The 144042-nt window shown below is 45.2% G+C and overlaps 2 protein-coding genes across 4 annotated transcripts; one reads left to right on the top strand and one right to left on the bottom strand.

The window, feature by feature from the left end:
• Positions 1–50710: 50710 nt before the first annotated feature.
• On the top strand, positions 50711–123532 carry AHNAK2 (AHNAK nucleoprotein 2). 3 transcript variants are annotated; one of them, XM_066188957.1, is made up of 8 exons: positions 50713–50903; positions 97993–98069; positions 98837–98926; positions 99669–99725; positions 100329–100470; positions 100820–100995; positions 101790–113459; positions 114309–123532. In XM_066188957.1, exons 1-8 carry the CDS (start codon positions 50849–50851, stop codon positions 122541–122543), a joined length of 20502 nt encoding a protein of 6833 aa, XP_066045054.1. In that variant the 5' UTR covers positions 50713–50848; the 3' UTR covers positions 122544–123532. The 3 variants fall into 3 exon arrangements, with proteins under 3 accessions (XP_066045052.1, XP_066045054.1, XP_066045053.1); XM_066188955.1 differs by having other exon boundaries at positions 50711–50903; positions 101790–123532; XM_066188956.1 differs by lacking the exon at positions 50713–50903 and adding an exon at positions 73021–73036 and having other exon boundaries at positions 101790–123532.
• A 4219-nt stretch (positions 123533–127751) lies between these two features.
• Positions 127752–142131, bottom strand: PLD4 (phospholipase D family member 4). The gene is made up of 11 exons (XM_066188954.1): positions 142052–142131; positions 139040–139129; positions 136602–136837; positions 135737–135920; positions 135203–135323; positions 134720–134847; positions 134349–134549; positions 133790–133929; positions 130617–130782; positions 129505–129601; positions 127752–128250 (listed from the first exon to the last, which is right to left on the bottom strand). Exons 1-11 carry the CDS (start codon positions 142052–142054, stop codon positions 128033–128035), a joined length of 1584 nt encoding a protein of 527 aa, XP_066045051.1. The 5' UTR covers positions 142055–142131; the 3' UTR covers positions 127752–128032.
• Positions 142132–144042: the final 1911 nt, after the last annotated feature.

The raw sequence follows: 144042 nt of genomic DNA, 5'->3' as shown, positions 1-144042 counted from the left end.
GTTTGGCTGTTCCCCCTCTCTGCTGAGGCTTGATCACCTCCCAAGAGGTAAAGCCAGGAGCTGTGGGTCCGTGCAGCACACTGGTCACTCGGGTGACCGTCCCATCCCACCCACCTCACAAAGAACAGGCTGCCTGCTCCCAGGCCTGCGGGTCAGAGGGAATGACAGAGAAAACTCCTCAGCTCCCTGTCCTCAGGCTGGGTTAAACATCTGGGTAGTCCCAATGAACAGGGGACAGTTGTAAAAGCAAGGAAAGAGGTTTTCTGGAGCAAGGCCCAAAGTAAAAAGCTTCTTCTAGGCACTACAGTACATATGTTTTCCAGCCCAGACACAGACACATGCACTGCTCCCACGCATCTGACTCTCATTCCAGGCTGTAGTGCTTTATCCAAGGGCGAGAGGCTGGATTTGGGAGCCATGCCCAGACGAAGAGCCAAAGAAACTTTATTGGCAACTGCCTGAAAGGGTTGGGTTTTTTTGGTCTTTTTTCTTAATTTGTTTTCTTTCTGCTTTGGAGCGGTTTCCTGCCCTGCGTGGCCATCCCGTGGCAGCCTGCAGCTCTCAGGATATCCGACCGGCTCGGCCAGACTGTGATTCAGCCCCAAAGCGCCTGACACCGGCTGGGGTGTTGCCACTGTCCCACGCTGCTGTCGCTGTGTGCCGTGGGGACCTCAGGGGCTCCAGCTCTCTCTCTCTTCAGTTTTGAAGGGAGAACAGCTTTTTTTTTTTTTTTTTTTTTTTTTTTTTTTTTTTTTTTTTTTTGGCGACTGAGATTGTTTTGCTCGGCTTTAAACTTTCACCTTTGTCTTCTCGAAGGGAAAGGCCACAAACAGTAGGCACAAAAGGCTGAGATGCTCCTCTCCTCTGCCACGCTTTGCATCTGGAGGGGAAGGGCTGCGTGGGGTTTGCAAACCCTGCCGAGTTCAAGGTGTCTCTGCAGCAGAGCAAGGGGATGTGGGAGAGCTGGGGATCTCCAGAAGCTGCCACAGGCCTCAGACACCAGAGTGTGGGAACAGAAAGAAGCTCTAGCTTCTTCCCAGAGTAACATAAGAAACTCTGTGAAGGGCCGGCCACGTCAAGCTGTTGTTTGTGTCTTTCCAGCACACCTTATAACCCACCTTGGGAAAACCAGTTGCTAGCCCTGGGTCCCTGCAGTGGAACAATTGGCTGCAGCATCTGCTGGGTGTAGCCACTGCTGCCTTCTGCTCTCAGGCAAACACTGCTGAAAACCCACACAAACACAAGAAAAACCTGCACTGGTGTGGTTTTAGAAGGTTTTCACATCAAAGGGGGTCGGTGTGAAGTACGGCCACCCTGCAAAGTGGATTTCACCTGCCCTTGTCTGAATTCAGTCCTCTGGACTCAGCTGAGTGTGTGACAGCTGCTGCTGGGATCACCAGGTCCTGCTTTAAATGACACTGGTTTAAGTTAGAAGCATCAATGCAGTTAGACTAAGAATTTTCCCCTCTAAAGTATAGTGGGATAAAATTCCTCTTATCTGTTTGGGGGAAAAAAACAATTTTACAGTTTTGTCAGACCAGGTCTTGTGCATAATTACTGCATTAATTCAATATTTTCTTTTTGAACTATCACCGTGAGGTTTTGGTTTGTTTCTTGTATTTTTTTAAATAACTCAGTCATTATTTAAAAGGCAGAGAGGTCAAAAGCTTCAGACATGGACTATAGCTTATATTTAGACACATATACATCTAGCAGAGCAGAATATCATTACTTAAAAATTCACCAATGCAAACAACTGAATTGACTGAACATTCGTCTTTAACTATTATTACTGCTCCTCCCAGCATTCCTACTGGAAAACCATTTGAGTTTAGTACACATATTCTAGAATTATTATATTTTTCTTTTTATCCTTTAGAAAAATATCAATTTGCAGGGAAAAAATTCGACATCATAACTGAAAAGTGTTTACTTTCAGGTCAAATCATGCTGTTGTATTACAAATTTGTTTTTGCTTATGAAAAATCTGGTCCTGGATTATTAAATTGAGTGGTTTTCTTGTAAATGACTAGAATTTTTTTTAATGAATTGCTTTTTTTTTCATTTATGTTTTTCTTTTGGAAAAAAAATAAGCAACAGATACCTTTGTATGCAGAATTTTCAAATCTGTTTTCAAATTTGAGTTTTCTTAATTAAAGATTTAAACAAGATTAATTTGCCTTTTAAAGGACTGAAATATTTTCTTTAATTTGTACTAAATACTTGGATGTCTTTTCTTGTTAAAAACAATACAGTTACGTTTAGCTGAACTGATATAAAGTGTCATTTAGAAAATTGAAGTAAACATGTTTTCAGAAGCAAATAATTTTGAATGACTCAAAATAGCATTTCAATAAATGAGCTGCCTTTTCAGTTAGTGATTGTTCTTTTTTTCACCCTAAGTACCCAGAGTTTAGAAGTGTAGGACATCACCAATTCTTTCACTTCCACGATAATAAAGAATGCTCAGCTTTTTGAAAATCCACTGCAGAGATCAGGTCTAAATACTGATCTAAATGACTGTCTGTGGCTTACATTTGAAGATGTGGTTGATTTTTCCACTGAAGTCCCTCCTGGAGACACAGTGGGTTTGCCATACCTTCTTCCCTCTTTGCTTTGCTGCTGGTATGGAAGGTTCAAACGGTCAGTAAATCCATCCTCTTCTTCCTGATTTACACGAGATCTGCAGATCTTCAGGGCAAACTTTTCTCCCCCCACAGTACACGGCGGGTGCAGATTCCTGTTTCCCCTGTGGAATATTGCCCTGTGTGCTACCCCAGTGTGATGGGAGCCACTGGCATGAAGGAGCCACCTGCAGCTCTCAGCAGTGCCTGGGCTAGAAGATGAACCAGGATTTTTCCAACAGCAGATGGCAGCTCTCCCTTGTCTCTCCTTCGTGCACACAACACATCTGTCAGTTCTCCTGAGCGGGGGAAGTAATTAATCCCCTCTACACTACACTTTACAGAGGTATTGGACCACCTGCTTTATGTGCTGACCACAGAAAATCCACCCCACGGGACCCCTTCATTGATGGGCTGTCAGTGTAGAAGGACCTACCCATAAACAAAATGACATCCTGTGCAGGAGGTGGAAGATGTACTTTACATCCTTCTCTTCTTGTCTCAGGTGAGAAAGATAAGGGAGCTGTTATCCACCTCTGAAAAAAGCAAGATATGCAAGAGGCATCAGTGCCCTGTGTTCAGTGGTTGCCTTTAGTGTTTTTGTTTGCCCACCGTTGTGGCTCCAAAGCAAAGCTCACATTTGCTTTGACAGTTAGTCTAGTTCTCAGAGTGATTTTGGGGAGCACAAACTGGGGAAAGGCAGTGAAACACCATTCCACTCTGCCACTTAATGAAACATTATCTTCCAAATCCAATGGGCAGCACTACTTTAGGATCTTCCCTCAATTCACATAGCACATGTGCTAAAAGAAAACTCTCAAACCATTCAGAGCTCCCACAAGATCCCAAAGTGGGTTCTGTGCCTATATGAAAGGGCCAAGTGCCACAGGCACCTTCCTGTTTGCCAGCATTTGCCCGCCTTCCACTCTGCCACCACTTCATCATCCAGTGACACTTGTAGTTTGAAATCTTTTCCTCTCTTCAGCTGCTTTCCCTTCTGTTGTCAGTCCCACTTGCTGAACCCCTCAATTATTTTATCAGATCTTTTTCTTACTATCCATTTGCCAACTGTTCTCTCTTCTGCCTTCAGCCTCCTGGAAACTCAGAGAGCTTGGGCCCCTCATGGAAGTGTTTTTTATTCAGTGAGCAGGACATGAGAGGGACAAAGGTTTCCTGGGCAGCAGAATAATTTGCTGGTTGAAGCAGGAGATTGCTAATGTTGTGACTGTATGAGAGCACTGGCCAGCAACAGATTTCAGAGAATAAAGGTGATCCTCTTGAAGTTCTGTTACACTGCACTGAGACCACGGCAGACATACACCTGCTATGAGAGCTCAACACAGCAGCAGCGGCTCACATGGGCTCTGTCACCATGCTGGAGGACCTGGAGAAGTGACAGTGCTTTGATGTGGCTCCAGGGTGCTATTCTTGGATCCCACAGAAGATCCTTTCAAGGCCATTCTGTAAGATGCCTTTTTCACCTCCTCCCCTTATTAGCTGGAATCAGCACCCTGTATCCACACTCCTGTTTCCAACACAGTGAGTGATGCTTTTCCATACAGGTTGCTTGGCAGGGGGGGCAAAGCTTCTGAAGGAATTACAGCTCTGGGCTCAGATCTGCAGGGAAGTGATAAATATCACCAGACTGCCCAGGAGCGTTGGCACATCTCTAAAAGCAATTCCACAGGGGCTACAAGCTGCAGGAGAAATAATTCACACAGCAGCTACTTGAAAATACCAACAATGATCAGATCTGCCTGCCCAGCCCTGATCCAGGATGGATGGCTTTGCCTCAAAGCCACGCAGCAAAAATTGCCATGTTTGTGTAAAACAAATGGTGGGATGGCTCCTTCCCTCATTCAGCAGGGCTGGCAGATATCCAAGGTGCCAGATTGGCTTCTAGAGGCTCTGGAGAGGTGACATGGCCTGACAACAGTGTGTTCCTCCAGAGCCACCAAGTTGTTGCACACACATCCCACAGGAAGGCCTGTGGCAGGAGCCAGAGGTGGAGAGAGTTCAGCACCTTCCATGACTGATCTGCAAGCCCAGTACTTATTGCACCAAATTATTTATTATTGTACACATAGCAATGGCCATCTAAATATCTTCCTTCTTATGAACAACTCAGCCAAGAAAAGGATCCTAAAGCAGACAGTTATGCATTTCTTTTAGCTCTGAAACCTCCATCTCCTGCTTCTCTTAATCCTGTGTTCTTTTCCTACTTAAATTTCTCCTTGCCTTGAGTGCAGTCAAAGCAGAAAAACTAGGAGCATATATTCTCCTTGTGGTACCTTTTCTGGACACAGGTGAAAGTTCACTCTCTGTACGTGCTACATAAGCCACATCTTCAAAAAAGGGGTTGTTTAAGTGTAAGACAGTGGGGTGTGGTACCACACTTGGATTGTATTTGATGCTTCACACTCACCTACCTATACCTGCTCCTTTAATAAAATTTCCCATTAAGCTCCTGTTTCGCGCTGCTTTTTCTTCTGATCTTTCAAAATCATCACATTTATAAATTAAGCCCAACAGTCTCTGCTGCCCACAGAGGTTTTCCAGGTACAGAGACATTAATTTACTGGGAGCATGCTTGGCAATTTTTGCCAGTCCTCTGCATGCCCTGTAAACCAAGCCATGATCGCTGTGGTCTGCAGCTCACTAATCCTCTTTTTTAATGCCTGATTAGGTCCCAAATCCATCATTGTTAGTGAGATGTGGGTGTGGGGAGGGCAGGAGGATTTCATCCTCTGGGCTGAGAGTTAAGCTGCTGGAGGTACACCCGCCCAGTGCCGTACCGGTGTATTAATTAGCTTGCCTGGAAATTTCGTTGGTGCTGTTCAGGGAGGTTGTGGAAAGGTCACACACTCCATTAGAAGTGCTGTGCTTCAACCTGAAGTCATTACATTTGACACTCAGCAAATCTCTAGGAAAAGAAAAATCAAATAAAGCATTAGCATAGAAATATTTTAAAAACTCAAGTCCCCACTTCAAGCAGCATGTGACAGAACACAAAATCATGATAATTAGCATCTTCGTAGCTCCTTAATTACAAGAATCTTGCTTCTTCATTCTGCAAATGAGCTCTGCAGGGGCTGTAAGCTTGGTGCACTAGTGGTCATCACTGCACTTTGCATGGGGGGAAACATCACCACTCTGCCTTGCACAGTGGGAAATACCATTAAAGATGGTTTAAGTTAGCTGCCCCTAAAAGAAGACACAAAGTCCCTCACGGATGTCTCCGTGTCCCAAACCCTGTGAAATTAAATTGTCAGTAAAGGGGTCATTTTATTGCTTAAAATGTAGCACTGCAGTATGAATGAAAAATACGTGCCCTCCTCCCATGCTGGGAGGAGTGGCCAATACCCCAGAGGGCCGTGCAGCCCTTCAGAAAGACCTCAACAGGTTGGAGAGACGGGCAGAGAAGAACCTGCTGAAATTCAACAAATGCAAATGCAGGTCCTGGGGAGGAACAATCCCAGGCACCAGCACAGGCTGGGGGTGACCTGCTGAGGAGCAACTCTGTGGAGAAGCACCTGGGTGTCCCAGTGGACAACAAGCTGTCCATGAGCCAGCAGTGAGCCCTTGTGGCCAAGAAAGTCTATGGGATCCTGGGGTGCTTTAGGAAGAGAATTGGCAGAAGGTCAGGGAGGTGATCCTGCCCCTCTGCTGAGCCCTGGTGAGGTGCATGTGGAGTGCTGTGTGAAATTCTGGGCTCCTCAGGACAGGGGAGACATGGAGCTTATGGAATGGGTCCAACAGAGGGTGACAAAGATGATGAAGGGATGGAAATCTCTCTTATGAGAAAAGGGTGAAGGAGTTGGGCCTGTCCAGCCTTGGGAGGAGATGGCTGAGAGGGGACCTCATCCATGCCTATCAATATCTGAAGAGAATGGAGGATGGAGCAGGCTCTGCTTGGTGGTGCCAAGCTATGGGACAAGAGGCAATGGGCAGAAACTGGTGCACTGGAGGTTCCACCTGAACATGAGGAAGAACTTCTTCACTGTGCAGTGACCATGCACTGGAGCAGATGCCCAGAGAAGGTGTGGAGTCTCTCTCAGTGGAGATACTCAAGCACCATCTGGATGCAATCCTGTGCCATGTGCTCTGGGATGGTCTTGCTTGAGCAGGGAGGCTGGATCAAAATACCCCATGTGGTCTCTTGCAATCTTACCCATTTTGTGATTCTGTGATCCTTGCCAAAAAAAAAAAAAAAAACCAAAAAAACCAAACCAAAACAAAAACAAACCCCAAAGACCCGCAGAATTCAATAGCAAAAAGACAGAATTTGTTTGAATTTTGCATATGTGTTTAGGACAGTCACCTGCCTTTCTTACCAGAGGGTCTCCAGTAAGCAGTATGGCTGCAGTACAGACAACAGGCAAGGGCTTAGCTGTCAAATAAAACAGGTGACAATTTCTTAAGCTGAAGTAAACTGCCTCCTGTACTTCCAATCCCCTGCTCTGCCTGCTTATGCCCCTGGGAGGTGGGAATGTGCTACCTCAAACATAGCTGGGTGAGCTAGAATGTGTGTCCTAGGGCTAGGACAGGTGACAGATGGCAGCTGGTGAAGCTGCAGTAAGTTCATCACGTTGGGATGCAGGTGAGCCCAAAGCAGCCGGGCAGGGTGCCACAGAACCATAGAATCATACAATATCCTGAGATAAAAGGGAACCACAAGGATCATAGAGTCCAGGGCACAGGGCAACCCCAGGAATGAGAGCCTGTGTGCCTGGAAATGTTGGAAGGGTCTGTGGGAACAAGTCCTTCTCTCCCACTTTTGCTACAAACATCCTTCATGTGCTCTCACCTTGTCTATCCCCTCCCCTCACAGCTGAAAACACATTGTGTCCCACACCACAATTGTTTTAGAACTGTGCCTGCATCATATGAACTGCATTAAAAACTTATTCAAGCACCTCCTTGAGCTGTGTTTCCAGATGCTCTCTGCAGCATGCAGTTCATAAGAAGTCAGGCTTTAGCCTTGTTTTGTCTGTGTTGCAAGTGGTAAAACTAAATACAACTAAATGGATCACAAGGTAGTTGTTTTTGCAAAGAGAAAACTGTTTAAACCCCTGAGGCAGGAGCTGACAGCCAGGAGCTGGCTGGGGAAAGGTGGCTGCTCCCAGCTCTGTGTCGGTAACACCATAAATATAAGGCTGGACAATTTACAGCAAAATCAAAAGAGGGCAGAGGAGAGAACACAGCCAATCCCTCCTGTGCTAACGACGCTATCACAGCTCCAGCTGGAAGAGGGCAGCATGTGTTTTATTTAATGGTTTATATTGCTCCATGCTGAGGTCACATTTCTGAGAGCAAAACAAATCAGCGGCAAAAGCAGGGAGCCTCTGCTGCAGCACCTGGGTCTGGCCTGGAAATTCAAAGTTTGGGTCTATATCCAAACTCTCCCCAGGTGCCCAAGGACTTACATTTTAAAATTTAGATTTTGTTCATTTCTATTTATGCTAAAAAACCCCACCAAAGAGAAAAGGCTTACCATGCATCTATTAGCAGCTGGCCTTGGCTTCTTATGCTATTGTAAATGAGGTCAGCAGGACTCTGCAGAATATTATCATAAGGTTGCAATTAGCAATGAGACTTATGCCACACACATTTTACATTAAAGGAAACAGTTGCAGTAAAAGGCTGTTCAATCCAGACATCAAAGCACACAGTTCGTGTCAATTAATAATACAGCAAAATATACACTTGAGATGCACAGACACACCAAGAGTTCAATTTTTAAAAGAAAAAGCATTTGTTGAGAAGTTCAATCACACTTTATATTAATTTTCCATTTTTGAATATTGTATAAAAGTGCACACATTTATTATTAGCTTGAGTACAGACATGATTTACAAGGGTATGAATGTGTCAGGGAAAAACATAAGTTATATATGGATAGGATCATGTCAAGAAAAGGCATTTTGTTAACAAAAATGCTCTTTCAAAGTAAATCTAGTGAGCCATTAAATTTAATGAAATACTTAAACACAGACTAGCCTGTCAGTCTATTCACCAGTTGCTCTTTTCCTACAACCCATTTAGATGTGCTGTTTAGGAGTGGAACACTTCAGATTTCTGAGTTTATTGCTAACACCTGGATGTGTACAGTCAGGGAGATCAGTTCATTGCTATTACTGGAAAAAAGATTGCGTCCTCTCTTTTGAAATAATGATACCAAGGCTTCCATGTTTAGATAAATTTATATGGAAGAGCTGGTTGGCAAAAATATTGAGAATACAGAGAAGACTCACCTGAATATATTGTGGTAAGATTAGTATTTTAGATCTTTGCCTTGTTTAATTTTTAATGTATTCATTTTGCATTTCTATACAGCATCTTTCAACACGGAAGAACAGGGCTAAATTTAGTTCCCGTTAATGAGACCTCCTCACTAAGTAAGTAAGGGCTGTGAATTCATTTGACAACATCTGCATGAAGGGCTGTGGCAGCACAAAGCAACTTGCAGAGAGCCCCAAGGAGAGGCTTGGAAGTCAGTGACATTAGATGGGAAATGCATGCAGTCACTGCATCAGGATCAGCACATCCCAACAGCTCTGCTGCAGGGGACCCTTCCCAGTCACAGCCAGCTTCAAGCTGCTGTTTCCCAGGCTGGAGCCTTGTGGAGGACAGCAGTGCAATTTTCCTCAGCCTTCAGTTGACACTGGTGGTGTATTTTGTGTTACAGCATCCTGTTTTGCAAACTACCCCAGGGGGCCGAATTATGGCAAGAAAATCTCATTGCAGGTATTGCTGAGTATTGGAAAGGCTAGTATGCTGTGGGAAGAGAAAAGCAGCAAAATAGAGCCTGTAATATAGGAAAAAGCATCCCAGGTGGTTCCACAGTCTGAAAACAATCCTCAGACACTATTCTGTAAGGGGAATGTTGGTACTGCAAGGGAAATGTCAGTGGTGCAAAGGAAATGCCAGCTTAGCCGTGGAGCCATGGTGGTGGGACCTCTTTGACCGTCTTGTCCTGTGAGCCACATGCCAAAATCTGCTGCTTTTATGTCACAAGCATCCACAGGCTGGATCCAGCAGCCATCCCTCCATCCTGCTGATTCACAGAACAAGGCTTGGTTGCTCCTGGGCAGATTGATTAGCTCAGCTGGAGTGTGTGTATTTGTTTTGCCCCTCACGCTGGGGATTTTGCTAAACCAGCAGAGCACAAGCTGTAGGTCTGGGGAGGATCTGTGCTCCATCTGCTCTGCAGGAGCATGTGGCTGCTGGTGGATCCTTCCTTGTGCACATTGCTGTGACCTGCTGCCCAGGTTTCACCCAGCTCTGCACAAGGACACTGTGAGCCCAGCCATGCCCTGCGTCCCTCAGTGTCAGACCACCCTGAGGGTGGGCTGCAAGAGGCTCTTTCCCTTCTCATCCACTGGCATGGGGGTAAAACCATGATTACCCATCACTTGTTCCTCTTCTCAAACTAAACTGTCCATGAGGTGGTCGTTCAGCCATGGGCATAAATAGATGCTTTGCACGTCACTCCTCAGACAGCCAGGCCAGCAGTCAGCCATTAGGAGTAGTCTGTGTAAGGCAGTTGTCTCTTCTGTCCTGGTTTTACGGTTATTTTTACCCTTTTCTTCTACTACATCTCAAAAAAAATCTGCAGAGTCTTAGCTAATTTGGCTTCATTTACTGCAAGGATTTCAACATTCAGTGAACCAGACCAAATTACTGATTTTAAATGTCTGGTGTATAGCATGGATAGAGTCTTGAATCAATTACAACCAGCAGAAATTATGTGTGTACATAAGTGAAGCCTGGTTCTAGCATTGTACCCCTTTGTATCTCTATGCTTTTCCCAGGAACTGAAGAAACTTTCTCAACAAGACACAGGATCCATGATTTTACAACTGTGCTTTCTAGAGATCAGTCCTGAAGCCCCTGACAATCTAAGAAAAAAGGCTCAGCAAGAGACTTGAGAATACTGTTCTGTGGCTACAGAGCTCTTCCTTGTGTGTTTCAGTAAAAACCCTTCATTCATTTGCTCAGATTTTCTACCAGCATAATGAGAAGTTTGGAATAATAAAAATCAGGAAAAAGATTTGCAAAGTCCATCCTAAAATATTCTTCCCTTCTCTTAGGCAGCAATTTACTCTAACACAACATATGAAATAATTGCATGATATGATAAATTCACACCAAACACTGTTCCAATTGATCCAACAGTTTCCCCCAATTAATATAAATTAATATTGTAATATAAAAATGAATCAAGTAATTTTATAGATTTGCAAGCTGAGCTTCTGAATGAATTAATCCAGATTTTTACATTTATGAGGTGAATTTATAGTGCTAAAGAGTAGATGTGGGTGTGACAATTCAACTAATGACTAAATTACTCACAGTGTATATATAGAGTTGCAAAATATTAATCTTAAAGAAAACACGTTAGAAGAACATTTAATGTTTATTTTCCTATTATTTGAGCAATTTTGAAAGGCGTTTTTCATGGGTACAGGGTGTCAAGAAAGAAATATTATGGTATTTTGCCTTGGGGGGGATTGTGTTCCTATCTTCCAACTTGAGAGAGGCCTGGGGTGAAATGTCCAAGCTGTTCTCGCTGTCACAGCCACATAATTCCACTCTGAAGTGTGTTAATATTCTCTCTGAGCTGTTCCTCTGAAACCCTCCCGAGTTACAAGTTGTCTTCAACTAACAGGAGCAGCTTGAAGAACCCTCAAGCTGCAGGGCCATGCAATGCTCCTCCGGACAAGTTGCAAAAGAGGACAAGAACAGGGAAGAAATTAAAGCCAACAGATGTGGTTGAACTGTGGAAATTCACGCATCCCGAATTCCATGGTCTTGTTTTAATTGGTCCCGCGATCTGTTTAGTTAAGCTGTCATAAATCCTGGTGTGAGCAATGTGAGGGTTATTTGGTAAGGCTGAGACAGGGAAGACTTGTTTCCCTGGGCTCTTCCATCGTCAAGGGAGAGAGAAAAAGGCTTTTCCAGGAGAACAGCTGGGGCTGTGGATGCACTGAATCGATTTCACCAAAAGATGCTGAAAGAGCAATGTCTCTTCCTCCAGTCTGTCTGCTCCCTCCAGCTTGCTCTTACACCCACTGGGCTTTCCCACCAGCCAGATCAGCTTTCTAACACTGAGGAAAAAGATTCCCTATTTTTTCTGCTGGGTTAGTCTGCCGCCAGGCTGGTGGCTGAGCTGGAAAAGGGGTGACTTGGCCTTCTCTAGGTAGGGCCACCACAGGGTGATGAGCAGTGCTTTGGGTCACTGAGCATCTTCACAAAACTCTGACTTACAGAGCAGCACCATAATTCTGCATTACATGTTTGTATATCTATCTATCTATCTATCTATCTATCTATCTATCTTTTTATATATTTATCAATGTGTATATATGCATGCTTAAATTCTAACCCTAGAGACACCCCTCCCACTACATTTGTCTAAGAAGAGGTTACATAAATGTATAAAAAATTACATTGAGGAGCAGTTTGTTTAAAAAGTGTTCCCATGGCTGCAGTGGGTTTTGTGTACAGTTACTTAAAATATGGACTTGTGCAGAATGAAGTGACAGACAGATTTGTGTCTTTGTGCAGTCAGATTGCCTCTGGTCCAGATCTGCTTGCTGGTTATAACAAGGGGCAGCATCCCTCTGATGTCCTGAGTGGGCAAGGCTGGAGCTCAGCACTCATCTCTCTTCAGGCAGCTGTGACTCAAACAACCACTCTGAAGCTGTTTGCTCCCTTGAGAAAGGAGGTGGATGTGTGTCATTTCCTTGCCCAGACACATATGCATCATTTTACTTCTCTCTCTTTTTTTTTCCTGTTTTGTTTGTTTGTGTTTTGTTTAGTTCTTTTAATGAGACAGCAAATCACTTGGGACCTACAAAGCAATGTGCATCAGGACGGTGAGGCTTCTGAGCATGAAAAGACTGACGGGACTGAGTTTTTTTATAGGTCTTCATCTGAAATCCTAAAAATTCCAAGAAGCACCTGAAATGTCAAGGCACTTAAAACTGTTGTTCTTCGATTACACAAGGGTAAAGCAGTCAGAGAGCCTATCAAATTAGTCATGAAACTTAACTTGTGAAATGTGAGAAGGAAATATGGCACACAGTGTGGGGCTGAAGGGACTGCAGCAGAAGTGAGTTCAAGGAAGATCAAGTGAGTGCTTGGCAGACGTGAAAGGAATATTGTCCATCTCTATGGGATAGTTCAGCCTTACCCATCCTGTGATTCTGTCCCTCGACTTCCCCAGGAATAAATGGGCAAATACTGTGTGCAGCAAACACATCCCAATCCTGTGAGGCCCTCTCCAGTATTTCATATCAAATCTGCCAAAAATGCCTGCCAAAAGTCAATTTGCAATTGTTTCCATAGCTGTGTCTTTATAATGGGGTCATTAATTATCCTCCATGTTGTTTATGAAGCAATTCTAGTGATTTTCAGATTTGGCCCTTCCCTGCTGACATCTGTGCTGCAGAGATATATTCACCACCACTCTGTTGCCTCTGAGTTCCACCTGGGCAGAGTCCTGCCCAGGTGAGCTCTCTGGAGATGCAAACCTTCCCCCAGCAATCACAGTAGACCAGGGCCTGAAGGAATTTGCTCTAGGAATTTCAGAGGTGAAACATGCCCAAGATTCTAACTTAAGAGACAAGGATAGAGATCAGGGTTGTACTTAGCTGGTGAGGGTTCAGACTGGTTTGGCTAGAAAGTACCTTTCTGTCCACAAGAAAGATACTGTCTGTCATCAAAGGCTTTATAACCTGAAATGCTGATTACATTTATGTGGGAGAGAGTGTGTGCCCATGGCTGTGCCAGCGTTGCTATACCTGTTATCCACCATCAGGTGTAAATACTAAAGACAAATAAAGAAAATACGTCAATCATTATCTGGGAGGAAGTGTAGCAGAAACAGAACATCTCCCAGGGGACGTTGGTACACTGTGAGGTAATCACAGCACATCCTTAAACAGACGTATGAGTCTGCAGTCTGAGCTAAATGATCACTCTCTGTGAGTAAATAGGACAAGACCTGGATCTTAGCACTGCACATGGCCATCCTCTTCATTAAGGTGCTGATGGACACCACGCCCACGTTCAGAGTTACCAGGACCAACATTTCTCCTTAGACCCCTTGGTCTAAACCACCTCAAAGAGAATGTCTCTCCCAGCTTCCCCCTGAGAGGTATTCAAGATACATTTTGCCAGGAAGAGAGCAAGTACAATATTATGGTTATGCCTTCAGAGTCAGGAATCCTGTAGTGTAAACTTTGCTCCTGTTCATCTACTCATGCAGATGATTTTCAGATGAAAATTTTCAGGCGTTTTTCATGAATAGTCCCAGAAAGAGGTTGAAAATTAGGTTGAAAGTCACTTAGACTGTCCCAAACCTTAGTCAGGGACAGGTGGTGGCTGCCCGCTTGTCTTCAATGCTCTGAATAATCCTCATGGAAGAGTGCATACACCTCCTTCCTCAGTATGATGCTGTCTCACATATTTTGAAAAAAAAAGAGTAGATTTTATTCTGAAGAAAAAGCCCCTGAGGGGACTGAGGCCCCTCTCTTGACAGGGTGCAGAATATGGATCCCAAATGGGTGAAGGCCCAGGCTAACAGATCTAGGAAGGTGTTTCATCACTGTGGGTGAAGTTTATACAGTTCTTTCTGTTCTTCCACCAGCAAACCTGTGATCCTGGACTGCACATAGAGGACCTGCCCCTTGTCTGAGGAGCCCAAGTGCCCAGCACTGATGATGGATTTCTCTGTGAGCTGTGGGGTTACATTGCTGTGATAATGACACACTTCCATCAGCTCCTGAGCTTGTAGTGTTGCAGGGATGCTGAAATGGCTGGCTGCATGCAGCCAACACAAACCACAGGTCTACATCCCAAACCAAAGTGTGTTGTGCAAACTTCGTAGGAAATTACACAATTTACTCATAAAGCACTGCTTGAGCACATGGAGGAGTTGTTAGGCACTGATTGAGCAAACACACTACTGTTGACTCATCTCTTTGGCCCACCAGTTCCTCTGTTGGTTATTGAGATGTTAAATGCCCACTGGAACAGCTGAGGTTCCCGAATATTGCCTTTGTTTCCCTGAAGCCAGGGTAGGAAGGAGAGATGGCTGGACCACAGTGCACTTGCCCTGTATGTTTGTGTGTGTTCGTGTCTCAGGTGCTTGAGAAACACCGACCATGCTCTGGTTTATGTTGCACTATTGTAACACTTACAGTGACATTACGCTATTCCAAGCAGGCAGTATTTTTAAAAAATCAACAACCATGTTAATTAATAATGACTAAAACCTTCACAGACTTTTTTTTTGCAGAGATATCAAAGTACTTGGCAAGCATAGGAATAATTCATGCTCCTATATCCTTCTATTAACATATTGGAAATATTTATGTAGAAGGAATAAGAACATTTTCTTATTTCCTACCAATGGTAACAGAAAAGATGAGTGAACCTTGTGTGGTTTCTTTTCAGAAAAGGCCTGGCATCCCTGGCTTGACTTGATGCAATTTTGACAGTTCATTTTATTCTCTTCTTTGCTCTGACTTCTGTGAGACAAGGCTCCTCCTGGGTCTCTATTTCAGTGCTTTTGATACTCCACTGGATTAGACAACACATTTCACTAAGTTAAGGGAGGTGGCTCAAGATCCCTGTCTTCACATTTGGTACTGTCCTGGAGCAATCAAAAGGAAGAACTGTACTACTGTAGAGAGAAGTCCATGTACAAAGGCAGAATAAATGAAACTGCTCCAGAATCTTCTACTGGTGTGTGACACTGCCTCCTTTCCTCTTACCTACCTGTGTAACAGATTCTTTTATTTTACCACTCTGTTTTCACAACAGGAGTTCTTAGAGATTGGAATGTCAATGAAACAAGCAAGCCATAGCATATAAGTGAGGCATTTGTTAAGGTGAAATATTGGCCACTTCTGCTGAATCCCAAAATCAACATTCAGTAGATCCTGGGCCAGACAAAATTGTTTCTCATGCATGTTTCAGATAAAATGACTGGGCACAGCACACAAAACTAGAAACACAGAAGAAAATTGAAAGGAACAATAGATGAGAAATCACAAGAACATTGAAAAATTCAGGTTGAAAGGAACCCCTAGCTGTCATCTTATTCAGCTCTTTCCTCAAAGCAGGGCCAACCATACAAGTTTCTCTGGGCCTTGTCGAGGTTTTTACCATCTTCCACGATGGAGATTTCCCACCCTCTGCCTTGCCCAGTGCTTGTCAGTCCTCCTAGTAATTTTCTTTAGTAGGTGAGCTTCTCACTCTCCTACTTCTTCCCATTGTGTTTTGTCCTATTGCTGTGCACCTCCAGAAAAAGTCTGACTGCATTTTCCAATACCCTGACACAAGGTAGCTGAAGGGAGCAGGAAAATCACCCTCAGCTTTTGCTTTTCAAGGCTGAACAAGCCCAGCTCTCTGAGTCCCTCTCTGTATATCATGTTCTCCAGATGCCCACCCATCCTATCTGCTGAACCCCCTCATTTTCCAGCCTTGTTGAATGAAGGATAGACAAGTCCAGTTGGACAGTGACCCACTGCCCAAATTGTGCCCTACTAGAGAGAAGAACAACTGCACTGAGGTTATTGGGGCATTGTCAGAGCTCTCTAGGTTCCAAAACATTTCTCCAGAACCAGCAATTTCTAAAATGCGGCAGTCTCTGGATCCAAAGTGCTCATGAGTGTGGCTGCCAAAGTAGTTCTAAATTTCTGCTCACTGCAGTTATTGCTACAGGAACATTGCTGGCATAACATTTTCTCCTGGAGTCTTTCTAGAGCACCTGCTTCATTCACTGTGTGTGCAGGCATCAGCCAGGATGCTCAGGGAAAGAAAGAGCTGAAACCCCAAAGCACACAGAGCTGACGCCCTTTATCAGAAAAGAGGCCACCCAAGTTCTTGTTTTAAGTGAGGAGGCAAGAAAAAGTCTTTGAAGAAGAAGCAGCTTCCTTAAAGTGTTTAAGGAAACCCTTTCCAGAGAGAATATTAAAAATGCATGGGTGGAGTGAGAGAGAAAGAATTCTTATTTATATATAAAGTTACACATGCAGACAATGTCCAAAATTACTAAAAAAAAAAGAGTCAGTGTGTCTCTGTTTTTCTGAGTTATGACAGCATGTGTTTAGTATTATGGCTAGTCCATTATAGGAGCCAAAGTTAACATCTTCCAAAGCATAAGGGTTTTTTGGGTTTTTTAAAGCTCAGTTAAATTCTAGCACTTCAAACCTACTTAAACATGGCAAAATAAAAATCTCTGGAAACTCTTTATTTAGTTTTCTGTAGTCGAAACAATTATGCAACTGGATAAGCAATCCAGTCAGTTCAAATTTGTGAAATTCTGCATTATGGACAGGATAAATTACATTTGATCCTGGAGAAAAAAAAAAAAAAAAAAAAAGCAATATAAGAAATGTAGTGGAGGTCTTTTTTTCCCATTAAGAAAGGACAGCCACACATATCTAGTCTAAAGGGGTCTTGCTGTAGCTTGAGGAAACAAACCTAAAGACTTCATGGGATGATGTATCATTCACATCTTACAGCACAGGGCTGCCACAGGACAGCTGGATGCAAGGAACTGGTGGTTGCAGAGGGGTTTTTGGAGGCTTTACACAGTTCTTGTGCCCCAGTGTACAACATTCCAGTCACTGAGGGTGCTGTTCTGTGGGTTTTATGTGTGCTCACAGTGCACATAAAACTGTGCCGGAGTGAGCAGGCTCTGGAGGCAGCAAAGGGGAGATAGGAGCAGTTTGTGCCTCCCTATTCTGTCTTTTCAAGCAATTCATCCATCAGATCAGCAAGATGGTAAGGCACATATGTGCTTCCCAAATGGCTGAAGTCACTTGTCTTTAACTCAAACCTCTTTTTGTTTGTTGAGTAAGAGCTTTCACTTTTATCAAGATCTCTTCAAACTGAGCTGCGGGGAGCTGTGAATGTGGATGTTCTGTTGGGGACGTTCTGTGGAGCTGCTGGTACAAACAGCATAAAAAGGAAGGTTGTAGAACTGTAGTTTTAAGGAGTATTTCTCACGGGTATAAAGAGCATAAAGCTAAAAGAGATTATACTTCCCAAAATGTCAGTCCGCCCACATCCTCTCTCCGCAGCTGGCCTCCAGCTCGGAGCTGGCTGGTAGTGGCAGGTCTTTGCTGTGGTGCTCTGCTGTCAGGAGCTGCATGTGAGACACTGTAGGAGCAGCATGGCATGGGCAGGACAGGATCAGTCTCCTGCTGCTTCTGCCAGGACCAGATTGTCTGCCATGGTCTTCAGTTCAGGACTCAAAGATTTGGATTCTTTTTTTTCAGGTAGTAATTTCCTAAGAAGATATAATACTGTCGTGTATTGTTGACACTGGGTGGATCTTGAACGATTTTCTTGTTTTAGGGACTTAAAGACAAGGGTCAGGACAGTGCAGCACTTGATAATGACAGCAGAAGGGGACCACTGAAAGCAAGACCTGTGATCCCTTCTAGAAGTCAGTTCTGCCAGGACAAGAAAAGCACAAAGCTGGTGGAGTTTCTCACCTCATTCCTCTCGCATCCAAAGACAGTTAACTCCATACGGTTTAAAGCAGGGAAATTGAACAAGAAGCAAAAAGGCCCCTTAATTAAAACCTGAGGGATTCAGCACGGACTCAATGTCACCCAGTGTCAGCCAGAGTTCCCATACATCTATCCAAGCTCAATTTCCTGCAATTTGTTTCATCTCACCAAAACACTGAATAACAAATCACCTTCTCAGATAGCAGAGAGAGATAGCCATAGTTCCAGAGCACAGCAATTGGAAACAAAATGTTACTGAGGACTGCTTGGGTAAAGCGCAATCCAAGCACAGAGAAGGTGAATTCTGGTGGTTTCTTACATGAGCAGTGCATTTAATCCAGCAGAATGAGGAAAACACTGAACTGTTAATTTGATTGATACTGGCATTGTCCAGGCTGCCAAGTATTTAGCAGCTGATAGCTAATTTGTACAGCTTATTTTATCTGACTGATCCAATATATTTTCCAGAGTTTAAGGGGAAAACATGGCCAGATCCAATTTCTATAATATTTTCAGAGAACTGACAGAAGAGACAAGCACAATAAAACATGGGCACATCCTTTTTCTTCACATAAGCCCAGGAGAACGCAAATCACAGGGAAAAAACATGAATTTTCAATGCTTTTAAAGTTGGATAGATCAGGTAATCTCCATCCAACGAGCCAAGGAAAAGAGAGTAGAACATGTTTCACTCCAAATCATCACTGCAATGGCACAGACTTCTGTGAAAAAAGAGCCACTTCACTGGAGCATTTGCTCGGTTCTCAACTTTGGCCTCTGAGTTTTACTTGTTCACACCTTCCTTGCCATTGCAGTCTCTCCACCTCACTCTCTAAGTGGAACTCAGAAAGAAAATATTTTTGACAGCCTGCCTGCTCTGCAGGCATGTTTGGGTCGGTACAATATTTGCTGCTTTCCCTCTTTGGTGGTTATAATATTATTAACCCTGCACTTACCTGGTCACCATTCTCCAATGTTACTCATACTTTGCAGTGGGACCTTGCTACCCCCCTTAGGTGAAGTTCCATTAGGAGGATAAAAGCAGCAGTTTTGTAATTCCCACTGTTTCTCAAGCCCAGCTGCAAATCCCCCCCATTCCCTATGCAGTCAGAGACAACTTCAGATATAAAAGCCTTACAAGATCTTGTAGATTTGATTAAGTAGGTTAAATAGACACAAAGATGCAATTTGCAGTGATCTTCCTGAGAGGATGCCCAGTGGATGGGGACAAGAACCTCCTCACTAATTTGATTACTTGAACCCCTCTGTGTTTTAGAGCCCCAGCCAGCAGGTAGAGATGCTGGAGGAAAACCAAGCTACCCAAAACTGTTGTGAGGGTCCTGTGAGTGCTCTCCAACACTGAGCATCTACCTGTATTTAGGTAACCTATCATAAATCACTTATTTAAGTCACAAAAGAACCTTTCCTTCCTTCACTCACTTCTTAGGAGAGCACGAAGCAGCAAAACTATCTGGACTCAGGCCCTTGGTTGAGTTCTCTACCTTTCCCCTTCACAGTAAAACCCCAAATATGTGACAAAACCAGCACTCCTCACTGTGATTGTGCTCCCTACAGCCTATCACAGCCTGGAAGCAAAGCAGAGGAGCAGTGGATTTATCCCATACAAGAGCCACACACACCTCTCACCCACAGCAGACCCCTCACAGCAATCTTCCCCATAGGCAAGTCATCAATATAACCACCATTTATTTCATAAATAAGCTTGTGTTGCTAAATATAAATGCCTGCTAGGTCAGAAAGTCCCCTGACAGCTCTCTCTGACAGAGACAAGAAGCAGATTCCTGGGGGAAGAGGTAGGAAATCCAGCACGGACTGAGTTACCTGTTCCCTGCTTATGCCGTTCCAGCCAAGATCCCTGCAACCAGCGATTTAGGGACTGTGAATTACCTTACTCAATAGCTCTCAATGGACTTCTTCTCCCTGAGTTTGTTGAAACCTGTGCAGGCTTTTGTCCTCCACAACATCCTGCAGCAATGAGTCACGGTTCAGTTATGCATTGTGTGAACAAGTACTTCGCCTTGTTTATTTTAAAATAAAACTGCTACTTGCTCTTTTCACTGGACCGCCTTCAGTGCTCATGTATGACAAATAATGCCCCGTTGTTCCTCAACCACCTTCTCTTTGTGACTGTAAAACCCTCTTTATTTCCCCCCCTTTAATCATTCCTTGTGTTCTTCCCATTTATTGCTATTCAGTGTCCCAATACCCGGAATCCCACAAGGCCAGTGTCCTCAAATGCAATCCAATATTTTCTGCCTGAACTAATAATGACCCTTATGAAGAGGATCAATCACTTTGTGACCCAAAGGCAAAAATACCCATGAAAAGATTTAAAAAATCCACAGGTGTATCACTTTAGGATAGTGATAGCTGCAGGAAGACGCCCCTCATCTTCTTCAAAATGCACCAGTTCTTATACCAAATCAATTTTGTTACTGTAGTTTAACCACAGCAAAACTGAGCTTAGCAGGGTGAATAATTTGAACACTGGGGACAGAACTGTCTTTCCTGGCTAAAAAAAAATATGAAACACCTTTTGTTTTGCATGATAAGGTATCCTACGACACATGTTAGTCCAAAGTACAGCTCAATAAGCATTCAAAGGAGATAATTGATGCCCAGTTCTCACCAACATGGCTCTGCTTGTCTTTGAGACACACAAATACAAAATGCTGGATGTTTGAGGTGTGGAAATGCTACTGAAACCAGACATGCCTTTGGGTGGTAACTGGAGAATCCTTTGGCTCAAGGGTTTGCTAAAATAATGGAATGAACCTCATGCAACACCTGAAATGGTTTTGGGCTGTACAAAATGATCTAATTGTCCAACACAGGGCAAGGATTTTTTTATTAGAACAAGCAAATGTTTGCCATGTTTATTGCCATCTTGTCACCACTAAATAAGCTGGGACACTCTTCTTTCAAAACAGTTTGACAATGCAATCTGAAATGAGTGTGAGACATGGGAGTGACCCCATAGGACTGATGTAAAGTAAGGTTATGCCAAAGGAATGTGATAGAAGTGCAGAAAAACTGTCTGCCCACTGTGCCCCCTATGAAGCAGCTATTTTACCAAAACCATGTTTTTGCACACCGGTTATTACTAAGGCCAGGCAGATGAAATCACCTATGTGAAATATGAAATTATTAAATTGTCATAAATGGTGGTGGCTGTACATGAGCCCTTAAATAGTGTCAGAGGTCAGGCAGTGTAAAGTAATCTCCTAACCCTGATGGCCAGGGACTGACAGACTCCAGGTCTGAAGTTTGGTAGAGGAATTTATTCTTCATAAGTGATGGACTGAGGTTACATTTCAGCAGCCAGGTCACAGCAGTGAGATAAGGAAATACAAGGGAATCTGTTACTCATCATGGGTTTATCCCACTGGACCACAGTGTTGTTACTCCTAATTTACACAGTGCAGAGCTGAGCTGAAGGAGTTCACTGATGCATGAGTGGTTCTCTGAAGAAAGTGTGATATGTTTCACCAGCTATGCCAACACCGAGCTTTTCTTATGCCAGTGTGGGGATTCTCCATGGGGGAACATTTGATACAGGGCTGGGAAGGGAACTGTGATGCCCAAACAGGTCTTGTGCTCCAGACAACATGGGCTGTAATATTGAAGTGTCACAGACTGACCTATGGCTACAAAAAAAATCTGTGATGAACCTACAACTCTAAGTCTTCAGCAATGGAAAAATATGCCATATTGATATTCTTTCTGACACAGAGAGATCCCTTAATTCACTGCCCTGGAAAACTGCTGCCATCAGGGGATTTGGTTGTTATTTTTTTCTCCCTCTACCTTCTTTGGTGGAGAAAGTAATTTTTCTTCTTTCTGAGTTTGGAAGTCTGTGGCCTTTGAACCCCCATCTGCACATGGAACAGTTCAGGGTCAGCTTCTGGATGAGGAAGGGGTCAAAGCAAGGGATACCAGAAGGATGGCTCTGGAGAACATCACTGCAAACATTTCTGAAGGGCACTGAAGATGGCTGCTGCTGCGTCTGGTGTAGAGCCCTGGCAGCCAGTGCAGATGAGCTCTCCTGCTAGAACCAAGGGGATGGCAGGGAGCTCTCAGATAATTCTGCCCTACAGCTGCCAGCCCTTGTTCTTTCAGAGAAGAAAAGGGGCCTTTCCCTTAATTCCCTCTTTCCCTTCCCCTTGTCTGTCTCTCCTAATTCACCATGCTGGTGGGCAAATTTAGTTATTTTCTCTGCAGTATCCTGTATGCTTGTGTTCAACCCTGCTTGCCTGCCAGGGCTGAGACAGGAGTAAGGGAAAACCTGCAGTTCCTCCTGCCTGCCCTTGCACCCCCGCACCCCTTCCAGATCCTCTGGGAGATTCTGACATCTCCATCTCACTGCTGGATGAAGCTCCTGGTGTGGGATGGGATTAAGCATCTCATGCCTCCAATTTAGTGGGATTGAGAGCAGCCATGCATGGAGAAGGTCTGGAGAGATTTTTAAGTTTTCTCTGGGACTTCTCTCCCCTAAATAAGGCAAGTGCTGGCTGAGAGCCCTGCTCCACATGGGAGCTGAGATCTTGTGCTAAACGGGATGGGAAAGCTTTCATCAGGCTGCACTAAGAGTATTTTCTTCGCTTTTGGAAAGTAACTGACCTGTGCAGTTTTGTTGGTGGTGGTATGGGAAGAACAGCCAGGGGCACAAAACTTTGACAAACTGGCCCCAAACAGTCAGCACAGGCTGATGTTCGGCTGAAGAGCAGCTCTACAGGGTTTTTGACCCCCCCATAATCCCAGAGTGGCAGGGAGGGGTGGCAGGGTGATGACCAAGGCCCTCCAGGAGGGAAGTTTTGCTTTGCCATCACGCGTGGGCGGCATCTCCCCAAGGGATCATGGGCTCCCCTGGTACTCCCTCACGGAGGCAGCTACACCCAAACCACCACAGGACTGCACTGCCAGGACTCAGGTGCATCCTGGGTGCTCCGGATTTTATCAGTATTGCTGCCTGGATGTCTGCTGTAGTTGCAGCCATGGCTGAGAGCTTCATGGGGGGCTCCTCAGAGGAACTCTCTGCAGATGCAGCAGCAGCAGCAGGATTAAGGATTAGGATTTTGCACACATCCATACACAGCTGGCTGTGCCAAGGGATGGAGGGTTGCAAAGCTCACTGCTGGGGCTGAGGCCTGGGGGAGGACACCAGAGTGTGGATGTGCCAGAGGGACTTGATGCACCTGCATCCAGGCCAGGGAGAAGGAGGGTTCTGCGCCTTCAGCCAGGTCTGTGCAGACAAGGTGGCCCCACAAACAGCCCCAGTGCTACCCACACAAATTATGGTGGGTTCTCACAAGATCAGATTCCATCCCTGCAGCCTCAGACTGTCATCTTGTTTGCCTGCTTACCCTTTCCCTATATATCCCACAGGCAGCACAGGGACACATGCTTTTTCTGGTATGGCCATGCCTGTGTGCATCTGAGTAAGCTCACACAGTTCCAGCCTTCTGAGCTTTTGCCATTCTAATGGCCTCAGGTTTAATAATAAAGCACTGTTATAAATAATGGATTGTGAGAGACGATGTCTTCCAGTAAATCCCACTGTGTCTGCTTGTGTTTGGATCACTGCATTATGCTAAAGTCAGCTGCTCAGGAGCTATTGATGTGGGGAGGCAGGAGTGGATGAGGGAGCGAGGGAGGGAGGCATTCAGCTCTTTGTTGGGTGATGATTAAGGGGCAGTGCTGGGGTGACTGGTTTGATCCTCAGAGTGGCCTCACCCTGCTCCTGGATAAACCATGGGCAAAACCAAGTCCAGTAGGAGCTGGATCAGACAGCTGTGTGCTTGAGTCATAGTGTAAGGGGGATTTAAATTGTTGATGGATTCACCTGGGATCTCTGGCAAAGGGGTCATATGACTGCCAGGTGAGGCAGGATAGGCAGCCAAAGAAGCAGGAATATGGCAGGGAATTTCAGTTGTGGATCAAAGGGCATTGATCCTTCCATTTTTATGATGTATTAATAGGGATTTCAGGTGGGATCTGCTGAATGCACAGTGAAAATGTTCATAGTGCTTGTGCAGCTGGAACACACCACTCCTCAGCACCAGGGCACACAGGATCAGCAGCTGGAGCTTGTCCTTGCTGGGAAATTTCTTACATTAAACCAGCTTCCCTCTGAATGCAATATCATGATTAGATAAGACCTGAATAAAATTAAACACAATTCAGAAAATATAGATGGGACTTACATGGCCTCCTTTGAGCAGCACCATGAGTTTTGATGGATTTAATCTCAAAACTCCTGTGCAAAGTATACATCCTACAGCTCCCAGTATATTACCAAAGAGCTGAAACACGAGCAGCTCAGCTTTGCAAGAGCTGTGACAAAGAGTGCACCCCTCTGTGTGACAGACACAGTGCAGGGACCCAGAATGAGAACAGGGGGTGCAAGCTATAGGATTGGAGGCTGTATAGCCGGGCTGTGGCAGTGCTGAACCTGCAGGAGCATCTTCCAGGGAAGCTGGGCTGTGCAGCCCTGGCAAAGGAAGTGCCTGTCCTGGGGCTCCCTGCTCCTCTCAGTGCTGTATGTACTGTGCTGTGCCACCCTGCCTGCCTGCCTGGCTCCCTCACACCTCACTGCACACAAATGCTCTGAATCTCCTCTTCAGAAGCAGCTCCACATCTCCAAAGGTTTGCTTTTACAACACCCGCACACATCTAGCCATGGGTAATTAATGCCAGTGGACACAAAGGACTTTACAAACCTACCCAGAAATGGATGGATTGGGAAGTCCTGCTGCTCACCAACCTGTTTTAATGACAGTAAATGACTCTAATGAAATACTGTGCTGTGAAGAGTTGCATGCTGGCTCTGCACTGATTCATCACAATTCTTGAGCTCTTTGTACCCTGCATGGCTGAGGGCAGCATCATCCCCACCAGGCACACATCCCTGCCTCTGGATGGAGGCCCAGCTCACACCCCCTTTGTCTGTGGGATGTGCACCCTGGACCAGGCCATCCTGCTGCTCAGCTACAAGAGGGTCATGCCCAGACTGGGGCTGGAGCCACGAGTAATACTCCAGCCATGCAGGGCAATGAACATCTTGTGTTTGCAAATATCCCATATCCCACCTCCGTGAGTCAGACTCAGCCCACACCCAGGAACATTATGTGTTACAGGAATCTGGATGGCAAATTATTGTAAGGACCTGAAGTATCGTCAGTGAGCAGTGTTTTTGAAATGAGAGATTACTTTTCAAATACCACAAAAGCTATGGCTGTTTATTAGCTTGCTCAGCACTCTCAATTTGCAAACAAAAACTTTATTCCACTTTCATGTGAAATGAAACATTTCCTGGTGTTTTGCATTTTTTCACTTGTTTAGATTTTGTGTGGCTGCTCTCCCTTCTCTGCTTTTCCATCCCAAGTCCTCCAATCTGGCAATGATGGAACTTGGAGAGGAAGAAAATAAATAAAGAGAACCATCCTATTATTTTGTTGAAACATGGTTTTACTGGAGATTCAAAAAATTCCCAGGAGAGTGCTGGGTGGGAAGGCAAATGAAAGTTGTTATCACCCTCTAACTAGGACTGCTCCCATTTCCTCCAGCTTCCAGATCCAAAGCCTTGCTAAGGCAGCAGTCCCCATCCCTGCTGAGGGCTGCTGCAGTGTCCCACAGTCCTGCCTGCCGCATCTCAGCCTCCAGCCAAGACTGGGAGTGCTGCAGACCCCAGCATTTAACCTTTCAAAGGTCTCCTCTTGTCCTGGAGACACACTGTGCAAATATTCTCCACTTAATGCGAGTTCTTGGCCTGGTCCTGAAATATTCAGTGGCTATGGCAGAGAAGGAATCTGCGATGGGTGATCAATTAAAGATGGTAAACATGCTGTCAATGACTGTTCCAGGAAATACAATTTTTTTTGAGTCATTTTTATGTGAGAACATGAGGAGGGTAATTAGAAGAGCTGACAAGTGGATTCACTTGGAATGAGTAACATCTCACTGAGATACACGGGCTTCCCATTAGCTAGCAGAGGAGCAGAGACATCCTGGAACCCAGACCTTAGAAACTGATGAAGAATAACAAATGCAGGTGATGTAACTACTGTTGAAAATTAGATTTTTCAAGACATCATTCACCTGTTAGGCTGTTCCTGAGCTGCACTCATGTTTGGGATGGCATTTTCTTCTCAGGTCAAACTGTTCTGGGCTCAGAAAGACTAGAGACTCAGCTGGTTCAAATCAGCAATATCCTTATCTCCACCCAAAGCCAAGGGAGTTAAGGTATTTACACCTGTGGAGTCTTCCCCAAGAGATTTATGGAATGATCTCAGGGAGGGCAGAGAGCTGAGGAAGGGCTGTGCAAGAGGAATGAGTTTCTGACCTGCTGTTCTGACCCTGAAAGCTGTAGCTTGAGAAAAACATTAGTATTAATTTTATTTATCTCTATCTTTTTTCCCTTCCTTTTTCCCAGTACCCAGAAATAAAGGTTTCACAATGAGCCTCTGAGCCTCGTGAAACTTTCCAGGGGTGTCTGTAGCTTCCCTCATCCAGTCTCATGGGACTCAGACCTTTCCTGAGGGCACAGCCCCTCCTGGACGCACTCCCTTGCCAGTCCTCTAGCCACTGGAAATCAGTGTCCTCACTGCTGTGAACAGTGAGCCTGGGCTGGAAGCAGCATCCAGCAGCAAGGATGAGAGTGGGACAGCGTAGTCAGCAGTTCTCTTGGCCCCAGGGGTGAGGGCAAAAGGCTCCCCACCCACCCAGGGCTACCTGCAAGAGAGAATTGTCCCTGGGCTGTATCATTTGTGGGCTACTTGTTTGTGTATTTATGTGGGTTAAATAAGCTGAGGAGTTTGTCAATAATTGCTTCAGTGAAAGCAAGTCAGAAATCATGTGATGTAATGTTCAGACAAATTAAATAATGTAACATTACCCTTGAACACTCTTGCTCTTATCCTGTCACAGTTCTTCACCCTCTCTCTGGATTCTTCTCTTGCCTCCAGGCCATTTTTTCCCTTCAGTCCCTCACTGCCTCAGGTGTGCCCAGGTGTGCTGCCTGTGTCCTTCACCCTGACCTTACTCTGTGCCATCTTCCATACCAGCCCTTCCCCCAGGAGCATCAAGGTGTGCTGGTAGCTCTTCCATTAATCCAGACCCACATGCCACTCCTCACTCTTGCTGGTTTGTACTGTGCTTCTCCCATGCTTTCCTCCCTTCACCTCCATCCTAGAGGTCTTTTCCAACTTAAACAATTCTATGATTCCATGGTTCCTGTTCCCTTGGATGAGGTGAGTGTACAAGCCAACCCCTTTGAACTTTTCATCACAATTAGGCAACAACAGAGGTCCAGGGAGAAGGAAGTTCTGGAGCCCTTTGGTGAGAACCAAGGTGCCTGTGGGCAGGAGCACAGGAAAAGCTGGGGGAACTGCAGAGACATTCCTGGCAGAGTAGGGCAGTGAGTGGAGCAGTAGGGAAGTTTTCTGCACAAAGTCTTGACTATAAAGTGTGGTTCCCACTTCCAGGCACTTTGGCTATGAGGTAGCTGTGATAATTTTCTATTTTGTTCATGCTGCCACACTTTTAACTTATACATATTCGACTTGGGTCAGAGCCTGCTGTCTGCTGGACATGACCCACTCATGGCACACACTCAGAAATGTTAAAGGAAGGTAATAACAACATAAATGTCTTTTTCATCAGTGGATCTGGGAGTGCTCCATGAAAGGTGCCAGGACAGTATCCTTTCCATGAAGGGGAAGCTGAGACTGTTCAGGGTCTTGTCCAAAGTCACCCAGCAAGCCAGGATTCCAGTCCAGGGATCCTGCACTACAGTGCACTCCTCTTTGTTGTAGGTCTTCAAACAAAATGGTATGAAACACCTTTTCCTCAATTCTCACTTTCCCAGAATAACAGAAATTACTTTGAAGTCCCAGGCCACATTTCACACATTGCCTGCTGAGAGCCTGCAGCCACCCTCCCCTCTGGCCTGGGACCAGGAGGATTGTTCAGAACAGCAGAGAGACTGTTGCACGGACAAAAGCCTCTGGCATGGACACATGAGGGTTATTGCAGTTTCAAAAGCCCATATGTGAGTTCTGCTGGCACAATCTGGGCAGAAAATTTCACAAACATGCCAGCTTTTCTTTGTAACTTCATCTCTCCTGACAGTGTATGTATGACTCATTCAGACATATCTTTCCTCCATACTTTTCCCATTCCTTTTTAATTTGTTTGAACTATGCCTCACTCTACTTTCTTCCAGAGAATGCCCTGTCATCTCACCAGTACATGGGAAAAAATGTGGGGTTTTTTTAAAGAGTAAAGGGAAAAAAAATATTTCAGTCTCCTTTTTTTTGGTGAGTATTTGATGAGAGAAATCATCAACAACAACCTTCAAGCAGGGGATCACAAAACCAATTAGGTTGGAAACTGTCACAGTGAAGCTCTTTACCTCTTATATATATATATATATATATATATATATATATATATATATATACACACCCAGTTATTCACTACATTCCCTTCTTTTATAGCTTCCTTTTCCTAATAAACACATCTCTTTTTTATACCTTTTGGATCACACTGTGGTTTAGGCATGCATTTCTGTTTTCTTAGGGTCTGAAACTGTGCAGTCTAGGGCTGGCTCTGCAGTATGTTGCAGCTAGGGAGTTATTAGCAGCAAATTAAGCAAGGATGAATTCCTCACCCACGCATTTCTTGCAGCAATGCAGATCTGCTTATCTCTTTGGTATGATGACCTGACAAAACACACTGTGAGCCCTTGCTGTGTCTGCCTGCAGGGCTGAGCAGAGCAGAGTGGCCAGGAAGGGTCTCAGTGATGTCCCAGATCACAAAGGGGACATTGGTGTGGACAAGGGAACCCTCAAGAGCTCTCACCAGGGACAGTCACTTCAGAGGTATTTTTTTACCAGCTAGAGAAGTGACTAAAGGTGTACAGGCCTTCTATGACAACGCCTTGTCTGACTGATCCCCAGAGACAGAAAGTTTTGCCATAATAATAATTAGCAGGTATTGCCTAATGTAATTTTTATTTAGAGGTGGATGTTGTCTAGGATTTTGCAGGGAAGAAGGAGAGTTTGGAAAAAGGAATTACAGGTCCTAAATACTCAGCTTAGTCCCTGCTGTCAGAAAGATACCAGAGCATCTGACCAACCCCTGGCATGGAGCTGGGCCCAGAGCTCTGAGGTGCAGTACCTGGTGCTAACCTTTTGCCTTCTTCTGGCCAAGACAGCTCATGACTCAGTTTCCCCATTTGTAAAGCAATGCTAATTACATGTTTACTCCCTTTGTGAAATGCTTAGAAGCCTACTCATAGTATGTGTTACCTACAGGGCTGGTAATAACTATTACAATGAAATTAAAATCAAATTATATAAATATATGTATCTGTAATTTGCATATACATCATAATTAAATTATAATTAAAACTTGTATTCATTTTTTTTTTCATTACTCGAGACAATGTACATAACAGTTCCCAGTAAGCCAGAAGATTTCAAGTCCATTCAGTATAGAGCAAAAATGCAATTCATTTCAAGATGGAGTTCTAGTGTAAGCAAACCAACAAAGAAAAGCCTAAATTAAAGAAAATGTATCAAGGGATTCCTGGGCTGTTAGTACTTTACTGAGCATTTAAGTTCTTTAAACAGAGGTGCTTTTCAACATTGTTTTGACAATCACATAAAAGTAGAAGTAACAGAATTCAGTCCTCTGTACCTAAACTGGAGATCCAGATCTGGTTTTGTCCATTATTTGTCTGTTTTTTTTTTTCTACTTCAGCTCAGCATTACTAATTCATAATTCAGACAGATGTGTTGACATTTTGTGAAACTGGCAAAAGGTTTGATTCTTCCTTAATTTAAGTGGCTGTTGGCTGCCAGTCAGAGGGAACTTTACTCTTTCCCACTGGTTTGCAGTGTAAGACTTGTTCAAGCTTTGCATTAATTTGAAAGCTCTTTCCTAAAACTCTAAATTCCAGTAGTTGTTCAATTTAATAAGAAGAAGCTGAACTGACATGTAGGACAGGCTGATTTATTTGTGACTCAAATTGTCTGGGAACATGATCTTCAAAAAAGAAAAAGAAAAACATTAATATAATGAAGCAATGTCAGATGCAGGACACAGTTCTCTGGCTGAAGATGGAGTGAATTGCATTTCCAATTTACCAACACATCAGTCACCTCTGTTTCAGTGGTACTGTGACACTGAATGAATTTTTCTTCCTAACAGAGCACTGGATCTATTACAAAAATTAGGGTTAGAACCAGAAATGCATTTATCTCCTTAATGCCTAATTTCCATTAACTTCAGTCAAAATGCAACTTTTGCTTAAAATGCTCAGCTTTTTTTTTTTTTTTTTTTTTTTTTTTTTTTTTTTTTTTTTTTTTTAATTGCTCTGGGAAATTCACCAAATCCCACCCTTCAGTGGGCACCTTCCCTTCCGACCCCTCCCCAGCAAGCCTGTGAAGTCAGGACTAACACATCGTGGGACTCCCTTTTTGTAGTCACCACCTAAATGTCCTCTTAGCAGTGGGTTTTCTAAACCTAGACCACACCACAGTGCTCCTCCCAGCTTTGCAAGCCTGGGATTTCTGCAGAAGTTGGGCACAGTGAACACAGGAGGATGACCATGCTGTGGTCTCACTCTGAAATGAAAGGTCTGTAGCTTGTACCATGGACCACCCAGACTGCAGGGCTGAGCCCTTCCCACCTGTTGGATGTCACCTAAAGGATGTGGGCAGCAGCAGTGCACAAAAAAGCCTTCTCCAAGAGCAGGCAGAGGGAACTCAGCTGGACTTGGCTGAAGCTCTCACGAGTTATTTGGAAAACTCTTGCCATGTTTAGAAAGATGCCCTCAGCTCACCTGCCTTCAAATGCCTCTCGTTTTGCATACAAGAGGTGCTGCGAAATCACACCAGTTCTGAACTGTCAATAAAGACAACACAGCTCCCACAGTCACAGCCTGAAGGTTGCTGTTCCTTCAGGAGAAGCTCTTGACATGTTTGTCTCTTTGTGCTGAGACAGCAATCCACATTGCTCTGTGCTGTGTGATTAAATAAATTACTGTTCTGTGGAAACTGTGCCTGGTGCACATTTCCAGCTCAGCTGGGGGAAAATTGGGGCTGATTCAGGTTATCTGCTGCAAGGAGATGAAGTAGTCCCTGCATTTTTTGTGTAGACATGAAAGCTTTGCCACCACCTGTAGTTTATTTCTACTGTGTTGTGGTTGAAGGTGTGTTAGAGCCCCCAGTCAAAAGTGGAACTCTCAACTGTGGGTGCTGCAGAGAAGACAGTGTGTGTCACCAAGTCCCAATGTGTCTAAATAAGCAAGGAAGTCATCAGGAGAAAGACAGGACTGCACAGACAGGGCCTTGGGGCAGAACTGCACTGCTGCAGAGTCCTTGGCAGACACTGATCTAATTCAGAGGGAATTGGGTACCTGCATATGCAAGAGGAAGTTTAGTTTGAGCAACTTGATGAAGATCACACAGGAAACCTGGGACAAAGTTAGGAACTGATAGAAAATGGCAATTTGTTGGTCAGTGCCTGGACCACAGGGAAATTGTCTGACAATGTTTTTCATTGTGCTTTTAGAACAATTTCACAGTCGCCCAAGAGAGAGGCAGAGGGTTTGGTCTGGCAACTTTGCTCTGTGAGAATTTGTCCTTTAGGACCTATAAGTCCCTTCTTTCTCCTACCCCTGAGGGTATCTTGGCAACCATTAAGCCTGAGTGAGTGCTTCCAAGCTGTAATTTCTAGAAATACAGGTAATTATTTTTGCCTTGAGTTGCCTTTTTCTAGAAACAGGTGCTGTTGGAGAGTTTTGCAATGGCTCAGGTGGGAGCAACTTCAGTGGCGGAGAAGGCAAGGAGCCTCCTGGGAGATCTGCAGAATCTCTGGGTTGAGACATGATTTTTTGAAGAAGCAGTAGAGAAGATTTCCTCCACAGATAAAGAGTGTGAGCAGGCTGCAGCCATCCTGTAGCAAGAGACAGTGGGTAATAACAATTGGTAAAGGTGCTTCATTCTGTTAAAAACCTGATTTATTTTGCTGAAACTCATTCAGTAGGAAACATCACTTCGGAGTTTGTCTTACTCAGCTTCAAGTCAGCCCTTCACAGTGTCACTAGGCTACTTAAGTCCTTTCAGGGCTCATGGACATACCAGGTGTACCCTTAAGACAGAGAGGTTTTGCAAGATCTGGGAGAAATCAAGATTTATCATAGGAGATAAAGGTGGAGGATGCTTTAATTATAGATTCAGAGCACGTTGCATTAAGGATTACTCAATGATGAGATGACCACTCAGTCCCCACATAACCTCATTAAAGACTGATAGGCTTGTCTTTTAAATATGTGCTTTTCCCTGTGCCAGATCTTAAATGGTTCTCTCCCGGTAATGCAGCTGCACCTTTAGAGACCTTTAGCTTTTTTTAGGTTATTGAAAATGCATAAAAAAATGAATCTGCAATGCTTCAAATGTCGGATCTTAAGTGCTGGCTGCTTGGCCAGCTCCTCAGAGGGCCTGGGGAGCAGCTGCTGGGCTTCTAAGGGTTAAGTTCTGCAACCAAATCCCACAATGTTTTTAGCAGCCAAGCCTGGCTGGCTCAGTAACCAGCGTGGTGAGTGCCACACTGGCAGCCCTGTGGGGTCAAAGGTTTGAATTGTCCCTCATGTCTCCATTTCAGTCTGCACTTGCTTTCCCTGGACCTCTCAAGATGTACAGAGTCTTTTGTGGTGGTTGTGAAAGGACCACAGGGGATGTGAGCTCACCAGGACACAAGTGAAAACTCCAGGGGAATGGACAAGAAGTGATGGAGACTCACCACAAACAGTACCTGGGTGTCTCTGGCTAACTCTCACTCATCTTGAAATGAGCTTAGGACATTTCTTACAGGAGGAAAACAGTCTTATGCACCTGGGACAGTATCCAGAGTCAATGCCACATTTTCCTCCTGTGACTTCAGACAAACAAGTTACCTTTTCCCTGCCCTTTTCTCAGAAAAAATGAGAATGACAAAATTTGCCTCTGATTTGTCTCCCTCCAAAGCTGATGTAAGTCAAGAGCATCTCAGCTGGGGTCAATGATTTGAAAGGATGTAAAAACAGGTGAAATAAACAGTGTCCAGTTACAAGTCTACTTAGATTTGGGGTGTCCCTGGCTGTTTTTACACCTCGCTGTATGATGTGTATATAATACTTGGTACACTATGTCACAATCTCAGCTGGAGCCATTAGATGATTCTATCCTACAATTAATAAACACTGTTGTCTAAATATGACATGCAACATTTCTAACAGCAGAGTATTTTTCATCTGAGAGTCTTAAAACACTCTCAGAACAAACCCTGATTTCTACTTTAGAAACATGTGCTTTTCACTGGTCTCATGGAAAGAAAACAACCCTCCCCCTTGTCTCTCAATCTAGAGAACACAGGGTAAAAAAGCATTTATATGTCTTTGCATTCCTGCCAAAGTGATTATCAGTGTCTTTAACAATTACAGTATTTTGAAGTGAATCATCAGCCTGCATCTCATCTGAGCATCTATTTTTTCCTCATAATCTGCTTTTAGAGGGGCTTTTAACTGCATCAGATTTTTCTTTCCCATTAAAATGCTGTCTGGATGACTGGAAAATAGAATAGCCAGTCCTCAGTGCTTAGTTTCCATAGTGAATGTCTGGAGCAAAGGGCTGTGGGATTATTCAATTACGGCAATAATGGCCTTTGACCAGCTAAAAACAATCCAAAAGACAGAATTCATATATTGGATTATTTTTAACATTAATCATATTCCATTTAGAAATCACAGTAGAGCAGCTAGGGTTGAAGACAGACTGTAAACTATTTGTGTATACTTTATTGAACTGGTGTAAATTTTTATGCTGCATAGTTGTACAAGTGGTGCCTTCAGGGATTTTCCTCCCCTCCTCACATTTATGTACTTTGCTAAATGTGCTTCAGGCTGCAAAGCCTCCTCCCTCAGAAGTGCATTTCTAAATACAACGACCAGTGTGATCCCAGCACTCAGTGTAGACATTAAATTGCAGATAAAGAAATGTTCTTGATCCTGAAACTGCATAAGAGAGGGAAATCAACAGCACCTCACACTTGAGCCCAAACTGTTCATTTCCATGAGCTACAGGAATAGACAGCAGTCTGAAACAACAGTCCCCCACCCCTTAACTTTTCCCCCCTGTCCACATGTCATAACCTTCCCCACGATTCCCATTTTTTGCAAGACATTACTTTGGAAAAGAGTGAATCTCTGCCCTGGACAAACTCCAGGGAAAGATTCCTGGGATCACCGACACATGCGTCATCTAGACACGCTCCCCTGACGTCCCGAGCCACTGACTGATGCCACCACTCCCAAGGAAGGAGGAAACACACAGGGCTTGAAAAGGAGATCTGTGGGGCTATAAATCAGGATTAGGTTTTAAGTTCAAGTACCAGTTGAAAAACACTCATTATTCCTGCAACCCAAGATAGGATCAGATGCCCTTGCTGAAATTTCGGGAGGTTTTTGTTGGCACTAGAGCTACACCCATAGCAAGGACACATTGAGGACACTGGCAATACAAATAAACATCTGAAAAAGGAATTCACACAGCAGTAACGCTGGCAACACGCAGTTTCCCACCCAGCTGTTGTAGAAACTACAAAATACATCTGCTTGGAAACCTGGTGACTGTAAAGAAGACGCACTCCTTATCAGAAGCACAGTGACTGTTTGAAACAGCTTCATCCTCCTGTGGGAAGAAGAAAATTTGTGTTTTGGTGTGGAGGCAGTGGTACCATGGGCACCAATCTCTCCGTACAGGCCCTCAGTTGGGAACTGCTCACGGTTCCTGTGTTGGATGCTCAGGACATCCCACTGGTGCTATAACCATGTGGCAGTGTGTCTGTCACTGAGAAGAGAGTGGTCCTGCTGGGCTGATGAAGAGATGGGAGCATGAAAAGATGGGAGCACCCTTCTCTCCAGTGAGATCTCCCTCCTGCCATACCTGCTCGTCCAGCCACTCCCAACAGCACCAAAAGCACTGCTGTGCCTGCTGCTCCTGCATCCCTGTGACCACCAGGACTCTGCACATGCAGATATGGGGGCTGCTTTTGTCTTATCTCATGGCAACAAACATTTCCAGTGAAACTTCTCCTCCAGGAGCAAATCTGGGGGAGGCATGTTTACTTCAAAGGGAGGTCCACCCTGGAGCTCCTGAACTATGAGGTGAGGCAAACTCTGCAAATTTCCACTACAGAGCAGTGGTTACTCTGTAATGTTGTGACTGTGTGGCTGTGTCTTTATACTGGGGCCAAGCAGAGTCCAAAGGGGTTTAGATGCTCAGTCTGTCCTGGCTCTGCCTGGGGCTGGATGACTTTCAGAAATCCCTTTCAGTCCTTTTTTTTTTTTTTTTGATGGTGCTGTGATAAAATTTGAGAGGATGAAGAAAAAACACAATTTTTTCCCCCCTAAATGTAAACTGGTGATTTCCTAACATAGGCATAGGGAATAAATCAGGTCTGTGCTCACTCTGACAGCAGGATCTATGGCACCCTGTGACAGTCAGTTATAAATGGCCCAGCAGAAATTCACACTGGGCAAAATCAGAAATAATTTTCAGAGCAGGTGGCATGAATGTGCTGAGGGGAAAATCAGATGCAACAAATAAACTGTTACCTGGAAGAAGAGGCTGAACGAAAAGGGGTCCTTACAAGCTCAGTTCTTCTCTGAGAGCCCCTCCAGGTCCCTTCCAGATCACTGGAAGCTTCACTGCTGCCTCCTGCTTGGCAGGAATGTGTGTGCACACACGCGTGTTTCTGTGTGTGTGGCCAAGATGCAGGTAACGCAACCCCCAGTGGCACTGCCCTGCTTTATCAGTCAGCCTCTGCTGATAAGGTTCCCTGCTGAGAGCAAGGAGGTCTGTGTGGGGGAAAGATCCACCTGATCCCAGGGGATTGTTGCACAGAGCATGGTTTTGCCAAAGCTGTTGAGCTAATTTGGCATTCATTGATGTTTGATGAGGAAAGGAAGACACCTGTGAAAGTGACTTTTCTAGGAAAAAATGCTTTACCCCCCTCAGATGCACTGGGATGGTAAAAGCCAATCTGAATCCCACCACAGTGCACTGCAAGGACAGACTCCAGGGCAGAAAGCGTGAAAGCGATTCTGCAAATTCAACTCCCTGCCTGAGGCATTGCTCCATGGGTTTCAGTGGGGCAAGGAATGAGAAAAGCAGCCAACACACAGTGCCAGTGGCAGCTGGGGCAAAAGGATTGCTGCCAGATCCCAGGCTGAGCCTCCAGCATGAGCCCCTTGCTCACCTGGGGATGGTCTCGAACACCTCCCTCTGCACAGGGGGTGTGGTGGTTGGGGCAAACCAGGGCTGTGCCCCCGCCCACAGGGAGCAGACAACCCTCACAAACTGGAGCCTTCCAGCCCTCCCAAAAACCTTGGGCCCCACAGCAGCAGCTACAAGCCATCTCTCCACCCACATGTTGATTTCCAAACCCAGCCTGACAATGAGACTTCTGTCTCCAGAGACTGCCACAAGCCAGGGCTGAGCTGCTGAGCACCATCACTTTTCTGTCAGGTTCAGGGCTGACTGGATGTTTCCATTTAAAGTGATGGCAAGCCACCATGAGTTGCCATCACTTGATGGCAAAAAAACTCTGTATCTTGGGACTGGGGAGTTGCAGTGCCCTGCCTTGGAGCAATGACCTTGCAGCACCTCTGTCCAATTACCCAGCACAACACCAGAGCTTTTGGCCATCCAGCTGCTGGAAATGGTATGCAGGTACCTGAAAGAAAGCCATGGCTTCAAGACGGGAGAGGTACAGATTATAAAAAGGTACACGTTATAAAAAAGCCAAGCAAGCACGCACTAGCACAGGTTTATGTAAAAGCAGGGAGAGCTAACCCACTTCACCATTGGAAGTGCTGCTTTTGATAGGGCTCTAACTGGGGATTTTTATTCAGTGTTGACTCTCTTTTATCAACTCCTTGTCTGCACGAGGTTCTTTTAAGCATGGTAAAATGAGATTCATCTTACCACATTCCTGCTCCTCCAGGCATTTTCACATCACTTTTCCCCTCTGCAGATGAAAAGCAGTGCAGTAATAAGTGGCATTTCTGTAGAATATACTGCCTACAGACACAAACTGCATGCACAATTACTTCTCCCTATGGGGAGAGTAAGACGACTGAAGACATAACGATAACAGCACCTTGCCTTTGCTAGGCTGCTTTGATCCTGGAGGATCTCACAGGTTTCCAGAAAATCTTATCCTGAAGCAATAAATCATGTGAACTAGGCAAAACATTTCCAAGATAATTTTTTTAAATACAAACACCGGTCACACATGGACAAAGCCCAAGAGGTTCTGTCAGATGTCTCCTGTGACAGCTTTGCATAAAAAGAATGAGAGAAAAGAGAGAATGAAAAATACCCATGGATAAGCATACTTCCAAACATTTTGCATTTTCCTTAAAAACTGAATCTCTTACTTGTGTTTCCTACATCTTGACAACCTGCACTTGAGGACATGTACAGGTAGGGAGCTTGGTCCCTTTAAGTGGCGCTGGGCACTGCCCAGAGATCTGGAATAAAAACATTTTATTTCTTCAGTGGCTTCAAGGGACTAGAGTTACACCCATCTAGCTGTGGGAAGGCCTGAGTGCCCATCTCATCTCTTGGAAATCCCTCATCCCAAATATCCTATAGCCTGGAGGTCAGGGAAATACCCTGTTAGAGATGTGTTTGCATTGTTCCATGTCAAGAAGGGCTTAGGCATGTGTCTTCTCTATCCATAAGCACAAGGTCTCTGAGATCAGTTGGAGCCTCATCCCTCCAAGTTCATGTTTTCAGGGCACAGGCAGAGCTGTACTAGCCCAGAAAGAGAAATTACAGAAAGAGAAATACATGACAGGACGGATCACATTAGGCAAGACTTGAATGCAAGTGTCATTGCACTTTTGAATGTCTCCATTTCCTTTCCTAACTTAGCTTAAAGACAGGTGATGTCAAATGGGTGCCTTGCAGTCAAATAGCCTGTTTAGTGCCTGGGATATTTCATGGGAGTAGTTTTCGCTGCAGTAATTCAGAAAACACCATAACCTGACCACCCAAGTCACTGACCCAATGTAGCTTTTTTAGGAGTGAGCTGAAAAGCACAGTAAGGGGATTTAAGAAGACTTTTGGTGATCTGGCTCTCTTTAAGTAACAAAATAAGTGCAGAGGCATGTGAGTGCACGATACACTTCACAGCCAACTGGAGTTTCTGGCCATCAACTGACTTGTGAAAGGACACACTGAGATATGCAGAGACACCACGAGAAAATTCTCCATCGACAGAGCTGCAGGTCTGAGAGTTTCCTTTGGTCTCACCCTGTGCTGCTGGAAAACTTTACTCCCATCACCTAGCTCCCAGCCAGATTTCATTTTGACTTGGTTTTAAACAGACTCATTAGACCATTCCTGAGGTGGCTTTGGTTGGTGAAACTTCGCTTCCTAAGACAAAGTGAAGTGAGAAACGAAAACTTAGAATTAAGGCAAGATGATTTTACTTATTTGCTGTAAGTGGATGGTTTTTCAGGCCTGACTAGGAAAGTCTTCCCAAAATCTGCTTTCATAAGCTCTCCAATCTGCTCTCCTCTGGCTGGCTCACAGATCCTTTGCTGGCTCGGTAATGAGCTGTTATAAGTGAGACTCCTGTAAATCAGATGACTCTGTAGTCATTTGATGCTTATATTTGGCGTGCTGAGTCACAAGGACAGGGGTTACATCATGTCAAGCTAATCATGCAAAATGAATTACAGATAGAGCAGAGCTCTGGGGTGTGCACAGGGTGGCCCTGAGGTGTGGGAGCTGGGCACCCACCATCCTGCCCTCACCCCATTGTCACAACCAGTGGGGCTCTGTCCCTCACTTCTGCTCCTGGCACAACTCTTCCTCCTCCTCTGGTAGGAACATTTCCTTTAAACAGTATTTACAACAGACCTCTGGAAGCCCCCACCAGATAATGTCTGGTCACACACCCAGGTTCAGAGCAAGGTCGGACAGGGCGTCCCAGCACAGACTTACACAGAGGATGCTATTTTTCTTTAAAACAGAAAAGCCAAATCATTTTATTTTCCAACACACTGTTCCCTCTAACAGCCCATCCCTGACCCTGCCTGTTGGCTGTACACTTCCTTCCCTGAGCTATGGCTTCCTCCCTGAGGTTCTTCCTCTTCTGCACCTTCTTGCTCCCAGAGTGGTCCCCAGCCTTGAACCCTCTCCTCATCTTCACACCCATGTCCTGGCACTTACCCACTGATAAATGCTAGGCAACCTTTAGACTTCCTAAACAGCCTTCATTTAAGGGCTTAATGCAGTAGGGAAGCCACAGCAGCCTCTCTCAGCAACCCCTCTGGATAATTAGAGCTGCTGTTTAATGCTGCCCTGTGCAGCTGGAGGTACCCACCTCTCCCATCAAGCTGTGGGATCTCTCTGCACCTTTGGCTGCTCAGAGTTCACACCAAAACCACAGAGACAAGCAGAGTGGAAAACAGACATACTAACACCTTTATTTTGGGTGCAGCAGTTTAGAAGAAAGAGCATTTCACTCCATTAGTCTTAGGGTAGTCTTGCACCATGGAATAACTCAAAAACCTGCGAGCTGAAGCCAGGACAAAAATCCCATAAGCTCACCAAAAAGCAATGTTTAGATAACGGTATTCTGGTATTCCTTGGTGAAATATTTTTCAAGTTACCTCTCACGGGTCACTCTTTTTCCTTCAGAATGTAGAAAGCAAAGAAACCTCAGCACATGCAGCAAGGAAAAAAATGATGACTTCGATGGTTTAGCAGTCAAGACACTCACCTAGAAAAAGGGGCACTCTGTTCCAGAAAACACCTTCCTTTTTTTAATGTGCTAAATATTTAATGTAAAATGTACAACAAGGTTTGGCAGCCACCTACTTACCTCGACCACTAAATCAGTCATATCTGCAGTGGTGCCTTCCTATCTGATCAGAGTCTGAGCTTCTTGCTGCACAGCAGACCCATTTTCAGGAAATGCAATGGGAATTCCCACAGCTCCCACTAGACTACCTGGTGAGGAAGCATGGATTTGAACCCCATTACTCAGCAAGTCTGGCTCCTCCAGTTCTTGGACCAAACCTCCAGATTCTGTGTAATCACTGAAAAGGAGGAATGGATTATTTCAGATAGAAAAGATTCAGCTCTGGTGAGGTCTGTGAAAGATGGTGTGTCTGCACCTGCCTTCAGGAAAATGTCCTGGGTGGTGGATCCCCGCTGGCTGTAGGTGTCTCCTTGCAATCCTGGAAAGGACACTGGTCCCAGTGAGGCACAAGTGTTTAGGCAATGCCCTGTGCTGGGTGGTGGCTCTCCTGTGGCAGTGTCAGCCACTGACAGTGTGAAGAAACCAGTGAACTCAATGGGTGGACACCAGGAGAAGGGGAGAGGGCAGGTGGCCAGCAGACCCTCGCTGGCTGCTGGACAGGGCTCTGTCTCAGCAGTCTCTGGCTCTGCAAGGCACAGTGCTGTGCTGAGCTGCCCTCAGCTCCCACAGAGCAGCAGGGGGTTATTTCTTAGGGAGTGCATTATCTCTGATGGCACTGCAGTTACCCTCCCTCTCACCAACCCTTATCTCTCCTCCAGCCATACACATTTCAGTCATGTGACCATTTTCTGTTTGGGATCACATTTTTGTTCACACACACAGAGTATTTTCCTAGGGAGACCAGTTCAAGAGCATCAGGCATTTGATTTTTGTCCCTATTTTCTGGAAAACAGCGCAGCCTGCCTGGAAGTGTCAGACTATCCAGAGAGAACAGCCCTCCCTGTGAGCCCTCACAGCTGGCTTGTTTTCGGAGGTGATGCTGAGCAGATCATGGCCTCTGTTAACATGAGAATGATAACTGATCCCAAATTTTATGGCAGGTGAAGAGCAGTGGCTGCAGCTGAAGGTGTGTCCTTGTGTTCTGGAGGCATGGCTGTCCCACCCCTGTGCCTGGCTGAAACTGTAAATCCCTTTGGCAGCAGCTGAGTCACTCCCATGCTTTCCCTTGACAGAGGTACCACACATATGAAATAAATAGCAACAGCCCTGCTGAAAGGCTCCTTCCTAGTTGAGGACCAGGTTGAAACGCCAGCAGGCAACTCAGAACTGTCTCCCTCCCCAGAACTTGCTCTCCCTGACCTCTTCTGTGAGAAAAAAAAGGGCAAAAATCCCACAGCCATGGCCACCCCTCCTGGTGGGAGAGGGGATGCCTGGGCTTGGAGGGGCACAGCTCTCACTGCCAAAGAGAGTAGAGCGAGATCTGCATGGAAACCCCTTCAGGGCTTCAGGTTTTGGCCTCCTTTGAGCAGTAAGAAAAACACTTTCCCTGCAACCCTTGACTGACCTGAGGCTGGTCTGCAGCACGGACAAGCAGAAGGGTGAAGCCCCTCACTCACAGGGAGCAGCCACAATGTGCTCAAATATCTGATCCTGTCTGAGTCACAGCCCCTGGTGAGCTCAGCAAACAGCTCAGTCGGATGTGATGGAGGCGGCAACACCAAAATGGTCCTGCAGCCTTCTCTGTCCCAGTGTAAGCAGCCCCAGGCTCTGTCCCTCCTCTATCCCCAAGCAGAGCTACCGTGCGATATGAAAGTGCTCTGGTCTGTGCAGGAGAACACCATGTACCACTTGATCTCCTGAGGATAAGCAATTATAATGCTGTCTGCTGGTGCCTGTGGGGACCAGCAATGCATGTCTTGGCAGCCCTCACGTGTTGTTCAAGGCAGACTTCCTGCACAGATCCAGGCGCTGGATGACAGCCACAAGTAGGAGGGAGATGAACGCGCCCTCTCAGGAAATGATAAAGGAACAGAGCAAATGCTTTTTGTTTGTAAAACAGCATCATTTGGAGCACCATGGCAGCCTCCTTCCAGAGGCAGAGGCAACGTGTGGAAACCGCAAGCAGCTCCTAACCCCGTGCCAGGCACTGGGGGCCACTGGGTACACTGTGCAAGTCAGCTAACACTAGAAAGGACCTTAATGCATTGTCACTTCTGAGTGGTGGCCCCTTTGGGAATCCCACTGGTAAGGCAGGCAGATGGCAGAAGGATGGTGATCCACTTGTTATGAACTCATCTCTGTAAAAGAATTTTCTTTTACACAAAAGCAGCATTGAGGAACCAGGGGAATGATCCTGGGATGGAGGAAGCTGAGAGAACGGGAGAGCAGATGCAACACAGGCAAATGGAGTGGGAGGCACTGCACAGGTGACACGTAAGTCTGCAGCAGATAGAGAAGACCCACAGCAAAGATGGCCTGGGCAGATTTCAGCACTGGGACAACACAGTTGGAGTTAAAAGGCCTTTTTCACGTGGGATATTATTTTGCAGGGATGAGTCATGGAAGACTCACATCAGGCATCCTCCGAGGCAGCAAGCTCTGGAACACAGCCTCTGGCAACACAGAAAGAAGAGATGCCCACCAGCCAAAGCTTTTTCCCAGACGTGCCAGAGCCCAGTTCAAACTCTTCTGCTGCTGGGCTGAGGGATGTTTTCATGCAGGGCACAGTGCCTCTCTCCTACTCCAGGGTGCAGCCAATGCTCACAAGGCTCTCACATACCTTCAGGCACCCTTCTCCAGGAAATGAAAGGAATTGCTCTTCAGCTTCTCACTTTCCAGAAGTGTCCTGCAAACACTGAGCTACTCCATGCAAAGGCAGGTGGGCCTCTCCCCAGCTGTGTTTTGTGACAAAAAGTAGGCTTGGACATGATCTCCACGAACGAGTCTATGGTTACAGATTCCAGGTGAGAGCAGGTACTTCTGCAGCTCAGAACTAAATTTCTCTATCTCTTTGCAGGTCCCTGCTACTCTCCTTGCCATTTTCTTCAGGGTGACTTAGGGGACTGCTCCTTGTTGGCCTTGGTGAATCCCACTTTTACATGCTGAATTCTCCCAGAAGCTGCACAGGACTTCAATCAGAAGTGGATAAAGAAATGTAAGGGGTAAAGTCCTGAAATACTCAGCCCTACAACCTCTAAAATCCTTTTTATCTGGGCAATGCATGTCACCTGGGTAGCTAAAAGACCATTACCTTTTGACTGGTTAATGGAGGAGCACTGATCTAAACATTGTGGAAGAAAAGGTCTTCCTGCGCTGGTATTTTCTCTTCAGCTGGGAGGAGGAGATTAGGAAACAGAGCTATGGAAAATCAGCAGATTTTAGCCAACCAATACCTCTTTATACCCTAAAGAATATAACATTGAAAAATGTGTCCTTGTAAGAGGGAAGAAATTTCTGTAATTGATGGTCTGGGACTCAAATGGCTGAAACAGAAAGAGATAAATGAACTATCCTCATAACTGGACAAATCAGGGTATTCAGATAGTTTCTTGTAAAAATGAAAGATTTTACATAGTTGAGGTTGATATATCTCACTCAGAAATTTTCAGATACATTTTAATAAAACTTTCAAAGTTATTTTAATAGAATCCTAACTAAGAGTCTTTTTGGGTAAAACACTGAGATATTACACCTGATTGGCTCAAAAAGAAAGCCTGAAAACAAGTGTATTTTACTAGGAATAGTAAAGTGTACTGTACTTTAGCATTACTACAGTGTGATGAGAGTGCAGGAGACTTAACCTGGCCTAAGTTTTTCTCACTGTTTAAAGCAGTGAAATCTCTTCTGCCCAAGCCTTGATCTCTGCCTAAAGACTTACCAGGAGGAGGCTAAAATCATATAGCAGAGAGGGAACTCTTCTGAAAGGCCCAAAGAGCTATAGTAGAAATTCTCTGGAAAAAAAATGGAATTTAGGCACAGAGGGTCCAGCTATACCAGCAGCAAAAGCCAATGTCTTTACAAACAATAATCATGAATGGATCAGTCTCTACCGGTCCTCACCAGTCCTCAGTCAGCCTGGGAAAGATGCTGAACTATATTGAGACATCTGGTGACTAAATAGCTTTGAGCAGCTGGTCAGTAGAGCTTGGCCAAAAGAACAGCTGAGTCAGGACACCCACACATGACCCTACAGAAATTCACTGGACACTGCATATTTCCTTCCATCCCTGCCCCATGGATGTACCAGTAATGCTCGCTTGCATGCATCAAATACACATTAAAAAATGAGAATAAAGTGCCATGATAAGATCCTGCACAGTCAGGTGCCATATTCTGCAGTCTTCACTTAGTCCAGCAAAATGGTGTGGTCCCAGGTTACTAAAGGAAAAGATCTCAGGTTGGAAGGAAAACACCAGTGTAAAGAGCTGTGCCAAATTTTGTTAGAAAAAGTCCATTTTTTCATGCATCTGGACTCTGCACACTAAAGGCCAGTGCACCTGGGCACCTTCTGGATCAGGGAAGCTGCAGCAGAAACTGAGGGTGCCTTGCATGCTCGCTTTGAATACTCCATGTGCACAGCTCCAATAGTGGAGTAAATCACAGACATATTTAAAAGGGAGTGGTGGGGCTGGAAGGCTGAGGTTGAGAAAGGTTGTTTTTTTTTTATTTCAGGCAAAATATTTTAATATTTTGTATCTAATTTTTCCACGTACAGTTATTAGCTCTTCTTGCCTGTAGAAACAGTTTCAGACAAATTCTAAACTTGCTCCTGAGTTCTCTGTTCTGTTCTTGCTGTACTGCTTAAAAGAGCAAGACATGGCAGGAATGAATGACACCCATTTGGCTCCAGGGAACTTTGTTGTCTGACTTTCCCATTTCATTTGTGCCAGAAAAGGTTTGTGCATCTGAGATGAGAGCAGCTCCCTAAGCAGATTTTTACCTTGGGGGAGTGATGAGCTGAATGTTATAGTCAGAGGAGATTGTGTAACTCAGCAGATACCAGATCACAAAAGTGAGGTGGGAAAAGTCACTGGAACTGGTCCATGTCACATAGACTAAAACCCCCAATCATCCAGAAAGTTATGTAAAACACTCTAGGAAAAAAGGAGAGAGTCACATAAAGAAAACAAGAAAACTGGTGATTCAGGAGACGTTGCAGGACCTTGCAGATCTCAGACAGCTGAACTGGCCAGAGTATAAATCCAAGCAGAACACATGTAGCAAATAAGAATGGGCACGCTTCAGGAGGCCATTGAAGGGGAGAGGGAAGGCTGAGGAGGGAGTGGCTGAGCCTTCTGTCAGACATGGAAATGTGAACATGTTTCCCAGGGCAATGCATCTCCCCTCTGATCCTAACAGACCTCAGTGGAAAAATCTTCTGCCACCATATTCCATAATTGCCCATGCAGTGGCAGCACCATCTGACCAGTAACCAAACACTGAGGGTCAATGGTAAAGAATAGAAGGACACTGAGAGCAAGAAAGAAGGGAATAAAGAGAGAGGAATCTGGACCCTCAAAAAAGGAAATCCATTAATTTGGATGCTAGTGTGCAGACACTGGGATGTACATAGAGATTGAGGCTGGGCAACAGCTGTGCAACCTGGAAAGTTACAGTGCAGAGTGACAGTGACATCCATGCCCATGGGAACGAAGAAGCTGCTCCCAGTTGAGCAATGTGCTCTTGCAGAGCAGCTGAAGGGCTGGAGCAGACTCTGCAGGGCTCACGCAGCCAGTCCGGCTGGGAACAGATGCCGATGGCTGAGCAGCCTTCCTCCAGTTCTGAGTTTCAAAGGCACAAGCTGTGTTCCCCATGTTTTGCCTAAGTATTTGAGGATCAGGGAGGCATTCAGCCCCATTAACCTTTCAGTGGTATGAAAACTGCAGAGCAAAAGGACAGCTGGAATTCTTCCTCCCGCACACACTGACCTAGGGCAAAACCATCTGAACACACTGGTGTGTGGAGACATGGTGAGTGCTGACACTTGGAGGAATTGCTCAGGATATAACATGGACCTGCTGGAGCGGGTCCAGAGGAGGCCACAGCAGAGATCAGAGGGCTGGAGCACCTGTCATACCAACACAGGCTGAGAGAGCAGGAGTTGCTCAGCCTGAAGAAGAGAAGGCTCCAGGGAGAACTTTTAGCACCTTCCAGTGCCTAAAGGGTATCCAAGAGATCTGGAGAGGGACTTTTTACAAGGGCATGTACTGGTGGGACAAAGGGGAAAGTTTTCAAACTAAAAGATTAGATATTAAGAAGGGGTTTTTGCAATGAAACTGGTGAAATACAGGTTGCCCAGAGAAGCAGCAGGTGCCCCACCCCTGGCAGTGCTCAAGGTCGGGTTGGGTGGGGCTTTGAGCAACCTGACCTAGTTGAAGATGTCCCTGCTTACTGCAGAGGATTACACTGTATGACCTTTAAAGATCCCTTTCAACCCAAACTATTCTATGATTCTGTGATACCTCTAGGAAGCATATTGCTAGCCCCTACTTTTTGGCAGTATTTATATTTTTGGCAAGACTATGGTGTTATTGTGAGAATTGAGCAGATCGGGTCTGTGCCCTAACCTCACCCTGCCACTGTGCTCCTACACAGGCTGCCCTCCTCCTAACAACACAAAGGGAATGAGGTGTGCCAGGCCAGAGCCATAAATGCCCCTGGAGGAGTCTTACCTGTGAAATGAACTGGGCCACACATGCAGAGGGGGAAGTTTCTAACAAGAATCCCAATGAGGTGTTTTTATCCAGGAAGTACACGCAGGACAGAAATACAAGCTCATTTGAAGAGCCATCTTCGTTTGTGCTGCACTGTTTGGATGAGTTGAACTGCAGGGGGAAGAGTAATTCAAACAAAACAAAAGTAGGAATGAATGTAGAAAAGTAAATATGCATCTCTGAACAATTTTGATCTACCCGTTATTCGAATTGTCAAGATTCAGAACAGATGTGTTGACTTAACTTGAACAATGTCAAAGTGCAGCCTCCCTGGCCAGGTTCAGCTGTCCAAATGTGAGCAAGTCATGCTCTCTGAGACAACCAGGATATGCTGCCTTGCTGGCCGCTCTGGAAGGGGACAGGTTTATCCTGGGTCCTGTGTCAGACCTCCCAGCCCCCTGTGGATGTCTGGGGGCCCTAAGGTACCCAGGATGGGCATCAGGTACCTCTGCGAACAGAAGAAAATAGGGAAACTGCACTGAACCCATCCTCCAGGCTCCTTGAGCAGTAATGGAGAGGTGTGTGTGTCTCCAACACCCATCTCTAGAGGAATCTCCCTTCAGAGGTACATTTCTCTTTCCAGACACTATTAAAAAAATCCTTGAAAATTAACTTGCAATGTACATGCCCCGTTTTAGAAACCAAAGACACTTCAGTTACTCTCTTCCTTAGTCACGCAAACATTCTCTCCCCAATACCTCACTTTTGGGTCTTTGAAGACTCAGCTGGAAACAGAGAGCCCAGAAATGCCACACCACCAGACTCTGACAGCCAGTGACTGCCTTGCTCTGGGACATTTCTCTGCTCAGTTGGTGGCCTGGTCCTGCTCAGCCTGGTCCAGGGGACACGACAAGCAGTGAAGGGACACAGAGCAGCAAGGCTGCACAGCACATGGAAAAAGACTCCCAGGGAGGCAGTGTTTCCAAACCACAAGCCATTTGCACCAGGGACTGCTCCTCCCCCACCACAAATTTTCTGGGGTATGAAATGTCACGAGAAAGGTCTGGTATTGTCTTTTTATCTTATTTTTGTTCACAGCCCCTGAGGGAGCATTAGCACTTTGCAATTGCTTTTCCCTCTTCTTCTGTCATCTGTGGATATTTCCATGACACACTTGCCCTGAGGCCATCAGACTCAGCTGCCAGCCCTGAGGGCATCCCCACCTGGCTGAATGGAATGAGCAAGTGAGGGAGGACATTTTCAGAGGACAAGACACTTGGATTTTACAGAGAAAGGGTCTGATCAGAAAACTGTAGCATTAGCCCCATTCACAAGTTGAAAATGCTTGCAGAGAGCAGCAGGAAGGTTGGGAATAGGCTAGGGAGGACAGGCTGAGCTGTGGCCCTGTGGAGGGTGGCCAGCAGATCTGTGGGGTTGTGCAGCTCTAAATCTTTGGTCCCTTCTATCAGCACCTCAGACCTCGTTTCAGCAGAGACTGTGGTGACTTCTGGTCCATGGAAAAGCAGCTACTGATTTATGGCCCTTTCCTTCAGGAAGGGGCTGTCACTTTCCCTTCATCTGCATTTGTGAAGACTCTGCTGGAATGCATTCAGGAAGCAAGAGACACAGAGCTTTCTCAATGGTGTCAAGAGAGGATGTTTTCCAGATCCAGTGAAGCTCCATATTTATGTCTCTGGTTCTTCTGAGATAAGGAACATGTGAATCCAAACCCTCACTCTCACAGAGCAAGCTGAGAACTGAGCCCAGACCACCTGCATGCCAGGAGTGCTCCATGGACTGGTGTGTTATAACAAAAGTGGGTACCACCCCTAAACCACTGCGGGTGGAGAAACCCAAACTACCCACATCTGCTACCATGGATAAATTAAGCTCCAAGGATACCTAACAAAACATCTCTGGAGATGCAGCAGCTCAGCAGGCTCAGGAATCCAGATGGACTGAACTTCTCCTGCAGAGCAGCCCCCTCTGGGCCTTGTGGAAGAGATCCGATCTCTTGGGCAACAGAAACGAGGTCCCTCCAGAGGGTATTTGTGCTTAGCACAAGGCAGCAGCCCAAGCAGAGAGCTGGGGTGCCTGGCAGCACAGTGCTGGACTAATTTCTGCACATGTCACGCTTCAAGGTCTGAAACCTCATTTAAATCTAGTCCACAGTTATGAATCCCTTCCAGGTCCTGCCCTTCTGCTTCCTGTGCTGGATAGTGACATATTGGCGCATTCCTTACCCTGCACGCTTTCTGCATTGTACAGGAATTCACTACTGATACCAGAAGCAAAAATAAAGCTAACCAAAAATATCTGCCACAAGAAATATTTTGGCTTTGTAGGTGCAAACATATGGCTGAAATGAGTAATAGGGAGATCTTCCAGCTGAGTTGTTCTCCTGTGTGTGCATGCACGTGTGCTTGCATCTGCATTTTTACTTGAACTGTTGTCATCTTCACTAAATATTTTACTATGTTCAAAAGCATGTCTAGAAAGGGCTTTCAGCAGCAGGAAAGAATACATGGATATTTATTCCTCTACTGCACTAAGAATAATTCACTTGTCAGAAAGCACACTGCTCTCTTGATCAGCTGGTCCTGCAAATAGAGAGAAACCACATCCTATGCGCACAGAGAATCCCTGAGTCACCACTCTGTCTTCTGATCCATCTTCCCCATGTTTGAGCCATGACAAGCTGGGGCCTTGGACTGGCTCTGCTGCTCAAGGATTTACGCCACCAGGCACAGTTAGCAGAATATAAAGGTTAGAGATCCAATTAACCAAATACGGCTGCATGACTGCAGTCCTTTGACTAAAATGGGACACAGCATAAAGCTTCTATTCTGTAGACATCTAAAGCCCTGGGAGTTGAGCCCTGGCCTCAGAAGTCCACAGACCTGTCTTCTGGTGGGAGTCAGTTCTCCTGTGATCTTTGAGGCACCAAATCCCCACAGAGCTGGTGGGGCCAGGCTAACTGGTGTCATGGGGATTATGCTTCTCAAGACAAACGAAGGGCTAGGTATAATCTAAGGTGGATGCCAAGCAGTGCAGCCACACTTGTTGCCTTCCTTGCTATAAATGCCAAGTAGGCCAACTCTAGCACGAAGCCTTGAAGTCCCTTCCCACCCTGTGCTCTTGACCAATACCACTGCCATACTCACAGCCAGAAAACAGGGGTGATGGTATGGGCACATTCCCTGTATTTAGCAGCACTGGCCTCCCGGCTCATACTGGCTGCTGTCATCCTCTCCTCAGCTTCCACTAGGATCAGGGAAACTTGTCCTATTGATCTCAGTGGGCACTGATCAGACCCAGTGCACATTCTTGCCCAGCAGCTGGTTTTGGCCCCACGCTGGTCACATGTGGAATGGGCAGCATGATTTACCTGTTTTTTAAAGATTACTAATGAAATGTCTGAACATTATGATAAGTTCAACACAGAAAGTCTAAGTATAATTTACATCTTGTTGTTTTTCATTCTTGGTGGTGGTAAGTAGCTGGCCATGAAAACAGGTTCATTTCCAAGATGTGTGCCAAACCCCTACTTCTGATGAGCGTCCAGGGTTTGAGAATCTAATTTTAAGCAGTTGAGTGAGATTCCCTTCTGCTGATTTTGGGAGGGGGGAATGGGTTGCATCAGACCTTGCTCACAAAGGGAAAATCCCAGGGTCTGCTCACCCTTCTTGCACGCTTCTCTGCGTTTCCTCAGGGAGGCATGCAGAACATTTCCAGCCTCACTCCTGCTGGCTCTCTCCATCACCAGGAGGCTGCTGTGCTCCCGTGTCAGCCTGGCCTCTCTGCTGGAGCCCGGGGAGTGCAGCAGCCAATCGGGCAGCCGGGCAGCCCTCATCAATCTCCCTAAGTGTGCTCAGACTCTGCGAGGAACATCCTCACCACTCCTCTCTCTGCAATGACCTGAACTCCAGCTCTGCACGCAGTGATCAGTGAGGCATAATGCAATGCAGGGCAGCCCGGAATAATCTGGTTTGCATCCAAGGATGTATATTCACTGAGAGGCTGAGGAGTGTGCCAGCATTTAGTTTCAGTCTAGCTGCACTTTTCCTGCAGCACAGAATCACAAAGTCTCCGTCTCCTCCTCTGGATTGGGACTGATTCTGCACCGGGATCCTCTGAAAAGACAAAGTATTTCTCTCTTGTTATTGCTGTACCACCATAACCTACCAAGATGTGTGACTGCTTTCATCTAGTTCTTCCTAACTGGCAAGGATCTCCAGCCAGTGGTGGGCTCACGTTTTCTATACTTTTCTGTATTCTGCTTCTGCTTTCCTGTGCTCCGCTCGCTGCGACTCAGCCTCCCAGGCAAACCCTGCAGCTGCTGGGGTGTGGCTTTCTCTGATGCTGCATGAATCAGATAAGGAAAAATAGAGTTAAGAAAAGCCTGTCGTTGCCTCCTCTAAACTTTCCTGCGTATGTCGAAGCTATGCTTAAGGAAGCCTTTGACTTTGTAAACAAATTAAATTCAAGCTGTGTCTAAATGACCTCTTTCGGGTTGCATGCCTTAATTCACGAGCTTGCCCTTCATTTCTCAGAGTAGCAGGATTCCTGCATGATCCAATCCACCCGGCATTTACAATGGCTAAAGCTGTGCCCTGCAGTGTATGTTTGCAAATTCAACGTGTCCTATGCTCTGTATTCGGTCTGTTGGCTGGACAACACGGCACTCTGGAAGCAGGAATTATTTTCTTGGGTTTTCCTGCAGAGCAGGAGGAAATTAGCAATTTAATTTTTTTTTTTTTTAAAGGGGAAAAGATACACATTTTAATGTAAAATATCGCTGAAGTAGAACAGTGATGACTGGAGGAATGAGTCTAAAAGAGTAATGCAAAACAGTGCTTAGCTGGCAGAAGAGTATCAATAAATTACAAATCTGCTCTTTAGTTTATGCAGAGACTGACCTGTTTTAAAACAAGCAACTTGTAGTCTTAAAGTTGTGTCTACAAAAATGGCAGGAATCTGAAATTTCTACAGTATCTTTTTCTCCCTAAAATATACAAAAAACTATGTTTATCTACATTCTGCAATAAATTTCCTCGCTATTTATTCTGGTAGAAGTTATAATCCACAAAACACAGTCTGTAAGATTTTGATAGTCTAAAAGTGGAGCGCTTTCATTTTTTTTTTCTTTCAATGCCTGATTATTTCTGTTTTCTTTTGTAAATAGTTTAGGATTATATTTTCCATAACAATGGAAAGTCAGAAATTGCTTGTCTGACTCTTGAGTCCTATTATTGCCTAAGTTGACTTGTTGGAATCAAGGAGGCAACTCAAGGAATAACTCATATCTCTCCACCCAAAAAAAGAAACAGTCTGACTCTCTGCTGGTTACCTGGTTACAATTGAATCGCTATAAGGTTATAGCAAATATTTTAGGACTACACTCTGACAGTATTTAAATGATTTATTCAAAATATATTTGACATAGTTTTGGTGAAAATATTTTCTTTTATAAATGTGACTTTTCCAGTAGAAGCATTTTCCTAATGTTTGTCTGCCTGCACAGATTTACTCGTTTAGCAAACAAACTAGTTTTGTGGTTCTTACTATGCTTTCTGCTTACCACATCAGAGACATTCTTGGAACTTCTAGGTGCTACCAAATAGAAACAAATACAACCATAACACAAACAGAGAACACCAAACCAGGCCTTCCTCACTGATTAGCAAAATGTTTGGGTTGGTTTATTCAGGTTTTTTTTGGCTAAGGAAACAAAATTCCCCCATGCCATGAACCTGGGTTGTTACTTCCATGGTACCAGTTTTGTGGTGGTGTGAAAGGATGATGTTGGTGGGTCACATGTAAAAGGAGCATCTCCTGCACTGGGTCTTGCCACAGCACCAACCAGATCCTGGAGGTGCCGAGCAGGATGAGGGCCATGGCACCTACAGCAAGATCTGTGCTGGGAAGGGATGCAGCAGGGAAAGATGGCTGCATGTGAAATTTGACAGGCATCTGCTTCCCAAACAGTTACCGCTGATGTTTCCTGACAATGGGTTATCATCCTCAGAGCTCAGGGTGTGGCAGGGAGAAGCAGCTCTGTTTGTCTCAGACAGGTAGGCTGGCCGGCTGCCCGGGCATGTGATACGGGTTTGAGAAAGGAATATCAGCGTGGTGATGAGGCAGGATCATCTGAGCAAGGGTGGGGAAAACCACACCATGAATCCCACATCAAGCAGAGCATATTAAATGCCTCGTTTCCTCCACAGCATGGAAGGAAGGCAGGCTAAAAATAGGCTGGTTTTGTAAGCTCCTGTCTCTGCCGGCTATATTCATCTGCTCCTGCTTTAGCTGACTGTCATGATGACACAGGTGAGAAACAGATAAACAATAATTTGCCAGTTTTCTTTATTAGCCAGGCAAGCACAGGCATGCACTTGGATCTGACATCTGGAGGAGGCTGAGAGCATTTTGCAGTTGCTGATGAGCGTGTTTTTCATGGATAATTTTTGAGTCAGAACAACAAATAAGTAGGAGAAGAGAACATCTCCATCAGCCAACTGTGGCAATTAGCCAAACCCTAAAACATAGAGGTCTTTCTAGCACAAATGTTTTCTAAACCTTTTCTTCACCTTGATTTGGGGCATGATCTAAATCGCCAGGAACTAATAGCTGCAAAAGACTCCGTTCACTAAGACACTGGAGCAAGTGTGTATGGCCTCCTAATTGCCACCAGATTGGAGCAAGGGTCAAAATAAAAGATGTACCTTAGTCCTTTGCTGAATGGACACCTGGACCACAAGATTGCTGCTTCTCAGGTGCCATGTTGATCTTTGCACTGTGTGGGAATAACACACCTGAGATCCTGAGATCAGCTGGAGCTGTGGAAGTCTCTGGTCAGGGCTCCACTGCAAGCTGTGATATCCAGAAAAACATTGCAAGTACAGTGACATCCCTTCTCCTCTGTTCTTGTATGCCGTGAGAAAGGCTGTGTGTCCATTCCACCATACCTGCTGCTGAATATGGTCCACAAATTTTGAGGATCTAAACCAAAATGCCATCTCAGTTGCACTTTTTCGTAGAAGTATTTTCTCAAGGTGTTTGACTATGAGCTGCAACATCATCTATTCCAGCCCCATCAAGAGACAGAGATAAACAAAACCTGCAGCAGCAAGGCTCCCAGCTTGGGTGAGGAACACCCTCCCTGGCTCTCAGGAGAGGCTCTGATCTGGCACACCAGTATATTTCATTTTCCCTCCTTTTACTTCATTCAGTGAGAATATTGTTAAGATTACAAGCTGTTTCAGTTTCAGCTCTCACTCTCTGCCCAGTAATGCTTCCCAATACCTACTCTCGTTCTACCCATGGTAACACCAAAATAACTGTGGTGCCAGCACAGACTGAAAGGGAATCTGATTCATCTGGCTCTGTCAGAGAGCTCCCTGCCAGCATCATGAATCAGGCTCAGTAAATTTCATCCCTCTGGCTTCTCTTGGTCTTCCCTCCCTCCTGACTCATCTTCTTCCCTCCAGAGTTTATATTTTTAGTTATTAGTTTCACACTTCTATTTCCAATGGGTACGCACAGGCCCTTTGGTGACTTATGAGCACAAGAGGAAAAGAAACTTCAGCATGACAGAGCCCCACAGGCAACAAGGCTTTCTTTGTCCATCCCCTGTCCAATGAAGGGTTTGCTGTTCTCCATCAAGCTGCAAGAAATAGGGATGGTATGTACCCACCAGAGGCACAGCACATTGTGTTTGCCACAGCTTCTGATTCATGTGAGGAACTGACAAACCTCAGCAGCAAACCAAAACCAGCTGAAAAATGCTGATTTTTCTTTACTGCTGCATTTCATAACTTCAAGAAGGAAGGAGAATCAACAGACATCTCAAGTCTGCCTTGGTAGTCCACTCCTCCCTGGGCACCAAAGCATGGTGCATTTCGCCCAGCAGTTTGTGCACCATGTGTTTCTGTCCAAGGCACTCTCGCTGCAGCAGCCTCTTTTCCAGGGCCCTTGTTACTGTGTGAGAGGTGGAGGGATGTGAAGCAAAGGCCAGGGAGAGCCCCCATGAGCCAGAGCCTCCAGGGCTGCTGCTGTTGCCCCTCGCTCTGGTGAGCACTGCCACCACTGGAGATAAATGACACCCTTGGTTTGACGTGGGGACTCGCTGCCAAGACAAACACTCAAACAAACAGCCAGGCTGGGCTTGTCCACACGGAGGAGTGGCTGCAAAATACCACTGGATCCAAGCTTGCAGCACACATGGTCACCCAGTGCCCTGTGCAGATGGACCCTGTGTTTTCCTTGTTTCTGTGTTTCCTGCACCCTTGTCCCAACCACATCACATCTGTCCTGTAGCCTCTGCCAGTGCAGCCACCATGGGTAACCTGGATGTGTGGGGTGCTCAGCGCTGCATTACTGAGCAGTGGGATATCCCCATGGGGTTTTGGTTGGCAGTGAGGTTGCAGGAGGGTTATTTTCTCCCTGGTCTAACTGAGAGCGCACCTTTGGGGATGACGTGGAAGTGCAGGGGGTGCAGAGAGGGGATAACAAGGAGCTCCTGTAGCCAGTGTTGACGTGACAGAAAAGGCACATGGAGCTGGTATTCTGCATGAGGGAGCTTTCTCCATCCCGGCCCACCCATGCTAGAGCCCATTCACTGTAGGAAATTCAGGCCACCCAACTCTCAAACACCAAAGGAATATCTCTCAAGGATACACCTCTGCCTTTATGGCAACACAGACTTTTACATAACTGTGTTCAGTCATGAGACACAGATGGGTTTGAAAATGCCAATAAGGACCTAATTTTTCTAGCCTTAAGCCTTTGTACTTACCAGTAGTAAATATTACAACTAATAGTAGTGACTGTGTATTAAAACTTGCTGGCGTAACATTTTGTGTTAAGTATCTTCAGGGCCGTAAGAGTTGCACAAGTGTAACCTTTCATTCCTGTTTCTGCATTAGTTTGTTCCCCTACTAACCCTGCCAGCCCGTGTGCCTGCACGGAGCCTCACCATGGGGAGAGCAGCCAGCTCTGAGGTTGGAGTAATTAGTCCTGGCTGGGCTTCCAGTTCTCTTTAGTACAATATTACCATTAGATTTCTATCAGTGTGTCTTCCTCTGTCAGAACAGGCTGTACAATAAGAAAAAAAAGATCCATCTAGTTAGAATTACTGTGGGAGAAATATTAGTAAATTAATGCTAGCAAATTAATTGTAAATTACACAGGTGCATTATACATGTACTCTTCTACCTGCATTTACTGCAGTGTCCATAGAATACGTAAGAGACAAGAAACAAAACTGTTCCATCTGTCTTTCACTGCCATAGGGTTCTCCATCTCAGTTCTCCATCTCACCTCAATACAAACTTTTGTTAATGAAACACAGCTGGGATGGACCAGCACACTAGTCCAGTGTGAGAACATGATGCACATTTATGGGCCAAGAAAATTAAAGGAAACAGCCCTACCACCTTCACCCTTTTCTTAGGGCACAAAAGACACATGCACTGCACAGTCTGGGAAGTTTACCAGGCTTCCATTATTTTTTTTAAGTTCATGACACACAGCATAAAGCAGAATCCTTTGCATCAGATGTGTTTCAGGAGAGGTGCTGGGAATGTGGATGAATGCAGAACAGATCAGGTTCTCCACACTTTTGTTTTCAAGGTCTGGCAGCACCAAAGCTGAGCTCAGCTTCGACTGATAACCAACATCAGTAAATACCTTTGGGACTCAGCAGTAGCATGAAAGAGGAAAATCAATCCCCAGACCCTGAGGGGCCTGGAAGCTTGGACATGCCACGGGCTGGAAGGGGAAATGTGATAGCCCCAGTGAAGCCAATGCCATATGGAGTGGGTTGTTCAGACATTTATATTTCCTGTGACCCTATTCAACAAAACACTAGCCCCAAATTTGACACAACTGTGGCATGGGAAAGACACAGCACCCATTCTGTGGCACCCATTTTCCCAGTGGGATCAACATTCTGGTAAGACACGGACAGGAGACGGGGAGTTTTCTCTCTTTTTTTGACTCCTGTTGCTGAATTTGAGTCAATAAAATCAATGTGAGGTCTCACCACAGAGCCAGGGGAGACTCTTTGTATGTGCCTTTGAGAACATTGCTGCCTTCTTAGTGCCTCACCCTGAAAATGATAACCCTTGTCTTTGTTGGGCTCCTATACTTAATTAATGGCTGAAAAGCATCTGGAGAAGGTTGAAGGAGGTAAATTATGCAACTTAACTCCCAGTCTGATGATTGATATCACTGCTCCCAGACTCCAATCTCTCTTTGATATTGGAAACAACGGCGAGAAAGATGCTGACAACGGTGACATTGGTTTTGGCTCTGGCTCCTGGAAGGCACAGTCATCTCATATCTTATGATCCCAATTACACCAGCAGATTTACTCTGGATTCACACTAGTGTAACTGGAAAAGGGAGCTGCACCACAAAAAGCTTTAGTAAACGGGGATCACAGCTATGATTAGAAAAACAAAAAGGATTAAAAGAAGGTACGGAAAAAAGATTAAAAAGGTGGGTCAGCATGGATCTGAAAGAGCTGTATCTGAAGTTGTTGTAAGGAACAGAGAAATTTGTGATCTGGCCCAACAGTCAGCATTTCTGAGCTTCCAACAGCTATTCTCTGTATTACACAGAAGGGCCAACAATTTGATGAGAAGACAGAAGCACATGAGGAGGAGCAGGAGAAAATATGAAATCTGGAAAGAGCCACACAGATCCCAATCATCAGAAAGGCAACAGTGGCATTAAAGAGAGGAGGAAGAAAACAGCCTAGGAAAGCTTTGCCACGAATGATCATGAAATGATGTCAAGCAACCTATAAACAGTCTCAGGAAAACCTAAATAGCAAATTTTTTTTTTTTTTTTTGTCTCACTCCCTTCCCCTTTGTGTTGTCCCTTAATCCAGAGTAACCTTAGGAAAACAGCACAAGAATAGCTGGGCTCCACCTAACTTGGACTAAGGATAACTCACCTCCTCCCTATACTATTTCTAGTTCTGTGCTTGACTTGTGTCATGTTTGTCTCTTGCACTCTGATCTCTGGTATGTGCCACAGCAGGAGAAGTAGGGAAAGGAGAGATGTTAACCTTTTCCTTAAGAATCAAAACATGACTGGTGTGAGGGGGAGCACAGAGCCCTTTCTTGGCCACTGAATAAGGCAAGCAGAGAAAGCTGCCCTTTGCATGTCTCTATCTTGATTTCCAAGGGGGAAAAATTCATAAAGGAGAATATGCTTCTCGCCACTGTCAATCCTGCAATTAAACTGAACTTTAGCAAAATATTTGCTGGGTTATGTAATAAGGCAGATTACAACAGGCTGCCACATGGCTGGAAACTGCAGTTTTAACCCCTGAACAAACTGCCTCGTGGTAGATAAAGATAAGTGACATCATGGAGCTGTAAGAACAGTCAAGCTCAGACAAACCTTTAAAATACAGTTTGATGGTCCATCTGATAGAAAAACTCCAAATATCTCAGGATGCTTTTCCTCCCGATTTTCTTGCCTATACATGGCCTTTCTGTCTTTCTCCAATCTCTCCCTCTGAGCAGTGTCAGAGCAGTTTGCCCCATTCCCCAGGTGCCTCTTTCTCAGGCTTCCCACTCTTCATGGCTGCTGAGGATGCCCTGGAGATGTTCCCTTGCACCAATGAGTTTGTGGTGTCATCCTTTGTATGTCCCAGCCACCCCTCCTGCAACTGCAGGTGTTGATGGCTTCCTCTCTGTTACCTGAACCCAGTGTCCTGTGCCAGGACCAGGAGCACAGATGTGGCAGTTTTGGCTGCAGGGCACTGCAGAAACCAAGGTACAAACTCTTGTTACGATACTGACCTCAAGCCAGCGTGCCTTTTCTGATGTTCTGTGCATCACCTGGATCAACCCACCACAAGCAGAGACCACCTTCCTTCCTCAGCACACCTTCAGCAGGGGCTTGGAACTCTCCCTAGGTCTGACCAGCTCTTATTTGGGCAGCATTTAAAAACTGGAGAAGCTGAGCGTTGTGGCTAATTAGCTGAGCCAGAAAGGCACAAAGGATGTTTGAAACAGAAGAGGAAACAAACAAAGCCTTGGCGACGACTCAAAGGCGAGGCAGGCTGGCTGCAATTTGCCTCTCAGCTCGCAGAGAGGCTCCTCAGGAGGGCTCCCAGGAACATGGGAGAGGGGAGCACCCTTTGGCAAGAGCCGGCCGTGACGGGCTCACATGATGCGAGGCGGGGTTTGGAGCCAAAGCCGCCCCCGCTGGCCCCACCCTGGGACCTGGGCACAGGAATGACCCAAAGCACCTCATCCATCACGGCAGGGACACTGTCAGCGGGACACCGGGACTGAAACCTGCCCACGGCTTCCAGGTAGGAGCTCGCTTCTTGCAGCACATCTCGTTGCTTCGCCTCCACTGCCTTGCTGCTCATGTGTGTGAGAAGAGGCACCTGGTGCCCTCAAGAAGATGTAGTTTCTAGCTTCTCTGAGCACGCACCACATCAAGACTCTCTACCAGTGTGTTAAGTTTCTTCTTTCTCTTTTCCCCAGCTGCTGGGGTTTAGATGTGTGCTAAGGTGATAAACTGGTTTTATTTCCTTTCTGCCTGGTATTGCTGTCATGATGAGCAGAGAAAAGTGGGATACCTCCTACCATGACAGAGCAACCCACATGCTGCTGGGGCATGTACATTTGCTTTCTTTACAAATGCCTGCAAAACAGAGAGTGGCGAGGAGCTTCTTGAAATGGTTATGCATCATTGAACTTAACTGGCACCCACCCAGACCCCCAGATGGGAGAAGAGGAGCTTTTTCTAAGCCCTTCCCACATTCTTGTGCAAATAGAAAGGATGAATGATCACCATCCCCTGTGCCAGACAGTTTTCTGGGCCAAATTCACACACAGGCGTAGGAAAGCCAAGGGGAACTGGAACTGGTGAAGCTCTCCCTTCCTTCCGCTTCTCGCAGTGACCGTATTTCATATGTTCAAATCCTTCTGGGATTGCTTAGACTGACTTTGCGTAATTATTTTCATCCTTGGATTAAACAGGCCAAATATGTAAGCTGGATCTCAACTTGCTGAGATCTTACTTTGCACCATATTTTGTCCCTCTGGCATATATATTACACAGCAGCAGATTGCATTTAAGTAGTTTTTTCAGAATAAAAGTCTGTCTTCACTTGAGGGTGTCGATTTTCTCGTAATTCTTGCTGTTCTGTCTTGCATGGATACTTCAAAGGATCATGGAAAGGTCCTAAACCAGGCATCTACCCATGCAGGCTTTCAGTGCACTCAGTCTGACTGACACCTCTCCAGACTTGGAGCAGTAGCACAGATTTCTCAGCCTAGAGGTTAGGGGGAAGGTGTGACTTGATGCAAAAGCCTGTAACTACACCCTTACTTCAACCAACTGTGCTTGTCCTTCATTGCTTGTGATCAATGATGAGATGGGCAAACTCATGGGGGCGCCTGAACCTGAGGGATATCCTTGTTTTCAGAATGAGTAGACAATGATGCTTTTTGAAATTAAAGACAAAAGGATGCAAGGCGTTATGGGACCCCAGGCAGGAGCAGTTGCTTTGTGAGATGCCAGTAGGTACAGGAGAAAGGGTGGCCATTCAGTGGGTCATGCTATGGGAGGTCCTGAATGCATCCTGAAGGACAAAGTATTTATGCATTATAAAACATTCAGTGTGTTCCATCTGTCACCAGGTCAGGGTCAGCAGGTACAGCCAAAATGAAAACCAGCATTTTTGATGTGCACCACCTTTCTTTCTGCTGGCAAAGTGCCACTTTAAAAAAAGCTTAAATCTTCCATGAGTGAAAAATTCTTGCTCAGCAGTCAGAGATTTCCAGGATTTCCAGGGAAATAACAATAGTTATATAATCAGCAGCTGTGGGTGGGGATTTGGTCAGTTGGTCTTAACTTTTTCTTTGAACATTTGGGGTCTAAAATGAGAATTGTGGTGTTTGGCCATCACTGGATACACCTTGGCTAAAAATCTTACCACGCAATTACTTCATCTGCTATTAAGAGAGGCTCAAAATCTTCCTCTAGGTTCTTCCCCATGAACTTGTGAGCTAGAGGATTTGTGAAATGCTGTTGTGGTGAGCAGAAAATGCGTGAGGGGCAAATCCTAGCTACACTCCTGTCAGGATTGTTTCCCACTAGACCCATCTCTCCAACACTCTCTTCCTCCTTTTCCACACATTAAAATCCAGCTTCTTCTGTATTGCTGGCATCTGCTTCCAAGAACTCTGGAGGTTTCTACCACACTTCTTGTTCAGTCCAGGTGTAGATGTCTCTCCTTGGCTGAGCCTTGACTAGGTCCAACTTGTACCTGAGCTTAATCCCTCCATCCTGGCTCAGTGCTTGCCTGCTGTCTCCTCTCTCCACCTCTAGCATCTGCAGGATTGATCCCAAGCAGAGGTTGATGTGCTGCCATCCTCTCCTGCCCCAAGGGATGGGTGTTCTTGGTAAGGACATGTTCTGTCCCGAAACAATGAAGTTTTAAGGGGCGAACAAGCTGGGCCACTGGACTAAGAAAATACTGCCATGGTTGGGAAGGAAGGGCTGCTTCAGGCTCCTGTCTGTCTCATGTTGGCTCTATCTGAATCACATACCCAACATTCTTTGCATCTTGGCCCTGGCACTGTTCTGCTCTACCCAGTTCCTACTCAGTTTGTTCTTCATAAAGTGGCTGTTTCTTAATATCAATGGCTGGCCTTGCTGGAAGGTTGTAGGTAACATCTGGCAGGGTGACTTTCCTTTTTGCAGTTCCCTAGATGGTGACCATGGGCCTTGAGCTGCAGATTCCCAAACCTGTTTTGGTTTTTAGGCACCCCAAGGATGTTCTGCAGTGCTGCTCTGTTATAACTTGTTCCATTCTAAAAAAACCTAAGAGCTCCTTGAGATTAAAAAAGTGTAAACTAAGAAAATATTAATGCTGTACCTGAAACGAATCTCTTTCCCAAGATGACTTTTAAGTTCCCACCAAGGCTTCTGCTCTGTGCAGTTACTGAGAACCAATTCCTCCATGCTCTCACTCCTTTGTCTCACAACCCTTAGTCCTCCTCTCTCCAAGTTTACTGGAGAGTGGGTGGGTGCTACAGGCTACAGATAAATCTTTGAAGCTGTTGTTTGCATCTGCCCCCTCTCTCCTGCCTCCAAATCAGTGCAGGGAGTTAGATTTGCAGCTTGGTTGAGATTTAGGCATTTTTGAGGCTGTAAACACTAACACTGTGTGAGATATCCAGGTCATCTGGAGTTGCTGATTTTGCACTGGGCTCACACTGCTGTTTAAAAGTGAATTGGCTGCCCTGCCTCATCTCTTCCTGAGTGTGATGACTCACACTAGAAAACTCCTCTTGGGTTTCTAATGGCTTTACTATGGGGTATGCACATGCAACATCTCTTTGATGGTCTCAGAGTTTGTGAGATGTAGCCAGATTTTCACAGAGACCACACACAATATGATAATAAAACTGACTAATAGGGCATTTGGGATGTTTCACTCCTTCATTCCTTTACTAGTTTTAAAGTTTCAGTTTGTTGCTTGGGGATTTCACATCACCTCCAAGGGCTTCTCGTTTTCTGTGGTGCATGATCAGTTTGGAGATGGTTAATGGGTCCGTCATTTCTCACCAAAGGATCTGGAAGAAAGGAATAAAGTTCAAAATCCAGGAGAGGAAATTAATTCTTCTCCCAAGAGAAAAAAAAATCCATTTCTCTTTGAGTGAGAATATCTGAATATAAATGGCATTTCATTTGTTTTCCCTGTTGAAATTTCCCTGTTCCGCAGAATGATGGAGAAACTTTTCAGCAAGGAGTGAGAGAATAATCAAAAAAAAGTCAATCTGCAGCTTTTCTGTTGTGATTCCTTGGCAAAATGGACTATAAAAATATTCTAATGCAGGGTAAGAATAGTCCTAGGCCACAGCATTATGGATGTGTTTCCAGAATTAGTCTTAGAGCTGAAAATGATGGAAGCAAGGTGAGCAGAAAACTGTCTCTGAGGGGGTCGTAGGGGAAAAGCTGAGCACCCTTCTGCAATGTGCCCAGCCCTTCCAGCTCTTCCTGCAGCTCTGCAGGAAGCAAGGGGCTGGTGTTCATGTTTCTTAGTGAAGTCCCCAATGAGAAGGGCTCAGAAAAGAGTGAATGAGAAACCCTCTGAACACAGCGTAACTGCACACGAGAGGGAATACAAACCAAATCAAATCTGGTTTAATTGCTGTTATATTGGGTTTGTGTGCTAAGCAAAATCTGCTCTGCCCCTTTATCCCCCCTGCTCACAAGGGAAGAACAGAATTCCACCTCTCTCTGCCATCTGTGGGAGCTGAAAAGCACCTGGAGAAGCAGACATGGTGAGGGCTCACCCACGGTACTTGTGCCGTGCCCAGGCATTTTTCAGGACTGAGAGAAAGACAAATGTTGTTGTAAATGAGATAAATTATTAGCCCCTGTAGCTGTGCTTAATTCTACTGAACTACAGCCCTACACCCAGTGAGGCCCGTTTTCCACACAGCATGAATCACTTTCTCAGGTTTTGTGCTCACCAGTTTCACGTTTTAGTTTTCCATCCCTCTGGCTTTCCTCACACGGGTGAGGGATGGATGGTTTATAACACACCAACAGCAGCACAGTCACGGCTGCGCTCCAGGCCATCCCTTCAGACACTTCCCAGAGCACCAACGTCTGCCCTGCAAAGCCACATCCCATAGTTCCACAAAGGGACTAGGAGGGGATGCCAACCTGGCAGCTTCTCCCCTCTGCCACGCAGAATAGCGCTCAGGAGCTGAGTCATGCAGGGAGCCCGCAGTCGCGGGTGATTCCCTTAACGCAGGGACATCACTCAGCTGTGCTAACAATTACAGATGGAAATGGGCTCCAGGCAGTAGCTTATCACAAGACACTCTGAGCCCTTCCATTGCCCTGAGTAAAAGAAAAAAGGCAGCCCGAGGACTGTCCCCGTGCTGTTTTCCCATGGTACTGCAGGACCTGTGCTGTCACACTCAGCATCCTTCTCATTCACGGATGCTGCTTAAACAATAACTTGCTTCTCTTCTTGCATTCAAAAACCTTCATTAAAGACTAACAAGTCACACTTGAGCAGGTGGTGCTTGCAGTTCTGCTTTTCTGTTTCCCCATCAGACCTTTTCCTCTGTCATGTATTTGTTGAATATTTGGAAGTTTCCTGAAACCAGGATTTTGAGTTTGGAAATGTGTAGGACCAGTGCTGCTTAACTGAACCACTCTCTATATAGTAAGCCACCAGCAGAAGCAGGTGATGAATCATGGGTCTGTGCAGTGGGAAATTGGAAGCCTTCACAGAGCTGCTTGTGAGGTGTCACATGTGTTTGTTTCCTGAGTCACTGGTATTACTCAGAATCATGGGCTGGGATGGGGCACATGGGTATGCCCGGGCAAGAGCCCAGTCCAGGCAGGATCCTGCAGCTGCCAGAGGGGCTTGGAGGGAGCTCAGGACCGTGTGAGCTGGAAGGATCACCTCAGTGATGCCATGAGGAGCACTACAGCCTCCATTTGACTTCCTTGAGTAAGAACTGAACAGCGGCTAAAAAACACATTTTAAAAATTCCCCACTAACTTCTGTCTTAACCATTCATCCACAGGAATACCCATTTCAAATAAAGGAACTTCTAAGGACACTTTTTCCTATTTTTTAAAAACAAAGGTGTTTAAACTAAGCTCACATAATTAAGCTGACCAAGCATGAGGTAGAAAAGAGAAGAGCAACATCCCCTCTCCCTTCTTTTATCTTTGTTGTTCTATTTTGTCACTGGCTAATCCACGTACTTATTGGGATTCTTTTAATTAATAACATAACTTCTTATTTGAAACAAGACAAAGAAAAAGCCAAATGATCCATAGTTCTTTATTTAGCTTTTCAAATCCTTTCATGAACACTGTATAAAAGTCTTTAAGATTCAGTTCTCCTCCTACTTCCCAAATACATTCAATACCTTTTTTTGGAAGGGGAAAGAAAACTAAAATACTTTTATTTATAAGCAAACAAAGACTGAAAACACAAGTATTTGTGTGAGATAGCAGATTGTGGAAGAACAGGACTCACTGTTGGCAGTGTTCAGTTTGCTGTGATCTCAGAATAAATGCTCTTCTCTGCCCCTGACCCATTTTGGGCTCTTTCTTCTCAGCCTACATTCACAGGGTTTGTATCAGCAACTGAGAGCATTTCTGCTGTCAAAACTCCGCAACATATATAATGTTTCCCTTTTTTAAAAAAAAGGAGCTATTCTCTCCCACTTCATTGATTCCTATCTATTGGCAACTGCAGCGAGAACCAACAGCACTGTGTGCTGTGCAAGACTGAACACTGACCTTGTTTACCATTAGCATCATTGAAAATTAGGAGGAATTAATTATTACACATCGGGTTTCTTAATCCAACCAGGTGGCTGGCAGCTGAACTCAAAGGCACCAGTGCGGTGGTGGGGAGAGATCTCTTTCAGGGCTCCTGCCTCCACAAAGAAATGCTGCCTCACAGCTGAGTGCTTCAGCAGAACCCAAGGGAATCCTAGTCATACTTACCAAGCTGATTTTCTCTGCCAGGAGCATCAATCAATGTTTAAATTCCATTTCTGGATGTGTGTTGAGGAATCCAGCAGTTTCAGTAATATTTTACCTTTCTCTTGCACTGAGCAGTGAAAAAGATGACATGATGTGTTTCTCACCCCCGACTGAGGTTGGTTGCTGTTGTTTCCTCTGCTCTTCAGAGGGAGAAAGTCAGGAATGAAGCATTAAAGGGCTTAACATTGCTGCCATTAAAAGTCACAGACAATACTATAGCTGACTTCAGTGACAGCAAACGGGATGAAAAGGCCTGAAACCAAAATGTATGTGTGCCAAGACCCTTAAAGCCCAAAGATTTAATTCCAGCTATAGGAATTGCACAGGACAAAGCCAATGGCATCACAAATGCATTGTGGAGGGAGCAGTCCTTTTCTTACTCCCTCTTGGCTGCTGTTTCCCAGAGTTTTCATTTCTGGGGCACTGGTGAGCCTGTTCTGCTGAGTAAGCTGAATTGCAGAAGTCAGGTAACTGTGCTGATTATCTGATTTTACTTGCCCTGTACTTCTGGCTTTCCCCTTTCCAAGGGAAGGCTTTTTTTTTTTTTTTTTTTTTTTTTTTTGTGGTGGGATATAGGGCTTTTAGGTGAATTTTGTGTTGTTGGAAAATCAGTCTCAGCTCTGTAAGGAAGCAGGAGACTTACAAACCCCAGATGGAATTAACCTAATGTATTTCCATCTCTCACTGATGTTGTTTACACAGTGCAAGCCAGTCCAGAGTGGTGAATGGTATATTTAAAACGAGGTCCTCTAACATTTGGATCCACCCCATCACTCAGCTTAACAGATACTTGATACCAATCGAGTGACTCACTTCATTAAGAAATAAACCCTGCTGTGTTACTGACATCCTACAGCAAACACTGAGCCCCATTGTCATCTGCTGAGTCCTTTCCCTGTCCCAGCCCACGCCCTGAAGATGCACACCGAGTCTCAGGCACAGCAGCAGCACTGACCCTATTTTTCCACGGTGGTGTGTGCCAGCCACAGACACACAGCAACCCCTGTGTGTGTGAAATACCCTCCCTTAATCCCCAGACTCCCTCTGTGCCCCTGCCACGGAGGGGCAAAACAGGGTGAGCATTCATCATCTGGAGGAAAACAGTTTATTTTATTAGCAAGACAGGAGATGGTGCTTGCTTGTTCGCAGCTTGAGGCAGTTTCTCCTGTTTCTCCCATTCACCTGGGCTTCTTGTCAAAGGCAGCATCTGCCAGCTCCTGCCCACCAAGCAGGACACAGGAACAGGTGCAAGTAATCCAGTAACAGGTGCTATTCCAGCTGTGTGTGAGGGCTTTGGTTAAAACACCGTCAGAAAAGAAGGAACTGTAAGAAATGTCCCCCCGTGCCCAGAGCCACTGCCAGCAAACAGCCCTTTCCTGACTGCGGCTGCCTGGGCACAGCCAGGTCCCCAGGTGAGCATTTACACCCCTTCCATCGCCGAGAACAGGTTTCATCGGGACTCCGAAGCCAGAAGAAAGGGATTATTTCAGTGCAGTTCCCAGTTACTCCTTCCACAAACGTACTAATCGCTGGTAACCACCACTAAATGCCATGGAAACCCCAGGGCACATAGTGAGATCATCTGCCAGGACTCTTATTTTAAGATCTTTGTTTAAGAACTATTCTAAGGCTTTGGAGAGAAGAACAGCAAAGGAAGTTCACTGAAACATTTCCACAGCTGGAATGTCATAAGCTACATGAGCACCCACAAAAGGCAGGAGTTTATGCCATTCCATTATGGGACTGGTAAAAAGGAAAAGGAAAAAAAAACCCCGACCTTTAGGGAAGCATCTGAAATGTGTTTTGCTATAGCAGATGAAAACTTCTTCTTTTTTTCAATGGCATCTTAGCTGCTACATTTAATAATTATACTTGGCTTTTATTGATGTCTGCTATTTATTTGAGATCTTTTAAATATTATTTTATATGATACCACATCGGTGGCAATATCCTTCAACTTTCAAAATGATAGGAAAAAAGTGTCTTGATCCACTACAACCCATGTCACACAGATGCTTAAAAGTACTTCAGAAATATCTAACTCAGTAAGTGATTGAAAATGGAGAGTTTGTGAATGTTGTATTCATACTTTGACAGTACTTAGGGTGTTTTTTCCCCTGGATTTCGAAACGAGAAAACGTACTGACTTTGTGATATACAGAAGTACCAAAACCGTGGAAAGGAAAATGCTTAAGGCAGTATGACATTGCAGAAAGAGAAACAGTTTGTTTCAAACAGGTTTTTTTTTCCAGGTGCTTGAGCATTACCACCTACTACAAACAGGTTATTCACGGGTAATTAACACCTATCTTTCCAGCTTGAAAAGCTGCTTTTGTTTTCCTCCTGTCGCTAATTTGTCACGAATATTCATTTTTCAGGGAGGAGCCCAGGTCTGCTTTTCATACAATGCCACATGTTTTGAAATAGTTAAATAATAAAGGTCCACGGTCAGCCAGCTCTGAATTCCAATTGAGCGGGGAACTGAAAACGGCAGAGAGCGGGGAACGAGATGGTTGTGGGGAACATGGAGTAAATACTGACTTTTAATTAAAGCCCTCCACAGCACAGTCTGGAGATGGATGTCACCAGCAGCAGTGGAGGAGGGTGCTGATGCTGAGGTGACTCCTCAGGCCAGGGGGTGTGAAGAGTTCTGCAGGCGGTGGCTTTGTTCCCCTCTGCTCTGAATGATCTAATATGCAGCTGGAAGGGCAGGAAGGCGGCAGCTCCATGAGTACCGTGAGGTTTGTACGAGCCTTGCTAATTATAGCAGTTTTCCCCCAGGTCCGTGGCTATGGCTGCGTTGCCCCTTGCTCTGGCTGGCTCCTGTTTTTCTGTTTCGTTCTGTCCGAGCTATTTTGGCTACAGAAGGTCAATGCCAGCACTGTTAGGGCCAGTGGAAATGCATTTGGGGGACAAAGGGAGATGGAGCATATGCCCGAGGACAAAATAAAAGCAACTGTGCAGGGTGAATTAATTTCCTTTTTCTTCTCCTCCTGTTAGTGAAAGGATTGCTCTTGGAAATGTCTCATTTTGTTTAATTTCTAAATAATGCTTTCTCTGTTGTTGTTGGGGTTTTTTTGTTTATGCTGGTTGTAGATCTGCATTTTTAGGCTCTTTTTTTTCCCCATCAGCAACAATATTAACCACTAAGTGAAAAAAAAAATGTATTTAGGATCCTGGATAAGAATATTTGAATTTCTGAAAATATACAACTCTTCCCTGGGTTTGTTTGGGTTATTTTGCCATGAGTTTGGAATTCACTGCTCCAGCCCTGAATACCTGTAGTTGACATTTGTTTATCTTCACAAAGGAGAAACCTTTTTCTATACAAAATATTATCAGTTGCATCTTGCTGTTAGTGCAGGAAGCAGGTAGTGCTGGTAGAACTTGCCACAGGCAGGTAGACACTGGAGCCTCTTTTGAGTAAATTCTCAGATGAAAAGACCAATCTCTTTGGAGGACAGACTTCAGTTAAGTTACAAGATGCATGAATGACACCCATTCACCTTTTTGGGGAGGAACTCACCTGAATTGACCAACTTCAGAAAGAGGTCTTTGAGTCCAGCCCTGAGGTTTCTTAAAAGAGGCAGTGATGGAACCTAATTTCCATACCTGGCTCTCTCTCTATTCCTGAGGTTGCATGTCTACCTGCAAATGCAAGAGTTTTTTTAAGAAAAAAAAAAAAAAAAAAAAAAAAAAGTTGAAGCAAATCAATCAAATTAATGGCTTATGTATTGCAAAAGAGAAGAAATTCAGAGGAAGCTTGTGTGGCTGGCTTAAATACCTTTTTAGTTTAAACTGACTGACTGTGAAATGGATAAATATACATATTCCATTTGTTTCGTAACAAAATGCAGTCATGGGAGACAAAGCATGGGAGATGTCTGTAAATTGGTGATTAATGTTACATTTATCTTCCTCTGGGCTGGAACTGAGAGTTGGTGGCCAGATGCTTCCACCCATTCATTCTTCTTATTGCCAGTCTGGTGTTCACTTCCATCCACTCTTCTACATCTTGAGTTCACAATGATATTGTCTCTCCCTTCCTTTTTCTTTTTCCTGTGGTTCATTCTCTTAGCAGCCTATTTCTCTTTCAGCTGGAGGTCCTCAATTTTTTAACTCCTTTCTGAATGGTGCAGACAAGTTTGCTTTCTTTAGCTGGTCTCTGCAACCCAGTCTTATCTTGTGGAAATTGGTGGCTTCATATCTTTCCCCCAAATATCTGCAGATTCGTAACTGCTAAAAAGGAAAAAGTAATAGAAACGATCCCCCTTGCATCCTCCACACTAAACTACAGGAATTTGTGTTCCAGAGCATGCTTTACTATAATCTCATGGAACATGTTGTCACTCTCTCTCATTGGGTCAAAGAAAACACAGGAACATTCCCGTTGTTTTTCATCTCATTTCTCAATTACTATTAAAGCAGCACACCCTTATGCGTAAGCCTAACATGAGTCCATGCACATGTCAGGGTGTGAATGGCACTACTAAAAGAAAGCTTGTGTCATCCATTTGTGCGTTTGCAGCCTTACCTGTGAACAGGGAAGAGAAAATAACGTTGTAACACAGGGAAGTTGGGAAACGGGGTTAGATATGGGATAGAGAAATGTGAGATTACAGTGGTGCTCCCTGGCAAGGCAGTTGAGCAGAAAGGAATATTTTTTAATATTGCTGCAGCATAACTCAAAGAGCTTTAACTTTTAATATTTAGATGTCTGTCAAGAAGAGTAAACACTATGGTTGTTTGGAGTGTTTTCACTGAATAACTCGTGCTGGAATCACTTGGTGAATTGGGAAAGTATCAGTCTGGTAGCATTTTTTCAATAGCTCAGTAGACAAACAGTGGATTTGATAAATATTTAAAAATAAACCAAGTGAGCATTATGAATTCCTGTCAGTCAAATAATGTTGAAATAATTTGAGAGTCCCAGAACAGCACCATATTGGCTGAAAAGAGGGGAGATTTTAGGCTCGAAGTTGTGTGGGGATAAAAATCTGACATAGGAGTTGTCTTCACTGGAGTCAGAGCTGCAGGGCAGTGCTCAGACATCCGGGCTTACACCTTCAGTTCTGAGATGAAACTGGAAAAAAGCCACTGACAGTGAACGTAGATTTCCCAATACCATGAAAATGAGCAGATTCATTTCTTCCAGGTTGATGGAAAAACAGTTGGCTTCTCTCAACTTAGCCAGGAGTTTGTCTCATGTGGGCTTTAAAAATTCTTAAAAGATTGAAACAACGCCCATCCATGTATTCAGCAAAGACAGCTGAAATGCAGCCCTGACTGGGGATGGGGCACACTGCAGCTGCTGCCACCCCACAGCCTGTGCCCTGCTGGCACCACTCGCTCTGGAGGCAGGAGCCAGATGTCTGCATCCAAATGAACTGTCCCCACATCAATCCATGTTGTAGGCTGGGCTTCTTGCTTTGCATGTCTGTTTCTAAAAATATATGTTGTTTGTCAGGCTCTTGTGAGATGGCTCAGAAAGGCTGGACCTTAGTATAGTCCTAAAGACAGAGCACAAATATAGGGATGGCAGCAGAGCGAGCCTGAGCCAGCTCTTAGCAAGGTCTTTTTCCCATTCTCAGGCATCTCAGTTTACTCTGCTGCTGTCGACTGCACCTCAGGAAGCCTTTATTGCTTCTGGCCACCTACATCCTTGAGGCAGCTCCAGGACAACTTGCTTGAAACAGAGAATCAAGGAATAATTTGGGTTGGAAGGGACCTTAAAGACCATCCAGTTCCAAGCCCCTGCCATGGACAGAGACACCTTCCACTAGATCAGGTTGCTCCAAACCCAGCCTGGCCTTCAACATTTCCTGATGCCACCTTCTCACTTCCCCTGTGCTGACACTGTCCCACTGTCTCATCTTCCTCCTTCACAGCCTTACCACCTTGCAGTGGCTACAGCCAACCTCTGCTTTCAACTCTTTATGTGGATGCCATACTCACAAGAGGACAGAGGTTGGGTGTGAACTGCATACTGCTTCACAATATATTTATATTAATTGTGTATGATTATAGATGTAGTATATAATCACACAGTATTTGGGATTATATATTATTTATTTTATATAGACTTACAATAAAATCACATAATAAATAGACACAATTGCTGAAGTGTTATTCAGTTCATGTGCTGAAAAACTGTGTATATTAATTAGAAAAATTACATATAGTATTTCCAAATTAAGTTACATATGTGATCTGTAATTAATATATGATGTATAATTAGATAAAATAATATACATTATATTCACAAGTTAAAGAATTTGCTTTAATATAAACACTGTAGTTCTGTGACCCAGTTTTCATGAAATGCCTGTTAAGTACCCACATAGGATGGAATCAGAGATCAACACTCAGTTTTCCCTCTCAGATTTTCAAATACCCTCTGTGGAAACCATGTGCACCCATTCCAAACTTGGGTCCAGAAACCCAACATCTGCAGAATTTCAGGTATCAAAACCTATTCAGAGCCAACAGCATAAAAATCCCCAGCACAGCATCTGCCTCGACACGTAACTAGATTGTTCTGTAAACACAGGGGTTTTCCTTCTTTGACTGGAGCGCTTTTTACCTGCTCTGGGGTGTTGGCAAAGCAGCCGGATCAATTGCAGGACACTCCCAGGGCTGCTTAAGTGTTGTTTGTATTCTGCACCCTCTCTCACCTCACCCGTATTTGACAGAATGCAAACCGGCAGCCAGATGCTTCCGTGAAACACGAAAACCAGGGCTGAAATCTGTTGCTGTGACTTTTTAAAGCTTCAGGGAGGAGGAGTCAAAGGATCAGTGGAATTCCTGGGACAGGGAGGAATCAGCCGTATTAGAAATTTCTTTCCTTTACATGGGGTGAAATAGAAACAGGTGAGAGGAGGGGCTGGGAATTTTCATAAATCCGTTTTTGCTGGCATTAAGCAGCTTCCCTCAAGTGTAGAATATCAGGACAGGGTGGACACAGCACTAAGCACTGGCACTCCCACCTTGTGAGCCACCATAGTGCTTCACTTGGTGTAAAGACTGTCAGCTCAGCATTCAGGGGGCTTTCGGAAAGAGTCAAACAGCTGACTAAAAGTGACAAGGAAAAACGAACTTAGAGAGGACACTGGGACAGCCTTGAAGCCCGTTTGAGCCGCGCTGTTGTGACAGGCTGACAGACTGCATCCTGTGTGTGTGCATGCCTGCATGAGAATTTACTAATACGTACAACGTTAATTACCCAGTTATGTCCTGAAGCAAGGCTGGGAATGAATTTCAGGAAAAGAGATGTTTGTTTTGCGCGGGCGCCCACATCCCATATACTTTGAGTCCCGCGGAAATTGCCCCGCATCTCCACCCTGCGAGCGCCCGTGCCTGCAGCTGTAGGCAGCAGGCTGCGGGAAGAGACGGAGCTCACGGGTTTAAACCCCTGTGCCCCCATTCCTCAGCGTCCCCCACCATGGAAAGCCTGACCAGCAACAAGCCCAGGGTCTATCCCCTGCTCCCGACTCAGCTGAAGCCGTACAGCTGTTGCCCGAGCAGAGGAAGGGATTGGATTTCACGGGCTGTGTAATCTGCGACAGTGCTCTTTGCCTTGGGGATAGCAGCGAGCCTCACCCAGGCTCAGCCATCCCCTTTCTGCCCGTGAGGAACGCCCCGGTCGACATAGAAGGAAAATTGTTTGCTGAATTTCTGCACAGCCCTCCTTCCAATTGCTGGAGAGAGAGGGGGAGTGAGAAAGAGAGAGAGTTTAAGGCAGGCTCTGCACTGGTGTTCTGGGCTATTTCAACTTCAGGGCAACTTTAGAGAACTTCAGTTATTTTTGGTAAGTTTTTTTTTTTCTTAAAACCCAAACGTCTCTCTCTCTCTTTCTCTTTCTTTCTATGAAATCTCTGATGCAGATTGCAAAAGTTTGCAGTACATGATGGGCTTTTTTAAAACGCAGAGAGATGTGGGCGTGAACATTTTGCGTCCTTTGATACAGAAACGGGACTTTACAATGGTAAAAACAATGTTCCCAGCCGCTGTACTTGATAAGCGAAACCTGAAGATGCTGTGTGTTAAATGACACTGCTGGGGAAAAGCATGCCCAGAGCTTTAACCAAGGTGCATCTCACCTGGTGTAAACCTTTGCCTCTTTCTTGTGTATGGGAAGAGGTGAGATCACGGATGAAGAAATGTGTTCACCTGATAAAAAGTTTCTGATCCACGTTTTTACGCAGGGGGTTTCAAGCCTCTAAGCCTCCCAAAGCTTCCAGAGGGATGTTGGTTCTTGGTGTATACACACCCCTCCATTCAGTAATCTCTAGTCCAGATCATGCATGTTGTTTTTCTTACTTCCTCTGTCTGTATACTTAAACCATCCGGAGGATCTCAAAGATAGTGAAACCCTTTTGTAGTGCAAAGAGCCAATCCCAATTGTTGCAATGAATTGCAGGGTGCAAAGAGTGATTTTCCTAGAGTGAGGTTGATTTCTGATGAATATGACTTCTCTGTTACTTGTTCTTCCCCTAGATATGTTTGGATTTTATAGTATCTCCGCTCCTGTAAGAGGAATACTATTTGTATGGATTTCTCAATAGATACTATTTGCAATATATATATATAAAATATACTGACTTGGCATTAAGATCTCTGAATGTTTGTGGAATTTGAGACTAAGATTAACCTTGACACATTCAAAAAGCAGATCCATAACCTTGTCAGTGGAAGTTGGATCCTGGAAGTGCTCACTGCAAGGCTGCTGAGGCTAGTTTGTAAAGGGCTGGGAAATACAGAGGGTAACATTATTCTGTCCACCTGTCTAGGTTCATCCATGTACCCTGATATCTTTCTGAATGTGTGAATACAGATGGTCAGAAGTAAAACTTATAACTGTAACCACCTGTAGAGAAAATGAAAATCTGTTCTCTCTTCAATAGAAAAGAGAGAAAACATTACTCCTGTGAGAGAAAAGACTGAAAGTCATTGCTAAAACAAAAATAACCACTATTCTTTATAATGACACAAAAGTTTGGAAGATGACTTGTAAGAAACACAGTACTTAGCTTATGATCACCTGTTGCATGCACAAGGGAAGAGCTCTAAGTATTGCTCACTCTTTCTTTTACTATAATAATAAAAAAAAAACCTACAAGAAATTTTGCAGGTCTAAGCAAATCAGAAGTAAAGCAGCTAACAACAGCCAATTTACTTCCAAAATCTATCCTAACATAGGTCAAAAAATCCAGCATAAAAAAATTTTCAGATGTTTAACAGCGCTGGAAAACCTATAACATCTCAGGATTTACTGGATTTTATTAGTTATGTTTAAAAACGATAAGTGTGACTGGAACTTTTAATTGCAGAAAGCCTATAACAATGGAGTTAACAATAACTCTTCAGCAATAAACTGAAAACTATAAATCTGCACCAGGCGCTCCGCGGTGCTGACATGCTCCACGATGGCCGCAGCTTTTCTGTGCAAGCATGTAGATTTGTTAGCTAAAACTGCATTTTACTATCTTTGGTGTGGCACTCTCATAAAGTAAACTCCACTATTAGATTATGAGGCTTGTGTAAATCTCTGACTGAAGTCAGTTTGACTCCAGTCAGTGCTCATAAGCAATCCACGGGGGATGGCTGCCTTCCAAGCTCCTCTGCAGCGGGTGTTAATGTCTTTTCAGTCGGACGGGGCAGCGGTGACTTCTGGCAGTGGCTGGCCAGGGGTTTGGAGATGGCACGTATTCCCTGCTTTTTTAATTGTCTTGGACGCTCAACCCGTAGTCACAAAACTATGAGGTCAACGTGCCTCTATTCGCTTTTGGCTGTACTTGAAGCTCATCACTGAAACAAAATCCAGCAGTCTGTAGTGGGTGGTTGTTGGGAATAGCTGCAATCTGAGTTAACCTCCTGTTGACTTCCCTGTGCTTGGATACACCTTTCTCCAGGAAGCCACGCCACGAACTTCACAGGCACTTCGCTTAACGTTGTCACTGTGAGTGGAGGGAGCATCAGGGTCTTACTGAGATGTCATGCCTTACATGAAGCCACAGGAATGTGTATTTGAAGGTTTAAAGCTCCAAATATACTCAGAGCTTTGGGTTGTTTTTATTCCTCAAGTTTTCTACTTGGGCAAAGAAGTAAATTCATCCTATGCAAGTGTAAAACACAGAGAGATTAGAATAAGATTTTTTTCCAAGATTCCTCACATTCAGAGACCTAAATAATTAGAATATAAGGCAGTATATTTGAAAGGTGTGAAAGCTTATAGTCTGAGTAAATATTTGAGTAAGTAGAGTCAATCTATTTTTTTTACATCCAGCTATTTCTGCATTCCATAATGTTATTTACATTTGGAAACAGCAAAATATGCCCTGAAAAAACCCAGAGTTTCCTCCTCTGGAGAAACATGTCACTGTGTTTGTGGGCTCTGTACTGCAGGTACAATCTGAACCAGAAAGGCTGAGAAAAGCCTCACCCTTAACCTTGTTCGGAGTGAGGAGGGGACCTGGCCCTCTGCACCAGCACAGGCAGACCCAGCAAGGGCAAGCACTTGCTCTCAGGCAGTTTGCCACGTCCATGACCCCCAGTGCACCAACAAATTGTTTTCCTGACAACGCCAGCCTTTCCTAACAACTGCTGCCTTGTCTGCTTCCCTGAGGTGTAACTTCCAGTCTGCCCAGCAGGCTTTTCCCTCCTCAGCCAAGTGGTGGAGCAGCGCTGAGAGATGTTGGGGATTCAGCTCCCAGTGGAGCTAAGATTAAACCTCACCAAAACTGATTTGCCGTCTCTCCACATGCTTCAGGAATCAAGGCAACATCCTTGTGGCAAGGAAGGTTCTTTGGATTACCTGCAGCTGTGCCTAGCCCCAGGTGGGACGGTTATGCTTGCTCCAGGAAAAATTTGCTAAATCCACGTGTTTGCTCATTTAACTCCGGATTTTAGAGTCAAGGCTGGAATTCATTATTTCGTATTGGAAAACAAGACCTCAGGCTAGGAAAGGACCTTTTACATACTAAATACTTCCTATCAACATGTTTACTTCCTGAAAGGGGACTACAGGTAGCCAAATATCTGAAAGTAACCGCTGACTTATTGCAGAGAATAACTCTGCAGTTTTCTGTCAAAGAAGGGGATGACCAAATGTGTAGTCCAGAGTGACTGAAGCAAGTCAAAATATGCTAAGGGTGCTATGGCATGTAATAAGTAGGCCAAGGTAATTGGTAGAGGACCCATCAGTAAGGGACAGCATCTCTGCAAGGGAGAGAGTTCCAGGCCACAGTAACAGCCCAAATCCCAGCAAAAATTCCATGGAGCAGGAATGCAAGTGCCTGAAGAAGAGCAGGCACCAAGTCCACTTCATCTGCCTAATAAAGATAGCAGTGTCTTCAGGGGGCAGAATTTTCTGTTTTTCAGAAACACAAACAAGGAGATAAGGTTTATATGATTTCCAAGCTTGCTGATAAATGCTCATGACTCCAAAGCCACAGGAACAGCTCTTCACTGCTGGGCAAATGTTGTTTCTTCTCTGTAGTTAAGAGAACAAACACTACTTGATTTTGATATCAGTGGTCTGTACCTGACTTTCATAGAGTCAGAGGAGCAGCTCTTATCCATGCAGCCCTCTGATTTTAAATACCTTTTACCTGCCCACTGACCTCTCAGTTCTCCCCCCTTGAACAGTGATGTGTTTGCAGCCTCAGCCAGCCAGCACTGAAAAGCAAAGATTTCAAGCTGCACATACTTCTTCCCGTTTCCACAAGTCCTAGCTAGATAGTCTAATAAAGTGTTACAGATACAAAATACTCCACCTTGAAGTGCATCCTGAAAGTTCACACATTTTATTAGTCCAGGCATCCCCACTTTTTCCTAGGATCCCCATACTCCATACCAGCCATAGGAAGCAAATGTCATCAGGTTTCCACAGGTCCTCTCTTCATTTACTTGCTGTGTGGTTTGCTCCAGCTCCTGGACCTCTGACTGTCAGCCAGGCACAGTGTTTTACTTTTCCCTCAAACAAGCACATGCAGGAACTTTTCTTTCCCTTGCCTCACATGACTCTTTTTAATCCAAAGAATTTGCCTTAGCACTATTACTTGGAGGAGTGAATTCCAAAATGAGAATTTTAGCCTGAGTAGAAGAAACTCAAAGGACATGCATGCAGGAGCAAAAATTATTAAAGTTAGCAAATGGGATAGTAACTTTTCCAGGAATGGCTTTAACTGATGCTTGCATTGTATTCTGAAGGGGAAAAATGGCTCAATGGGACTAGGCATCGTTATGTTGAAAATTAGTTAGAGATCAGCTTTTGGTGAACCTCAGAGAAGTTAGCTGCATTACCTCAGATCAGAAGACCGGATAAGATAAGCATCCAAAAGATTGGGTTTGATTTTTTATTTGCCTGAAAACTGAGCATGGCCGTACTAGGTCAAAGGTTAGACTTTTTGATCTTGGAGGTCTTTTCCTCATTTAAAGATTCTGTGATTCTGTGTGTGTGAGTTTATTGGAAGGTCTATAAGATGAAGATCTGTAAAAGTGTCATGAGAAAGTTGGTGGTTTCAATTGCTGATGTTTCCTCATATGAGCTTCCCCTACTCCTGCTTCTAAAATCAGCCAAAAGCAAATAATTTACAAGAACACAAAAATGTCATTAAACATTCCCCAAATATTTTCATATATGTCAGAGCTGATCTGATTTATGCTTCAGTGAAAGGTTGCATTGATTTTTATATGAACTGTGTCCTCACACTCCTTAAGGCTGACTTTTTCACATAATGGGCTTGATTATGAGAAAAAATTGTTTGCAGAATGAATAGCTCAGCCAACTCAGTGCCTAAAGAGCGAGTAAGAGCCCATTTTGGAGGCAAACTGGGCATTTTCACATGAGAATGACTACATGCAGCATTTGGGCTCATGGTGATGCCATTTTGCTACTCAGGCTTCCCATGAACAGTGATGGGGAATATGTTCTTAGGCTCTGCTATCAGTATCCTTTTTTGGGGCATGTCTCAGTCTAGAAAATGATTGACTACGTAAGTGGTGTAAAACAGATTTTTCACACACAGGTATTTATGAGGGGACATTCCAGTGATCAACAGAGCTGAATGGAGGCAGGGCCCTCACAGATCTGCTATGAAAGGAATAAATTTAGTAATGGCACTGTGATCTTATATCTATCTGTATTTGGATTATATGTTCACAGTGGATTTAACCACTGCTTCAGTCTGTCTAAAAGCAATTTGTGAATGAAAGGGTTTGGATAGAGATATCAGGAGAAATCATGGTTTTCTTCATAAAATTATCCTTGCTCAGAGATTAAAAAGAAACTTTTGGGTAACTGTACTGAGTTATGCCAGGAAAGCTCATCACAGAGATTAGTGCATTAACTACATAATTATGATGTATACATTGCATGCTTCACCAACCAAATATATAAACCTTATTTAGCCTAAATAAACCTTAAAGCCCAGAGAATAAGCCTAGCACTTTCAGATAAGCTCAAGCATGAATGTAATCTCTCTTTATTACACCAGCTTTTTTCTTAGAAAGAAAACAGTGTCCTCAGTGCATGTGACAGCAAATCATCCCTGGGTCTCATGGTGAGGAGATCACAGCAGCCATCAGGAGCCCCTGAGGAGCCCAAGCAAACTGTCCACAGCAGCATTTTCCTGGGAGCTCTGCCCAGTGCTTCCCCCACCTTCTCTCCCTTTCTCACTTTGTCTGCTTTTCCACCGTGGATAGACGGCCCCAGTCCTGCAGAACTGCTCACATCCCAACCACGTGGCCAGCCCCAGGCCATGGGACCCCTCCCAGAGATCTGGATCATCATTTCCCTTCTGCTGCTGCTGAGCATAGCAGGACTAGGAGTGTGGGTGCCTGAGGTATCCCTGTTCAGAAGTCAGGCTGCTCAGAGGGTATTGGAAAATACAGCATCCCAAACTGGCAGGATCTCAGCAGCAGTAGGTAGGGAGAATCTGGCAGCAGGAATGTTCTTTGGAGGGCAGCAGTGTTTTCTCATTCTGGGGCCAGGATGAACAGGTACATGTGTCAGCAGCATTTAGTGCACAGTAAGTTATGTCCGAGTCAACCTAGGGGCTCCAGAGCACCTTGTCACACAAATTCAGAACTGCCGCTCTCTCATGATTAGGAAAATGCCGCAGTCCCTCTCTGTCAGCAAAGAACTGTGGCTTTTCCAGGAGACTGGTGCAGTGGCAGGGAAGGCTGTGGCAGGCAGATGGCAGAGCAGATGGGGGGTGGTTCTGCAGGTTGGGTGTTTGCAGGCAGGCAAATGGTGCCCAGTGCAATGCTAGCAGGGGTATTTGGGGCACTCAGCACTGCAGGTGCTCCAGAACAGAGAAGGTGAAGCACCTGAGTCAGATTAACTTGTTGGATGTGGACCATAGTTAATGGCATGGCTTGAGTAGGAAAAGCCGTGGGGGGAAAAAAAAAATCTGATTTCTTATTTTCAGTTTTTAGGGCTTTTTTTCCCCAAAGAAAAGTTTAAATTCATACAGCACCCATGAAGGAAGATTGTGACAGGCCCACCTTTCAGTCCTTTTCAGCTGGTATCTGTGGGATCAGCCTGCTTGGCAGAGGCAGTGTTGAGGGAAGACACCTTGGCAAAAAACCAGGAATGGCAGCAGGGGAGCCCACAGCAGACCCCCCTGCCACAGCCTGCTGCCTCAGCAAGACTACCCAAAGGTGCCTGCAAACCCTTGGGATGCAGTGATGGAGTCAAAGACAACCCTGGAGCAGGGACAGAAGCAAATGGCATGGAAAGAACACCAGTGATGTTGGATTATTTTTCAAGGGCACTGAGAAAGCAGCCAGCGGGGCCACACACAGACACATCCAGCCACACAGTGAAAACCAGTGTGGGTGAGACAACCTCATGCAGCAAAATCCCCTCCTTGCCCATGTGAGCAACCACAGCATTTTCCAGCCCAGGAGAAACACCCTGGAGGAGTTGTATCAGCCACTGGTGCCACAGAGCTGCATTGCACATCAGCAACAAGACACACTGCAATGTGTTTGGGGTGTGTCTGCTGACCACTGCCCCCATCATTCTTTGCTGTGCTTCATTAATTTATTTGCCCTCCTGTGTGTCTGGAGCTTAGTGCTGGTTCATATCCAGTCCCTGCCCTGCTCTGAAAGATGGGGACTGGAATCAGCAGATATCTACCCTGGTGTTTGATAGGGAAGTGGCCCTTTTGCAATGATCCCCCAAGTTGTGACATGCACTGAAAACTGGTCCTTTGCCAGCAGTCCTCTGTGCAGGGAGCTGCAGATAAGCTCAGGTGCTGCATGAACACCTCTCCACTACCACACTGTTACTTCATGGCCCGGGCTGGCAAAGTTTGAGCCCCGTGACAGCACACACATATACAGCCCATGGGACTGGGACTTTCATTTGCACCAGAGCAAAGGGAGGGCAAAAGACCTATAAAAACCCATCATGAATGTTTCCCTTCCCCACAAATCCTGCTCTTTCAAATGCCCAGTAAAGGATGTAGAGGGAGGGAAAACCATCATTCCCTAATCCAAAACAGGAGCTGGCTGTCATACCAGCACAAACAGACGACGCCAACTCCTCCACTAACTCTGCTCTTGTGAGGAGACAGAGATGGACTGCGATAAGGTTTTGGCTTTCAGACACACTTGGAACCATGGGGAAGGCCAGCCAGAGCCTGTGCATTCAGGGGAAGGGAGCTGGGACTTGCTAAATCAGCACTGACAGATTGCAGCAAGGAGCAATGTCCTTGACCTGGCTGCAATAGCTCTGAGGAGCAGGAGTGAGAGTTTCCTGCTTCGCAGGGACTTTGCAGACAGCAATGTCTCTGGCAGGAGCACAGGCTCACATCTGTAAAACTGACTGTTGTTGCACAAAAGTGGCACAACCCAGCCGTGTTTGTCAAGACCTATTCTTGTCATTTATTGCTGCTGCAGTCTGAGGGCAGGTTAAGGTCCCCACTGTGTTAAGTGATATACAGTCTCCTGCCCAGGTGTCCCTCGGAGGATTTAGAAGGTTTGAGTCGAACAAGTTGAGCAAAATGGAGGTGACAGTAATGAGGAAATAGCAGAAACGGTTCTACAGAGAAAGAAGGAAGGCTTTTTTGGGCTGCATTTTTGTCTGTTTCATTGTCTAGAAGATCTCAGAAAATGTCCTGTTGGGTGGAGCAAAGCTGTGGATGCAGTTATCCAGCACGTGGGTTCATGCAGAGTGCTCAGGGTGGCACCTAATACAAGAGCATCTAAGAAAACAGTGAGCTCTTTGACCTTGCCATGTGTAGGATCTCCTCTGCAAAGGAGCAGGACACTGCTGCTCTCTGACAGGAGACTTGAATGCAAAATCGGGAGGGCATTTGTTTTCCAGTCAAGAGAAATGAGGGAGTTCAGTGTTTTAGGCAACCTGCAGCTGCCGAAGTTTTGTTCGCACTGTCATGCCCCTTGAGTATTTGGGTGAGAGGAGGATACAACATGAAATGCTGCATTTCTTTTTAACTTCTGCCCAGCTCCCCTGAAGTTCCTTCAGTAGGCAGAGCAGCATGTTGGAAGTGGAGTTATAGCAACAGCAGCACAATACCTACAATCCCAGCTGGATTTGTATGGTCGCAGGTAGGAAAAATGGAATGGCGTTCACCTTGAGGGTGAGAAAACAGGCAAGTAAGGGTGTGTTAACTGCTCAGAGACATGGACTTACCTTGGGCTGATAGCAGTAAGGATATTTTGCTGACAGTACACAACAAATTCAGTGGAAATGAAATTTATATTGCTTTTGGAAAATATATGAACATGGCCTACCACACAGGCACCATAGATAGCTTAATGAGCAAATTTTAAATATTTGGACATTCTGTTCACAAAATAAATTGATGGGAAATTAATGTTAATTAGCTATCAATCTTTTGGCAGACCTGAGTGTGTTCAATGAAAGAAACATCCTGACAGACTTTCCTACCTTTCAACAAAATAAAAAGGTATAGAGGCTTGTCTTAAATTTATACTTACAAAATGCATGCTGTAGCTTTTTTTTTTTTTTTTTTTTTTAAATTTTTTTTTTTCTTTTATAGTAGTACATCAGTTTATTCACTGCTTGGTTAACTTGCTGTCATGGTTTAACCCCAGATGTCATCTCAGCCCCACAGAGCCATTCACTCACTCCCTCTCTCAGTGCGATGGGGAGAGGATAGGAGAAGTGAAAAAACTCATGGGCTGAGATAAGAACAGTTTAATAGGTAAAACAATCCACACACAAAAGCAAAGCAAAACAGGGAATTAATTCACTGCAGGCAGGTGTTCAGCCATCCCCAGGAAATCAGGACTCCATCACAGGCGTTGTGGAAGACAAATGCCACAACTCTGAATGTGTCCTCCCCCTCCTTCTTCTTCCCCCAGCATTATATGCTGAGCCATATGGTCTGGAATATCCTTTGGGTCAGTTTGGGTCAGCTGTCCCAGCTGTGTCCCCTCCCAGCTCCTTTTGCACCCCCACTCTGCATAATGGTGGGGTTGATGTGAGGAGCAGAAAAAGCCTTGACTCTGTGGAAGCACTGCTCAGTAATAACAAAAACATCCCTGAATTATCAACACTGTTTCCAGCACAAATCCAAAACACAGCCCCATACCAGCCACTATGAAAAAAAATTAACTCTACATCAGCCAAAGCCACTACAGTCACAAAAATTGTGGTTTTGTAATTAGTGGTTCTTTGCAGAGTCATGAAATATATAAATGTATATACAGTGAGTATCTATATAAAAGTAGTATGTGCTTAAATGAGTTTTTCACTGATAGGCTACTTGGCAAAGAAATCACTTTTAGTTGTCCATTAGGGCTGGATTCAATAGAAATGTTGGCTGACTTTGCTGTAAGCCTTGGAAACCATTGGAGTATTCAAGGCTTAGGCAGTCAGATGCCTGCTTTAATTTCTATTGACAAAGGAAAAGGAGGGATGAGTAAATGTAAAACATTTCCTTCCAGCATTGAGCTAAGAGAGGCAGCATGGTGCAGGGAGGAGGTGGAATCCAGGACATCTGGGTTGTATTTATTGCTGGCTCTGCTGCCAACTTGCTTTGTGACTTTGAGCTAGTAATTTTTTTAAATTTTTTTTTTTTCACTTTGCTATATTATTTTCTGCAAGGTGGGGAGAGCTGACCTAGTTTCACATGGTGCTTTGGGCAGGTGGAGGGGCTTCCTTGGTGACCATGACCAAGATGCTGCAGTTGCCACGCTGGCAGATTTGTATGTGCTGCCTGTGTGATAGAGGGTGCAAGGGGGTTGAGAGCCCTTTGAGAGCCCAAAGAGAAAGATGTTCATGAAGTAGCACCATGCTACCTGCATAAAATGTGTCCATAAGTACCAGTAACCAGTGCTCCTACTACCCATCACAAAGTAATTTGGAGCTGAATTTGGGTTGGCAACCTCTACCTACGATCTCCTATTTCATTTTCTACGGCACTCCCAGGGAAGAGCAATTGCTTTGCGGCTAAATCTCAGAGAAGGAGGTGGCTATTTTGAAATGGCCTCTGTATTTGTGCTTTCTGGACCCAAAGCTGTTTTCAGGTTCTCAGTGTGGAGGAAAGAAGCCTGGCAGCTTCCTTTTTTTTTTTTTTCCTTTTTCGTAAGATGCATTTTCTGCCAAATGTGAAGAACTGAAAAAGCATGTTGAAAGCCAAGAGAGAGTCATATATGGCCCTCTGCATGCCACCACGTCTGTAGTCCAGCAGTGATACTTGGACTATTGCTGGAAAATTTCTGCCTCTTATTTGCCTTTGTTTCACACTTTATACAACACTTTTGTCTTAGTGCTGCCTGCTGTACCCACCAATGGAGCTCGTGGCTGATCTACAAAATGCTTGCATTTTTTCCTCAAAGCATTTATTCTTACAAGGTTGCAGGTGTGATTGCTGTGAGCAGTGATGTGTGCTCTGCTGGGTTTTGAAGATGAAATCAAAGCTGACCTCAGCCCATATCACAGTCTGAATTACAAGATGAATGCAATGTAACATGCCACGTATCAGTTTCAATGAGGCCAAGTGATGTCTTGCTTGAACAGGTACAGAATGAAATATCAGTACTTCAGGATTTGATCCTGTGACATTAGATGGTCTGTAGGTATCCTGTAAATCCTGCTGATTTTTGTAAGCTTCCATTTATTGCTGTGTCCTGATGATCCTACTGGTGGGTCAAGATGTCTTTCATGAAACTTTTCGGAAATACCTGGAACATGAGAGCTTGGGCAGACTTATCTCTCCACAAAGTTGTACATGAACTCAAGACTCTGTTGAGTATCATACAGATGATGGAAGAAGTTGTCAGGAATAGTGATAATAATGTGCCTTTATGCGCTGTACAAATCTGAGAATAAAGATGCAGTATTCAAGTATAGAGACAGAGTGATTAAAATCAATAAAATGCATTGATGGAGATTGATCTGATCTATGCACTCTACTGCAATATTCCCCCTTATTTTTTTTAACCTATGGGGGAAAATATTATTAAGAATAACCTGGTAACGAGTATAAATTTTGCCTGACATACTGTAGCTTTGTTGTAGGGTGTCCTAGTTTAGGTGTCACTTCAACTGCATTGATTTTCTCTCCTCTGCTGGGTACATAATGTATTCTTCTTCTCACAGTAACATATCTGGCAACTGGAATCAGTCAGTTGAACTGGGATGCAGACACCTGGGTTCAACCTCTGACTGGTTGGGTAATGCAGTCAACATCACTTCTCTGTCTCTGCCTCCCCCTCTGTCCAGCCCCTTTGGCTTTCTCTGTTAGTTTAACAGAAAGCCCTCGGGGGCCAGCATTGTTCTCCATTGTGTATTTGTACAGCATAATGAGGTGTCAGTCTTGGGACAGGCTCTTGGAAACTACTAAAGCATAAATGGTAATAGAAATTAATTAAGTGAATACCCATGTCCTAGGTGTCAAGGCACGGTGTAAAAATTACCTCCAGTAAAGTGGTCTGAGTGTTATAAAGTGTGATACAAAGCTTCTCCAGATTTCAGAGGCTTAAATCCATCTCTTAGCACGCAGCCAGGACTTCCTGCAAAGTTCTCTAGTCCTGCACAGACAACTTTGTGATGTGAAGTGAAAGCTTGATTTGAATTGCCGTAGGTTAAAGGCGGTTATTCCCACAGTTCCCATTTCCTAATGTTTTCCACTTACAATGTTCTTCTCTTTTAATGTTCATAGTAACTCGTGCCAAAAAAGGTGTTTCCTATCATGTTCTCCTCACGTTGTGTGTTGTGGTTTAGGGATTTTTTTTCTTTTTTATTCCAAATGTTCAATCCCCAGAGAGCTAAGGTTAGTCATAAACATGCTTTTGGCTATCAGATTCATGTGTGGTTTGCTATAGCAACAAACAAAAGCATTAGTCAGAAACTGGCATGTAGTTATAAACACATATTTTTTTGTGATATTACCCAGAGTTAGCTGAATTTATCTGGTACACTGTTGCCACACAACTGCATTGTATTTAGACTATATTCTTGGTTGAATAGGAACCTCGTAGAAAACCCAAATAATACATTATGGAGAAATAAGCAAGTCCGTTAACTGATGTTGTCATCTGAATATCACGGCCAAATTCTGCTCCTGCACTGTTATAAATTCAGCTGAACACCTTCAGGACACACATTTACATCAGAGGCTAAAATCTGAATCTATATCTACAGAATAAGAGGAAAATTATCATTAAAAAAAAAATAAAATCTTGCTTTGCCTTTGCTGTTTTCGCCTCCATAATTCTACTGCAGCAAAATGATTAGAGGTAGGTGTTACCAGATTGCAGTAGATGGTTTCGGTTCCCTGCCAGCACACTTGGAACACATCATCTGCAGCATGGCAGGGAGGGTGAGCATTGGTGAGGACAGGCTCTGTCTGGCTGTGCCTCCACAGCACTGGGAAGGTGCAGTTTGTGCAGGGCTGGTGTCTATCCAGCTGGGATAGACACTGTCTGGTCCGGGCACGGGAGGAGTGGCTTGTGCAGCAAATACTGGCTTCCCTGGGAAGTTGGTTGGGTTTGTAAGGCGTTCACTGAAATCCCGCAGCTACACAGCTACCAGTCCCTGAGCCAGCTAGTTTGAAGGTTGCCCTGAGGGCTCTGCAGAAGTGGTGATTTTTGCCTAGGCAGAGTAGGCACATTCCTGCTTTATTCCAACCATTTGTCTTCTCTTCCCTGCACCTTTTCAGGAACATGAGCCCTGCTCTGTTTTGACAGCTGCATTTAATAAAAAACATATGCATGAAAAATGTGTTTTCCAGTATCCCTGAGCTGGCACTGCTCTGCAAGGAGAACTTAAACTTCCCTAGAAATTGTTCAGATACATTTTCAGATCCCTCTCTTTGAACATGTATGTGTGAAGTGGTCGTGACATTCCCTGCTGCAGAGGTGTGCAGAGTAACATAGCTGTAATACCCACACCTGCCCAAGTGATAAGAGTAACAAATCCATCAGAACCTCCTTGTACCAACCAGTCTAGAAGTTGTTCACAGATCCAGTGGTTCCAGCTGCAGAGGATAAACCTGCAGCAGCATGTACTTTGCACATGTGTGCTTGAGCCCTCTGAGAATTGGTTTTAGAAGTTCAGGGATCAGGAACAAGACCTAGCATTGGCCAAGCTGTGTTCCCAAAACAAAGAGCTCTTTCCCTGAACCAAACCCACAGCAACAGGACATGCCCCAGGAGATCCTACATTTTAACCCTCACTCTGTGCTTTGCTTAGTGTTGTTGAATCTGAGTCCTACACACTTGAGACTGTGGCCCAGGTATATTTTCAAAACCTTTTGAGATAATTTTTCCACGGTAGTTTTCCCTGACGTAGAAGTGTAGAAGGACCTGTTTTTCAGTTAGCAGGACTTCAGGAGGCTTTGAGCAACCTGGTCTAGTGAAAGGTGTCTCTGCCCATGGCAGGGGGGTTGGAATGAGATGATCTTTAAGATCTTTTCTAAACCATTCCATGATTCTACCATTCTGTGACTTACTCTGGGCTTATGTGTGGGTTTGTCTTTGCCCTTTTCCCATCTGTCTCCTTTTGCATCAAGCCCTGCACTTGATTTCTCTGAAAAGAAGAAGAGTTCTGGGCATTCATCTTCTAAGATCAGCAGAGTGCTTTTCTTTACTCTCTTTTGGTCAAATGGGGGCAGATCTTCATAAGTGTTCAAAGTGGGATTAAGTAGTGTTCAAATTATTTGCAATGAAGAAAGAAACAAATTCTGCTCTCAGTGTAGTTGCAGAATTCCGTCAACACTCCCCCAGCACCACTATATAAAGCAAATATTTCAGTCTCTGCTATTAACATCTCAGTCCGTGAAGGACTTTGGGGCTGCAGTATTTAAAGATGTCACGGTAAGATGGTGGTGGAGCCTTTTGTTTTAGATGGGATAATTTCATGGTAGCAATCATTCTCCTTTTCTGGTGTTATTGACTGTAAGCTGTGCATAGTGCAAGGAATGCAAATCCACCTTCCTTAGGAGAGAGCAGTGGTCTCTCTGCTGAGAGCAGAGCTCACAGAGAGCTGAACCACTGCTCAGACAGCAGAGTCCTCACTGGGACCATTGGATCAGGCAGGGTGCAAGAGAGCACAGGTAGTAAAACACCATTTGTTTAATAATTTTCTTTGCAAAGATGTGCAGAAAACCCTACAGATGGCAGAAAGGCATCTCCAGGTGCCTCCCAGTCTTTCCTTTTGCTCAAACTCTTCACAGTTCCACAAATCAAGGTGGTCATTACTATTCTTCAGAGCGGGGAGAAGCCACTGGATTGTCCTCCTGTTGCACAGATTTAAATGACTGAAGAATCCACCTTGCAGCAGATCTCAAAAACTGTATCTGAAGCCCCAGGATCTTCCTTTTCCTTATACTTTATATTGGTAAAAAGCTGTTTTATTTCAATGGAGCCCTTGATCTGGCTGAAGAGCAAAATGTAATTTACTCTTCCTTTTGCATTAGTCTGAATCCAGCACAGCTGTTCATCAAGAAAAACCTTACCATGGGCCTTCAAAAAGAATGCATCCTGTTTTAACTGAGTTAGAAAATACTTTTCCTGAGTGTGAACAGACCATTGTAATAAAGTTATTCGTTTCCATTAGATATCATTATTTTCATATTACAGAGAAGCTCTGGATGTTTGGGAATGTTATGAATCAGCGTTAGGATTGATAATCAAATCAAATCCAAGAAAGTCCTCTTAGTGCTTTCAAACAACTCCACCCATCTCCATTCATTCATGGATGAACCACACTGTAGTTACTTTCTTGCTATTTTAGTCTTTTAACCAGAAAGAAATCCAGAACTGCAGTAATGAGTCTTGAAAGAAATGGTTTCTCCCTATCGTTTATACTAGTGTCTGTGAAACCTAAAACTGAAATCTATTTCCTTAACTAAACTGTGTTTTTCTCTAATCTATTAAGCAAGCATTTTGATTTGTTATTTTTGGGTACTAGGAGGTACCGAAATGGAAAATCAGTACTGAACCATTTAAAAACCACATGCAAAGATTCAATTTAATTTTTTCAAAACTATAAAGCAACAGAAGTTTGCCAGCATCAGTTTTTCCTTCTGTAAATTAATATACACTTAAAATTCCAATGCTTTTCAGTCTTACATAATTATTTCTAATTTCAAACAATGAAGATTACGTTAACAGATTTAATTTGTAAAAGATGACGTATCAAATGACCCATTCAGAAAATCCTGGGGCAAGGTATTTATCTGCTAGGGAAAGGTGTTCACAAAAGAGGTGAAAATCAATGGGCTGAAATCAAGAGACAACTTTTTCAAAAAGAATTTGGTATGTGACCAATTAAATTATTTTGAAATCTGACCTTTTTGTGACTGAAACCCAAGTTTATAGCCCATTTATTCAGATTTGAATTACACTGATGTGGGCAGAACTAAGCAAATTTATTTATTTATCTGACTCAATGGATTAGTTTATCTGTAAATGAGATTTTACGCTTTTGTAAACCCACAGTCTGCATCCAGAAATTCTCTCCAATTTTAAAGAGAATCTCCTACCACACAAAAACAAGGAAAAGTTAGCTGTGCCAAATGCTATTTTGCTACTATCAGTGTTTTTTGACAGAAAAGATTTTTATCTTAACAAAGTGAGGGAACTGTTAACTTTATCTTTGATGTAAAATATTTTCCCATAACAATTTTCTGTCACCTTTATCCCGTATCTCTTGTATTACATATACATTAAGGAATTTAAAACCTTAAAAAATATTTCCTTCTGTGGTGATTTACATCCAAACATGTTGCCCAGAGAATTTTCTCTTGAAGGGAAAACCTGTTTCCAAAGGCAGTTATTTATGTAAAAGCCCCCACAGAAGGTTGTGGGAAAACTGCAAGGTTTGTTTCTGCATTCCTGTTTGAGAGGGGCTGTGCCCAGCATACCAAAGAGAGGGCCAAAGTAGCATCACTCCATTAATATTGCTGTATCTGGGCACTTAATTGTGCACTGAATTTTATCAGTGGCGTAAGGAGAAATAAAAGTCTTCTAGACCATAAGGATCATAATATGAACTCTTCCTCTCTGTATGTATATATATGTATGTATGTATGTGTCTATATTTATCTCTAAATACAGAAATTCTTACTGAGCATTGATTCTGATAAGGATTTTTTTAAGCAAAGGGTTTGAAGAGCATTTTTAGCAGTTTGGGCTAAAAAGTCTGTTTCTAATTTGAGGTGGTAAGTGCCATTTATAAAGAGCCTGTATCAGTTTCTTTGGGCTTCTTGCAAAATGTTACCAGTTCCTCTATTCTTATTCTTAAGACCTATTCTTACAGAACAAATGTGCTTTCTACCAAAACCACCAAGAATTACCATCTTTCTTCAGTCTGTCAGTACTGGGCTACCTTAAGAGACAGCCTGGGGTTACAACCACTTCTTCTTAAGAAATACTGACTCTGTGGCCAGAGAAATTGAGTCTCCGGGGCTGCCAATCAAGCCTATGCAGGCAGAGAGATCATTTTCCATAAATGCATTCATTTGATTCATTTATAAACCTGAGCAGGGCTGTGCTTTGGCAGTGGAACAGGCAATCTGCTCTGGTAGAAGCCTGAATTCTTGGAAGGGTGAATCAGAGAGGGGAAGGAATGTGGCAAAGTCAATTTCTGTGATCTTTATGGGCCTTATCTGCAATAGGCACCTACCTGCCCCTGCTTCTAGACAAGTCATGGTAAGAGCTGAGTTCACAGCTATCTAACAGGGAAGATGGCAGGAATCAACTCCTTGCTCTGAGGGGAAGGCAGATGTACTGTGCATTCCCTTCCCAAGTCTAGTTTGTTGTATAGGTGAAGGGGTTTCTTTCAGAGGGGAGAAAACTGCAAGATGCTTAATCAATATATTGGATAACCAAATAGCTGCAGAGTAGTTCCCACTAGGGTTTCTGAAGCTGGTAAGCAAGTGAACGCTCTTCATTTGCAACATGTTCCTGAAACCCTTCTTAAAATTCAGTTCATCCAGATGGGCAGTGACACTCCAGGAGTTTTTATTTGGGCATCCATACAAGAATTTACAGCACGGTAGCAAATAAATTGCAAGTAAAACCAGTATATCCCAAGAGATAAAACTGTTGAGAGTCCCAGGAGATAAGACTGCTGAGGATCAGGGAGGATTAGACCAGTCTTTATTGCTTTATTTGGCTATGAATTGCTAACTCACTTTCTGTTCAAAAGGGTGGTAAATAATTTTGGTTCAGTCCAGGAGTTTGAGTGCACATAGCAACAATTGCTAGAAAGTGATTCCCTTCTTTTAGCATCTTTGTGAGAACAGGCCCTGCTATCCTGGAAAAATCATAATTGACAATTATCATAGAGGGTCCTCATTCACTACATTATCACAATATTATGCAAGAGAACACTGTAGGTATTCATGCAGGAAGTAAAGCACAGACTGGAAACCCATTCTATCACATAAAACCTGAGAGAGAGGAAAATTCCTGCCTAAGACATGCAAGACAGAGACACAGGGCAGGAAGTTATACCTACCCTCCACACAAAGAGATTAAAACTAGAGATGATACAAAACTTGTGCTTCTGAGACAGAACCATGGCCTTGGGGAAACAGCACCAAACCTCTGCTTGTCTACCGGGTACCATGAGCATTTCTCCAGCTACCTTTTTCACCCTGCCACTTGTAGCTGTGTTTTAGCTAGGAAGAGAAGGGATGGACCAGGAGAGCCAAATACAGCTATCAGCCACTGCTGTCTGCTTTTGCTGTGTCTTTTGGACATCACTCTATTCATGTTCTTGCAATAAACTTTGGTTAACAGCTTATTTTCAAACTCTCTGTTACTTGTGGGAAACATTATTCTGTTTCAGGAAGAGGTGAAATATCAGACTAATGAAATACCTTAGTTAATATTTTATCCTTGTAGCAGAAAAGTTATGTGGATCTGGCCAAACTACGTTTCCTATATAGCCAAGTAACCAATAAATGATGATAGCTAGATGAAGGTCATTAACTCAGGATCTGGGAAATTTCAGTTTGACAGTTGGAGGAAAAAAAAAAGTCCCCTGTGCTTTTCATGTTAAAATATGACTCTAGCTGAGAAGGTCTGTGCAGAGTCCCACCAGAGTGATTTATTTTCATGCTCTGAATTGTTCTGTGGTTTCTATTAAGTTTATCTTTACCATTAGAGGAAAGGTGGACCACTGTAAGACTCAAGAACTTCTTTCTGATCAAACTTTCTAAAGGTTTTGCTCCTATTGTGAAGTGTGAGCAGGAATGCTTTTAATACTTTTAATTCTGTGGTCAGAGCTTATCAATAAACATACACTCATGGGAAAGCCATTCACTCTTCTTTTTATCTGGGGGCTGTTAGTTTCTGTTTTTATGGTAGTGTTTATATCAGTTCTTAGTTGCCAGTGCGCTTACACTTACACATCTTTCCTGATATTAGTCAACCTGTAGAAAATGCTCTATAAAATCCTACAGAGCTCAGTATAGTGTGCAAGGAACCCTAATTCTCGAGACATTTCCCTGCTTGGATGTACTTTGCAGAGCAGAGTACTGTTCCTTTTGATAAAAATAAGTGTTAACTTTATGGACAGTGCTCTGACTGGGCAGGGAGACTCATGACTGTAACTCACATATATATAATGTCTTCAAAAGGTTTTGAGATGAAATGATTTGAAGGCTTTTAATGAAGTACTCTAACAGCCAACAAGGGCAGCTTAACATACCAAGGCAATGAATCAAAACATCTTGTTCATGCCTTGAATGGAAGGAAACTATTCACACACGTTGGTTATTTGGGAGTAGCTGCTCCTTTAGCACAGTGTGCTACAAGCCCCTGCTTTCTGCTCCCAGGTCTGAGCTACATTCATCACAGCTCAAGTATGCAGCCCAGAGACAGAGTGCAGCCAAGGGGCATTGCCAAACCAGTGCAAAACAAAGGCAGGAGTGTAGCTTGAACACCGGCCCAGCTGGTTCTGATAGCATCCCGCTGATAATAAGGCCTGTTAAACTCCTTCAGCAGCAAAATCTTTATCTTCATTCCACAGAGTAGTCCTTTGTCTTCATCCCACAGAAATTTCAGGGCTTGGTGGGGAGGGTCCCACTCCCAGCACAGAGCAAAGGGGAAACACTAACGGGGCGGTGCTGATCCCTCTCACTTTAAAACCTTTTCTGAGGCAGAACGCTGCTTTTCCCACTGTGGCATTCCATCCAGCCGCTCTGTTCAGAGCTGACAAGCTGGTTCTTCTAGGTGGAGCTGTTGGGTGCCCCCGCTGTCTCGCTGGCAGCGGTTCAAGGGAAGTAACATGACATTCCTGCGATGGAGGGCTGGGAGAGGCAGCTTTCTCCGTGACAGAGTGCCCGCATCTCCCCATGGCCATGGATCCTGCCCAGATACAGTGACAGCCGCAGCATTCCTGCTGCGCTCCGGCCGTGCCCCAGAACCCTGCCCAGCAGTTGTTGTAACTCTGTCCATGGGATCTTGCAGGACAATGGAATGAATCCAGGTCTCTGGAATGCACTAGGAAATCTCTGTAAAAGATAAAACTTTTTTTTTTTTTTTTTTTTTTTTTTTTTTTTTTTTTTTTTTTTTGGCTGGTGGTTTTTTCGCAGCATCATTGGGGATGTTTACTGGAAACGCCACAAACCTTCTCGAGGTTGTGGTCCAGCCTGCACAGACTCTGCAAGAGCCTGTGCTGTAAAACCGTAGTTTAAACCTCATGGCAGCTTCCTTCAGGAACACAGCACATGCACAACAAGGTTTATTTGCAGACACTTTCAGATTCTTATCTTTGCAGCTGATGCTTGCAGGATCGTTTTCCTCCAGCATTGCTGGTGGCTTGGGAGTCAGGTGAACTCACCTATCGGAAAAAGTGCTCTTGAGAGGCCAAGATGAATGCCAGCCATGTGCATAGTGTTCCTGTTATCAAGTGCTTTCCTGAACCGGGACCCACGATTTAAAATATTCTAACTATTCTAAGTATTCCCCATTTCAACCATAAGAAGTGAATCAGAAGGGGCTGCGGGACTTCGCGGCAGCCCTGCTCAGGCGGCTGTGAGAGCTCTGAGGGAGGAAAAGGAATCCCAGCAATTGCGATACCTGCAAGAGAGGGAGAACAAGCTGTGGGGGGAAATGTCAGGCACACCATCCATCTGGAGGGAGGGAAGTGGTTTTAAAAACAAAAGACGTTCCGGAGAAGTGCAATAGCAGCTACCAGCCATTCATGCATGAGGAATAACAGCCCCATGACAGGGTGCCTGGGGGGAGAGGGACAGACAGACCTGCAGGTACAGGGACTGATGGCTGCAGGAGGACAGGTCTGGCACAGGAGCCGGCTGAAGCTGCCCATGACAGCAGCCATGCATGCATATCTTTGCTTACAACACGCCGTAAGCCCATGAGGGAGCACCATGAAAACTGCTGACCTACATGTATGAATTCTTTAGTGGGTCAGACAGAGTGCCAACAACGACAGTGACATTAAATTATTACTGCTGTTGTTTGTCTTGCAATTACTCATTCCCCCTTCTCCTTATTAATAACACAAATGAGGTTATGTGTCCAGAGTGTGCTTTGCACTGTCAGGGTAGACCTGATTTAAAGATATCCCAGCATTGCCCACATGTTAAGACACAAGTTTCCTAACTGGCTATGGACTCAGAGTTATTTCTACAACACTGCACAAACAGGACTGTTAGTTTCTTGTCACAGCTTGGAAACGGTAACTAGCAAATGCCAAAAGCCTCATAAAGAAAAGGCACAAGTTGTGACCTTAAACAACAATAAGTGAGTGAGCAAAGCATAAAACTTTTCACCTGTGGACAGATACCATGGATCCTGTCTGTTACAGGATGATACAGGTTCCTGTCTGTTAAGAGAATCTATTTGTTGAAGTAACGTTGTGAGTTGATGCAAGGAAAAACAATATGCTTAAAGATAAGAGCAGATTACTTAAATTCAGTATTCATATGCGAATATAACTTCAGTACAAAATCTTAAAAAGCATGAAGCCCAAATCTAAGAATTGCAGAGAAAGGGCTGTAGTCCGGAAGCAGAGAAGCTAGGATGATCAGTAAAAGACATTACTGTTCTTTTATTAACATCTCTGGTATTCTCATGTACTGTTTTGTTTTATTTTATTTTAAAGTATACAGATAACAGGAATTTTACATGCCAGTGTTCCAATTAGAACTAGGTTTCTCTTTATACAATACCTTAAAGCACATTTGATTTAAATTCAATGACACTGTCGTACTTGGAATTCATTATATTGTATCAAATGTGATTTTGGAGACTGTACCCACTGAATGTGAATACCAAAAAAAATAACCTTTTTTTTTTATTTTTTCCTTCTGGTTTTGCCCAAACAGTCCATCTGGGTTGTTAGGCTAAAGACAAAATAATTTTTAAATAATTGCATTTCAAAAAGCAGATACACATTTCAGTCATGTGATATGAAAATGATCCAGCCTATATAACTCCTACTGCTTACTTTCAAAAAATTCCCTTGTTCTGAAGTCAGTCCAGTGGCTATTAGAAGTAGTCACTGATGTAAATTCCATCTTGTTTATGAAAACATTTTGAACAAAGCATTGATTGTCCAGGGTCCATAAAAAAAAAGTTAAAATCTATAAAATGTTGGCATCGCTACTATTCAGGGCATGAGAATGACATGCATATAAATCATAGTTTATTGGCACAGGGTTTTCTACTCAGAAAGAAGGCTTTGCTGAAAACATACTGCAATGCCCCTCTTTTATAGATTTCTTTTGAAAGTATTCTGAATCAGGAAATAATCAGAAGCAAATCTTACTCTACAGTAGGAATCAAGGGCACAACAAGTCTTTTATGAAATGAGTTAACTATCGTAGAGGGGCAGCCTAGGCAGAGTTTGGGGAAATCAGGGTGGATGGAAAAGCCTCAGTGTGAAGCTTTGGGAGGGAAGGTCATCTGTGTGTCTGATGCCCCTCGCTACAATCTCACCCATATCTCTGTTAACCCTGGGGACGGTAATACAGGTCAGTTGATTTTTTTTTAGGAAAAGACACTACTATCACAGTTTAAGGGAGGTACTGAACTTGCATTGCTCCAGTTCCAGACAACTCAAATGTCACTGAAGTTACATCAGAGTAAAACAAGACAAACTGCATTGAACCAGCCTAAGAAGTCTCACAGATGATTCTTTCCTGTTTCTTAGCAATTTTCTTAGGAAAATTATTGGCAGCCACCAGGGGTCAATGCTGTAGTTAACGATGAAGTGCTGCACTGAAGAGTAAACACTTCAGCAATCCAAGCAATCTTCTGTTAAGTCATTCTACTGGACTGCAGGGCTTGTGGGTGGGATTCTCCCAAGTGAAAAAATATGGCAATGCCACAAGACTAAGCCCTTACTATTTCTTGGAATTTTAGTAACAGCCATAAAATTTATTGTTGGCACCTGAATCTTTAGAAGCACTAGGCAAATCAAACAATCAAGCATCAATCCTGCAGCTCTTCTCCTCATATGATGATTATTAAAATATATTTGGTGAAGTGCTTCATGAATGGATTCCAGAATTTTCAAGCAGAAATGCTTGAAATCAGGTTCCTAAATCCATGTCTAAATTTTTAAATTAGGTTATGCTAATTTTTCAAATTTCTTGAGCTCCTGAAGACTGCAAATGCTAGAGCTTTTGAAAAAGAATCATGCTAAATTTCAAGCAGATCTTTACTCTGAGTTAAAATGTGAATTAAGACCATTTTCTAGACTTTCCTAGAATTGTCCATTGTAGGTGTCAGGACTGGTGCTGTGAAGAGTAAAAGAGGAATGGTCTGGCAGCCTTGATGTGTTCTGGGTTGATCCTAATTCCCTGGAGCTGGAATACTGCAGGAGAGCTGATTATGATGCTGTACATATGGCTAATGTGGATTGCCTTCTGTTTTATCAAGTTTGGAAGCTTGATCCATGGACTGTTATGGAATATTCCCACTGGAAGAACATTATTTCCATTCATCTTAACAAAGCGGTCCATCACTGGGGCATAACTCTTTCAAAACTTTGCCTGTACTATATAATTTTGTTTTCAAAAAATCAAGGAAAAAGTAAATGCAGGAGATCAGAAAACTATGAGGAATGACCAACAAAATCCCAGCCACTTTAACAAGAGCTTGGCAACGTGTGCAAGTCAGTGCAGACATGACTAAGTCGTGCCATCTTGTCTGCACACACAGTGTGTAACATCCAGAAATGTTGTGTTCCAGCCCAAGGATTCTCCATTTAAAACAGACAATGAGTTGCACAGCTCTTCTTGTCAATTGTTTTCTCTAGTTTCTGAGCATATTTTTAAGCCAGAGGATCTGTTTAGGAGAGCCAAAACTATGTATAGTAATGGCAGTTGCAAAACTGAGTGTCGGGGAGCTAGACAGCCTGATGGCTTGGAAAAAATGAGCATGGAGACAGGAAAGAGACATAGTTATTGGGACAAGGACTCGTGCATGTGAATAGCTAGTGCGTTACGGAATATGTAGTTCAGCTACACTGTCCTCTACTGGCTAAACCTGGATCTCTGAAAACATGTTCTAATTCGTGCTATTTTCTTTCTTTGGTGTCCAATTTAAAGCATTTCAAGAGAATCACACTTTCAGACAGCCCACCTCCTTCACCTCATGTCTGTCTGCCCTCAATATGTTTAAAAACTAAGAAAACAGAGTCTTCGTGACTATCAAGGTTCATGATGTTTACTCTCCTGTTCTTAAGACCTTTGTCAGAAGTGAGGAAGAGTTTCAATATGGAGAATTTCAATCGATTCATTTTATTGTGAATTGGCAAACTGTTAATTACTGATTCTGATACTTTAAAGAATAAAACAGCTCAGGGAAAAATACTTTAGATTCCCTTTGTACACCTCTCCTTCCCTTTTTCGGGTCTCCAGTTCCTCCAAGCCTTCCTTGTGGGCTACACTCAGTCCCTTTGGAAAGGTGGGGGCTGGTGCAGGAGACAGGGATCAGCAGATGGTCACTTCTTTTCTTTTTGCAAAGATACAGAAATATCCAGAAAGGTAGAAGCCTTTGTAAAGGAGAAAAGTCCTAGATTAGAGAAAATGTAGAACTAAAAGCTAGCCAGATGATAAACCTTGCCCATGGCTTGCAGGCAGAACTAGATGATCTTTAAGGTTCCTTCTAAGCCAAACCATTCTCTGATGCTCGGAATCTAAATTAAGGCAGGCCTTTCCACTGGCCTGTGCACATCCCTTGCCATGCTGCTCCAGAGGGTTTCAGCTTGCTAGCTGACTGCTCTGTGCTCTGTGTGGATCCTGCAGGCACCAACAACCTGTGTGCTGCTTTCAGGTTCTGGACGACAGCTGAGACCAGCTGAGCCCCCAGGAGATGCTGATGCCGATGCAGATGCAGAGGATGAAGATTCTGTGAGTTTTTTAGAGTTGAGTTTTTCTGTGATGACAGTTTGGCAAAATGGGATCTTAAATATTTTGTTCATAGCTGGGTCTTGCTGGTGATTTTCCTTCCCATTAAAAATGCTGTATTTCAGCTTGGGGTTGTCCTGCCAGCTCAGTAAGATGTTTCAATGTAAAGGCATCTGCTCTTTGCCATGGATCATTGGCATAAGTTTACTACCAAGACTTAGCAAACTATTACGTGGCTGTTAACTGCAGTAACTTTTCTCTAAAGATTTAGACAGTTTAGGTTCCCTATTGTCTGACTGCAGAAGGAAGAATGCCAAGTGCTTGTCAGCAGTAATACCTGCTGGGACTTTTCCATGGTTTGCTTGCTTATAGAAAGCAATAAAGTTTGATGCCATTGGATGCAAAGTTTAGGAGTGCAAATGGAGCAGGAAAGGGATCTTTTTTTTTTTTTTACTTTTTCAATCATTATTAATTGATCTGTTTTCAGTCTGTTCAGTCTGTAGATGCATACAATACATAAAATCAAAATAAGCATATCACTGGTTTTTGTCTCTCAGAACTCTGTCCCTTGTGGTTTTGAGTGCTTTAACATGAGAACCGTATTTGTTCTAGACCTAAAAAAGAGTTACTGGTTATTTTTTATCCACCATCACTAACAAAAGGTTTTTACTTAGAAGGACACTATGCATAACTAGAGAAACACTCCTAAAAAAATGAGTCCCTATTTAATGGTGGATGTTCCTTTACCACCCCTTATGTCTTTTCCACAGGTTAATGAAGTGGCAGTAGAAGACATTCGTCCAAGGCCACAGGGATCCTCTCCAGTTTATGAGTATCCCATAGAAGAAGACTATTTAAAGGCAAGACATTGAATTTTCATGTAGGCATGGCATTATCAAGTAGATTCAAGAGACTCCCACAAGTAGCAGAGTGTCACGTGTCATAGAATGGGACATTTTTGCAGCCATATTGTTTTCCTGTCCCCACCAAAATTGCAGCTGTGTTCATTGATGGTTTTATTTTGTGCTGGACTTGCTGACCATGTTCTTGTTTCTCAACAAGAAAATGCATTTGACTTAATTCTGTGAGGGATACGAGGCAGAGAGCACAAAGAAATTTCAATGTTTTTCCTATTAGAATACCTAATTGGCTTGGATCTAACTAATAAGTATTTCAAAATTACCTGTACCTCTTGGTTATTCAAAGTTAGGGATTTATTTACTACAGCTATGTTAAGTAGGCAACAGTTTGAAATTCATGCTGAAGTTGAATAAGTGAAAAGTATGTTTACAAAATTGAAAGCATGAACAATGTGCTACTTTAGGACACAGAAAAGCTTCCAATATCTTAAGACATTTGGTCTCTGACATTCATTTAATGCAGGTTTTGGTACAATGTAGGGAGGCCTTGGCATCTAATTTACTACTGGGAATAGTATTGTTAAATCATTCATGTTGTATATTGCACTCTATTCTGATTCTGCTCTGTTGCCATTAAAGTCAGGCTCAATTCTTACTCTTAACCAGGAATTTTAACTGATTTTCATTGTACTTAAGAACACCATGACTTCTGAACATCAAATAATTAAAAATTATTTTTCAGCTTCAAGAAGAAAACAAAAAACATTCTACAGACAAATCAAAACAGAGTCATCCACAGGTCAGTCCAAAAGCACTCCATAGTTTTAGGTATGAGCCTTGTAAATAGTAAAGTTTGTTATTACACAAAGGCATGAATGGGTGGACAGAAGGAAGGACAAATGGGCAAAGACTTTGGACATGTTTTGACCAGGAGCTTCATGAATGGCTGAGTTGTGAAACAAGCATGAGCATTTATTTTTCCTATTTGGGGTTCTTCTATAATTCTTTTTAGAATTCTTTCTTTAACCTTCTCTGATTTGATCACAGTACAGCATCAGCTCTTACTCTGACTTTTCTGGCCCATTGACTTTAATTCAAGTAGTTAACATCTTCACAGAAAATAATATCTTGCAGCCCTAAAAGTTTCCATATGTTTCACATTTCAAAATTATAACCTATTTTCCCTGTAGCCCTGATCCAACATAACCCTAACACATGTGCTTAATTCTAATTTAGAACAAATCAAAACCACACTGAGTAAATATATTCTCTGTTTTGGATAATCTTTCTTAAGATATTGAAAATATACCTGAGGGGACTAAATTTTTTATTGTAGAACAACTTGGAACCCTTTAATATAAATGAATAAAAATGATAAATTCACATCTTTTTCTATCTCTAGGAGACAATGGAAGTGACCCTGAAAACAGAAGTGGAAGCTGGTGCTAGTGGTTTTAGTGTGAAAGGTGGAGGAAATGAAGGACTATTTATTAAAAAAGTACTTAAGGAATCTCCTGCTTCAAAAATATTTAGTCTTAGAGAAGGTACAGTCTGAACTTTTTGTTTTGATTTTATTCTGCATCTTTAAATAATGAGATTTGTAGCTCTGTGATCTGCCATCTCTTTAGGTATCACAAATAGTAGATTTCAAAGCAGCTAATGTTATCTGTGAGCTTAACCTGTCCATATTAATCATTTCTAAGACCACTTGCTTGCTTGAACAATAATGAAATGTGATGGGTTTTTCTGTATACATTTTAAAAAAATCAGTTTTCACTGGAATAGTGAAAAAAAACATGTAGAAAGTAGTATATACAAAACTAAAATTAAAAAAAATGAAAAAACTGTAAGAAAATGCAATGTAATTAAAATTATGTATTATTCCACTTGTAGGTGATCAGCTTCTAAGTGCTACAATATTTTTCGATAATATCAAATACGAAGATGCACTCAAGATTCTCCAATATTCTGAGCCATACAGAGTCCAATTCAGCCTCAAAAGAAAAATTGCCGTGCAAGAAGATCTAGAACACTCTGCAGCCCAGCACAAAAAGGAAAGGATAGGCCAGGTAGATAGATATCTGAGTAGTTTACAAAGTTTGGGTAACAAACTAGAGTAATACGGGGCGTGGAAATGGATCAGAAAACACACACTTGTGTCTTCTTAAAACTTAGACATGTGTTTAAAGTTACTTGCATGAATATTCATGATTTTAAAAAAATCCCACACAATATTTGCAGCTTTTAAAATATCTTGAGTGAGACTATAGATTTTACATTAATCTACAATCTTGTGTTAGGGTATAAAAAATTCTGTAGTGAATCAGCATTTTTTTATTGTTAATTGTCTACTGATGAAACAGACTTGGGTAATCTCTGTAATGCTTATATTCAGTATGTTCAAAAATGTTAAAGGTCAGTAAACATTTTTATCCAAAGCTCCTCTGTAAGATTTTCTATTAAAAAAATTGCGTCTAACCACTGATATTCTGATAGACCTATGATCTCTTCATAAGTGTACATTAACCTAAAAAAATTTATTCTTCATATACATATCTAAATACTATATAAAACATATATTTGTACAGACATATCTATAGTTATATCAAGAAACTTCTGTTTACTCCACTGTTTTGCAAGGAATCAAAATCTTCAGAAATCCGCATATTACAGTCCATTTGTTTTATGTAATTTCTGCCTGACATTGCATATTTATATAATCTTACATAATATACTTATAACAAGTAGATACTAGTAATAAAAAGAACATTTTTCTACATATTTTATGGTATTTCTTTTTTATTTTCTGTTGCACCTATATTTAGATTACTTCTAATCTTCTGACTCCTATTTGTTCTTTTAGGAAAAAGAACTCAGTGAGAGCATTCCTGAAGAAACACTGCATGTTTCAGGAAAAGCCATTTCAGAAGAAGACAGGGAAACATTAATTGTAAGCCAAAGGATAGGAAGAAGTAAGAGACCTAAAAAAGATAGATTATCATGGCCGAAATTTCAATCAATTAAAAATAAAAAGATACTAAGGCACAGAAGATCTCATAGTACATCAGATGCATATGAGCCTGCTATACAGGATATTTCCCCTACAAGCACGGACACAGAGTCTCAATATCCACAAGAAGTCCATACCAAAGAGAAAAAAGGAAGCCAAAGGAAGCTGAAGTTCCCTAGCATTGGATTCAGAATTCACAGATCCAAACCAGAACCACAAGAGAAGCAAAAAAAAGAGATAAAAACTACACTGATCTCTGAAAGAGAAAAAATATATACAGATGATATAAGCCTGGAAAATCCCGAAATTTTAACTGTTGAGTATACCACATCTCCTGGTTATGAAATGAAAACAGGGGAGGGACATGAAACTTTAACAAAAGACTTAAAAGAGATTAAAAATGGCATTCCATCTCATGTAAAACAATGCCCTGAAGTGGAAATTAGCATTAAAAAGGACAAGGAAGCAACATCAAAATTTAGTGTACCTGAAGTACCAACAGACATAACAAAGCCCAGTTTAGAAACAGCTGATCTGAAAGTAAGCCCAACTAAAAAATCACCACAAACCCCAACAAAATCCCGAAAAAAGAAACAGAAAGGACCAGCAGATAAAAAAGACGGAGGAAGTGGAATTAACACAGACATGATGGGTCACACAGCTAAGGGATCTGTACAGGTGAAAGGCCTAGAAATAGGCACTGCTAAAGCAGAATTACAGAAATCTGATGCACTGGAAACAGGAGAAAAACAAGCAGAAGAAGACACACAAATACTAACTATTGAGAAAATAAATTATGGAATTTCAATGACCACTAGAAAAGAGATAGAGACTGTCACCAGCAAACAGGGAGGTGATATGACTTCAGAGGATAGTAGGAATTTCAATATGAAAATTCTTATGCCAGATGCAGAATCAGAAGTGTCTGCTTCTAAAATACAAATGCCATCATTCAATGTGGCGAAAACACCTAGAACTGACATGAAAATAACAAGAGAAGAAAGAGGAGAGGACAAAGAAGGAAGGGTTAAAAAGGAAGGAATAGAGGAAGATGGTATGCCCACAGATGAAAAAGCCGTAAACATAGAAGGTGGAATGAAGACAGGAGAAAAAGATATCGAGGGGAAAGACAGCAAATTCAGATTACCAAAGTTAAAATTCCCTACATTTACCTGGTCAACTACAAAGGAAGAAAAGACGCAATTTGAAGCACAGATAAATGAAAGAGAAGTACAAGTGCAAACACTAGAAAACGCAAGAGGACTTCAGGAAAGTGGACCAACAAGAGAAAAAACAGTTCAAAGTGATGAAATGCAAATAGGGATATCGAAAGAAAAAACAGATCAAAACAACATAAAAAAACCAGCAAAAGGCCAGTTGCCAAGTCCAAAAAAAGAAAAAAAACCATCCCCAATGGAAATTAACATAAAAGAAACATCAGGGAAAATATTTATTTCAAAAATTGATACTGAAATAGAGAAGAGAGAATTCAGTAAAAAAACAAAAGATGAAATTATGGAAATTACACCATCTGACATCAAAGCTCCCAAGGTGGACATCAGCTTGCCCTCCGTCGACGTCACTCTTCCACAGACCAGCGTTGACCTGCAGGCGCCCGAGGCCACCCTTAGCCTTGAAGGAGAAGCCAAAGTCCCAGAGAAGGAGGCCGCCAAGACCAAGGATGGCAAGTTCAAGATGCCCAAGTTTGGCATGCCTTCCTTTGGCTGGTCCAGCAGCAGAGAGGCCAAGGGCTCTGTGGCCGCCGAGGTGGACGTCAGCCTCAAGGAGCCTGAAGTGACCGTACCGTCTGCTGCCGCTGAAGTGGACGTCACGCTGCCCTCGGCAGACATCCAAGTGCCCGGCGTTGAGGTAACTGTTGAGACAGGCACAATAGCAGCAGAGGGTGAGAAAGGCCGATTCAAGATGCCCAGCATCAAGCTGCCCAAAGTCAAAGCTCCCCACGCGCAGGTCAGCCTGCCCAAGGCCGAGGTCTCGCTGGCCAAAGGCCAGGAGGGCGAAGTCGCCCTGCAGAGCCCTGAGGCCGAAGCCAGCCTGGAGGTGGCTGTCGGAAAAGCTGAGGCTGGCGGCATGAAAATACACATGCCCAAAGTCAAGATGCCCAGCGTGGCCTTCTCCAAGCCCACCGTCAAAGCTCCCAAACTGGACGCAGACGTCAGTCTCCTGCAGCCAGAGCTCAAGGCCGCTGATGCCGACGTCAGCATCACAGCCCCCGACATCAAGCTGGCCTCTGTCGAAGGCTCCCTCGAGCTGCAGGCGCCCGACATAGACCTCAAAGTACCCTCCGATGAAGGCAAGCTCAAGCTGGAAGGCACGGGCCTGAAAGGCAAGCTCAAGATGCCCAAAGCTGACATCAAAGCTCCCATGGTGGACATCAGCCTGCCCTCCGTCGACGTCACTCTTCCACAGGCCAGCGTCGACCTGCAGGCACCCGAGGCCACCCTTAGCCTTGAAGGAGAAGCCAAAGTCCCAGAGAAGGAGGCCGCCAAGACCAAAGACGGCAAGTTCAAGATGCCCAAGTTTGGCATGCCTTCCTTTGGCTGGTCCAGCAGCAGAGAGGCCAAGGGCTCTATGGCCGCCGAGGTGGACGTCAGCCTCAAGGAACCGGAAGTGACCATGCCGTCTGCTGCCGGTGAAGTGGACGTGACGCTGCCCTCGGCCGACGTCCAAGTGCCTGGGCTTGAGGTGACCGTCGAGACAGGCGCAATAGCAGCAGAGGGTGAGAAAGGCCGATTCAAGATGCCCGATGTCAAGATGCCCAGCGTCAAGCTGCCCAAAGTCAAAGCTCCCCACGCGCAGGTCAGCCTGCCCAAGGCCGAGGTCTCGCTGGCCAAAGGCCAGGAGGGCGAAGTCGCCCTGCAGAGCCCTGAGGCCGAAGCCAGCCTGGAGGTGGCCGCCGGAAAAGCTGAGGCTGGCGGCATGAAAATACACATGCCCAAAGTCAAGGTGCCCAGTGTGGCCTTCTCCAAGCCCACCGTCAAGGCTCCCAAACTGGACACAGACGTCAGTCTTCCAGAGGCAGAGCTCAAGGCCGCTGATGCCGACATCAGCATTGCGGCCCCCGACATCAAGCTGCCCTCCGTCGAAGGCTCCCTCGAGCTACAGGCGCCCGACATAGACCTCAAAGTACCCTCTGCTGAAGGCAAGCTCGAGCTGGAAGGCACGGGCCTGAAAGGCAAGCTTAAATTCCCCAAGTTCGACAAGCCCAAATTCGCAGTGTCCTCCCCCAAGACTGAGGCGCCCACAGTTGAGGTCAGCCTGCCCAGCGCAGAGGTTGAGCTCCCCTCTGCCACCATGACGGATGCAGGAGAGGGCTGTGGGCTGGGACTCAAGGCCGACGTCCCCGGTGCCAAGACCGAAGATGCCGGCTGGAAGCTGGAGAAGCCCTCCCTCAAGATGCCCAAAGCTGACATCAAAGCTCCCAAGGTGGACATCAGCCTGCCCTCCGTCGACGTCACTCTTCCACAGGCCAGCGTTGACCTGCAGGCGCCCGAGGCCACCCTTAGCCTTGAAGGAGAAGCCAAAGTCCCAGAGAAGGAGGCCGCCAAGACCAAGGACGGCAAGTTCAAGATGCCCAAGTTTGGCATGCCTTCCTTTGGCTGGTCCAGCAGCAGAGATGCCAAGGGCTCTGTGGCCACCGAGGTGGACGTGAGCCTCAAGGAACCGGAAGTGACCGTGCCATCTGCTGCCGCTGAAGTGGACGTGACGCTACCCTCGGCAGACATCCAAGTGCCCGGCGTTGAGGTAACTATTGAGACAGGCACAATAGCAGCAGAGGGTGAGAAAGGTCGATTCAAGATGCCCAGCGTCAAGCTGCCCAAAGTCAAAGCTCCCCACGCGCAGGTCAGCCTGCCCAAGGCCGAGGTCTCGCTGGCCAAAGGCCAGGAGGGCGAAGTCGCCCTGCAGAGCCCTGAGGCCGAAGCCAGCCTGGAGGTGGCTGTCGGAAAAGCTGAGGCTGGCGGCATGAAAATACACATGCCCAAAGTCAAGATGCCCAGCGTGGCCTTCTCCAAGCCCACCGTCAAAGCTCCCAAACTGGACGCAGACGTCAGCCTCCCGCAGCCAGAGCTCAAGGCCGCTGATGCCGACGTCAGCATCACAGCCCCCGACATCAAGCTGGCCTCTGTCGAAGGCTCCCTCGAGCTGCAGGCGCCCGACATAGACCTGAAAGTACCCTCCGATGAAGGCAAGCTCAAGCTGGAAGGCACGGGCCTGAAAGGCAAGCTCAAGATGCCCAAAGCTGACATCAAAGCTCCCAAGGTGGACATCAGCCTGCCCTCCGTCGACGTCACTCTTCCACAGGCCAGCGTCGACCTGCAGGCACCCGAGGCCACCCTTAGCCTTGAAGGAGAAGCCAAAGTCCCAGAGAAGGAGGCCGTCAAGACCAAAGACGGCAAGTTCAAGATGCCCAAGTTTGGCATGCCTTCCTTTGGCTGGTCCAGCAGCAGAGAGGCCAAGGGCTCTATGGCCGCCGAGGTGGACGTCAGCCTCAAGGAACCGGAAGTGACCATGCCGTCTGCTGCCGGTGAAGTGGACGTGACGCTGCCCTCGGCCGACGTCCAAGTGCCTGGGCTTGAGGTGACCGTCGAGACAGGCGCAATAGCAGCAGAGGGTGAGAAAGGCCGATTCAAGATGCCCGATGTCAAGATGCCCAGCGTCAAGCTGCCCAAAGTCAAAGCTCCCCACGCGCAGGTAAGCCTGCCCAAGGCCGAGGTCTCGCTGGCCAAAGGCCAGGAGGGCGAAGTCGCCCTGCAGAGCCCTGAGGCCGAAGCCAGCCTAGAGGTGGCCGCCGGAAAAGCTGAGGCTGGCGGCATGAAAATACACATGCCCAAAGTCAAGGTGCCCAGTGTGGTGTTCTCCAAGCCCACCGTCAAAGCTCCCAAACTGGACGCCGACGTCAGTCTTCCAGAGGCAGAGCTCAAGGCCGCTGATGCCGACATCAGCATTGCGGACCCCAACATCAAGCTGCCCTCCATCGAAGGCTCCCTCGAGCTGCAGGCGCCCGACATAGACCTCAAAGTACCCTCTGCTGAAGGCAAGCTTGAGCTGGAAGGCACGGGCCTGAAAGGCAAGCTTAAATTCCCCAAGTTCGACAAGCCCAAATTCGCAGTGTCCTCCCCCAAGACTGAGGCGCCCACAGCTGAGGTCAGCCTGCCCAGCACAGAGGTTGAGCTCCCCTCTGCCACCATGACGGATGCAGGAGAGGGCTGTGGGCTGGGACTCAAGGCCGACGTCCCCGGTGCCAAGACCGAAGATGCCGGCTGGAAGCTGGAGAAGCCCTCCCTCAAGATGCCCAAAGCTGACATCAAAGCTCCCAAGGTGGACATCAGCCTGCCCTCCGTCGACGTCACTCTTCCACAGGCCAGCGTTGACCTGCAGGCGCCCGAGGCCACCCTTAGCCTTGAAGGAGAAGCCAAAGTCCCAGAGAAGGAGGCCGCCAAGACCAAGGACGGCAAGTTCAAAATGCCCAAGTTTGGCATGCCTTCCTTTGGCTGGTCCAGCAGCAGAGATGCCAAGGGCTCTGTGGCCACCGAGGTGGACGTGAGCCTCAAGGAACCAGAAGTGACCGTGCCATCTGCTGCCGCTGAAGTGGACGTGACGCTACCCTCGGCAGACATCCAAGTGCCCGGCGTTGAGGTAACTGTTGAGACAGGCACAATAGCAGCAGAGGGTGAGAAAGGCCGATTCAAGATGCCCAGCGTCAAGCTGCCCAAAGTCAAAGCTCCCCACGCGCAGGTCAGCCTGCCCAAGGCCGAGGTCTCGCTGGCCAAAGGCCAGGAGGGCGAAGTCGCCCTGCAGAGCCCTGAGGCCGAAGCCAGCCTGGAGGTGGCTGTCGGAAAAGCTGAGGCTGGCGGCATGAAAATACACATGCCCAAAGTCAAGATGCCCAGCGTGGCCTTCTCCAAGCCCACCGTCAAAGCTCCCAAACTGGACGCAGACGTCAGCCTCCCGCAGCCAGAGCTCAAGGCCGCTGATGCCGACGTCAGCATCACAGCCCCCGACATCAAGCTGGCCTCTGTCGAAGGCTCCCTCGAGCTGCAGGCGCCCGACATAGACCTCAAAGTACCCTCCGATGAAGGCAAGCTCAAGCTGGAAGGCACGGGCCTGAAAGGCAAGCTCAAGATGCCCAAAGCTGACATCAAAGCTCCCAAGGTGGACATCAGCCTGCCCTCCGTCGACGTCACTCTTCCACAGGCCAGCGTCGACCTGCAGGCACCCGAGGCCACCCTTAGCCTTGAAGGAGAAGCCAAAGTCCCAGAGAAGGAGGCCGTCAAGACCAAAGACGGCAAGTTCAAGATGCCCAAGTTTGGCATGCCTTCCTTTGGCTGGTCCAGCAGCAGAGAGGCCAAGGGCTCTATGGCCGCCGAGGTGGACGTCAGCCTCAAGGAACCGGAAGTGACCATGCCGTCTGCTGCCGGTGAAGTGGACGTGACGCTGCCCTCGGCCGACGTCCAAGTGCCTGGGCTTGAGGTGACCGTCGAGACAGGCGCAATAGCAGCAGAGGGTGAGAAAGGCCGATTCAAGATGCCCGATGTCAAGATGCCCAGCGTCAAGCTGCCCAAAGTCAAAGCTCCCCACGCGCAGGTAAGCCTGCCCAAGGCCGAGGTCTCGCTGGCCAAAGGCCAGGAGGGCGAAGTCGCCCTGCAGAGCCCTGAGGCCGAAGCCAGCCTAGAGGTGGCCGCCGGAAAAGCTGAGGCTGGCGGCATGAAAATACACATGCCCAAAGTCAAGGTGCCCAGTGTGGTGTTCTCCAAGCCCACCGTCAAAGCTCCCAAACTGGACGCCGACGTCAGTCTTCCAGAGGCAGAGCTCAAGGCCGCTGATGCCGACATCAGCATTGCGGACCCCAACATCAAGCTGCCCTCCATCGAAGGCTCCCTCGAGCTGCAGGCGCCCGACATAGACCTCAAAGTACCCTCTGCTGAAGGCAAGCTCGAGCTGGAAGGCACGGGCCTGAAAGGCAAGCTTAAATTCCCCAAGTTCGACAAGCCCAAATTCGCAGTGTCCTCCCCCAAGACTGAGGCGCCCACAGCTGAGGTCAGCCTGCCCAGCACAGAGGTTGAGCTCCCCTCTGCCACCATGACGGATGCAGGAGAGGGCTGTGGGCTGGGACTCAAGGCCGACGTCCCCGGTGCCAAGACCGAAGATGCCGGCTGGAAGCTGGAGAAGCCCTCCCTCAAGATGCCCAAAGCTGACATCAAAGCTCCCAAGGTGGACATCAGCCTGCCCTCCGTCGACGTCACTCTTCCACAGGCCAGCGTTGACCTGCAGGCGCCCGAGGCCACCCTTAGCCTTGAAGGAGAAGCCAAAGTCCCAGAGAAGGAGGCCGCCAAGACCAAGGACGGCAAGTTCAAGATGCCCAAGTTTGGCATGCCTTCCTTTGGCTGGTCCAGCAGCAGAGATGCCAAGGGCTCTGTGGCCACCGAGGTGGACGTGAGCCTCAAGGAACCAGAAGTGACCGTGCCATCTGCTGCCGCTGAAGTGGACGTGACGCTACCCTCGGCAGACATCCAAGTGCCCGGCGTTGAGGTAACTGTTGAGACAGGCACAATAGCAGCAGAGGGTGAGAAAGGCCGATTCAAGATGCCCAGCGTCAAGCTGCCCAAAGTCAAAGCTCCCCACGCGCAGGTCAGCCTGCCCAAGGCCGAGGTCTCGCTGGCCAAAGGCCAGGAGGGCGAAGTCGCCCTGCAGAGCCCTGAGGCCGAAGCCAGCCTGGAGGTGGCTGTCGGAAAAGCTGAGGCTGGCGGCATGAAAATACACATGCCCAAAGTCAAGATGCCCAGCGTGGCCTTCTCCAAGCCCACCGTCAAAGCTCCCAAACTGGACGCAGACGTCAGCCTCCCGCAGCCAGAGCTCAAGGCCGCTGATGCCGACGTCAGCATCACAGCCCCCGACATCAAGCTGGCCTCTGTCGAAGGCTCCCTCGAGCTGCAGGCGCCCGACATAGACCTCAAAGTACCCTCCGATGAAGGCAAGCTCAAGCTGGAAGGCACGGGCCTGAAAGGCAAGCTCAAGATGCCCAAAGCTGACATCAAAGCTCCCAAGGTGGACATCAGCCTGCCCTCCGTCGACGTCACTCTTCCACAGGCCAGTGTCGACCTGCAGGCACCCGAGGCCACCCTTAGCCTTGAAGGAGAAGCCAAAGTCCCAGAGAAGGAGGCCGCCAAGACCAAAGACGGCAAGTTCAAAATGCCCAAGTTTGGCATGCCTTCCTTTGGCTGGTCCAGCAGCAGAGAGGCCAAGGGCTCTGTGGCCGCCGAGGTGGACGTCAGCCTCAAGGAGCCTGAAGTGACCATGCCGTCCGCTGCCGGTGAAGTGGACGTGACGCTGCCCTCGGCCGACGTCCAAGTGCCTGGGCTTGAGGTGACCGTCGAGACAGGCGCAATAGCAGCAGAGGGTGAGAAAGGCCGATTCAAGATGCCCGATGTCAAGATGCCCAGCGTCAAGCTGCCCAAAGTCAAAGCTCCCCACGCGCAGGTCAGCCTGCCCAAGGCCGAGGTCTCGCTGGCCAAAGGCCAGGAGGGCGAAGTCGCCCTGCAGAGCCCTGAGGCCGAAGCCAGACTGGAGGTGGCCGCCGGAAAAGCTGAGGCTGGTGGCATGAAAATACACATGCCCAAAGTCAAGGTGCCCAGTGTGGCGTTCTCCAAGCCAACCGTCAAGGCTCCCAAACTGGACACAGACGTCAGTCTTCCAGAGGCACAGCTCAAGGCCGCTGATGCCGACATCAGCATTGCGGCCCCCGACATCAAGCTGCCCTCCATCGAAGGCTCCCTCGAGCTGCAGGCGCCCGACATAGACCTCAAAGTACCCTCTGCTGAAGGCAAGCTCGAGCTGGAAGGCACGGGCCTGAAAGGCAAGCTTAAATTCCCCAAGTTCGACAAGCCCAAATTCGCAGTGTCCTCCCCCAAGGCTGAGGCGCCCACAGCTGAGGTCAGCCTGCCCAGCGCAGAGGTTGAGCTCCCCTCTGCCACCATGACGGATGCAGGAGAGGGCTGTGGGCTGGGACTCAAGGCCGACGTCCCCGGTGCCAAGACCAAAGATGCCGGCTGGAAGCTGGAGAAGCCCTCCCTCAAGATGCCCAAAGCTGACATCAAAGCTCCCAAGGTGGACATCAGCCTGCCCTCCGTCGACATCACTCTTCCACAGGCCAGCGTTGACCTGCAGGCGCCCGAGGCCACCCTTAGCCTTGAAGGAGAAGCCAAAGTCCCAGAGAAGGAGGCCGCCAAGACCAAGGACGGCAAGTTCAAGATGCCCAAGTTTGGCATGCCTTCCTTTGGCTGGTCCAGCAGCAGAGATGCCAAGGGCTCTGTGGCCACCGAGGTGGACGTGAGCCTCAAGGAACCGGAAGTGACCGTGCCATCTGCTGCCGCTGAAGTGGACGTGACGCTACCCTCGGCAGACATCCAAGTGCCCGGCGTTGAGGTAACTGTTGAGACAGGCACAATAGCAGCAGAGGGTGAGAAAGGCCGATTCAAGATGCCCAGCGTCAAGCTGCCCAAAGTCAAAGCTCCCCACGCGCAGGTCAGCCTGCCCAAGGCCGAGGTCTCGCTGGCCAAAGGCCAGGAAGGCGAAGTCGCCCTGCAGAGCCCTGAGGCCGAAGCCAGCCTGGAGGTGGCTGTCGGAAAAGCTGAGGCTGGCGGCATGAAAATACACATGCCCAAAGTCAAGGTGCCCAGCGTGGCCTTCTCCAAGCCCACCGTCAAAGCTCCCAAACTGGACGCAGACGTCAGCCTCCCGCAGCCAGAGCTCAAGGCCGCTGATGCCGACGTCAGCATCACAGCCCCCGACATCAAGCTGGCCTCTGTCGAAGGCTCCCTCGAGCTGCAGGCGCCCGACATAGACCTCAAAGTACCCTCTGATGAAGGCAAGCTCAAGCTGGAAGGCACGGGCCTGAAAGGCAAGCTCAAGATGCCCAAAGCTGACATCAAAGCTCCCAAGGTGGACATCAGCCTGCCCTCCGTCGACGTCACTCTTCCACAGGCCAGTGTCGACCTGCAGGCACCCGAGGCCACCCTTAGCCTTGAAGGAGAAGCCAAAGTCCCAGAGAAGGAGGCCGTCAAGACCAAAGAGGGCAAGTTCAAGATGCCCAAGTTTGGCATGCCTTCCTTTGGCTGGTCCAGCAGCAGAGAGGCCAAGGGCTCTATGGCCGCCGAGGTGGACGTCAGCCTCAAGGAACCGGAAGTGACCATGCCGTCTGCTGCCGGTGAAGTGGACGTGACGCTGCCCTCGGCCGACGTCCAAGTGCCTGGGCTTGAGGTGACCGTCGAGACAGGCGCAATAGCAGCAGAGGGTGAGAAAGGCCGATTCAAGATGCCCGATGTCAAGATGCCCAGCGTCAAGCTGCCCAAAGTCAAAGCTCCCCACGCGCAGGTCAGCCTGCCCAAGGCCGAGGTCTCGCTGGCCAAAGGCCAGGAGGGCGAAGTCGCCCTGCAGAGCCCTGAGGCCGAAGCCAGCCTAGAGGTGGCTGCCGGAAAAGCTGAGGCTGGCGGCATGAAAATACACATGCCCAAAGTCAAGGTGCCCAGTGTGGCGTTCTCCAAGCCCACCGTCAAAGCTCCCAAACTGGACGCCGACGTCAGTCTTCCAGAGGCACAGCTCAAGGCCGCTGATGCCGACATCAGCATTGTGGCCCCCAACATCAAGCTGCCCTCCATCGAAGGCTCCCTCGAGCTGCAGGCGCCCGACATAGACCTCAAAGTACCCTCTGCTGAAGGCAAGCTCGAGCTGGAAGGCACAGGCCTGAAAGGCAAGCTTAAATTCCCCAAGTTCGACAAGCCCAAATTCGCAGTGTCCTCCCCCAAGGCTGAGGCGCCCACAGCTGAGGTCAGCCTGCCCAGCGCAGAGGTTGAGCTCCCCTCTGCCACCATGACGGATGCAGGAGAGGGCTGTGGGCTGGGACTCAAGGCCGACGTCCCCGGTGCCAAGACCGAAGATGCCGGCTGGAAGCTGGAGAAGCCCTCCCTCAAGATGCCCAAAGCTGACATCAAAGCTCCCAAGGTGGACATCAGCCTGCCCTCCGTCGACGTCACTCTTCCACAGGCCAGCGTTGACCTGCAGGCGCCCGAGGCCACCCTTAGCCTTGAAGGAGAAGCCAAAGTCCCAGAGAAGGAGGCCGCCAAGACCAAGGACGGCAAGTTCAAAATGCCCAAGTTTGGCATGCCTTCCTTTGGCTGGTCCAGCAGCAGAGAGGCCAAGGGCTCTGTGGCCGCCGAGGTGGACGTCAGCCTCAAGGAGCCTGAAGTGACCGTGCCGTCCACTGCCGGTGAAGTGGACGTGACGCTACCCTCGGCAGACATCCAAGTGCCCGGCGTTGAGGTAACTGTTGAGACAGGCACAATAGCAGCAGAGGGTGAGAAAGGCCGATTCAAGATGCCCAGCGTCAAGCTGCCCAAAGTCAAAGCTCCCCACGCGCAGGTCAGCCTGCCCAAGGCCGAGGTCTCGCTGGCCAAAGGCCAGGAGGGCGAAGTCGCCCTGCAGAGCCCTGAGGCCGAAGCCAGCCTGGAGGTGGCTGTCGGAAAAGCTGAGGCTGGCGGCATGAAAATACACATGCCCAAAGTCAAGATGCCCAGCGTGGCCTTCTCCAAGCCCACCGTCAAAGCTCCCAAACTGGACGCAGACGTCAGCCTCCCGCAGCCAGAGCTCAAGGCCGCTGATGCCGACGTCAGCATCACAGCCCCCGACATCAAGCTGGCCTCTGTCGAAGGCTCCCTCGAGCTGCAGGCGCCCGACATAGACCTCAAAGTACCCTCCGATGAAGGCAAGCTCAAGCTGGAAGGCACGGGCCTGAAAGGCAAGCTCAAGATGCCCAAAGCTGACATCAAAGCTCCCAAGGTGGACATCAGCCTGCCCTCCGTCGACGTCACTCTTCCACAGGCCAGCGTCGACCTGCAGGCGCCCGAGGCCACCCTTAGCCTTGAAGGAGAAGCCAAAGTCCCAGAGAAGGAGGCCGTCAAGACCAAAGAGGGCAAGTTCAAGATGCCCAAGTTTGGCATGCCTTCCTTTGGCTGGTCCAGCAGCAGAGAGGCCAAGGGCTCTATGGCCGCCGAGGTGGACGTCAGCCTCAAGGAACCGGAAGTGACCATGCCGTCTGCTGCCGGTGAAGTGGACGTGACGCTGCCCTCGGCCGACGTCCAAGTGCCTGGGCTTGAGGTGACCGTCGAGACAGGCGCAATAGCAGCAGAGGGTGAGAAAGGCCGATTCAAGATGCCCGATGTCAAGATGCCCAGCGTCAAGCTGCCCAAAGTCAAAGCTCCCCACGCGCAGGTAAGCCTGCCCAAGGCCGAGGTCTCGCTGGCCAAAGGCCAGGAGGGCGAAGTCGCCCTGCAGAGCCCTGAGGCTGAAGCCAGCCTAGAGGTGGCCGCCGGAAAAGCTGAGGCTGGCGGCATGAAAATACACATGCCCAAAGTCAAGGTGCCCAGTGTGGCGTTCTCCAAGCCCACCGTCAAAGCTCCCAAACTGGACGCCGACGTCAGTCTTCCAGAGGCACAGCTCAAGGCCGCTGATGCCGACATCAGCATTGTGGCCCCCAACATCAAGCTGCCCTCCATCGAAGGCTCCCTCGAGCTGCAGGCGCCCGACATAGACCTCAAAGTACCCTCTGCTGAAGGCAAGCTCGAGCTGGAAGGCACGGGCCTGAAAGGCAAGCTTAAATTCCCCAAGTTCGACAAGCCCAAATTCGCAGTGTCCTCCCCCAAGGCTGAGGCGCCCACAGCTGAGGTCAGCCTGCCCAGCGCAGAGGTTGAGATCCCCTCTGCCACCATGACGGATGCAGGAGAGGGCTGTGGGCTGGGACTCAAGGCCGACGTCCCCGGTGCCAAGACCGAAGATGCCGGCTGGAAGCTGGAGAAGCCCTCCCTCAAGATGCCCAAAGCTGACATCAAAGCTCCCAAGGTGGACATCAGCCTGCCCTCCGTCGACGTCACTCTTCCACAGGCCAGCGTTGACCTGCAGGCGCCCGAGGCCACCCTTAGCCTTGAAGGAGAAGCCAAAGTCCCAGAGAAGGAGGCCGCCAAGACCAAGGACGGCAAGTTCAAGATGCCCAAGTTTGGCATGCCTTCCTTTGGCTGGTCCAGCAGCAGAGAGGCCAAGGGCTCTATGGCCGCCGAGGTGGACGTCAGCCTCAAGGAGCCTGAAGTGACCATGCCGTCCGCTGCCGGTGAAGTGGACGTGACGCTGCCCTCGGCCGACGTCCAAGTGCCTGGGCTTGAGGTGACCGTCGAGACAGGCGCAATAGCAGCAGAGGGTGAGAAAGGCCGATTCAAGATGCCCGATGTCAAGATGCCCAGCGTCAAGCTGCCCAAAGTCAAAGCTCCCCACGCGCAGGTCAGCCTGCCCAAGGCCGAGGTCTCGCTGGCCAAAGGCCAGGAGGGCGAAGTCGCCCTGCAGAGCCCTGAGGCTGAAGCCAGCCTAGAGGTGGCCGCCGGAAAAGCTGAGGCTGGCGGCATGAAAATACACATGCCCAAAGTCAAGGTGCCCAGTGTGGCGTTCTCCAAGCCCACCGTCAAAGCTCCCAAACTGGACGCCGACGTCAGTCTTCCAGAGGCACAGCTCAAGGCCGCTGATGCCGACATCAGCATTGCGGCCCCCAACATCAAGCTGCCCTCCATCGAAGGCTCCCTCGAGCTGCAGGCGCCCGACATAGACCTCAAAGTACCCTCTGCTGAAGGCAAGCTCGAGCTGGAAGGCACGGGCCTGAAAGGCAAGCTTAAATTCCCCAAGTTCGACAAGCCCAAATTCGCAGTGTCCTCCCCCAAGGCTGAGGCGCCCACAGCTGAGGTCAGCCTGCCCAGCGCAGAGGTTGAGATCCCCTCTGCCACCATGACGGATGCAGGAGAGGGCTGTGGGCTGGGACTCAAGGCCGACGTCCCCGGTGCCAAGACCGAAGATGCCGGCTGGAAGCTGGAGAAGCCCTCCCTCAAGATGCCCAAAGCTGACATCAAAGCTCCCAAGGTGGACATCAGCCTGCCCTCCGTCGACGTCACTCTTCCACAGGCCAGCGTTGACCTGCAGGCGCCCGAGGCCACCCTTAGCCTTGAAGGAGAAGCCAAAGTCCCAGAGAAGGAGGCCGCCAAGACCAAGGACGGCAAGTTCAAGATGCCCAAGTTTGGCATGCCTTCCTTTGGCTGGTCCAGCAGCAGAGAGGCCAAGGGCTCTATGGCCGCCGAGGTGGACGTCAGCCTCAAGGAGCCTGAAGTGACCATGCCGTCCGCTGCCGGTGAAGTGGACGTGACGCTACCCTCGGCAGACATCCAAGTGCCCGGCGTTGAGGTAACTGTTGAGACAGGCACAATAGCAGCAGAGGGTGAGAAAGGCCGATTCAAGATGCCCAGCGTCAAGCTGCCCAAAGTCAAAGCTCCCCACGCGCAGGTCAGCCTGCCCAAGGCCGAGGTCTCGCTGGCCAAAGGCCAGGAGGGCGAAGTCGCCCTGCAGAGCCCTGAGGCCGAAGCCAGCCTGGAGGTGGCTGTCGGAAAAGCTGAGGCTGGCGGCATGAAAATACACATGCCCAAAGTCAAGATGCCCAGCGTGGCCTTCTCCAAGCCCACCGTCAAAGCTCCCAAACTGGACGCAGATGTCAGTCTTCCGGAGGCAGAGCTCAAGGCCCCTGATGCCGACATTAGCATCACGGCCCCTGACATCAAGCTGGCCTCTGTCGAAGGCTCCCTCGAGCTGCAGGCGCCCGACATAGACCTCAAAGTACCCTCCGATGAAGGCAAGCTCAAGCTGGAAGGCACGGGCCTGAAAGGCAAGCTCAAGATGCCCAAAGCTGACATCAAAGCTCCCAAGGTGGACATCAGCCTGCCCTCCGTCAACGTCACTCTTCCACAGGCCAGCGTCGACCTGCAGGCACCCGAGGCCACCCTTAGCCTTGAAGGAGAAGCCAAAGTCCCAGAGAAGGAGGCCGCCAAGACCAAGGATGGCAAGTTCAAAATGCCCAAGTTTGGCATGCCTTCCTTTGGCTGGTCCAGCAGCAGAGAGGCCAAGGGCTCTATGGCCACCGAGGTGGACGTCAGCCTCAAGGAGCCTGAAGCGACAATGTCTTTGGGAGCCGTTGAAGTGGACATGACATTGCATGACTCTGAGATCCAAGCTCCCAGTTTTGATATTCCCCCAGATTCCTCTACTCTTAAAGAAGATGATATTGGTAAATCTAAAGGTTACGCATTTAGAATGCCTAAAATTTCTTTTTCTAAAAGTTTCAAACCTCATGCGCAAAACGAGCCTGGATTTGATGTTTCTGTTTCTGAAACTGTTTGTCATTCTTCAACAGATGTAACTTCTTCTGTTCCTTCTGAGAGCGTTGGACCTAAACTTTTGCCTGACGTTAAGGGAGAATGTCTGTCTAAAAGTTCCAAATTCAGAGTTCCTAGCATTGGTTTCTCTAAAGCTGAAGGTACTTCATCTAAAATTGATATGGAGTCCTCATTACAAAAGGGGGATATTACTCTTACTAAATACCAACTTAATCTAACAGAATCTCGATCAAAAATAGCATCTATTGCTGATGAGAATCTTTCAGATTTTGAAATTTTAAGTGAAGATGGTTCTGAGGAGCAAGGAGATTTTAAGCTTGAGGGCAAAACAACATCTGGTGAAATATCTTTGGTTGACACTGAGGTCGCAATTAAAATTCCTAAATTCCGAAAACCAAAATTTAGAATTCGATCTAAGGAGAAAGCATCTGAAAGTGACATTGGTTTTAATGTGGAATCTGAAATTTCCAAGGGAAAGATGGCATCTGATATGACTGATCCTGATATTGAAAAACCAGCTCAAATATCTGATGCCCAACTTGGTGTAAAGTTGCATCAGCCTTCACTTGAAGTTGTTCTGGATGCACCAACAATGGATCCAAGTCTCTCACCCATGGAGATTACCTTGCCAAAATTAGAAGCAGAAATCCATGGCCCAGATTTAGAGTGCAAGGCAGAACATGAAGTAGTTACAGGAGAGAAGGGTACTGAGGAGAAAGAACACAAATTTAAACCATCAAAATTCAAACTTCCTTCCTTTCGGTGGTCACCAAAGAAAGAAGCTATTGCTCCTTCTCACATTGAGGAACATCTGGAAGGACCCACTTTGTCTACTGTATCTGGAGACATGAGATCTGAACTAACTCTTCCTGCTCCTGAGAATGAATACCTCCATGACGAATTTGATACAACAGAAAAAGATGGTGAAAAGGCCAAAACCAAGAAGTCCCAATTTACCATGCCAAAGATCTCATTCCCTAAAATTAAGGGTCAGAAAGTACAGGTCTCTCTGCCCATACTGGAAACTGATGTTTCTGGACCCACACAAGAAGAAGAAGGTGTTTCTGTCCAGAAATCTGAGAAAGGGAGTAGTGGAGAAGGGGCAGGACTGGGCACAAAAGTGCCAAAAGTTACAATCCCAACTTTGGAATTTTCCAAACCAGAAGCCAAAGTTCCCAAAATAGAGACAGATATTAACATGCCTACAGGTGACATCACAGTTCCTATCTGTGCAGAAGATAAGCTGACAAGGAAGTCAGCTGCTGCTAGTGCCAGCCTCTCCACCTCAGATATTAAGATGATACCTGAACATTTGCTTGATTTGAAGAGTCCTGACATAAGTGTTGAAAGAACATCAGGTGAAATTGCTGTGGGTGATGTAGAGATAAAAGCTGAAGGTTCTGAAGGGAAAACAAAAATGTCTAAATTCCAAATGCCAAAGGTAGGAATTACACTTTCTAAAGGGAAAGGGTCAGAAAAGGATGTTGGTCAATCCAAATCAGAAGTCAAGGTTCCCCAACTAAAAGCAACAGTAGAAATATCTGACATTGCTGTTGAAGCACCAGACTTGGAGGTGGAATGTGGCACAGAATCAGCGACTTACAGCTGTGAAGCCAAAATTAGCAAAACTGACAGTGAGGCATCAGAGGCCGATGTTCACCTCCCATCAGCTGACATTTCTATTCCAAAAACAGACAGTGATATTCAGGATTCAGATGCAGCAGTGAAGATCAAGGGGGAAATAAAGCAAGATGGAGATGGAGAAGAGAAAGAAGGACATTTCAAAATGCCGAAATTCAAACTTCCATCCTTCAGTTGGTCACCAAAGAAGGAAGCAAGTGTTAAATCGGATTCTGGAGGAAATTTGGAAGACCAAAAGCTTGCTGTCATGTCAAGTGGAATAGACACAGAAGTGAAAGGAACTACAACTGATGATCAACGTAGTGGGCCAGAGCTTGATCTGGAAATATCTGCAGGAAAAGTTGAACAAAAAAGTCCAATTAAAAAGCCTCAATTTGTCATGCCTAAAATTTCACTCTCCAAGATCAAAGTTCCAAAATCTCAGTCTCATTCACCAAAAGTTGAAGCTAATGCTACTCTTCCTAAAACAGAAATAGAGGCTGATAATTCAATTAAGATACCTGATATAGAAAAAAGTCATCCTGAAGGGACTGAAGAAGGAGCACAAATCAGCATAAAACTGGCTGACACTATGATCTGCACTCTGGAGTTTTCCAGAGTAGAAACTGAAGCCTCTAAAACTGAAATAACAGTCAGCTCAGCAAAGACTGATGCTTCTTTGACTCCTTCAGAGGGGAGTTTTCAACAGGTAGACTTAAAAATAAGTTCTACCAATGAATGTAACATTCAAAAAACTGGTATTAAGCTCCCCAAAGGAGAAGCTTCAGTTGATTTGAAGAGCCCTGATATATTAACAGAAAGCTCATCAGTTGTGGATGGAAGAAAAGTGAAATTGGAAGGTCCTGAAGGGAAGATTAAAATGCCCAAATTCCAGAAGACAAAGTTTGGAATCTCCCTAATGAAAGGGAAAGTCCCAGAGACAGAGATTAGCACTCCAAAAATAGAAGCTGAGCCACCCCAGCTAAGAATGACAAACGAAATTGCTGACATTGCTGTGGGAGTTCCCGCATCAGAACTTACATCCGATATGTCAGATCCCGGAGTAGTTGATGTTAAGATAAAAACACCCCAAGCTCTGACAGGTGGCATTGAAGATGCAAAGGTAGACATAAGCACCCAGTCAGTGTCTAAACCAAAGACACAGGGAGTTTTTGAGAGTCTTGAGGAGAAGGAAATCAAATTAAAAGAACATGAAATAAAAGCTGAAGAAGTTCAGACTGAAGAACATCAGGGATGGTTTAAAATGCCAAAATTCAGAATACCTGCCTTTGGCAGGTCATCCTTTAAGGAAAAAAAAAGTGATGCCGTTATTGAAAGAAGTATGGAAAAAACTCAGGCAACTATTCCTTCTGCTAAAGTACAAACTGAAACAAGTATTCCTGGAAATACCTTCTCATTACCACATGCAGTTGCTGAAATTACTATTGGAAAAGAAGGGATTCAAAAATTAGGAGATTCTATGAAGAGTTCTGATGTTAGCTTGCCAAAGATGGAAGGAGATATTTCATTATCCACAGAAAGAACAGATAGTAGAGTGAATATTCCAAAAACTGAAACCTATGCAGACATAGTTAAGCACAGTGTTGAAAGACATACTTCAGAAATCACAGTGTCTGCAGCAGAATTGTCTGAATCATACCTGAGTGCTTCAGAAACTGACAAAGACAAGAGTTCAGCAAATACATTTCCAGAACATAAAGGCAAATCACGGGATACAGAAATCCCAAAGGTAGAAAATTCCATGAAGTTTGAGATATCAGGGGTAGGATGCAAGCCATCATCAGCTGAAATTACTCTGGATGCAACACAGAAGAAAAGAGATGTTAGTCTTCCAAAGAAAGAGCTAGATATTCAAAATAAAGAGACAGCAATTAAAAAAGGAAAGATAAAGGGCGAGGTGAAAATCATAGGAAAAGACAGTGAAGAAGGTCAGTTAAAAAGGACTACGTGTGAATGGTCTACAACAAAAGGATCAGAAGATGGTACTTATGTTACAGCTAAGCTGGGAGATCTAAAGGTAGAAGTTCCAACAGTGAAGACAGATGTTAAAATTACTACAGTAGACCCTGAAGTGAAATTTCAAGTGAAAAGTGTTGAAAAGGATGTGTCTGCAGGAGTGGAAGTGCAAGTAGAAGACAGAGCAGAAACAAGTAAAATTAAAGCGTACAAGTTTAAGATTCCAAAGTTTGGAATGCTGCATTCAGAAATCAAGGGGTTTGAAGATGATACCGATTTGCCAAAGTCAGAAGCTGATTCAGCACCTAAAAGTAAAAGAGACACAGCAGAAATGCAGTTACAAAAACTGGAAGGATCAATTGGCCTGGAAAGTCGAGCTCTAGATCACATAGAAGCATCTGCCAGAATAACCGGGGAAACAGTGGACCAAACACAAGGTGTCCCAGAAGTAACTGTAAGAATTCCCAAACTAAAAATACCAAGATTCACTTTCAGAACTCTCCCAATTGAAGCTGATGTTTTACTGTCAAAAGTAGTAACAGATCCGAAGGGATCTAGTACTGACATTGAAATAGTGAAACTGCAAGCAAGCTCTGCTATCCCTGAAGAAACACCAAGAGCTCTAGAGGGGGGTATTCAAAAAGCAAAAAGCAAAATCTTAACCCTGACTGAACCTGACATTAAAACAGCACAAATGACAGCTACCATAGAGTCCTCCCTTTCAAGTGCAGGGCAAGACATCCATTGGTCTTACACAGAGGGCCAAGAAGTAAGTGAGAAAGTAGAACCTGAACATGTTGCTATTGAGCGGTGTGAGATTTACACTACTGAAATAGTGAAAGAATCAGAGATTCTGTCATCAGAGGTCAAAACTGCTGCTTTGGGATTTTCATTGCTGAAGACAAAGTTGCCTGAATCGCACAGCGATTTAGATGTGCTGGTCCAGCAGCCATCTGCAATGGGAGATGCATCAGTGAGAAAACCTACAGGTGCTGGTGAAAGCTTTGGAGTAGCAGCACAGAGAACGGGCAGTGCTGAGCTTAAACTATCTGAGAAACCACACCATGAGTCTGAGGCATCTAGAGGAAAAGTAAGCCTGACAAAGTTAAAAACATCTGCTGCTGAAGTAAAGTGTTCCAGTAAACTTGAAGAGAGTTTTCCTGATAAATCACCAGAGGGAATAACTGCAGCTCCTCCCTCTAAAGATGAAGATGTAGTTGAAGCAGCAGAAGGTGAAGAAAAAGACATAACCAATGAGAAAGAGAAGACTGATAATAAAAGATCTCCTGGAAGATTCAAATTTTGGCTTCCAAGTATCGGCTTTTCATCTTCTGGGGATGAAACAAGCACAGATGTAAAACCAGAAATAAAAAAATCAGTTCCAGAAGATGTGAAACCTGCTGACACATCAGATGATTCCTCTAAGCAGGCAGAAAAAGCTGGATGGTTTAGATTTCCCAAGCTTGGTTTCACATCTCCTTCCAAAAAGGCTAAGTCTGTTGACAAAGAAGAGGTGGGTCATAAAGAGGAGAGACTCTCAGATGAAGATAGCCCAACAGATAAACCAGATGTCTTTTTTGATGCACAAGAAAGCTTATCACCTAAAGAAATAGGAGAGGGTGAAAAATCTGAAATTGATGGGGCCTCATCTATTGTGACATCTTCAGCAAGAACTGAACTAATCTTGCTGGAGGAAGAAAAAGATAGTAAATCTAATATTGTTGGAGATACAACCAAATGAAGGTTGTATTTTCTCAATCCTCAATGAAAACAAGATAATCCATATGTACAGAAGAGAATGTTTTCCTAATCTTCTACTTAACTGCAAATTAAAACCTAATGCTGGTATTCATGAAAAAACTTGAACAGAATTTACTACATTGAAAATTTCAAGTACATGGATGTACTAGATTGTACACTAATAAAAATAATGATTTCTTCATATCTACTCCAAGGGCAACAATTATGACAGGTGCAGAGGAGCCCATAGTTTGAGCAAAGTCTGAGTAGATACCACAACCATGAAAGTAAATCATGAAAGGCTCAAAGATAGCAAAAGACTTTTTAAAGAGGCTCCTCAAAACACACCGGTTATATTTAGATTACAGATTATTTCCAGAATGGGTTCTAAACTAGTACTATGAGAACTATACTTAACCTGTTTAGATTTTGGAACTTTCTGATCTACTTCTCCTTTGTTATTAAAATGTTTTTCTTTATTTCAGCTATGGTAGTATGTATATTCCACAAACATTTTAAAATATAAAATAAAAATTAAATACTAGTGTAGAGAGACTACTGCTTTGCCTCTTCCTCTCTTCTCATTTTTTTTTTATTATTGTGGTGGGTCATATTTAGCCTTACAATAATTTAAAAAAAACAGCAAAAACCAACAGAATAATTTTAAGACCAAAAACATGTAACTGAATCATGTTTGTAAGATACCAGAATAAAACATGCTTACAAAGAATATTATTCAAATGTGGATAAATAAATTTTTATGTATATACTTATGGGATAGTTAAATGCTTAGAATGATCTGCCACACTGGTGGAATTGCTTCAGAGATTTTCCAGGGAAGGAGGTGTATATAATTATTTGCTCCTTTGTTTATATAAATGCTTCTCTCAAGTGCACAATGAAAACCAGAGTGCATATGTGACAGCCTTCACATGTACCATTAAAACACTGTCTGTATTCTTAATTCACAATAAACTCACCATAAAAATACTAACTTGAGTAGCGTGAGTTACTGACATTTCTGATTTGGAAAATCCCTGCCCAAATTTGCAAAAGTTTGCATTTACTTCACTTCCTGCTGAGGTGGATGCTTAATGACAGCACAGTTCCTAAATATAAGGGTAATGGAGACTTTTCACTCATTACAGTCCCAAGCTGAATCATAGAATATGTTGAGTCAGAAGGAACTGTCAGGATCCTTGAACAGGACACACCAAGACTCGCACCCTGTGCCTGAGAGCATTGTCCAAAGGTTTCTTGAACTCAGTCAGACCTGGGGCTGTGACCACTGCCCTGGGGAGTCTGTTCCAGTGCTCAAACATCTTTTGGGTGAAAAACCTTTTCCTAACATCTATCCTAAACCCCTCATCACTCAGCCATTTCCTTAGGTCCTGTCACTAGCCACAAGAGTGAAGAGATCAGTACCTGCCTCTCTGGTTCCCTCATGAGGGTCTTGAAGACCCCAGTGAGGTTTCCCCTCAGTCTCCTCCAGGCTGAACAGACCAAGCGACTTCAGCCACTCCTCATACAGCTTTCCCTCCAGACCCTTCATCATCCTTGTGGCCTCCTTTGGATGTTCCGTAATGTTTGGTTTGGTTGGTTGTTTTTTTGTTGTTGCTGTTTTTGTTTGTTTGTTTGTTTTTGTGGCACCCAAAACTGCTCACAAGACTCCAGGTGAAGCTGCCCCAGTGCAGAGCAGGGCAGAACAATCCCCTCAAATACAAAAACATTTTCCAAGGGACTCACTAGTTCCCTGAGCAACCTGAATTCAGCTCTCCTCCTGTCCAGAGTTGAAGTTTTGCTGTCCCTTTTGCTCCTGTCAGTGGAGATTTTAAACTCAATTTCTTTGTGCTCTCTGTGGCCAAGACAGCTGCAATCACCACTTCACTCATGAGATCCTCTCTCCAGAATGACAAATGCAGACATGCTTCATTACAGTAGTTTTCCCATCCCATACTTCTCCATATTCTACTTAGTACAGGAAAGCACACAGAGCACAACACTTAGGAAATGGGTTGTAAGTGGTGTACTTGTCTGTCTAACCACCTGCTGATTGAGATGTTCTTCATTTCTACATCATAGAATCACATAATGTGAAAGGGACGGAAGGAACCCTAAAGATCATCCATCTAACCCCCTGCCATATGCAGGGAGACCTTCCACTGGCCCAGTTTGGTCAGAGCCCCATCCAGCCTGGCCTTGGATGCTCCCAGGGATGGGACATCCACAGCTTCTCTGGGCAACCTGTGCCAGGGCCACAACACCCTCACAGTGGAGATTTTTTCCTTGTATCTGATCTAACTCTGATCTCTATCTGATCTAAAGTGTTTCACTTTAAAGACATTTAGAATACAACAGAACAGAATAGTTCATTGAAAGGGGCCCACAATGATCATTCACTCCAAGTGCTTGACCACTTCAGGGATGACCAAAACATAGGAAAAACACTAAGGTTATTAAGGGCATTGTCCAAATGCCTCTTGAACACCAACAGGCTTGTGGCATTGAAAACCTCTCAAGACAAGTTTGGTTTAGTGTCTGACCACTTTCCTGGAAAGGAAATGTTTCCTAGTGTCAAGTCTGAACCTCCCCACATGCAACTTTGAACCATTCCCACCCATCCTATCACTGATACCAGGAAGAAAGAACTGGCACCTCCCTCTCCACTTCCCCGCCTCTTGAAGCTGCACCACCTCAATCCCCCCTGCAACGAGAACTGACTTTTCTGGGCCTCTACAGAGAGCAGAGGTCTGTGGGTCAGTGCCCATGACCCAGGAGCTATCCTCTAGGAATTGCGGAGATATTCATGGCTGTCAAGGAATTAGGTGTACCCCGATATGGCATAAATGGTAGATGAAATGTTTTCTCAGTACCTGGAAGAAAGCAACAAAGGTATGTTTTATCTGGAGCAACTGGGAAAGGAAAATCCTGGGTAGTGGCAGGAAGAAACGTGAGCAGATAATACTAAAGCTTTTGGAACAAGCTGATGTCTGCTGTGTGAAGCCAGGTGAGTTTGTGGCCTTGTCAGCACTCATAACCCATGGAGCCAGCTGGGTTCTGTCTTGCTGTCATCCTGCATTGCTGTTGCAGCACTGTAGCCACAAAGCCCTGCACCAAACCAAGAGCTGCCAGAGGTGATCCTGCTGGAAGAGCAGTGCAGTTGATCCTGAAAGCCACTCCAGTAAAGCAGAGCCAATTCATGTACCTTGTACTCCCTCATAACACAGGTACATGAGATGAGCTGATCAGAGGAGAGTATCCATGCTCAAGAGCTAAACCAGCGACTTCTTCTAACATGAATAAACCAATACTGACAAAAATCTGAACAGCCTGCAGTCAGACTAGAAAATCATAGACTGTTCAGAGTCAGAAGGGACTCGACTCCTGGTTCTACACAGTACAACCCCAAGAACCACACCACATCTCCAAGAGTGTAGTTCAAATGCTTCTTCATGTGACAACTTCCCTGGGGAGCCTTTCCATTGCCCAGGGAAGTTGTCTTCACCTCTGTGTGAAGAACCTTTTCCTAATAGCCAGTCTGCCCAAGGATGATGTTAATAAATTCCACTGGAGGACCCAGGTTGCATTTAGTACAGTCCTTAGCTTGGAGAAATCACAATCTAAATGAAAGAGATAAGTGAGAGATGAATGTATAAAGGCTATTATTAACTCTGTTTCATAAATGGAGAATAATTGGGACTCAAAGCCCGGTTATAACTTACATGAAATTCTACCTTTCTAATAGACAACAAGTAAATAAGAATCAAGGTATGAACAGGCTTCAAAAGTCTCACAAGAAACCAGGGAAATAATCTCAAGTTCCTCTTAGATCCAGTTCATTGTATTAATGTAAGCCCCCTCACTTCCCCATATGTAGAGGAAAAGCAACAGTGATGTCAGTACAGAAAACAGAAGAGCACTCTCCTAAGGGTCTGTTTTACTTTTATAAGCCAAACCTTAGCCCACCTGCAGTTTATGTGGCCCTAAGAAAATTCTGCCAGCTTGTCCAGAAACTCCATCCCACTGAACAACTAATCCAGCACTGTCAGATTTGAGCTCACAAGTAGAAGAGAAAGAAGTTTTCTTCTTAGTCCTGCAATATCCAGCCCTCCCAAAACAGAAAAACACAGCTTGGAGTGCCATCTAGAGGAATGCACTTCTCTACTGAAAACTGTTTTGTTGGTTGAAGATGTAACATCTCAAAGATTTTCAGGCTAACTCTACTAAGGAAATGGGGCATGAGAGCACGAAAAGCTCCTGCATGTTCCTCAGTATTTTGGCATGTATGTGAATACTCCCAAAATTTCGGTTACATCTGTACATGTAACTACATGTCTTTTAAAAAACTGACACAGTAACACAAAGCATTGCTTTGTGATGGATGTAATGATGGATAAAATACTCCATGGAATCCTGGAAGTGTCTGAAGAGATAGCTAAGGAGCAGCCCTGGGAACCAAAAAACGGAACATTGATGGGGGTCACCTCTGGAAGTCCTTATTTGTATGGGGATTTTTGTGTGTGCACAGCCCTGGCAAGGCTCGTGGAGCTCCAGCCCAGTGTCACTCACAGCACTCACCACCGGAGCATGTGTTCTGCTCTCCTTTCCTGTCACTTCAGAAAGTCACCCAGGGCAGAGCTGTGCTGGATACCGATGTCAGGCACCAGATGGCTCAGGGCTGTGGTCCTTGAGTGACTGCAGGAGGAAAGGCAGCCCAGAGATTCAGCACTGCTCAGGGCCAGCACCAGGGCAGCCCAGAAGGAGCGAGGAGGCTCTCCAAGCACTGCCCACAGTGCAGGTGGGATGCTCTAGACACACCAGCACCCATGTAGCAGCCTTGCCCTGCTCCTCCATCCTGTTTGCTGCACAAAACCAACACCCAGGCATCCAAACATCCCCAGATACTTGGAGTTCCAGGGCAGCCGAGTTGGAAACTGGCCCCAAGGTTTAAATCCCAGGCATTTATCTCTAGCAGCTAGCCTCAACACATAGAAACAGGTATTTCCCCATATCTCTAATTTCTAAATGCTTTTAAAAATCTGCCCTTGCTATTTTAGGTGAGCATATACATGGTTAAGGTGGCCAGGAGTTCATTAAAAATTTTTAAACACAGGTAAGCAGACACTGGATGTGGAACACTTAGGATTGAAATATGTAGTTTAGGTTGAAATATATAGTTTCCAAAGATAAAATAGCATGGCAATAATGATCTGTGTCTCTGATGTTTGCTTTAATGCCAGACAGCTTGTCATACAACACTGTATGCATTTCATTAACTCTGTGATGAGGTAATCACACACAAAAAAATCAAACATCACACATTGACTAATGGTTTTGCTGGTAGAGTCAACTATCAGAAATTCTCATGTCATCAATGTGGGTGCCACAAGGAAGTGATTTCTCTGACAAAGACAAAAAAAAGAGAGTTCCTTGTTTTGCACATGTACGAGATTCAAATACATCTTTTTGTTTCTGCTTCAAATGTACATTTCAATTCACTTCAGGGTCTGCTTCCCAGTTACAGTCTTTCTGTCCCTGCACATCTTCCAGATTCACTGCATATTTGGAATTCCAGTCTCGCTCAAAAAGATCTTTCACCTGTTCCTGGACAGGTTGTTGCCTTCTCTGCAGGTTGGTTGAATTCTGTTTGATGATTAGTCCCACGCCAGCTGTATCAGTGAAGTAGTTTTCTGACCAATTGGAAGTCCCTATGCAAGGGAAAAGTAGCTGATTAGAAAACATTCATTTCCCAGTGTTCTGTTTGATCTCTGGGCCTTGTTGATTTGCTCTATGACTGCAAATCTCATTAGGACCAAAGAGGCAGCAAAAACCAGGTCACCTCCTTATGCCAGACCTCAGGTTTTGAAAACTTGCTATTTACTGCAACACTGAAGGTTCATAACCTTCTGATTTATTACAGCCTGTGACAGAATGCACAAATCTACTCATAAACATGGTAATAAAGTGCAATATTTGAGGATTAAGAGGGGTAAAAGTCAGTGTTTGACATGGGTTTGTCTGTTTAAAGAAAAAAGTCTTTAATGGATTTAATTCTCTTCACTTGTTAAACAAAAGGAGTAACTGGACTCTTGATCAATAAACCCTCAGGAGCTGTTCTGAGCTTGACATGCAAAGCCAGCTTCTAAACCAGGCAAAGCTGGGAATCCAGCTGCATACATTGTCTAGGGCTCCCTCCAAACCTCAATTCAGAAAATCAAGCACTGTGAAAAATATACATTTTATCACTTACGCATTTCCCCTCGTGATCACCTTAGCGAGAAAAATCTGTCAATTCCAGAAGGTGCTTAGGCATGAAAACAAATTATCTGCATATATGCCTTCAAGTAGAAAACAAATTATTAAAGTATTGAAGGCAATTGGAGCTGTAAACCCTCAGCCAGCTGGAAGATCAGGCTATTTGCTGGTGTGTATTGCTGGGAGGATGAGCTGGCTGAAATGACAGAGCACTTTCGCATCCCCTTTTTTGAGGGTTCCTAATGAAAGAGTGAAATGTAAACACCATCCCAGCTTTCAGGAACAGCACACAGTTGACACTACTGTTTTCTCATTTTCTTTCCTAGAGTTCTGTTTAACAAACAGTACATAGAATTAATTCCGCCCAGCAGTTCCTTTTCATTAAAGCACGATAACGTTATATACTGGAGCACCAGCTATCTCTGTGTCATTCTGAGCACACAGGCTGTGGAATTCCCACTGTGCTTGTCACAGGCTGTGCACTCAGCCTTGTCATGCTCTGTTCCTAATGGTTCACAATCATGTGAAATCATCTCTTACTGAACTTGACCTACATTATTGTCTTCACATCTGTACTTCTTTACCTTGGTCAGACTTTGGTTTATATGGCAAAATGAGGTATTTTTTGTATTGCAGCTGACCCTATCTCAGCATCAGTCCAATAGATCTGGAGATACTGTAAGTATTTGGAATAATGGAGTACATACCGATGTAGGCTACTTTATCAGTGACCATGTATTTGTTGTGATTCACTCTCCCGTGAGGAATGTTTGTGTGATTCAGAACAGGAACAATGAAGAGTTTCTGGAGGGGGAGAAATTAAAAATATTAACACAAATACTAGAGTGAGGAACAGACTTCATGATTGGACAGTGCGTGTTTTCTATGGTTTCAAAGAATAGAATAGTATGGGAAGAACAAAAGAAAGCATATCACACTCTGTTATTGAATAGACTGTAAAAGAGATTTTACTCCTTTCCAAGAAAACTAGCTAATAATACTTCCACTATACATAAAACTGGATAAGCAATTGAGATCAGATACAGATAATGTTTGCCTCACAATGTTCCATTAGTGGCACAGCATTACAGGATAGACAATTAAATGCAGTTTTAGGCAGCTGTTTAATAGATCGGCATTTACCACTGATTGCTGCTCTTATTTTGTGTGAGAATGGGCTGATCACAGACACGAGGGGTACTGCAGGCAACTACAATGCCTAACTTTTTGTGTTAACTCTTACCAAAATCTACATTTCCCTTCTTTTTTTTTTTTTTCTGAAACCCACTCTTCCTTCAGTGATATCCCTCTGTTGTGATTACTGCATCACTGGGGCCTTCCACACCATCCCCACTCCTCTTGATGCACTCCAGCCTAATGCCTATGGCACGTGTGCAATATTTAGTGTTCAAGAGTAGATTTATCTGTATACGCAGACAGCAGACCTCTCAATTTAAAAAATCTGATAGCAATTAGACCGATTTAACATATTCCATGCAGAAAAAGGTCTCTGAGAGGAGCACTAAGTTATCATATAAACTGTTACTGTCATGGTGCTCAGCAAAAGCAACTGCCTGGATAATGTCTCAAGTGCCACAGTCAGGCACATATCTGATATCACTAGTATCTTGAAATAGCTGCTTCCTCAAAGATTATATATTGGGCCTTATTTTCACAAAAATGGGAAGCAGTCACTGCAAAAACAACCTGCTTCTCTGTAAGCTAATATTTACACACACAAACAGCAGCTTAGTCACAAAAATCAGTGTGGGGCCATATCCTCAAGCTTTCTTTCCAAAATCAGGTTTCTTATCCATACCACGTCGACACTGATGTGGACATGTGGGTTGTTGAGAGCACGCAGGGACCTCAGGTAGTGGAGCATGGCTGGGTCAGTGTACGCCCAGCAGCTGACCAGGAGCCGGACTTGCACTCTGTGGTTGAAAGCTGCACGTCTCAGGGCATTGTCAATGGCTGGCCAGTATCTGCAGGAAAGGAGGTGAGTGCAAAAAGTGATATATTTTTTAAACAGTTCGCTAGAAAGCTGTGATGTTAAACTGAGACTACAAGTGATGATGCACAGATGGGATTTCTGATGTCTAGTAAGTGAAGCACTTGTGGCTTCTCTAAGGGTACAAAAAAAGGTTTCTGCCTTCTACCAAGTCCGTTCTTTTCACAGAACGTCTTTTGAGACCTCCAGACTCTGCCAAATTGGGGTGAAATTTATCCAAAAGTTTAAAGCTTAGTAAAGTGCACACACAGATAGACACACAGCATGGTGCCGCCATGCTTATCTCCTTAGGAAACTAAAGATAACAACAGCAACTCCGGGGTAAAGCTAGTTCATATAGCACAGAGTAAAAAGGGCAGTGCAGAGCCCAGAGGAAAGGCTAAGAACCATTTTGCAGATTGTGGCTTTTTCAGGCCCCTGGAGACTGTTTCCAGTGTCTGCAGTGGTCCTGTGCCATCAGCCAGTGTGGGCAGACTCTATCCCTCCCCACCCCTCCCTGTCCTCATTGTGTGTGCCCAAGGTAAAGGACACAGCTGTGCTCTCCATATTTCCCTGAACATGGGGAAATCTGTTTTCCTGACACTTGTGTTGGCTGTAGCTATGGGGAACATTTTTAACATCCTTCACTCAGCTACACTACACTCCAGAGCTGGACAATGTGCATCCCAGGGCTGGTAACTCCAAACACCCACATGGCATTTTCACTCCGTAGATCCTAACAAATGCTGCACGGAGGGAGACGAGCATGTTTAGTGCAGATTGGAGAGTTGATACAGAGAGAGGTCCAGCATTTGCTCACAGTCCCATGAGCAATGATGAATTAATTTGCCTAACTTAATCCTTTTGGTCTTATGTACAAAGGCCTGAATTCTCTAATCCTCCCCCATGCATTGCCCTATTGCGGTTAATGTCCTGGCCACGTGCTCTGAGGCTCAGGCTTGACTTATAGATCCTGAAAAGCTTGGAAAATCATGCTATTCGAAATGCAATTTTTGAATGGTTTCAATTTTTAAAATATATCAGTTTCTAGTTGATTAACAGTCAGGCATTAGACAGCAGCTTTGTTCCCTCTGCCTCAGCTGCTGGAGGAACCTAACCTGAACTAATCAGCTTCAATTCATGGCACTACAGCTGGTTGCTGTGGAGATAGCCCGAGGCCCTGTGCCGCTTTCCCTGGGCCTTTCAAACTCTTGTTTGCATCTGATCAGCCCTAGATGTCACAAACTGTGGATTAAGCCTTCAGATGAAGAATAAGGAGTATTAATGCACCCAATCCTAAGGGGGAAAGAGACTTTCTGGGAATTTACTCTTGGCTAAAATCAGAAGATGAGAAACCCAGAGACTCAACTAAACTACACAGAAACCAAAAATCCTCTGAGTTGTTTGATGTATTAAATATATCCTCCAAGTATAGGCTAGTCTCAAGATTTTTTTTTTTTGGACAGTAGAATTATCTGTGTCTCTCTATTATCCTAAAATCTTCCCCTTAAAACACCTGTGATCCCACTGTACAAGAGAGGCTGTACACAGTTGTGACAGAGGACATAATGCATGGCATCATTCTGGCTAAATGGCAGCCTAGAGCTCACCTTGTTCAACAAGCCATGTTGCACACAATTCTTTCACTTGAACTTCTTTCTCAGATTATTTAGATGGTTGGAAAACTCAGAAATGTTGTAAGCAGATAATTCAGAGCACTTGGTTGCATGTAAACATCCTAATTCAAGCATATCTAAGAGGATTTGGGAGTCCTAGTGCTGCCCCATGACTGACTAACTTTCTATGCTACTCAGGTTGGGTTCATATGCAGAGTCTGCAGTGATTCTGGGAAGTGTCTGGGACCATGGCAGTGGTTCACCAGAAGCAGATTCAAGGCCAGGCTGGATGGGGCTTTGAGCTACCTGGTCTAGTGAAAGATGTCCCTGCCTATGGCACAGGAGGGGAGGACCGAGATGGTCTGTCACCCAAACCATTCTGTGATTCTGTGATTACTCCAGATCACCACTACCACCTTCTCTCTGAAGCTGATGCTGGAACTTAGATGGAATTATTACAAACAAAACAAAACCACCAAACAACAACAACGGAAACCCCAACAACAACAAAAAAAACCACCAACCTCCAAACAAAAAACCCCAGAAGTTTCTTTTAGAGGCTGTTTCAGCTCTCACTGCAAAGGTCAGGACAGTCAAGAACCACCCTCTAAATTATGGGTCAAGTTCATCAAGCCAAAAATAGAGCAGCAAGTCAAGACTCTTCAGAAGTAAAGGACAGCAAGAAAGAAAAATGGATGCAAGGAAGGAGAGCACAGCAATGTGCTGTGCTCTAAAAAATCTGATGTCAGATATATTTCTGGTGTTCCCTTTCCTCTCTCTATTCATAAAGCTGCCGTGTTGAATTTTGGAGGACGCTGGACCTGACTATCTCTAGTATGGCATTTTACAGCTTGCCTGCTGTGTGTAAAGCACAGGAGGCTGCTCTAAAACACCGGCAAAGCACACAGGTATTGCATATCGTCCTTCCTGCAGCATCAGAACTGGAATCACAGATTCCTAGAATTGTTAAGTTTTGGAAAAAACCTTTAAGATCATCAAGTCCAACTCTCGGTCCAGCACCAACCCCATGTTCACCACTAAACCATGTACTCAAGTGCCATATTCACAGATTTTTTACACACTTCCAGAGATGGTGACTCCACCAGTTCCCTGGATAGTCAGTTCCAGTACTTGACAACCCTTTGAATGAATTTCTTTTTCCTAATATCCAATCTAAACCTCCCCTGGTACAACTTTTCCATTTCATCCATTTCCTCTCATCCTGTCTCTTGGTACCTGAGAGGCACAATCTAGGGGATGGTTGTGAACGCAGAGCAAAGCCTCAGTTCTCTCCACTCTGAGTATTTTCACTGCAGAAGGAGGGGAATCATATATTTTTTCTTTAAATAGTACAAGTAACTGGTTTGCTCAGGATTAAAATCGTACCTTTTTGGATGCATAAAACGGCTGGTAGGGAAATACTCCATAACAGAAACATAGACAAACTTCTGTGCCTGACTGATAATACTGAGTATAGCATGGAGGTCGTGGGTGCGACCTTCGGGACAAAATGCTGGAGGGGAAGCCTGTAAGAAAAAAAAAAAACAAAAAAACAAAACAACATGTAGATCAGAGATTTAATTTTTTTTTTCTCTCAGACTGCAACTCATTTATGTTTAGATCCATCTAGTTTTCATTAAAATATCACAAAGCACTTGAGATGGACCACCATCTTTCCTCGTGCCTTCCATATCCTGCTGGGTCAGATACTCATTGATATATTGAGCTTACAGGTGATTAGAAGAGATCTGCACACTGTTCCTGCCATACAATTTGACAGCTAATGCTGGGTTTATCCCTATTCTTTGAAGAGTTCCAGAGAGACCTAAGGAACAAATTATTATCCACCTGGAACAAAAGCCACTGAGGAGGACTGCTGAAGAAACTTTCCTGCTCAATCCTTAAACAGTTTACAGTCTGTCATGTTTTTTTCAAACATACTTACAGAAAAATAGGTTTCTGTCAAGACTCCATTAAATTCTACTTCCAGAGGCCGATGATTGTTAATGTGGGTAGAATAATTAAGAGGCCAAGGGAATGGGACGGTAGCGTTAGGATATCCAACATCCCAGTAGGTACTAAATGTTTTCCAGAGGTCTTTGGCCAAACAGCTGCAGTTGTACATCACAGCACCAAACTCTTTCACCTACAAAGAGAGCAAACTGTGTCACAGCCCCACAAGGAGCCACCTCCAGGGGTTTCTTTGCTGTCTCTTCTGCTCTGACAATATTTTACATCATTGTGATTTTTTTCTCCGTCATTTGCTAGGACATGAATTTTCCCCCAGATTTTTGAATATGCAGCAGCAGAGGTTACCTGAGATAAAGATCTCCAGTCCATGTTTGCACTACCAATATATATGTGTTTCATGTCTACTATCCAGAATTTGCTATGCAACACTCCTCCTGTCAAACGTCCAAAATCAATCTTTTTCACATGAGCCCCTGAAGAAAGATGGGGAGGGGGAAAAAGAGTTTAGATATAGCATGGAGATGGTTCCTCAACAGCCAGAACACTTCTGCATGTCTGACTCTTGCAGGCAGTAATAACTATCAAAATTTACAAGCACTCATTCCTGAGAACACAGTAACTTGAAAAAAAAAGAGCAAAACGTGAACTTTCAGAAAATCCTAAGGAGTATGGCAACACGGAAAGAAAGCATGACCTAGGGAGCAGATAGTGCTTGTCCTGTGAACCCTTGTAAGCACCACACCAGAACAGGCCTTGGAGACCAGTTTCCCTCAGATGCCTTCTTGCAATACAGAGGCTCTGAGTGGATCACTGAAGGGAAATAATTACCTTTTTCCTCTAAAAGCTCAAGGTCTGTTGATTTTGTAGCCAGAGTTGGTGAACTTGCTGCAATATACAAAGAAACATTTTCTGCGAGTAACCTCTCAAACCTCTGCAGAATGTCTTCACCCTGTGTGGTACATTGTTATTTTTTTATATTTTAGATTTAGATTTAGATTTAGATTTAGATTTAGATTTAGATTTAGATTTAGATTTAGATTTAGATTTAGATTTAGATTTAGATTTAGATTTATTTATATACAGAAGGCATAGTAAGATAAATGCAAATGCAGTGTTACTAATGGGTACTTCATTTGAAGAACCCTTGCACAAGGAACGTCAGAAATTTCACCTATTTCAGTCTAACTTGAATGAAGGAGGAAAGTTGGAGTGTTGCTTCAGAACAGCATGGAAAACCTTCTTGGATTTGCAGGAGGAGTCAAACAATGTCTCTGGGAGACAGACCACACATCCAACCTGCCCTCTGCCGCATGTACATGAGAAAAAAAAACTCAGACATGCTTGTTGTTGATTTTACATTACCTGCTTGGAAGAGGAGTCGTTGACACCGATATCCTTCCCAGTAAGAGACCAATAGTAAGAAGCCACATGAACTTTTTCCTGGGCTAGATCAAGCAATCTCATCCAGGCTTGGTACAAGGGTTTGGCTGCAGTGCTGTTTATCTCAAAGGGTAAGTCATAAGGAACATTTTCCACAAGTTCAAAGCTGCAATGGCAATTTTGTATTGTGAAGCAAGTGGCTGCGACCCCAACAGGACACCAAGCCCTGTCAGGCCGTACAGTTGGCCATGCTGGATGTCAACCTCCACATCAAACAAGATGAGCTGGACAAACAGGCTGGGAGTGCTCTCTACCCCTAGTTTTTATAGCCAGGATTATATTGTTGTACAGTGTCCTCCCAAATTCAGCAGAATGGTTTATCAGCAGCCATTCTGAGTTTTTTTATTTTACCATGCCTAAGATATGGAGAAAACCAAACTCCCGTAGTTGGATGTTGGTTGGGTACCTTCTTCACTCTCTCCCAGCTCAGACATTCCCTGCCCCTCCAGCCTCTGAGAAAGGCTGCTCTGCCAGCTGGTGACTCTGCTGCCTCCCACTGCTGCCACAAAAGGAGGGTGGCTGAAGGTGGCAGAGGAGCAACCGAGCTGAGATGAACATACAAGCACAGGACAGGAAGAGGAACTGTGGCACTGCCCCTACTGCCCCTCACAGCAGGCAACTACCAATTACCCAATGCCTAAACAACACCCCCATCTTCCCAAATTAGTGGTGCTTCATCACTTATGATACAGTGGGAAGAGAATAAAACCCATGCTGATACTATCAGTACTGCAACTATTTCTTCATCTGCTGATGACTTCTCCATGTGCCATCTAACCTGACTCACCTGCAAGAGTCATTGGATCTGTTGATGCCCTCCTCAGTTACTGTGGTTCTTGGGAGATCTCCATAGAGTCCTTCTTCCTCTGGGAGATCTCTGTAGAGTCCTTCTTCCTCCTCCACCTTTCTGTAAATGCTGACAACTGCTACTATTTCTCCATTCTCAACTGTGCTGCCCATGCTCAGGAAGTAAAAAGCCATCAGGACAAGACCAAGCATCAAAATTGCCCCTAAGATTAAAAACTAGAACAGAAGCCACAGAGGAGAAAATGTAAGTGATCACCAAGACACAGATGCACTAGCTAATGGATGACTACCTATAAAGGTGAATAAATAACAGTTTTTGAATAGGAGATCTGCTTGCAGCTACTGCCAGTGTTCTTTGATGCAGCACTGAAAGTGAGGAACAACTGTTCAAAGTCTGCTTGGACAGGGCCCTGAGCAACCTGATCTAGTTGAAGATGTCCCTTCTCTCTGCTGGGGGGTTGGACTGGATGACCTTTAAAAGGTCCCTTTAACCTCAAATGATGTGCAGTGAAAAGGACCAAAACTTACCAAAATTATTCACACTGAAACTCCCAAATCAGGGAAGAAAGGTAAACTGACAGGAGAAGACACTGAAGAAATTAAATGCTAAAAAAAAAAACAAAACCAAAAAACAAAACCCAACCAAAAAAAACCCAAAAAAACCCTTCTGGAACTAAGTGAAAACAATAAAGGCCAATGGGATGACATGAAGAGCAGGGAAATGGACCAAGGCTTGCCCAGTTGATTCTCATTGAAATGTCAAGATTTCATTCCCTTTCCTGAAAGGAAGAGCTTCTTTTTAGGAAAGGGCATGCGATCTTGAAATCAGAGAACCAAGTGGAACAAACAGTCTGGAAATGAGATATGATCAAATAAAGTGCAATAGGAAAAAATAAATTGAAAATTGATTGGTGTTCGTTTATGTGACAATCGTGATTTTAGTTCAATTTTTTTGGTTTAATTTTTTTGTGCCAACATATCAATCCCTTGCTTTTTTCCCCAAATTTTGTCATTAACTTGACATTGTTTAGCTTTATTTTAGCACAGGACCAATGGATATTCAACAAAATTTCTACCAAAATCAAAATAAGGAAATTTCTAACACAAGATTGCTGTGGGGTTAAGGCAAGCATTACCATAAAAAGGAAGTCTGTGTTGTCAGGGGAGAAAAAGCAGTTCAGAAGGTGTCAGAGGCAGAAAGACATTTTGTGGTTTCTGAACATGTTCTGGTTTTGTCTTAAACCTCTCTTAATTGAAACTACACAAATCTCATTTATCTGCGTGAACAGTATTCCCATGTCATTCTAGTGTGGTGAGTTAGTTTCATTTCCCTTTTGCTGCACTTCTATTTATTTTCCTGAATGTAGATGGGAAAGGGAGGGGGAAAAAAAAAAAAAAAAGAAAGAAGAAAAAAAAAAAGGCAGCCTGGCTACCTGGTAGCTTCTGATCTGTAGTACAGCTACTCACATGCTGAAAATTATAGCACCAGGCTCTAAATGCTGCCCTGTACCAAGCAGGAAAACACAACCAACCACACATGCAGATCTATTTTCCCCCAGTAATTATCATGTCTGGCTCCCCATGGCAATTCTTGGGAGCTGGAAGCATCCACCAGCCCGTGATAGGCAACATGCACTTCAGAGCTGAACTTGTGAGCTTCCAGGCAGGAGAATCCAGTCTGGGGGTGGTCGTGAGGCTGTACCCATAAATCTGATCTCCCAAAAGGGCACATGGGAAAACCACACAGAAACCACTTGCCTCTGAAAGTTTCTGTTTCAGTTTCTAAGTAGATAAAGCTTCTTGCTTTTAATTTTCTGTTTTTCTCAAAACATACAGTAGTGACATAAATTTCAGGCAGTGAATTGAACAAAATATCTTTTGAACTATCTACTTAAATTTTTTCCCTCTGACTTTTTCTCCACCTCAACACAAAAGAAATCTCACTCATTTTTAACAGTTCTGCATTTCATCACATGAACACATTAGCAAGACTTAAACAGGTTTTAGAGAACATTTCTAAGGTAAGAAATCTATTTTGAAGTCACATCATGGTGGTCACCATGCTATGCACTGTGATGTCCAGGTACTCTGGGCATCTGAAAAAATGATAAAAGAAATACATTAATAAATGCTGTGCCAGTGGTGGAAGTGAGGCTGTTTGTTTGAGCATGGTTTCCTTCTCCTGAGCCAGACAGAGCTGCAGGATTTATCTCCACATTACTCCCTCTGGGCAAGGTTTGATCAGTCTACTGGATAAATCAATGAGGGTTTTGTCACTCACTTGTTTACAAATAGGGTTGAAACCTACACAGATTTCAAAAATGGCCAATAAAATCCTTCTTGACCTGTTATTTCTTTTCAAAAATGTCAGCACAATCCCCGCTCTTGTAAGCAAATGTGGTGTATCCCAATAATTACCGTTTTGACGTCTTTTTGATTGTTCACGCCTAATTTCATGTTGGAGGACTCATTAAACATCAGGGATGTTTTTAATGCTTTTTTCATAATCTGAAAAACAGAAATGCGTGCAAGGGGAAAAATAAAGCTTTATGACAATATTTGTGTACAGCCAATTACAGACAAAAAGTGCAGGTTACTGCCACTGCTTTACACAGTTCTCTGAGATTTGTGTGGATCTGTGCAACATCCTCCCTGTATTATGGGTCTTGAGTGACATTAACAGATTCCAAAGTGACAGAGACATGTCCCTGCAGTTTTTCCCCAGCGCTGTCTACACACAAAAATCCCTGCAGTAATTAATGTGTAAACAACTGCATCGCTGCCTCTTCCAGCCATCCTTCAACACCCACTTTTGTCCTGTTGCAAGAGAACATGTTTGCCAACAAGCGGTAATTAAATGCAGAAGCAGTGGGTGACAGTGTGCAGCATCAGTCTCATCCTGCGTGTGACTCTGTCAGGCTTCTGCTCTCTTCCTGTGCCTGTGAGTTGTCTTCAATGCCAGTGTCTCTTCCAGGAGTGACTCTGTTAAGGGGACAGGGACCAGGCTGAAATACAAACTCCCCTTCTCCCCTGTTGCAGTCGTGACTCTAGAAAATACGTTATCTTCTTTTCCTTCTCAAGCAGTATCTCTCCAATCTTGTGTTCCCATCAGCAGAGCAACCATAAGAACAAATACCAAAATATGCCAATATGGCAGCAGATGGCCAGACAGGGGGTCTTGGCACTTGCCTATTTTACCTTCTCAAAAACTTGACACATGCCCAGTGGGTCATGAATCATCCCTGCACTGGCAGTGGTGAATTTACCCCACAGGAGCTTGATGACACTTTTCATTCTCTGAGCAAGAAACAGATCCTGAGGTACAGCAGATCTCAGATGGTGCTACCAGATGGTACCACCACCTGCCCAGTCCCTGAACAACTGCTCCTGACCCCTCAGCCACTGGGCATTTGTAGCCTGGAGGATGAACCTGCTGCAGTGGTATTGGAGTTGCTCTGTGGGTGGCCACACTCAAACAAGTTTTACATAGGAATGATGCTGCCAGACTTGTCCCATCCTTCTTGCCATGTGTCCACAGCTGTTGTCACCTGAACTGGGTGGGCATATGGTGTCTGCCCTCCCCCAGCAGTAAAGCAGCATAGCTGTACACATTCCCTGCTGCTTTCAGCTCCTGCCCGCTCCACCTTTCTGTATGGATGCTGTGGCTGCAGGGAACAGGCAGGGGTTGGACACTGCCCAGACACAGCCCCAAAGGCTTCCTGTGGGACTCGACTCATGGGTACTGGGGGGGCTGAACCAAAGGGGTGGAGGATGTCTTGGAAGACAAGGGAGGTGGGTCTGAAACAGTGACTTGGGGAACACACAGAGGGATGTGGAAAGGGAGGGCCTGTGGTAAAAGAGCAGACAAGACGATGACAAAGATGGAAAAGGTAGAGAGGGAAGAAAAGGTACAAACACTCCTGCTTAAAAGCATATTGGAGCTGCATAGAAGAAAGCCGTGTTTCCATTTCAGGACGTGACTGTTGTTTTCAGCTGTAATCACTACAGCAGGGCCCACTTCCCAAAGCAGTTTTACTCACAATTTTCACTGTCACTTCCGTTTGCTGTCCCAGGCTCAGCTGCAAGCTTTTACACTAGAAGTATTTACAAATGCTGGCAGGTAAACATCCATTCTCCCAGCCTTGGAGAAATGGAGTGGCTGCCAGCAGTGAAGGACAGTTGGCCATTCTCATATCTCTGAAATCCCAGTTCATGTTTTTAGCACAATATAAAGACCCACTGTCTTACCCCAAAGAGCTGACAGCCCAAGCAGATGGGGGGATATAACCCACCACACAGAGAATGGTGTGTGACAGCAACACACATGAGAGGAAGTGGTCACAGTAATCCAGTGGTCACCCAGAAATCTTAGGGAGGAAAGGGAAGAGAGAGCAAGAGTGAAGATGTGAAAGAGTTGGGAAGGAAAGTGAGGCAAAGGTATTTTAAAGGAGGAGGAGAAAGGCATCTGACAAACAGCAGCAGCCCTTCAGGTTGGGCCAGGAGAGTGCACTGGGGCTGCAGGTCACACTCCACAGCTTGTGGCTTTGGCACAGCTGTCCCAATCAGCTGGGCTGGCCTGGAACAAACAGCCACCAGGGTGCTTCTCATCACAGAACTGAAGCTGAGAGGTGTTGCCTTGTCCTTCTGGCTCCCAAAGTCACTTCTGGTGACCCAGGCAGTGTCTTGATAAGAAACTGCAGGTGTCAGTGCTCTTAGAGCTGCATGATGGCCTCCGATGGATGGTGCTTACCAGAAACAACTTGTTTCACTTCTCTTTTTCAGCAACAGTTACAAAATGTCTTCAAAAAGCAGCGTTTTTAAAATATGAATGTGAACATCTTCCATATATGCTGGGATTGAATCATCTACCACTCTGTTCAAACAAAGCCCTTCTTGATGTTTCTGACTGGTGATGGGTTGGAGTCCCACCTGCTGTACAGAAGTCGTGAGAACTGCTCTAAAACAGTTTAATTTTCAAGAAGGGAAACATCACAGAAGCAACCAGAATTCCTAAGAATAATATTGTAGCTAGTCAGCAATTAACTACGTCTCCCTCGAAGCTTTCAGGGCTCTACCAGCTGCCAGTTTCAATGACTGAAGTTCATCCAAGAGCAATAAATACAAGCACTACTTAGCATTGCTTCACAGGCTGGAACACCAACTAATGCCAGTCTGCTGAGTGCCCACAGGACACTGCTGTTTATAACATTAAGGTTGCTTTCTCCTTGCCTCTGAAATACCTCTTGGTAATTCTTTTCTCCAGCAGCAACAAATTGTGTCAGACTTTTGAGTTTCAAACACAGGAATGTGATTTTTTCACTACACCAAATCCTCCTCCAGAGCTGTTTGAAGTTCCTCAGATGAACAAGGTGCATTCATGTCTCCATGGCCACCCCCCAGCTCCCTCAAGATGATGACAAATGTACTTACCATCCTGGAATGTGTCCTCCTGTGTAGATGTCCCACTGCACTCTGATGTTACTCCCAGCCTTATGTGCAAGAGGCAGTACTCATGCTCTGTCAGCACATTTGTTTAGGGTTCCTCTGGTTTTTTCCCCTCCTGCTGCAGATCACTTCCTCTTAGACACTGAGTTTCACAACGTGCACTGACAGGGTGCTAAGTTATCATCCAGTTGTTGTGACCCAGTTCTTAAACTCTGGGTCCTGATCTTCAAGTGTTTGCCATAACTTGTTCTGTTGGATGGGAGAGCTCCCACTCAGTGGAGGAAAGTCAGAGTTCAGATCAGCATAAGACACTGGTTGGAAGGACTGCTCAGCTTTGTTACTGTTATCAGGACAAACATGGCTCTATTTTCACTGCACTATTCTTAACCAGAAGCTTCATTTTAAGCAGACAAACAAACCCTCAAAACAACCTCTCTACAAAGTTTTTCTTGAAAGTACTGTGCTGCTCAGTCATGCTTGGACAAACACAAGGGAGCAAGCCAGCTCCTTTGAAACAATGCAGCCCTCATCTTGAACACATGGCATTTGGAATTTGCAGTGATGCTGTTCAGGGGTTCTATCTGACATTGAGTTTGGGGCAGCTTCTAAGGAACTGTGCCTCCTGTAAAAATCCAAAGGCTGTACCACAGCTGACACAAATTGCTCTGGGAATGCTGCTGTTGTTCTCCAAGTTGTTCTGACTCCAAGGGTGCAGGTTCCTAGTGCAGTGCCAGAGGAAGGATGAGGTAAGGAGTCAATGGAGAGACAGCTTGGAACACAAGGCTTTAGCACACCTTGTATTAAGCTGCTGAAGATGGAAAAAATAAGAAGCCAGAGGATAGGTCTGGTACAACAGAAAGAGGCCTTTCCATGGGAAGCTGAAAGTGCCATCAGTCCTCTGCTTCCCTCAACAGCAAAACACAAGCACGAACTCAAGCCCAAAAAGTAGTTAGTGGAGCAGATGGGACACCTCTCTGCCCAGACGCCTCACTCCTGAATTTACTGCTGTGCACAGATCACTTATTATGGGAGCCACACCAAATCTGTGTAACAGCAGGACTTAAAAACAAAGGAAAGGCTGCTGCTGTCCCTGTAGATCCGGGTTACCAGAGAGCTGGAGGTAGGATCTGCAGCCAGTGAAAAGAGCTTCAGAAAGCCACCCCTGCTAAAGGTCCAAATCACCCCCAGGAAGTGTCTCTGGCCCTCAGATGACTTCAGAGGCTGAGCATTCCAACTAAATATTTCAGCTAAGCTCCTGCTTGTGTGCAGGACTGAAATCCTGGCATGAACTATGTCAACGTAAGTCACAAAAGCTCCCACTGATTTTGGGATCGAACCACACAGGCAGCAGCACCTGTTACAAAGTTCAGAATTTATCATTTATTTCTCCAGTATCACAAGTTCAGTTTAAGTGGTTTGTATCACAGGAAGAGCAGGCTCCAGGAAAGGGACCTGCATTTCGCCTCCTCTTTGTCAGCTCTCTAACTACTTGCAGCACTGATAAATGCCACTGATAAATTCCTCCAGCTTGCAAAATCCTGGTTTCCTTCTGCTCATCTCACCTCACATACCAGCCCAAAATTCTGCATTTCTGATCTTACTAACAGTGCTGTAGCTATGAGAGTTTCAGGATGGAAGCAGGTTTATGGGTAGAATATGGTTCTATTTGACCAATTTATGCAGCTGTGGGGAGAAAAGAAAAAAAGAATAGCAAGTTTTAGAACAAACAGGAAATTTTATCCTTCCTCTTCCCCATCTCTCAGACAAGGCTTCTTCTACCAGTTGCTCTGGCTCACTTGCCACCATCCCACAGAGTAAATGCATCTCTCGCCGTGGTTAACATGTTCCCTCTAAAAATCATGCCTACACTTCCAGTTTGTTATAGGGTGCATTAAAAGATACACTGAAAGCTTTTTCTGCCTGTGTGGGAGGTTTGCTAAGAAGAAACTGCCAGTTTAACACATTCTCGTCTCTGA

This window comes from Chamaea fasciata, unplaced genomic scaffold, assembly GCF_029207755.1.
Source record: "Chamaea fasciata isolate MVZ Bird 193981 ecotype frontalis unplaced genomic scaffold, bChaFas1.0.hap1 SCAF_7, whole genome shotgun sequence".
NCBI classification, from domain to species: domain Eukaryota; kingdom Metazoa; phylum Chordata; class Aves; order Passeriformes; family Sylviidae; genus Chamaea; species Chamaea fasciata.
Note: the sequence above shows the minus strand (reverse complement) of the source record. Positions and strands in the feature narration are given on the sequence as shown.

What these genes read in the sequence shown, in the direction of transcription:
- AHNAK2 (XM_066188955.1), top strand. Translation starts at nt 50,849, where the DNA reads ATGTGTGACTGCTTTCATCTAGTTCTTCCTAACTGGCAAGGATCTCCA. An exon ending in ATGCAGAGGATGAAGATTCT is followed by an intron (nt 98,070 to 98,836) that starts GTGAGTTTTTTA and finishes TCTTTTCCACAG; the next exon opens with GTTAATGAAGTGGCAGTAGA. An exon ending in AATATTTAGTCTTAGAGAAG is followed by an intron (nt 100,471 to 100,819) that starts GTACAGTCTGAA and finishes TTCCACTTGTAG; the next exon opens with GTGATCAGCTTCTAAGTGCT.
- PLD4 (XM_066188954.1), bottom strand. An exon ending in ATCAAAAAGACGTCAAAACG is followed by an intron (nt 136,838 to 139,039) that starts GTAATTATTGGG and finishes CTTCTGTTCTAG; the next exon opens with TTTTTAATCTTAGGGGCAAT. An exon ending in TGAGCTTTTAGAGGAAAAAG is followed by an intron (nt 134,848 to 135,202) that starts GTAATTATTTCC and finishes ATCTTTCTTCAG; the next exon opens with GGGCTCATGTGAAAAAGATT.